The following is a 144,179-nucleotide window of genomic DNA, read 5'->3' as shown; positions in this document are numbered from 1 at the left end:
GGGGCGGAGGGGAGGGGCAGAGAGGGGGGAGGGGGCGGAGGGGAGGAGAGGAAAGGGGAGGAGAGGGGAGGAGGGGCAGGAGAGGGGAGGGGCAGAGGGGGAGGGGAGGAGAGGGGGAGGGGGCGGAGGGGAGGAGGGGGAGGAGAGGGGAGGAGGGGCAGGAGAGGGGAGGGGCGGAGAGGGAGGGGAGGAGAGGGGGGAGGGGGCGGAGGGGAGGAGGGGGAGAGGAGGGGCAGGAGAGGGGAGGGGAGGGAGGGGGGGAGGAGAGGGGAGGAGAGGGGAGGAGGGGGGGGTGGAGGTTGTGTATTTGTCGCAGCATAGCAGCACATTATATACCAGAAGACAGAGCATTTGGTCATCTGTTTGGTAGCCAGACACCTAAGTTGATCTATTATAGAGATATAGTCACCCTCAGGGTTAGGTAGTAGAGATATTATAGATATAGTCACCCTCAGAGTTAGGTAGTAGAGATATTATAGATATAGTCAGTCTCAGGGTTAGGTAGTAGAGATGTTAGAGATATAGTCAGTCTCAGGGTTAGGTAGTAGAGATATTATAGATATAGTCACCCTCAGAGTTAGGTAGTAGAGATATTAGAGATATAGTCACCCTCAGGGTTAGGTAGTAGAGATATTAGAGATATAGTCACCCTCAGAGTTAGGTAGTCTATGAGTTTTTATCTTGGTGTGTTTATTAATGTGATTCTCTCTGCAGGTGCCCCTCTGATCTTCCTGGTGCCCTGGGTGATGGTGAAATACCTGTATGAAAATGAGGAGTAAGTTCTTAATGTGCCTGCATGTGTGTGTGAGTGAGTGCCTGCATTAGTGAGTGAGTGCCTGCATGAGTGAGTGATTGCCTCCATGAGTGTGTGAGTGCCTGCATGCGTGAGAGAGTGCCTGCCCGGTGTACGAGTGCCTTCACACGTGTGTCACTCTCTCTCTCCCTCACCTATGTTTCCCTGACCCAATTTGTATGACAGGAGAAAGGAGAGAAATTGTGATACAAATAAACAAAATAACTTCTAGTTCAAACTAGTTCTGAGTAGTACTACTGGTGATATAACCACTAGTTCAAACCAGTTCTGAGTAGTACCTCTGGTGGTATAACCTCTAGTTCAAACCAGTTCTGAGTAGTACCTCTGGTGGTATAACTTCCAGTTCAAACCAGTTATGACTAGTACTACTGGTGATATAACCACTAGTTCAAACCAGTTCTGAGTAGTATTACTGGTGATATAACCTCTAGTTCAAACCAGTTCTGAGTAGTACTACTGGTTCAAACCAGTTCTGAGTAGTACTACTGGTGATATAACCACTGGTTCAAACCAGTTCTGAGTAGTACTACTGGTTCAAACCAGTTCTGTGTAGTACTACTGGTGATATAACCTCTAGTTCAAACCAGTTCTGAGTAGTACTACTGGTTCAAACCAGTTCTGAGTAGTACTACTGGTTCAAACCAGTTCTGAGTAGTACTACTGGTGATATAACCACTAGTTCAAACCAGTTTTGAGTAGTATTACTGGTGATATAACCACTGGTTCAAACCAGTTCTGAGTAGTACTACTGGTGATTTAACCACTAGTTCAAACCAGTTTTGAGTAGTACTACTGGTTCAAACCAGTTCTGAGTAGTACTACTGGTGATATAACCACTAGTTCAAACCAGTTCTGAGTAGTACTACTGGTGATATAACCACTAGTTCAAACCAGTTATGACTAGTACTACTGGTGATATAACCACTAGTTCAAACCAGTTCTGAGTAGTATTACTGGCGATGCAATGATGCATGACTGATGACACCTCCAACACTTTTAGAGACAAGGCATTGCGAGGTCAGACAGCATTGAGAGGTCAGACAGCCTGCTTTCTCACAGTGAAAATCCCTGCAGTGTTCCTTGGAGGATCTTGGTCAATTTAGCAGAAGATTATAGTCAATAGCTGTGACCTAAACCATTTAGCGGTTGACTGGAATGTCTGTTTTGAACACAGGCGGGTTGGGAAACCAGGAAACCTCCTGTGATGTGTAATGGAACGTTAAGCTCAGAGATGATTACACTCAGAGGACAGGAGAACATCCCCAAGAAGATAAACTGTCTCCTACTGTCCTGAATCTTTTATTCAGAGTCCAACCTCTCTATTCTCGACGGGACTATAGTATCCTACTGCATACTCTCTTAGTGTTACTGTACTATAGTATCCTACTGCATACTCTCTTAGTGTTACTGTACTATAGTATCCTACTGCATACTCTCTTAGTGTTACTGTACTATAGTATCCTACTGCATACTCTCTTAGTGTTACTGTACTATAGTATCCTACTGCATACTCTCTTAGTGTTACTGTACTATAGTATCCTACTATATACTCTCTTAGTGTTACTGTACTATAGTCCACTACTATATACTATCTTAGGGTTACTGTACTATAGTCCACTACTATATACTCTCTTAGTGTTACTGTACTATAGTATCCTACTATATACTCTCTTAGTGTTAATGTACTATAGTCCACTACTATATACTCTCTTAGTGTTACTGTACTATAGTATCCTACTGCATACTCTCTTAGGGTTACTGTACTATAGTATCCTACTGCATACTCTCTTAGGGTTACTGTACTATAGTATCCTACTGCATACTCTCTTAGTGTTACTGTACTATAGTATCCTACTACATACTCTCTTAGTGTTACTGTACTATAGTATCCTACTGCATACTCTCTTAGTGTTACTGTACTATAGTATCCTACTGCATACTCTCTTAGTGTTACTGTACTATAGTATCCTACTGCATACTCTCTTAGTGTTACTGTACTATAGTATCCTACTGCATACTCTCTTAGTGTTACTGTACTATAGTATCCTACTATATACTCTCTTAGTGTTACTGTACTATAGTCCACTACTATATACTCTCTTAGGGTTACTGTACTATAGTCCACTACTATATACTCTCTTAGTGTTACTGTACTATAGTATCCTACTATATACTCTCTTAGTGTTAATGTACTATAGTCCACTACTATATACTCTCTTAGTGTTACTGTACTATAGTATCCTACTGCATACTCTCTTAGGGTTACTGTACTATAGTATCCTACTGCATACTCTCTTAGGGTTACTGTACTATAGTATCCTACTGCATACTCTCTTAGGGTTACTGTACTATAGTATCCTACTATATACTCTCTTAGTGTTACTGTACTATAGTATCCTACTGCATACTCTCTTAGTGTTACTGTACTATAGTATCCTACTATATACTCTCTTAGGGTTACTGTACTATAGTCCACTACTATATACTCTCTTAGTGTTACTGTACTATAGTATCCTACTGCATACTCTCTTAGTGTTACTGTACTATAGTATCCTACTGCATACTCTCTTGGGGTTACTGTACTATAGTCCACTACTATATACTCTCTTAGTGTTACTGTACTATAGTATCCTACTGCATACTCTCTTAGTGTTACTGTACTATAGTATCCTACTGCATACTCTCTTGGGGTTACTGTACTACTAACCCTAACCCTACTACTACTACTACTATTGCTACTACTAACACCACACCTACTACTACTACTAATATTGCTACTACTAACACCACTACTACTAATACTACTACTACTAACACCACTACTACTACTACTACTACTACTACTAACACCACACCTACTACTACTGCTACGACTACTGCTAATGCTACTGCTACTACTACTACTATTGCTACTACTACTACTACTATTGCTACTACTAATGTCACTATTACTACTGCTACTGCTACTACTGCTACTGCTACTGCTACTGCTACTACTACTACTACTACTATTGCTACTACTAACACCACTACTACTACTACTACTACTACTACTACTAACACCACTACTACTACTGCTACTGCTACTACTACTACTGCTACTACTACTACTACTGCTACTACTACTACTACTACTACTATTGCTACTACTAACACCACTACTACTACTACTACTACTAACACCACTACTACTACTACTACTAACACCACTACTACTACTACTACTAACACCACTACTACTACTATTACTACTAACACCACACCTACTACTACTGCTACTACTACTGCTAATGCTACTGCTACTACTACTGCTACTACTACTACTACTACTAACGCCACTACTGCTACTGCTACTACTGCTACTGCTACTGCTACTACTACTACTACTATTACTATTGCTACTCCTAACACCACTACTACTACTACTACTACTACTACTACTACTACTACTACTACTAACACCACTACTACTACTGCTACTGCTACTACTACTACTGTTACTACTGCTACTACTACTACTACTACTACTACTACTACTACTACTACTAACACCACTACTACTACTACTACTACTACCTACCTGTCCGTGTCTCCATACCTTCCTGCCTTCCTGTCCGTGTCTCCATACCTTCCTGCCTTCCTGTCCGTGTCTCCCTGCCTTCCTGTCCGTGTCTCCATACCTTCCTGCCTTCTTGTCCGTGTCTCCATACCTTCCTGCCTTCCTGTCCGTGTCTCCATACCTTCCTGCCTCCCTGTCCGTGTCTCCCTGCCTTCCTGCCTCCCTGTCCGTGTCTCCCTGCCTTCCTGCCTCCCTGTCCGTGTCTCCCTGCCTTCCTGCCTTCCTGTCCGTGTCTCACTGCCTTCATGCCTTCCTGCCTCCCTGTCCGTGTCTCCCTGCCTTCCTGCCTTCCTGTCCGTGTCTCCCTACCTTCCTGCCTCCCTGTCCGTGTCTCCCTGCCTTCCTGCCTCCCTGTCCGTGTCTCCCTACCTTCCTGCCTCCCTGTCCGTGTCTCCCTGCCTTCCTGCCTCCTTGTCCGTGTCTCCCTGCCTTTCTGCCTTCCTGTCCGTGTCTCCCTGCCTTCCTGTCCGTGTCTCCCTGCCTTCATGCCTCCCTGCCTCCCTGTCCGTGTCTCCCTGCCTTAGCAAGACTACCGTAACACTGGCATAGAACTGTCCTTTGCTCAACTAGGAAGTGTGTGAAACTTTAGTGTAGAACAAGTGTAGAAGTAGTTTGAGCCTTGTATACAGGGCCCTGTATGTTCCCCTCTGTGTTGTGTTGAGCCTTGTATACTGGGCCCTGTATGTTCCCCTCTGTGTTGTGTTGAGCCTTGTATACAGGGCCCTGTATGTTCCCCTCTGTGTTGTGTTGAGCCTTGTATACTGGGCCCTGTATGTTCTCCTCTGTGTTGTGTTGAGCCTTGTATACTGGGCCCTGTATGTTCCCCTCTGTGTTGTGTTGAGCCTTGTATACAGGGTCCTGTATATTCCCCTCTGTGTTGTGTTGAGCCTTGTATACAGGGTCCTGTATATTCCCCTCTGTGTTGTGTTGAGCCTTGTATACTGGGCCCTGTATGTTCCCCTCTGTGCTGTGTTGAGCCTTGTATACTGGGTCCTGTATATTCCCCTCTGTGCTGTGTTGAGCCTTGTATACAGGGTCCTGTATATTTCCCTCTGTGCTGTGTTGAGCCTTGTATACAGGGCCCTGTATGTTCCCCTCTGTGTTGTGTTGAGTATACTGGGCCCTGTATGTTCCCCTCTGTGCTGTGTTGAGCCTTATATACTGGGCCCTGTATATTCCCCTCTGTGTTGAGCCTTGTATACAGGGCCCTGTATGTTCCCCTCTGTGCTGTGTTGAGCCTTGTATACAGGGCCCTGTATGTTCCCCTCTGTGTTGTGTTGAGCCTTGTATACTGGGCCCTGTATGTTCCCCTCTGTGCTGTGTTGAGCCTTATATACAGGGCCCTGTATATTCCCCTCTGTGTTGAGCCTTGTATACAGGGTCCTGTATATTCCCCTCTGTGCTGTGTTGAGCCTTGTATACAGGGCCCTGTATGTTCCCCTCTGTGCTGTGTTGAGCCTTGTATACAGGGCCCTGTATGTTCCCCTCTGTGTTGTGTTGAGCCTTGTATACTGGGCCCTGTATGTTCCCCTCTGTGCTGTGTTGAGCCTTATATACAGGGCCCTGTATATTCCCCTCTGTGTTGAGCCTTGTATACAGGGCCCTGTATGTTACCCTCAGTGTTGTGTTGAGCCTTGTATACTGGGCCCTGTATGTTCCCCTCTGTGTTGTGTTGAGCCTTGTATACAGGGTCCTGTATATTCCCCTCTGTGTTGTGTTGAGCCTTGTATACAGGGTCCTGTATGTTCCCCTCTGTGTTGTGTTGAGTATACTGGGCCCTGTATATTCCCCTCTGTGTTGAGCCTTGTATACAGGGTCCTGTATATTCCCGTCTGTGCTGTGTTGAGCCTTGTATACAGGGTCCTGTATATTCCCCTCTGTGCTGTGTTGAGCCTTGTATACAGGTCCCTGTATGTTCCCCTCTGTGCTGTGTTGAGCCTTGTATACAGGGTCCTGTATATTCCCCTCTGTGCTGTGTTGAGCCTTGTATACAGGGTCCTGTATATTCCCCTCTGTGTTGTGTTGAGCCTTGTATACTGGGCCCTGTATATTCCCCTCTGTGCTGTGTTGAGCCTTGTATACAGGGTCCTGTATATTCCCCTCTGTGTTGTGTTGAGCCTTGTATACTGGGCCCTGTATATTCCCCTCTGTGCTGTGTTGAGCCTTTTATACAGGGTCCTGTATGTTACCCTCAGTGTTGTGTTGAGCCTTGTATACAGGGCCCTGTATTTTCCCCTCAGTGTTGTGTTGAGCCTTGTATACAGGGTCCTGTATATTCCCCTCTGTGCTGTGTTGAGCCTTGTATACAGGGTCCTGTATATTCCCCTCTGTGTTGTGTTGAGCCTTGTATACAGGTCCCTGTATGTTCCCCTCTGTGCTGTGTTGAGCCTTGTATACAGGGTCCTGTATATTCCCCTCTGTGCTGTGTTGAGCCTTGTATACAGGGTCCTGTATGTTCCCCTCTGTGCTGTGTTGAGCCTTGTATACAGGGTCCTGTATATTCCCCTCTGTGCTGTGTTGAGCCTTGTATACAGGGCCCCTAGACCACAACCCTGGGGAAGAGAGGTGCTGTCTGTATGTTAGCCTCAGTGTTGTGTTCCTCTGTTTGACAGGTGCTGGGAGCAGAATATCAACATGCAGTACTGGTGGATCATACGGTCACCTATACTGCTAGCAGTTGTGGTAAGTACCCTTTTGTTTGTTCTCTTTCTAAAGACCTCCCTCCAACTTGATCTCTATATCTCTCTCTTTTTCTCTCTCTCTCTCCATCTCCCCACGCACGCACGCACGTGCGTGCGTGCGTGCGTGCGTGCGTACGTGCGCACAATTTTGTTTTCCTACTGTCTTTACGATTACGTCTCCTAACCATTTTCACCCCAGCTGTCATACACATGTATCTATAGTCCCAGTCAACAGCTTGGAAACATCTACTCATTCCAGGGCTTTCTCTTTATTTGTACTATTTTCTACATTGTAGAATAATAATGAAGACATCAAAACGATGAAATAACAATAGAAAATAGTTTAAAAAATGAAGAAAAAACCCTTGAATGATGAGGTGTTTCCAAACGACTGGTACTGTATGTGGCAGTGTCATTTCTCCTTCCATTCGTACACTATTCCATGTTGAGGTACCTGCTCTATCACACATGAACACAGTGTGAACGGGTATTGGAAGTACATGAAGTACTGTATAGGCTACCATCGCTCAGAGACTAGAGTGATGTTGGCATTCAACTTTTACTTTTAGTTTAGTTGTATTTGTTTATATAACAACACAAAGTATAAAGGTGTGCAGGTAAGGTTGGAAACCCACACGGCTTACATGAAACACACAGAAACTAGCAATATATATATATATATACACAACCGTTTGTTCATTCAGTTAAACGAAGCATACAAAACACAGTTGATTCGTATCTGTCCTCCTCCGTCTCCGTTTGGGTGTTTTCATTTGATGTCCTGCTCCACTACCACTGACCCTGATCTTAAACATGAAGACAGTGTTGAAGGGTATCTCCTACCACTGACCCAGATCTTAAACATGAAGACAGTGTTGAAGGGTATCTCCTACCACTGACCCTGATCTTAAACATGAAGACAGTGTTGAATGGTATCTCCTACCACAGACCCTGATCTTAAACATGAAGACAGTGTTGAATGGTATCTCCTACCACTGACCCAGATCTTAAACATGAAGACAGTGTTGAAGGGTATCTCCTACCACTGACCCTGATCTTAAACATGAAGACAGTGTTGAAGGGTATCTCCTACCACTGACCCTGATCTTAAACATGAAGACAGTGTTGAAGGGTTTCTCCTACCACAGACCTTAAACATGAAGACAGTGTTGAATGGTATCTCCTACCACAGATCTTAAACATGAAGACAGTGTTGAATGGTATCTCCTACCACAGACCTTAAACATGAAGACAGTGTTGAATGGTATCTCCTACCACAGACCCTGATCTTAAACATGAAGACAGTGTTGAATGGTATCTCCTACCACTGACCCAGATCTTAAACATGAAGACAGTGTTGAAGGGTATCTCCTACCACTGACCCTGATCTTAAACATGAAGACAGTGTTGAATGGTTTCTCCTACCACAGACCTTAAACATGAAGACAGTGTTGAATGGTATCTCCTACCACTGACCCAGATCTTAAACATGAAGACAGTGTTGAAGGGTATCTCCTACCACTGACCCTGACCTTAAACATGAAGACAGTGTTGAATGGTATCTCCTACCACTGACCCTGATCTTAAACATGAAGACAGTGTTGAATGGTATCTCCTACCACTGACCCTGATCTTAAACATGAGGACAGTGTTGAAGGGTATCTCCTACCACTGACCCTGATCTTAAACATGAAGACAGTGTTGAAGGGTATCTCCTACCACTGACCCTGATCTTAAACATGAAGACAGTGTTGAAGGGTATCTCCTACCACTGACCCTGATCTTAAACATGAAGACAGTGTTGAATGGTATCTCCTACCACTGACCCTGACCTTAAACATGAAGACAGTGTTGAATGGTATCTCCTACCACAGATCTTAAACATGAAGACAGTGTTGAAGGGTTTCTCCTACCACATATCTTAAACATGAAGACAGTGTTGAATGGTATCTCCTACCACAGACCTTAAACATGAAGACAGTGTTGAAGGGTTTCTCCTACCACAGATCTTAAACATGAAGACAGTGTTGAATGGTATCTCCTACCACTGACCCTGATCTTAAACATGAAGACAGTGTTGAATGGTATCTCCTACCACAGACCCTGATCTTAAACATGAAGACAGTGTTGAAGGGTATCTCCTACCACTGACACTGATCTTAAACATGAAGACAGTGTTGAAGGGTTTCTCCTACCACAGACCCTGATCTTAAACATGAAGACAGTGTTGAATGGTATCTCCTACCACAGACCCTGATCTTAAACATGAAGACAGTGTTGAAGGGTATCTCCTACCACTGACCCAGATCTTAAACATGAAGACAGTGTTGAAGGGTTTCTCCTACCACAGACCTTAAACATGAAGACAGTGTTGAATGGTATCGCCTACCACAGACCCTGATCTTAAACATGAAGACAGTGTTGAAGGGTTTCTCCTACCACAGATCTTAAACATGAAGACAGTGTTGAATGGTATCTCCTACCACAGACCTTAAACATGAAGACTGTGTTGAAGGGTTTTTGAACCCTGGAGTTATGAATAGCCTACTCCTGGAAGGGCCGGGCTGGCTTTATATAAGAGTGAGATTCGTCACGGCAGTTGTCATATCAGACAGACTCTCCAAGTCAACATACCAGCTATAGTATGTCAGAATTCAACAGTCTATCTTTCTTCCATATCCGTTTGGGTGTATTTAGTTTGATGAAGTCCTGACCCAGTTCTACCCCCTGCTGTCCCGCCGTGACCGCAGTGTTAATGAAAGGTCAGAACATGGCTTTATATAAGAGTGGGATCCCAAAGGGCACCCCATCCACTATACCAGGGGTTATTACACTGTTTCAGCCTGGGACCCACATTAGAAACTCTGTCTATTCCTGGGACCCAAACTTTGGAAACTATACATAAATATCGGTACATATACTTAAAACAAATGCAATATAGACAAAAACAAATAACAATGAAATTAAATATTCATATAAATATATATTCATGTTTATTTTCTACAAATTAAAAACACTCTTACGTATCTGTCTAGGTTGGACCTGTTGCTGCTAAATTACAATAAATCATTTTCATTCTGAACTGGAATAAACTGATCACATCACACAGATGAATAACAGAACACACACACAGGGTTTATGATAGTGCAGCCCTAAGTAACAGTACAGATGACAAATGATCAGGCCTACTGTACATCTTACTGTAGAAATGATTGTTGAAAGTTAAGAATACAAATAATTATTGTATTTTAACAGCAACAGTTTGAACCTAGACAGGTTTTCAACAATAATTTCTACAGTAAGATGTACAGTAGGCCTGGTCATTTCTACAGTAAGATGTACAGTAGGCCTGGTCATTTCTACAGTAAGATGTACAGTAGGCCTGGTCATTTCTACAGTAAGATGTACAGTAGGCCTGGTCATTTCTACAGTAAGATGTACAGTAGGCCTGGTCATTTCTACAGTAAGATGTACAGTAGGCCTGGTCATTTCTACAGTAAGATGTACAGTAGGCCTGATCATTTTTCATCTTCATCTGTACTGTTACTAGGGTTGCATCAGTAGCTAGCTTGCGTTGGCTAACGTTAGCTATTAGCTGTGTACAAGGCTAGGGGAATGTTAGCTATTAGCTGTGTACAAGGCTGGGGGAATGTTAGCTATTAGCTGTGTACAAGGCTAGGGGAATGTTAGCTATTAGCTGTGTACAAGGCTAGGGGATTGTTAGCTATTAGCTGTGTACAAGGCTAGGGGATTGTTAGCTATTAGCTGTGTACAAGGCTAGGGGAATGTTAGCTATTAGCTGTGTACAAGGCTAGGGGAATGTTAGCTATTAGCTGTGTACAAGGCTAGGGGAATGTTAGCTATTAGCTGTGTACAAGGCTAGGGGAATGTTAGCTATTAGCTGTGTACAAGGCTAGGGGAATGTTTGAAAGAGAAACTCACATCTAACTACTATGAGAGTTAGTTAGTACGCCCTTATTTCTGCTTATCATCACCGGTTATAAAATTACAACAATGCCTTGCTAGCTGACTTACTTTTCCATTGTCGAAGCACTGTTTCCTGAAGCATTCTGCCCTGTTCTGAAAGAACTTCCTGGGTTTACCATCATGCTGTGGATGTTAGGTCAGGACTTGTTGTTTTATTAATCCGTTCGTTATGAGAGACTCATTACTAACCACTTACCCGCACAAAACACATTGTGGGCGCTCGTCGTTATAAGTTTGTATGAAAGAGAGAGAAACTCATCGTTGTATGTGCGTTTCATGACAATTGAGCTCAGTCAGAACTTGTGGTTAGCATGAGTCCATTTCATGACAGCGGTAAGTGATGGCGAGTGAGAATGACAAGTCAGTGGCTGACAGCGCTGCGTCGTGTGTGTCGCGGAGTGATCTTCATGAAAACTGCAGGGGGGAAAAATCCACTAGACCGCAAAGCACACGGGCATCTCCCTCTCACACTCCCACAGCTGCCAAACTGAGCCCTGGGTCCTAATCAAAAGTAGTTCACTTTGTAGGGAACAGTGTGTTATTTGGAACATCGCCTGTGTGCGCCCCGAGTGGCGCAGCGGTCTAAGGCACTGGATCTCAGTGCTAGAGGTGTCACTACAGACACTGGTTCGATTCCAGGATGTATCACAACCGGTGGTGATTGGGAGTCGCATAGGGCGGTGCACAATTGGCCTACCGTCGTCTGGGTTTGGCCGTCATTGAAAATAAGAATTTGTTCTTAACTGACTTGCCTTGTTAAATAAAGGTTAAATAAAATACACAGTCACCCCGAGTTGAGTCGACATACTTTCCTAACATCAATCCTCTTCCTAAGTGGCTGTAGTTCCTGTACCTTACAGGAATTCCTGTGTTTGAGTTTTCACAGAGACAGAGGTGGTGAGGTCAGTTCCTGCTTTGCTGTTTCACGTAGCCCATGACAACACAGCGCCACTCCCTCTCCTCTTTATCCCGGTCTGTTTGGTTTAGGACACTCGTTTGAGTCAACGTCAGTGGACATAGTTGTATCTGTTCACGTAGCTCTCAACATGCTAGCCTGGCGGTCCTAGATCTGTTTGGACTGTCGTGCCAACTCCTATTTAAACATGCTAGCCTGACGGTCCTAGATCTGTTTGGACTGTCGTGCCAACTCCTATTTAAACATGCTAGCCTGGCGGTCCTAGATCTGTTTGGACTGTCGTGCCAACTCCTATTTAAACATGCTAGCGTGACGGTCCTAGATCTGTTTGGACTGTCGTGCCAACTCCTATTTAAACATGTTAGCCTGGCAGTCCTAGATCTGTTTGGACTGTCGTGCCAACTCCTATTTAAACATGCTAGCCTGGCGGTCCTAGATCTGTTTGGATTGTCGTGCCAACTCCTATTTAAACATGCTAGCGTGACGGTCCTAGATCTGTTTGGACTGTCGTGCCAACTCCTATTTAAACATGTTAGCCTGGCAGTCCTAGATCTGTTTGGACTGTCGTGCCAACTCCTATTTAAACATGCTAGCCTGACGGTCCTAGATCTGTTTGGACTGTCGTGCCAACTCCTATTTAAACATGCTAGCCTGGCGGTCCTAGATCTGTTTGGATTGTCGTGCCAACTCCTATTTAAACATGCTAGCGTGACGGTCCTAGATCTGTTTGGACTGTCGTGCCAACTCCTATTTAAACATGCTAGCGTGACGGTCCTAGATCTGTTTGGACTGTCGTGCCAACTCCTATTTAAACATGTTAGCGTGACGGTCCTAGATCTGTTTGGACTGTCGTGCCAACTCCTATTTAAACATGCTAGCCTGGCGGTCCTAGATCTGTTTGGACTGTCGTGCCAACTCCTATTTAAACATGTTAGCCTGGCAGTCCTAGATCTGTTTGGACTGTCGTGCCAACTCCTATTTAAACATGCTAGCCTGGCGGTCCTAGATCTGTTTGGATTGTCGTGCCAACTCCTATTTAAACATGCTAGCGTGACGGTCCTAGATCTGTTTGGACTGTCTTGCCAACTCCTATTTAAACATGCTAGCCTGGCGGTCCTAGATCTGTTTGGATTGTCGTGCCAACTCCTATTTAAACATGCTAGCGTGACGGTCCTAGATCTGTTTGGACTGTCTTGCCAACTCCTATTTAAACATGCTAGCCTGACAGTCCTAGATCTGTTTGGACTGTCGTGCCAACTCCTATTTAAACATGTTAGCCATGACAAGGAGCGTATGAGTTGACTAGACTGCAGCCCTACATGTCTGTAACCAGGCTACGGTCTGGATTCAATCCCGTTAGCGGTAAATCAGTGTTATAGTGCGTTTGACATTTAAAGTTCATTTCCTACTGAGCAGACATATGCAGCGTTTCAGTCTCCGCAATCGTGGAAGCATTGCCTTTAAAAGGTGCATAGCCTACACAGCGCAGTCAGATTGATTCCCGCCCTAAGATAGTTTGGGATTTATTTTATTTAACCTTTAATTAACAAGGCAAGTCAGTTAAGAACAAATTCTTATTTACAATGACGGCCTACCCCGGCCAAACCGTAACCCGGACGATGCTGGGCCAATGGTGTGCCGCCCTGTGATCTTACAGTATGTACACTCTCAGAAAAAAGGGTTCCATAAGGGGTTCTTCGGCTGTGCCCATAGGATAGCCCTTTTTGGTTACAGGTTGAACCCTTTTTGGTTCCAGGTAGAACCCTTTTGGGTTCCATGTACAACCCTCTGTGGAAATGGTTCTACATGGAACTCAAAGGGGTTCTACCTGGAACCAAAAATGGTTCTTCAAACGGGTTCTGCTATGGGGACGGAAGAAGAAATGTAATGAATGTAATGTAAGAATGTAATGCTACGGAGCTCTTTGCAAACCACTGTTCTGTTCTGCATGTTGATAAGTCGTCACTTGTTTCTGACTTCCTGTTCTTTACAGATTAACTTCCTGATCTTCATCCACATAATAAAGATCCTGGTGTCCAAACTGAGGGCTCACCAGATGAGATACTCCGACTACAAGTTCCGGTGAGGTCTTTCTTTCTTTCACAATGAAAACCCTTTCCTCTGTTTATAATATCATCAACCTAATCTCAGCTCTCTCTCCCTCTCTCCCCCTCTATCTTCCTCTCTCTCTCCCCATCTCCCTCTCTCCCTGCATCTCTCTAACCTCTCTCTCCCTCCTTTCCCCTTTCCAACCTCTTTCTCTCTCCCTCCCTCCCCTCTCCCCTCTCCCTCTCTCTCCCACCCTCCACCTTCTCCCTCCCCTCTCCCTCTCTCTCCCTCCCATCTCTCTGCCCCCCTCTCCCTCCCCTCTCCCTCTCTCTCCTTCCCCTCTCTCTCCCCCCTCTCCCTCCCCTCTTCCTCCCCTCTCCCTCTCTCTCCCACCCTCCACCTTCTCCCTCCCCTCTCCCTCTCTCTCCCTCCCATCTCTCTGCCCCCCTCTCCCTCCCCTCTTCCTCCCTTCTCCCCCTCTCTCTCCCTCTCTCTCCTTCCCCTCTCTCTCCCCTCTCCCTCCCCTCTTCCTCCCCTCTCCCACTCTCTCTCCCTCCCCCTCTCCCCTCTCTCTCTCTATCCCTCCCTCCCCTCTCTCCCTCCCTCTCCTCCGCTCCCCCCCTCTCCCTCCCCTCTCCCTCTCTCCCCCCCTCTCCCCTCCCTCTCTCCCTCCCCCTTTCCCTCCCTCTCTCCCTCCCCTCTCTCTCTCCATCCCCTCTTCCTCCCCTCTCCCCTCTCTCTCCCTCCCCTCTCCCTCCCCTCTCTCCCTCCCCCCTCTCCCTCCCCTCTCTTTCTCTCTCTCTCCCAGGTTGGCTAAGTCTACCCTAACCCTGATCCCTCTACTAGGGATCCACTTGGTGGTGTTTGTCTTCGTGACGGATGAGTCCACCGAGGCCACCATCACCCTGCGTCTCACCAAACTCTTCATCGACCTCTTCTTCACCTCCTTCCAGGTCAGACACACACACACACAGACGCACGCACGCACGCACACACACACACACACACACTTAAAGGGTACCTAAATATAGAGACCTCATAACACATTCATTACCCATACATACTGCATTCACAAGCAGTACGTGACCTGCTCTCATGGACGGAGTTTGATGTGTTGACCGTAAGATAAATCTAGAAACATTTGTCCAGTAACTATTCAAACTGAGTTATAAAAGAGGGCAGATCCACAAGCTGGTTCATAACCACATGGACAGAATAACTTTGACTCAAACAACAATCTAATATCAACAGCTGCTGCCTTCTGTGTGGGTGTGAATTACCCTCAGTAGCCTAAATGTCTTCTGTGTGGATGTGAATTACCCTCAGTAGCCTAAATGTCTTCTGTGTGGATGTGAATTACCCTCAGTAGCCTAAATGTCTTCTGTGTGGATGTGAATTACCCTCAGTAGCCTAAATGTCTTCTGTGTGGATGTGAATTACCCTCAGTAGCCTGAATGTCTTCTGTGTGTTTGTGAATTACCCTCAGTAGCCTGAATGCCTTCTGTGTGGATGTGAATTACCCTCAGTAGCCTGAATGTCTTCTGTGTGGATGTGAATTACCCTCAGTAGCCTGAATGTCTTCTGTGTGTTTGTGAATTACCCTCAGTAGCCTGAATGTTTTCTGTGTGGATGTGAATTACCCTCAGTAGCCTGAATGTTTTCTGTGTGGGTGTGAATTACCCTCAGTAGCCTGAATGTCTTCTGTGTGGGTGTGAATTACCCTCAGTAGCCTGAATGTCTTCTGTGTGGATGTGAATTACCCTCAGTAGCCTGAATGTCTTCTGTGTGGATGTGAATTACCCTCAGTAGCTTGAATGTGATTCAGTCTGAGTGATTCAGTCCTTCTACTCTGAGTGATTCGGTACTTCTACTCTGAGTGATTCGGTCCTTCTACCCTGAGTGATTCAGTCCTTCTACTCTGAGTGATTCGGTCCTTCTACTCTGAGTGATTCGGTCCTTCTACTCTGAGTGATTCAGTCCTTCTACCCTGCGTGATTCGGTCATTCTACCCTGAGTGATTCGGTCCTTCTACTCTGAGTGATTCGGTCCTTCTACTCTGAGTGATTCAGTCCTTCTACCCTGCGTGATTCGGTCATTCTACCCTGAGTGATTTGGTCCTTCTACTCTGAGTGATTCGGTTCTTCTACTCTGAGTGATTCGGTTCTTCTACTCTGAGTGATTCAGTCCTACTCTGAGTGATTCGGTTCTTCGACTCTGAGTGATTCGGTTCTTCTACTCTGAGTGATTCGGTTCTTCTACTCTGAGTGATTCGGTCCTTCTACTCTGAGTGATTCGGTTCTTCTACTCTGAGTGATTCGGTCCTTCTACTCTGAGTGATTCGGTTCTTCTACTCTGAGTGATTCAGTCCTACTCTGAGTGATTCGGTTCTTCTACTCTGAGTGATTCGGTTCTTCTACTCTGAGTGATTCGGTCCTTCTACTCTGAGTGATTCGGTTCTTCTACTCTGAGTGATTCAGTCCTACTCTGAGTGATTCGGTTCTTCTACTCTGAGTGATTCGGTTCTTCTACTCTGAGTGATTCGGTCCTTCTACTCTGAGTGATTCTGTCTTCTACTCTGAGTGATTCGGTCCTTCTACTCTGAGTGATTCGGTTCTTCTACTCTGAGTGATTCGGTTCTTCTACTCTGAGTGATTCAGTCCTACTCTGAGTGATTCGGTTCTTCGACTCTGAGTGATTCGGTTCTTCTACTCTGAGTGATTCGGTTCTTCTACTCTGAGTGATTCGGTCCTTCTACTCTGAGTGATTCGGTTCTTCTACTCTGAGTGATTCGGTCCTTCTACTCTGAGTGATTCGGTTCTTCTACTCTGAGTGATTCAGTCCTACTCTGAGTGATTCGGTTCTTCTACTCTGAGTGATTCGGTTCTTCTACTCTGAGTGATTCGGTCCTTCTACTCTGAGTGATTCGGTTCTTCTACTCTGAGTGATTCAGTCCTACTCTGAGTGATTCGGTTCTTCTACTCTGAGTGATTCGGTTCTTCTACTCTGAGTGATTCGGTCCTTCTACTCTGAGTGATTCTGTCTTCTACTCTGAGTGATTCGGTCCTTCTACTCTGAGTGATTCGGTCCTTCTACTCTGAGACAAGACCCCTTTACCACCCAGACAGCTCTATGCTACAGACAAGACCCCTTTACCACCCAGACAGCTCTATGCTACAGACAAGACCCAAACTGCCTTTCATCATGTACAGTCGTGGCCAAAAGTTTTGAGAATGACACAAATATTAATTTTCACAAAGTCTGCTGCCTCAGTATGTATGATGGCAATTTTTATATACTCCAGAATGTTATGAAGAGTGATCAGATGAATCAGATGATCAGATGAGCTTGATCAGATGAATCCCTCTTTGCCATGAAAATGAGCTGAATCCCCCAAAAACATTTCCACTGCATTTCAGCCCTGCCACAAAAGGACCAGCTGACATCATGTCAGTGATTCTCTCGTTAACACAGGTGTGAGTGTTGACGAGGACAAGGCTGGAGATCCCTCTGTCATGCTGATTGAGTTCGAATAACAGACCGGAAGCTTCAAAAGGAGGGTGGTGTTTGGAATCATTGTTCTTCCTCTGTCAATCATGGTTACCCGCAAGGAAACACGTGCCGTCATCATTGCTTTGCACAAAAAGGGCTTCACAGGCAAGGATATTGCTGCCAGTAAGATTGCACCTAAATCAACCATTTATCGGATCATCAAGAACTTCAAGGAGAGCGGTTCAATTGTTGTGAAGAAGGCTTCAGGGCGCCCAAGAAAGTTCAGCAAGCGCCAGGATTGTCTCCTAAAGTTGATTCAGCTGCGGGATTGGGGCACCACCAGTACAGAGCTTGCTCAGTAATGGCAGCAGGCAGGTGTGAGTGCATCTGCACGCACAGTGAGGCGAAGACTTTTGGTGTCAAGAAGGGCAGCAAAGAAGCAGTGTCACGCCCTGGCCATAGAGAGGGTTTTAGTCTCTATTTTGGTTAGGCCAGGGTGTGATTAGGGTGGGCATTCTATGTGTTATATGTCTTTGATTTTGGCCGAGTGTGGTTCCCAATCAGAGGCAACTGTCTATCGTTGTTTCTGATTGGGAATCATGCTTAGGTAGCCTCATCCCACCTGTGTTTTGTGGGTAGTTGTTTTCTGTTTAGTGTCTGCACCTTACAGAACTGTTTTGTTTCTCACTTTGTTATTTTGCTTGAGTGTTTTTGGTGAATAAATTATCATGAACACGTACCACGCTGCGCTTTGGTCCTCTTCTTCAGACGAGCGTGACAAGCAGGTTCTCTCCAGGAAAAACATCAGACTGATATTCTGCAAAAGGTACAGGGATTGGACTGCTGAGGACTGGGGTAAAGTCATTTTCTCTGATGAATCCCCTTTCCGATTGTTTGGGGTATCCGGAAAAAAGCTTGTCCGGAGAAGACAAGGTGAGCGCTACCATCAGTCCTGTGTCATGCCAGCAGTAAAGCATCCTGAGACCATTCATGTGTGGGGTTGCTTCTCAGCCAAGGGAGTGGGCTCACTCACAATTTTGCCTAAGAACACAGCCATGAATAAAGAATGGTACCAACACATCCTCCGAGAGCAACTTCTCCCAACCATCCAGGAACAGTTCGGTGACGTACAATGCCTTTTCCAACATGATGGAGCACCTTGCCATAAGGCAAAAGTGATAACTAAGTGGCTCGGGGAACAAAACATCAATATTTTGGATCCATAGCCAGGAAACTCCCCAGACCTTAATCCCATTGAGAACTTGTGGTCAATCCTCAAGAGGCGGGTGGACAAACAAAACCCCACAAATTCTGACAAACTCCAAGCATTGATTATGCAAGAATGGGCTGCCATCAGTCAGGATGTGGCCCAGAAGTTAATTGACAGCATGCCAGGGCGGATTGCAGAGGTCTTGAAAAAGAAGGTTCAACACTGCAAATATTGACTCTTTGCATCAACTTCATGTAATTGTCAATAAAAGCCTTTGACACGTATGAAATGCTTGTAATTATACTTCAGTATTCCATAGTAACATCTGACAAAAAATATCTAAAGACACTGAAGCAGCAAACTTTGTGGATATTAATATTTGTGCCATTCTCAAACCTTTTGGCCACGACTGTACAGCCCGAGACACAGAACACAGCTTTCCCTCCTCTGTTACATTGTGAAGGTAAATGTATTTGTGTAACGTGTAACGTGTACATACAGAGAGTATATCCTGTCTGAAAGTAAGAAGGATTCTGTATTCTCTGGAGCCGTACTCAAGTCTCAGTCAGAGTTCACACAGTAGTAGCCAGTCCAGTATTGAGTTGTGACAGTGACACTAACACCCCTCTACATCTGAGAGAAACAGAGAGAGAGAGAGGCTCAGTGAGAGAGACTGAGGGAGAGATAGAGAGACACACAAACATTGAGAAACACAGAGAGAAAATGAACAGTGACTCTAACAGTCCTGTACATCTGAGAAAAACACAGAGAAAGATAGAGAGAGAGAGACCGTAGGGATGGTGCCAAGTTTCCTCCAGACGTGACGCTTGGCATTCAGGCCAAAGAGTTTCATCTTGGTTTCATCAGACCAGAGAGTCTTTTAGGTGCCTTTGGGCAAACTTGAAGCGGGCTGTCATGTGCCTTTCACTGAGGAGTGACTTCAGTCTGGCCACTCTAACATAAAGGCCTGAATGGTGGTGCTGCAAAGATTGTTTTCCTTCTAGAAGGTTCTCCCATCTCCACAGAGGAACTCTGAAGCTCTGTCAAAGTGACCATCGGGTTCTTGGTCACCTCCCTGACCAAGGCCCTTCTTCCCAGATTGCTCAGTTTGGCCGGGCGGCCAGCTCTAGGAAGAGTATTGGTGGTTCCAAACTTCTTCCGTTTAAGAGTGATGGAGGCCACTGTGTTTCTGGGGACATGCAATGCTGCAGACATTTTCTTGGTACCCTTCTTTAGATCTGTGCCTCGACACAATCCTGTCTTGGAGCTCCATGGACAATTCCTTTGACCTCATGGCTTGGTTTTTGCTCTGACATGCACTGTCAACTGTGGGACCTTATATAGACAGGTGTGTGCCTTTCCAAATCATGTCCAATCAATTGAATTTACCACAGGTGGACTCCAATCAAGTTGTAGAAACGTCTCAAGGATGATCAATGGAAACAGGATGCACCTGAGCTCAATGTCTAGTCTCATAGCGAAAGAGTCTGAATACTTATGTAAATGTCATATTTCAGTTTCTTATTTTTCTTATTTGTAAACATTTCTAAAAACCTGTTTTTGCTTTGTCATTATGGGGTATTGTGTGTAGATTGATGAGGATTTTTAAAATTAATTTAATCAACTTTAGAATAAGGCTGTAACGTAACAAAATGTGGAAAAAGTCAAGGGGTCTGAATACTTTCCGAATACACTGAATGTGTCATATATGATAATGGGTGTGTGTGTTGACTCAGAACTTGGTGTTTCTACAGGGTCTGCTGGTAGCTATCTTATACTGCTTTGTCAACAAAGAGGTAAGACTTCTTCTCCTCCTATTCTTCTCTTTCTCCCTCTTTCATACTTCTTTCATGGAGGATGTATCCTCTCTGTTTCTCTTCTCTTGTCCTCGCTCTTATCCCCTAAACTTGGTCTCACATTTACCTGAACAACTCTCAATTTAACGTGAACATCACACATACAATCTCTGTCTCTCTCTCTCTGTCTCTCTCTGTCTCTCTCTGTCTCTCTCTGTCTCTCTCTCTCTCTCTCTCTCTCTCTCTCTCTCTCTCTCTCTCTCTCCTCTCTCTTCTCTCTCTTCTCTCTCTTCTCTCTCTCTCTCTCTCTCTCTCTCTCTCTCTCTCTCTTTCTCTCTCTCTCTCTCTCTCTCTCTCTCTCTCTCTCTCTCTCTCTCTCTGTCGCTCGCTCTCTCGCTCGCTCTCTCTCTCTGTGTCTCTCTGTGTCTCTCTCGCTCTCTCGCTCTCTCGCTCTCTCGCTCTCTGTGTCTCTCTCTCTCTCTCTGTATCTCTCTCTCGCCCGCTCTCTCTCTCTCCCTCTTTCCTCTCTCTCTCGCCCTCTCTCTTTCTCTCTCTCTCTCTCGCCCTCTCTCTTTCTCTCTCTCTCTCGCCCGCTCTCTCTCTCTCTCTCTCTCTCTCTCTCTCTCTCTCTTCTTCTTTATCTCTCTCTCTCTCTTTTCACCCTGTCTGTCTGTCTGTATTTCACTCTCTCTCTCCCTTCATCTCCCCCCTTTTTCTCTCTCCTTCACCCCCTCTCCCCCCCCAAGGTCCAGTCAGAGATCCTGAAGAAGTGGAAGCGTTGGAAGCTGGGTCGTAACATCGAGGAGGAGTACCGCCACACCTATAGCCAGACGCCCCACCTCAACACTAAGAGCAGCAGCCTGCTGGGTCACAACCCCTCGCACCCCTCCTCCCTGCTCCTCCACCCCCACCTCCCCGACATCACCACCTCCTCCCCAGCTCCCCTTGGCCGGGGCCCGGGCTGCTCCCCAGAGGAGAAGCACCTCCTGGTGGTGAGCTGTCAGAATGGCATGGGGCGGAGCAGGAAGAACACGGGGTCGTCCATGCAGTTCCCCTCCCTACCACGTGAGGGAACCATCAGCTGTAGTCACACACTGATAGAGGATAATATGGAGGAAATCTGCTTGACGGACAGGGTGTCAGAGTGTTACGAGGCTCCTAGAGGAAATGCAGAGAGCCAACTCTGAGACTGGAGAGGACGGGGAAGATTAATGACGTAACACCCTGGTAACTACAGCAGAGACTGGAGAGGACGGGGAAGATTAATGACGTAACACCCTGATAACTACAGCAGAGACTGGAGAGGACGGGGAAGATTAATGATGTAACACCCTGGTAACTACAGCAGAGACTGGAGAGGACGGGGAAGATTAATGACGTAACACCCTGGTAACTACAGCAGAGACTGGAGAGGACAGGGAAGATTAATGACGTAACACCCTGGTAACTACAGCAGAGACTGGAGAGGATGGGGAAGATTAATGATGTAACACCCTGGTAACTACAGCAGAGACTGGAGAGGACAGGGAAGATTAATGACGTAACACCCTGGTAACACTCTGGAGCTGGGCAGTGTGTTTCAGGAGAGGTGTGTTTCTCATTGGCCGTCACCCTGGACCAATGTTGATGAGCGAGATGGCCTTGACAGACCCAGGACCAGTGTATGTCTCAATGTTCGTATCGTCACCCTGAAACAGTGTTAGTGGGAGAGAGAGACACCTACTCGACCCTCTCCAATCCACAGCCAAATGAGAGAAACGTAGGACAAGCTAGACCTCCCATGTTGGACCCCTCTGACCCAGACCAGACCTCCCATGTTGGACCCCTCTGACCCAGACCAGACCTCCCATGTTGGACCCCTCTGACCCAGACCAGACCTCCCATGTTGGACCCCTCTGACCCAGACCAGACCTCCCATGTTGGACCCCTCTGACCCAGACCAGACCTCCCATGTTGAACCCCTCTGACCCAGACCAGACCTCCCATGTTGGAACCCTCTGACCCAGACCAGACCTCCCATGTTGGACCCCTCTGACCCAGACCAGACCTCCCATGTTGGACCCCTCTGACCCAGACCAGACCTCCCATGTTGGACCCCTCTGACGTCCTATGACAGTGGATGTCCTGCGAGCCACATGGAATGATATGTGTTTTCTCTTGAACAGACAGTCAGACAAACAGCATGGACTCACTGCTGCAGGACTCACTGCTGCTGCAGGACTCACTGCTGCTGCAGGACTCACTGCTGCTGCAGGACTCACTGCTGCAGCAGGACTCACTGCTGCAGGACTCACTGCTGCTGCAGGACTCACTGCTGCTGCAGGACTCACTGCTGCAGGACTCACTGCTGCTGCAGGACTCACTGCTGCAGGACTCACTGCTGCTGCAGGACTCACTGCTGCTGCAGGACTCACTGCTGCAGGACTCACTGCTGCTGCAGGACTCACTGCTGCTGCAGGACTCACTGCTGCTGCAGGACTCACTGCTGCTGCAGGACTCACTGCTGCAGGACTCACTGCTGCTGCAGGACTCACTGCTGCTGCAGGACTCACTGCTGCTGCAGGACTCACTGCTGCTGCAGGACTCACTGCTGCAGGACTCACTACTGCAGGACTCACTGCTGCAGGACTCACTGCTGCAGGACTCACTGCTGCAGGACTCACTGCTGCTGCAGGACTCACTGCTGCTGCAGGACTCACTGCTGCTGCAGGACTCACTGCTGCAGGACTCACTGCTGCTGCAGGACTCACTGCTGCTGCAGGACTCACTGCTGCTGCAGGACTCACTACTGCAGGACTCACTGCTGCAGGACTCACTGCTGCAGGACTCACTGCTGCAGGACTCACTACTGCAGGACTCACTGCTGCAGGACTCACTGCTGCAGGACTCACTGCTGCAGGACTCACTGCTGCAGGACTCACTGCTGCAGGACTCACTGCTGCAGGACTCACTGCTGCATGGGCACAAAGCCAAAAAGGAGAAGAATAAAAACATCTTCCAAAGCTAAATGTGTAAAATAATACCCAGAAACCTCAAGTTGCTAAATACAGGGTCTTAGCTTTAGCCTCTGGTATATATTGTTGTTATTATTGTTATTGTTGTTGTTAAATTGTGATGTGTTTTCTGGTACTGGAGACAGTACAGGAAGAATGAACTGGACATTCAAAAAAAAAACAGGCCACATATTCACACCCTTCATAGTTCTTTGTAAAGCTTTTGATGAGATACCCCCTTGACCTTGCTGTCTATTCTGGTTGGATGACGAGAGAGCGAGAGAGCGAGAGAGAGAGCGAGAGGGGGGGGAAGAGAGAGAGGGGGGTGAGAGAGAGAGAGAGAGAGAGAGGGGGGAGGGAAGAGAGAGAGGGGGGGGAAGAGAGAGAGGGGGGTGAGAGAGAGAGAGGTGAGAGAGAGAGAGAGGGGGGGGAAGAGAGAGAGGGGGGTGAGAGAGAGAGAGAGAGAGAGAGAGAGAGAGAGAGAGAGAGAGAGAGAGAGAGAGAGAGAGAGAGAGAGAGAGAGAGAGACAGAGACAGAGACAGAGAGAGAGACAGAGAGAGAGAGAGAGGGGGGGGAGAGAGAGAGGGGGGTGAGAGAGAGAGGGGGGTGAGAGAGAGAGAGAGGGGGGGGGAGAGAGAGAGGGGGGTGAGAGAGAGAGAGAGAGAGAGAGAGAGAGGTAGAGAGAGAGGTAGAGAGAGAGGTAGAGAGAGAGGTAGAGAGAGAGGTAGAGAGAGAGGTAGAGAGAGAGAGAGAGAGAGAGAGAGAGAGGTAGAGAGAGAGGTAGAGAGAGAGGTAGAGAGAGAGAGAGAGAGAGAGAGAGAGAGAGAGAGAGAGAGAGAGAGAGAGAGAGAGGGGGGTGAGAGAGAGAGAGAGAGAGAGGGGGGAAGAGAGAGAGGGGGGGGAAGAGAGAGAGGAGGGGGAAGAGAGAGAGGGGGGTGAGAGAGAGAGAGAGAGGTGAGAGAGAGAGAGAGGGGGGGAAGAGAGAGAGGGGGGTGAGAGAGAGAGAGAGAGGTGAGAGAGAGAGAGGTGAGAGAGAGAGAGAGAGAGAGGTAGAGAGAGAGGTAGAGAGAGAGAGAGAGAGAGAGAGAGAGAGAGAGAGAGGTGAGAGAGAGAGAGAGAGAGAGGTAGAGAGAGAGGTAGAGAGAGAGAGAGAGAGAGAGAGAGAGAGAGAGAGAGAGAGAGATATCGAGATATCAGTTCAACCTGAGTTTGTATAGGACCAGAGAGATAAGTAGCTTCCCCAAAGGCTCCCTATATAGTGCTATTTTGGACTCGGACAGAGGCAGCGTTCCTGTAGAGTTGACCCCAGTGTAAGGTCACCACCGCTGGGTTCTACCCCCATAGTGGCCCCCTTACCTGACCTGAGGACCAGGTAAGGACCCATGAAAACCATGTATTTAAAGTATGGCAGCCATGTTAGCGACCCAATACATTGGGGATATTCAAAACAATGCTACGTCACTGAATGTCTATAATTAGAACAATATTGAACATTGTAAAAGTTGTCCCAACTCTCTGGATGTATGGCTCTGGGACCCCTGACAACTTGGCAGCTGCTTCTTTTACCAGGAAGGTACAAGAGACTTTCTATGAATCCAGGGGCTGAGACAGATAACGGGGCTGAGACAGCTAACGGGGCTGACACAGCTAACGGGGCTGACACAGATAACGGGGCTGACACAGATAACGGGGCTGACACAGATAACGGGGCTGACACAGATCATGGGGCTGAGACAGATCACGGGGCTGACACAGATAACGAGGCTGAGACAGATAACGGATCCAGCTAGGGATAATAATGTTGATGGTGATGATGTTGATGACGGTGATGATGACAGTGATGATGAAGATAATGATGAAGATGGTGGTGATGATGGTGATGATGATGATAATGATGGTGGTGATGATCATGATGATGAAGAAGATAATGATGAAGATGGTGATGATGATGTTGATGATGGTGGTGATGATGAAGATAATGATGATGATGATGATGATGATGATGATGGTGATGATGGTGGTGATGATCATGATGATGATGAAGATAATGATGGTGATGATGATGATGGTGATGATGATGATGGTGATGATGATGATGATGATGATGATGGTGATGATGGTGGTGATGATCATGATGATGATGAAGATAATGATGGTGATGATGATGATGATGATGGTGATGATGGTGATGGCGAAGATAATGATGATGAGTATGATACTGTTGATTATCATCAAATTCTATACATTAATGTAAAGCCACCAATTTCAGAATATTCTTTTTTTTTCTTCCCAAACACAACAAAAGGTTACAACCTGTAAAATCTGACTTCATATTCGACTTGTGAGTTGTTAGTGTTGTAAAAGTGTGTTATTTTTCTGAGATGTTTTCTAGAAGATGGGATCAGGAAGTAGAAGAAAGGACAGTGGTTTTCTTCATTCAGTCTGACTACCCAAGTCTGGTAGAAATACGATATATTGTACATGTTAATAATGCTGGACTGGGACCAGGAATAGGCCTGGGTATATCTAATGTTTTCCCCCATTATTAGACACATCATTATTATTGTGTAGAAACCCCTGATTTAGACAGGCCCACTGGGCTGAAGAAGGGCCGGCCCACTGGGCTGAAGAGGGGCCGGCCCACTGGGCTGAAGAGGGGCCGGCCCACTGGGCTGAAGAGGGGTCGGCCCACTGGGCTGAAGAGGGGCCGGCCCACTGGGCTGAAGAGGGGCCGGCCCATCTGGCATTTACACGAATCCAGCCGCTCCTCTCTGTTCAACTCTTCAAGAAAATGTGTTTTTGTCGTCGTGTTTAAAATAGCCTTTTTGCCGTGCATGCAAATGAATGTTAATATAATCATCTGTAATGGGCCAATGGTAAACAGCACCGTCGAGCTTCCCAGAGCTGTATGTCACATGAGGTCACTGCATTCAGTTACAGTGTGTTTTCCCTCACCGCCTCCCCCTACTGACTGAATGACCCTACTCTATATAAGACCTATATCAAGTCCACACAGGGAGTACAGAGTAGACCTGGGTTCAAATATTATTTGATATATTTCATTTGCTTTAGGTTGTGCTTCATTGAGCTTGCCTGGCACGGTGGGACCAATGAAATGGTCTGAAAATGACAAACCCTGCCCATCTTGCACTCCAGACAGACTCAATGACGTGGTCAACGTGTTGGAAAGAAAACAAATACTATTTGAACGGTTTCAGGTCACCGTGGTATTACCTATTCAAACTACGGAGCCATTATATAATGAAGCAGTAAGGCCCGAGGAGGTGTGGTATACGACCATTATACTACGGCTAATGGGGCTGTTCTTAGTCACAACGCAACGCAGAGGCTGCTGAGGGGAGGCTCATAATAACATCTGGAACGGAGCAAATGGAATGGCTTTTAACCATGTGTTTGATGTGTTTGATACCATCCCACCTATTCCGCTCCAGCCATTACCACATGCCCATCCTCCCAAATGAAGGTGCCATCAACCTCCTGTGCTGGATACAGCCCTTAGCCGTGGTATATTGGCCATATACCACAAACCCCTGAGGTACCTTATTGCTATTATAAACTGGTTACTAAAGTAATTAGAGCAGTAAAAATAAATGTTGCGTCATACCCGTGGTATACGGTCTGATATACCACGGCTGAGAGCCAATCAGCAGTCAGGGCTCGAACCACCCAGTTTATAATATCAGTTCTAGATCCAGTAGTTCTAGTACACTTCTATTCGTGAACAAACGCTGACTGATACATAACGGAAGTAAGGTGTCCATATTAGGAACACCCCAGTCTCAAGTCCTGCTGAGGCTGTCCTAATATGGACACCATATAAAAGAACAAAATCGAGTCTCAATTTGCTGAGGTGTGACGGTATATTAACCAATCAGACAAAAACATACATCACACCATAATCAAATCCTGTGACTGTGATGACAGGAGCACAAGAGTTCCCAAGATGGTTCTCATTTTACACAGCTGTTCTGGAACAGGACGTCTTTGGATCGGATGGATTCTCTTTTTACCAAGCAATTGACAGGAATAACTCAACTCAACATGACTTCGTAAGGCTATTTGCACAAAATGTTAATTTATAATTGCTAAATATGTAAATCATTTTATGTTAATGACATTCAAATGATTTGTTTGTTTGTCTTATGTGTGTGCGTGTGATTTTTGAATGTGTGAGTGCAGTGTGCGTGTGCGTGTGCGTGTGCGTGTGTGTGTGTGTGCGTGTGTGTGTGTGTGCCTGTACTGGCAGATATGCCCCGGGTCCAGAGAGTTGGATGGAGCCCACAGAGTTACAGGAGGAGATATAGGAGGAATCATCCCCTGCTCTAGAACTTCCTCAGCTGATGTTGTGTTGCAACAGAGCAATTCCATTGGCTGTTGTGTTGCAACAGAGCAATTCCATTGGCTGTTGTGTTGCAACAGAGCAATTCCATTGGCTGTTGTGTTACAGCAGAGCAATTCCATTGGCTGTTGTGCTGCAACAGAGCAATTCCATTGGCTGTTGTGTTGCAGCAGAGCTGTCCCATTGGCTGTTGTGTTGCAACAGAACAGTTCCATTGGCTGTTGTGTTGCAGCAGAACAGTTCCATTGGCTGTTGTGTTGCAACAGAGCAATTCCATTGGTTGTTGTGTTGCAGCAGAGCAATTCCATTGGTTGTTGTGTTGCAGCAGAGCAATTCCATTGGTTGTTGTGTTGCAGCAGAGCAATTCCATTGGCTGTTGTGTTGCAGCAGAGCAATTCCATTGGCTGTTGTGTTGCAGCAGAGCTGTCCCATTGGCTGCTGTGTGTGTTGCAGCAGAGCAATTCCATTGGCCTCAGTTTTGCAGCAGAGCAGCTCTGTTGGCTGTTCTGTTGTAACAAAGTGTCCCATTGGTCGCAGTTTTGCAGCAGAGCTGTACCATCGGCTGCTGTGTGTTTGACGGAGCTGTTCCAGTGACTGCAGGAACTGTGGCTTCACGAGATACACCCCAAGTCAGAATTCTCATTGAGTTAGTCTCATTGGTTACTGTGTTTTAATAGAGCATTCCCATTGGTTGTTGTTGTTGTACATCCCATAAACCAGAGTCTTCTAGGATCCAGTAAAATTGGCTTCACAAAGTACATCGAGGTCAGCGGCTACATTACACTCAGTCTATTTCATCCCCCTTTGCATGTAGATCACATACGCAGCCAGCACACATGGTCACACATTCACCTTCTGTGCAAATTAAATGAAATAGAAAATAAATTATAAAGACAAAGAGCATGTCTTCTCTACCTCCACTGATGCTCCTGTCACGGCCGTCAAAAGGAGGAGTCCAAGGAGCAGCGCGGTGTGCATACATTCTTCTTTATTGGAAGAATAAAACTAACAAATAAAACTACACTGAACAAAACTAACAAAATAACAAAACGAACCGTGAAGCTATACAAATGAGTGCTGACAGGCAACTACACATAGACAAGAACCCACAAATACCCAAGGGAAAATGGCTACCTAAATATGGTCCCCAATCAGAGACAACGATAAACAGCTGCCTCTGATTGGGAACCATAATCAGGCCACCATAGACTTACAAATACCTTGACCTGGTAAAACCCCTTGACTTACAAAAACCCAAGATAATACAAAACTAGCATACCCACCCTAGTCACACCCTGACCTAACCAAAATAATAAAGAAAACATAGATAACTAAGGTCAGGGCGTGACAGCTACTGCATGTTACTGTAGAATCCCCTACATGATATAGAAACATCACTGTAGAATCCCCTACATGATATAGAAACATCACTGTAGAATCCCCTACATGATATAGAAACATCACTGTAGAATCCCCAACATGATATAGAAACATCACTGTAGAATCCCCAACATGATATAGAAACATCACTGTAGAATCTCCAACATGATATAGAAACATCACTGTAGAATCCCCTACATGATATAGAAACATCACTGTAGAATCGCCAACATGATATAGAAACATCACTGTAGAATCCCCTACATGATATAGGAACATCACTGTAGAATCCCCAACATGATATAGAAACATCACTGTAGAATCCCCTACATGATATAGGAACATCACTGTAGAATCCCCTACATGATATAGAAACATCACTGTAGAATCCCCAACATGATATAGAAACATCACTGTAGAATCGCCAACATGATATAGAAACATCACTGTAGAATCCCCTACATGATATAGAAACATCACTGTAGAATCCCAACATGGTATGGAAACATCACTGTAGAATCCCCTACATGATATAGAAACATCACTGTAGAATCCCCAACATGATATAGAAACATCACTGTAGAATCCCCTACATGATATAGAAACATCACTGTAGAATCCCAACATGATATAGAAACATCACTGTAGAATCCCAACATGGTATGGAAACATCACTGTAGAATCCCCTACATGATATAGAAACATCACTGTAGAATCCCCTACATGATATAGGAACATCACTGTAGAATCCCCTACATGATATAGGAACATCACTGTAGAATCCCCTACATGATATAGAAACATCACTGTAGAATCCCCAACATGATATAGAAACATCACTGTAGGATCCCCTACATGATATAGAAACATCACTGTAGAATCCCCTACATGATATAGAAACATCACTGTAGAATCCCCTACATGATATAGAAACATCACTGTAGAATCCCCAACATGATATAGAAACATCACTGTAGAATCCCCTACATGATATAGACACATCACTGTAGAATCCCCTACATGATATAGAAACATCACTGTAGAATCCCCTACATGATATAGAAACATCACTGTAGAATCCCCTACATGATATAGAAACATCACTGTAGAATCCCCAACATGATATAGAACATCACTGTAGAATCCCCTACATGATATAGAAACATCACTGTAGAATCCCTACATGATACAGAAACATCACTGTAGAATCCCCTACATGATATAGAAACATCACTGTAGAATCCCTACATGATATAGAAACATCACTGTAGAATCCCCAACATGATATAGGAACATCACTGTAGAATCCCCTACATGATATAGAAACATCACTGTAGAATCCCCAACATGATATAGAAACATCACTGTAGAATCCCCTACATGATATAGAAACATCACTGTAGAATCCCCTACATGATATAGAAACATCACTGTAGAATCCCCAACATGATATAGGAACATCACTGTAGAATCCCCAACATGATATAGAAACATCACTGTAGAATCCCTACATTATATAGAAACATCACTGTAGAATCCCCTACATGATATAGGAACATCACTGTAGAATCCCCTACATGATATAGGAACATCACTGTAGAATCCCCTACATGATATAGGAACATCACTGTAGAATCCCCTACATGATACAGAAACATCAATGTAGAATCCCCAACATGATATAGGAACATCACTGTAGAATCCCCTACATGACATAGAAACATCACTGTAGAATCCCCTACATGATATAGGAACATCACTGTAGAATCCCCTACATGACATAGAAACATCACTGTAGAATCCCCTACATGATATAGGAACATCACTGTAGAATCCCCTACATGATATAGGAACATCACTGTAGAATCCCCTACATGACATAGAAACATCACTGTAGAATCCCCTACATGATATAGGAACATCACTGTAGAATCCCCAACATGATATAGGAACATCACTGTAGAATCCCCTACATGACATAGAAACATCACTGTAGAATCCCCTACATGATATAGGAACATCACTGTAGAATCCCCTACATGACATAGAAACATCACTGTAGAATCCCCTACATGATATAGGAACATCACTGTAGAATCCCCTACATGATATAGGAACATCACTGTAGAATCCCCTACATGATATAGGAACATCACTGTAGAATCCCCTACATGATATAGGAACATCACTGTAGAATCCCCTACATGATATAGAAACATCACTGTAGAATCCCCAACATGATATAGAAACATCACTGTAGAATCCCCTACATGATATAGAAACATCACTGTAGAATCCCCAACATGATATAGAAACATCACTGTAGAATCCCCTACATGATATAGGAACATCACTGTAGAATCCCCAACATGATATAGGAACATCACTGTAGAATCCCCTACATGACATAGAAACATCACTGTAGAATCCCCTACATGACATAGGAACATCACTGTAGAATCCCCTACATGACATAGAAACATCACTGTAGAATCCCCTACATGATATAGGAACATCACTGTAGAATCCCCTACATGATATAGGAACATCACTGTAGAATCCCCTACATTATATAGAAACATCACTGTAGAATCCCCAACATGATATAGGAACATCACTGTAGAATCCCCTACATGACATAGAAACATCACTGTAGAATCCCCTACATGATATAGGAACATCACTGTAGAATCCCCTACATGATATAGGAACATCACTGTAGAATCCCCTACATGATATAGAAACATCACTGTAGAATCCCCAACATGATATAGAAACATCACTGTAGAATCCCCTACATGATATAGAAACATCACTGTAGAATCCCCTACATGATATAGGAACATCACTGTAGAATCCCCTACATGATATAGAAACATCACTGTAGAATCGCCAACATGATATAGAAACATCACTGTAGAATCCCCTACATGATATAGGAACATCACTGTAGAATCCCCAACATGATATAGAAACATCACTGTAGAATCCCCTACATGATATAGGAACATCACTGTAGAATCCCCTACATGATATAGAAACATCACTGTAGAATCCCCAACATGATATAGAAACATCACTGTAGAAACGCCAACATGATATAGAAACATCACTGTAGAATCCCCTACATGATATAGGAACATCACTGTAGAATCCCAACATGATATAGAAACATCACTGTAGAATCCCAACATGGTATGGAAACATCACTGTAGAATCCCCTACATGATATAGAAACATCACTGTAGAATCCCCAACATGATATAGAAACATCACTGTAGAATCTCCTACATGATATAGAAACATCACTGTAGAATCCCAACATGATATAGAAACATCACTGTAGAATCCCAACATGGTATGGAAACATCACTGTAGAATCCCCTACATGATATAGAAACATCACTGTAGAATCCCCTACATGATATAGGAACATCACTGTAGAATCCCCTACATGATATAGGAACATCACTGTAGAATCCCCTACATGATATAGAAACATCACTGTAGAATCCCCAACATGATATAGAAACATCACTGTAGGATCCCCTACATGATATAGAAACATCACTGTAGAATCCCCTACATGATATAGAAACATCACTGTAGAATCCCCTACATGATATAGAAACATCACTGTAGAATCCCCAACATGATATAGAAACATCACTGTAGAATCCCCTACATGATATAGACACATCACTGTAGAATCCCCTACATGATATAGAAACATCACTGTAGAATCCCCTACATGATATAGAAACATCACTGTAGAATCCCCTACATGATATAGAAACATCACTGTAGAATCCCCAACATGATATAGAAACATCACTGTAGAATCCCCTACATGATATAGAAACATCACTGTAGAATCCCTACATGATACAGAAACATCACTGTAGAATCCCCTACATGATATAGAAACATCACTGTAGAATCCCTACATGATATAGAAACATCACTGTAGAATCCCCAACATGATATAGGAACATCACTGTAGAATCCCCTACATGATATAGAAACATCACTGTAGAATCCCCAACATGATATAGAAACATCACTGTAGAATCCCCTACATGATATAGAAACATCACTGTAGAATCCCCTACATGATATAGAAACATCACTGTAGAATCCCCAACATGATATAGGAACATCACTGTAGAATCCCCAACATGATATAGAAACATCACTGTAGAATCCCTACATGATATAGAAACATCACTGTAGAATCCCCTACATGATATAGGAACATCACTGTAGAATCCCCTACATGATATAGGAACATCACTGTAGAATCCCCTACATGATATAGGAACATCACTGTAGAATCCCCTACATGATACAGAAACATCAATGTAGAATCCCCAACATGATATAGGAACATCACTGTAGAATCCCCTACATGACATAGAAACATCACTGTAGAATCCCCTACATGATATAGGAACATCACTGTAGAATCCCCTACATGACATAGAAACATCACTGTAGAATCCCCTACATGATATAGGAACATCACTGTAGAATCCCCTACATGATATAGGAACATCACTGTAGAATCCCCTACATGACATAGAAACATCACTGTAGAATCCCCTACATGATATAGGAACATCACTGTAGAATCCCCAACATGATATAGGAACATCACTGTAGAATCCCCTACATGACATAGAAACATCACTGTAGAATCCCCTACATGATATAGGAACATCACTGTAGAATCCCCTACATGACATAGAAACATCACTGTAGAATCCCCTACATGATATAGGAACATCACTGTAGAATCCCCTACATGATATAGGAACATCACTGTAGAATCCCCTACATGATATAGAAACATCACTGTAGAATCCCCAACATGATATAGGAACATCACTGTAGAATCCCCTACATGACATAGAAACATCACTGTAGAATCCCCTACATGATATAGGAACATCACTGTAGAATCCCCTACATGATATAGGAACATCACTGTAGAATCCCCTACATGATATAGAAACATCACTGTAGAATCCCCAACATGATATAGAAACATCACTGTAGAATCCCCTACATGATATAGAAACATCACTGTAGAATCCCCAACATGATATAGAAACATCACTGTAGAATCCCCTACATGATATAGGAACATCACTGTAGAATCCCCAACATGATATAGGAACATCACTGTAGAATCCCCTACATGACATAGAAACATCACTGTAGAATCCCCTACATGACATAGGAACATCACTGTAGAATCCCCTACATGACATAGAAACATCACTGTAGAATCCCCTACATGATATAGGAACATCACTGTAGAATCCCCTACATGATATAGGAACATCACTGTAGAATCCCCTACATTATATAGAAACATCACTGTAGAATCCCCAACATGATATAGGAACATCACTGTAGAATCCCCTACATGACATAGAAACATCACTGTAGAATCCCCTACATGATATAGGAACATCACTGTAGAATCCCCTACATGATATAGGAACATCACTGTAGAATCCCCTACATGATATAGAAACATCACTGTAGAATCCCCAACATGATATAGAAACATCACTGTAGAATCCCCTACATGATATAGAAACATCACTGTAGAATCCCCTACATGATATAGGAACATCACTGTAGAATCCCCTACATGATATAGAAACATCACTGTAGAATCGCCAACATGATATAGAAACATCACTGTAGAATCCCCTACATGATATAGGAACATCACTGTAGAATCCCCAACATGATATAGAAACATCACTGTAGAATCCCCTACATGATATAGGAACATCACTGTAGAATCCCCTACATGATATAGAAACATCACTGTAGAATCCCCAACATGATATAGAAACATCACTGTAGAATCGCCAACATGATATAGAAACATCACTGTAGAATCCCCTACATGATATAGGAACATCACTGTAGAATCCCAACATGATATAGAAACATCACTGTAGAATCCCAACATGGTATGGAAACATCACTGTAGAATCCCCTACATGATATAGAAACATCACTGTAGAATCCCCAACATGATATAGAAACATCACTGTAGAATCCCCTACATGATATAGAAACATCACTGTAGAATCCCAACATGATATAGAAACATCACTGTAGAATCCCAACATGGTATGGAAACATCACTGTAGAATCCCCTACATGATATAGAAACATCACTGTAGAATCCCCTACATGATATAGGAACATCACTGTAGAATCCCCTACATGATATAGGAACATCACTGTAGAATCCCCTACATGATATAGAAACATCACTGTAGAATCCCCAACATGATATAGAAACATCACTGTAGGATCCCCTACATGATATAGAAACATCACTGTAGAATCCCCTACATGATATAGAAACATCACTGTAGAATCCCCTACATGATATAGAAACATCACTGTAGAATCCCCAACATGATATAGAAACATCACTGTAGAATCCCCTACATGATATAGACACATCACTGTAGAATCCCCTACATGATATAGAAACATCACTGTAGAATCCCCTACATGATATAGAAACATCACTGTAGAATCCCCTACATGATATAGAAACATCACTGTAGAATCCCCAACATGATATAGAAACATCACTGTAGAATCCCCTACATGATATAGAAACATCACTGTAGAATCCCTACATGATACAGAAACATCACTGTAGAATCCCCTACATGATATAGAAACATCACTGTAGAATCCCTACATGATATAGAAACATCACTATAGAATCCCCAACATGATATAGGAACATCACTGTAGAATCCCCTACATGATATAGAAACATCACTGTAGAATCCCCAACATGATATAGAAACATCACTGTAGAATCCCCTACATGATATAGAAACATCACTGTAGAATCCCCTACATGATATAGAAACATCACTGTAGAATCCCCAACATGATATAGGAACATCACTGTAGAATCCCCAACATGATATAGAAACATCACTGTAGAATCCCTACATGATATAGAAACATCACTGTAGAATCCCCTACATGATATAGGAACATCACTGTAGAATCCCCTACATGATATAGGAACATCACTGTAGAATCCCCTACATGATATAGGAACATCACTGTAGAATCCCCTACATGATATAGAAACATCAATGTAGAATCCCCAACATGATATAGGAACATCACTGTAGAATCCCCTACATGACATAGAAACATCACTGTAGAATCCCCTACATGATATAGGAACATCACTGTAGAATCCCCTACATGACATAGAAACATCACTGTAGAATCCCCTACATGATATAGGAACATCACTGTAGAATCCCCTACATGATATAGGAACATCACTGTAGAATCCCCTACATGACATAGAAACATCACTGTAGAATCCCCTACATGATATAGGAACATCACTGTAGAATCCCCAACATGATATAGGAACATCACTGTAGAATCCCCTACATGACATAGAAACATCACTGTAGAATCCCCTACATGATATAGGAACATCACTGTAGAATCCCCTACATGACATAGAAACATCACTGTAGAATCCCCTACATGATATAGGAACATCACTGTAGAATCCCCTACATGATATAGGAACATCACTGTAGAATCCCCTACATGATATAGAAACATCACTGTAGAATCCCCAACATGATATAGGAACATCACTGTAGAATCCCCTACATGACATAGAAACATCACTGTAGAATCCCCTACATGATATAGGAACATCACTGTAGAATCCCCTACATGATATAGGAACATCACTGTAGAATCCCCTACATGATATAGAAACATCACTGTAGAATCCCCAACATGATATAGAAACATCACTGTAGAATCCCCTACATGATATAAAAACATCACTTTAGAATCCCCAACATGATATAGAAACATCACTGTAGAATCCCCTACATGATATAGGAACATCACTGTAGAATCCCCAACATGATATAGGAACATCACTGTAGAATCCCCTACATGACATAGAAACATCACTGTACAATCCCCTACATGATATAGGAACATCACTGTAGAATCCCCTACATGACATAGAAACATCACTGTAGAATCCCCTACATGATATAGGAACATCACTGTAGAATCCCCTACATGATATAGGAACATCACTGTAGAATCCCCTACATGATATAGAAACATCACTGTAGAATCCCCAACATGATATAGGAACATCACTGTAGAATCCCCTACATGACATAGAAACATCACTGTAGAATCCCCTACATGATATAGGAACATCACTGTAGAATCCCCTACATGATATAGGAACATCACTGTAGAATCCCCTACATGATATAGAAACATCACTGTAGAATCCCCAACATGATATAGAAACATCACTGTAGAATCCCCTACATGATATAGAAACATCACTGTAGAATCCCCAACATGATATAGAAACATCACTGTAGAATCCCCTACATGATATAGAAACATCACTGTAGAATCCCCTACATGATATAGGAACATCACTGTAGAATCCCCAACATGATATAGAAACATCACTGTAGAATCCCCAACATGATATCGAAGCTAGCTGGTCTGAAGCAGCACCAACATGATATAGAAACATCACTGTAGAATCCCCAACATGATATAGGAACATCACTGTAGAATCCCCTACATGACATAGAAACATCACTGTAGAATCCCCTACATGATATAGGAACATCACTGTAGAATCCCCTACATGATATAGGAACATCACTGTAGAATCCCCTACATGATATAGAAACATCACTGTAGAATCCCCAACATGATATAGAAACATCACTGTAGAATCCCCTACATGATATAGAAACATCACTGTAGAATCCCCAACATGATATAGAAACATCACTGTAGAATCCCCTACATGATATAGAAACATCACTGTAGAATCCCCTACATGATATAGGAACATCACTGTAGAATCCCCAACATGATATAGAAACATCACTGTAGAATCCCCAACATGATATCGAAGCTAGCTGGTCTGAAGCAGCACCAACATGATATAGAAACATCACTGTAGAATCCCCAACATGATATCGAAGCTAGCTAGTCTGAAGCAGCACCAACATGATATAGAAACATCACTGTAGAATCCCAACATGACATAGAAGCTAGCTGGACTGAAGCAGCACCAACATGATGGGATGTGTCCCAGGTGGCACCCTCTCCCCTACATAGTGCACTGCTTTTGACCAGGGACCTATAGGGAACAGGGGGCCATTTGGGATGCATTAATGTGTATTAGATAATGATGTTTGTCTGACCTGGTTGGCCTCGAAGATCACAACCCTCCCAGGTGAGGAGAGACATCACAACCCTCCCAGGTGAGGAGAGACATCACAACCCTCCCAGGTGAGGAGAGACATCACATCCCTCCCAGGTGAGGAGAGACATCACAACCCTCCCAGGTGAGGAGAGACATCACAACCCTCCCAGGTGAGACATCACAACCCTCCCAGGTGAGGAGAGACATCACAACCCTCCCAGGTGAGGAGAGATATCACATCCCTCCCAGGTGAGGAGAGACATCACAACCCTCCCAGGTGAGGAGAGACATCACAACCCTCCCAGGAGAGACATCACAACCCTCCCAGGTGAGACATCACAACCCTCCCAGGTGAGGAGAGACATCACAACCCTCCCAGGTGAGGAGAGACATCACAACCCTCCCAGGTGAGGAGAGACATCACAACCCTCCCAGGTGAGGAGAGACATCACAACCCTCCCAGGTGAGGAGAGACATCACAACCCTCCCAGGTGAGGAGAGACATCACAACCCTCCCAGGTGAGGCATCACATCCCTCCCAGGTGAGGAGAGACATCACATCCCTCCCAGGTGAGGAGAGACATCACAACCCTCCCAGGTGAGGAGAGACATCACAACCCTCCCAGGTGAGGAGAGACATCACAACCCTCCCAGGTGAGGAGAGACATCACAACCCTCCCAGGTGAGGAGAGACATCACATCCCTCCCAGGTGAGGAGAGACATCACAACCCTCCCAGGTGAGGAGAGACATCACAACCCTCCCAGGTGAGACATCACAACCCTCCCAGATGAGGAGAGACATCACAACCCTCCCAGGTGAGGAGAGACATCACATCCCTCCCAGGTGAGGAGAGACATCACAACCCTCCCAGGTGAGGAGAGACATCACAACCCTCCCAGGAGAGACATCACAACCCTCCCAGGTGAGACATCACAACCCTCCCAGGTGAGGAGAGACATCACAACCCTCCCAGGTGAGGAGAGATATCACAACCCTCCCAGGTGAGGAGAGACATCACAACCCTCCCAGGTGAGGAGAGACATCACAACCCTCCCAGGTGAGGAGAGACATCACAACCCTCCCAGGTGAGGAGAGACATCACAACCCTCCCAGGTGAGGAGAGACATCACAACCTTCCCAGGTGAGGAGAGACATCACAACCCTCCCAGGTGAGGCATCACATCCCTCCCAGGTGAGGAGAGACATCACATCCCTCCCAGGTGAGGAGAGACATCACAACCCTCCCAGGTGAGGAGAGACATCACAACCCTCCCAGGTGAGGAGAGACATCACAACCCTCCCAGGTGAGGAGAGACATCACAACCCTCCCAGGTGAGGAGAGACATCACAACCCTCCCAGGTGAGGAGAGACATCACAACCCTCCCAGGTGAGGAGAGACATCACATCCCTCCCAGGTGAGGTGAGACATCACAACCCTCCCAGGTGAGACATCACAACCCTCCCAGGTGAGGAGAGGGTCATGTTTCCAGGTGAATAGACTATGTGGCTTTCAACGCTAGTACACTGAAAAACACTTTAAATGTATCCCAAATCGTACCCTATTCCCTTTGTTGTGCACTACTTTTGACCAGGGCCCATAGGAAGTAGTGCAGTACTTTTGACCAGGGCCCATAGGAAGTAGTGGACTACTTTTGACCAGGGCCCATAGGAAGTAGTGGACTACTTTTGACCAGGGCCCATAGGAAGTAGTGCAGTACTTTTGACCAGGGCCCATAGGAAGTAGTGGACTACTTTTGACCAGGGCCCATAGGAAGCAGTGCAGTACTTTTGACCAGGGCCCATAGGAAGTAGTGGACTACTTTTGACCAGGGCCCATAGGAAGTAGTGGACTACTTTTGACCAGGGCCCATAGGAAGTAGTGCAGTACTTTTGACCAGGGCCCATATGAAGTAGTGCAGTACTTTTGACCAGGGCCCATATGAAGTAGTGGACTACTTTTGACCAGTGCCCATAGGAAGTAGTGGACTACTTTTGACCAGGGCCCATAGGAAGTAGTGGACTACTTTTGACCAGGCCCCACAGGAAGTAGTGCAGTACTTTTGACCAGGGCCCATAGGAAGTAGTGGACTACTTTTGACCAGAGCCCATAGGAAGTAGTGGACTACTTTTGACCAGAGCCCATAGGAAGTAGTGGACTACTTTTGACCAGGGCCCATATGAAGTAGTGCAGTACTTTTGACCAGGGCCCATATGAAGTAGTGGACTACTTTTGACCAGAGCCCATAGGAAGTAGTGGACTACTTTTGACCAGGGCCCATAGGAAGTAGTGGACTACTTTTGACCAGGGCCCATAGGAAGTAGTGGACTACTTTTGACCAGAGCCCATAGGAAGTAGTGGACTACTTTTGACCAGGGCCCATAGGAAGTAGTGGACTACTTTTGACCAGGGCCCATAGGAAGTAGTGGACTACTTTTGACCAGGCCCCACAGGAAGTAGTGCAGTACTTTTGACCAGGGCCCATAGGAAGTAGTGGACTACTTTTGACCAGGGCCCATAGGAAGTAGTGGACTACTTTTGACCAGAGCCCATAGGAAGTAGTGGACTACTTTGACCAGATCCCATATGAAGTAGTGCAGTACTTTTGACCAGGGCCCATATGAAGTAGCGTACTGTAAAGGGAAAATATTTCCATTTGGGATGCTCCCAGAATAGGCTACTCTCTCTCTGTAGACATGTATCCAAATGTCCTGTAGGTTTAAAAGGCCGTGTTGGTGAGGGGAACAGAGCCAGAGCCAGTCAGTATGGGAACAGTTAACACTATGTGTGGTACATAGTCTGAGTAAATCCCATTTAGATAGTTGGTGAGGAGAACAGAGCCAGAGCCAGTCAGTATGGGAACAGTTAACACTATGTGTGGTACATAGTCTGAGTAAATCCCATTTAGATAGTTGGTGAGGAGAACAGAGCCAGAGCCAGTCAGTATGGGAACAGTTAACACTATGTGTGGTACATAGTCTGAGTAAATCCCATTTAGATAGTTGGTGAGGAGAACAGAGCCAGAGACAGTCAGTATGGGAACAGTTAACACTATGTGTGGTACATAGTCTGAGTAAATCCCATTTAGATAGTTCATTATGCAGATTCTTCCATTATCTGTTGTTAGAGAATAATATAATTATTCAATCATCATTCCAGGACTTGAATATTACAGTACTAATGGATGTGTAAGAGCGTCTGCTAAATGACTTAAATGTAAATGTAAATGTAATGTGTATGTTGCTGCCATTTCTGGCCCATAATTGCAGTAGATTGTTTGGCATTAGACACAGTAACATGGTGGTTCCAGTAGTAACATGGTGGTTCCAGTAGTAACATGGTGGTTCCAGTAGTAACATGGTGGTTCCAGCAGTAACATGGTGGTTCCAGTAGTAACATGGTGGTTCCAGTAGTAACATGGTGGTTCCAGCAGTAACATGGTGGTTCCAGCAGTAACACGGTGGTTCCAGTAGTAACATGGTGGTTCCAGCAGTAACATGGTGGTTCCAGTAGTAACACGGTGGTTCCAGTAGTAACATGGTGGTTCCAGTAGTAACACGGTGGTTCCAGTAGTAACATGGTGGTTCCAGTAGTAACATGGTGGTTCCAGTAGTAACATGGTGGTTCCAGTAGTACCATGGTGGTTCCAGCAGTAACATGGTGGTTCCAGTAGTAACATGGTGGTTCCAGCAGTAACATGGTGGTTCCAGCAGTAACATGGTGGTTCCAGTAGTAACATGGTGGTTCCAGTAGTAACATGGTGGTTCCAGTAGTAACATGGTGGTTCCAGTAGTAACATGGTGGTCCAGTAGTAACATGGTGGTTCCAGTAGTAACATGGTGGTTCCAGTAGTAACATGGTGGTTCCAGTAGTAACATGGTGGTTCCAGTAGTAACATGGTGGTTCCAGCAGTAACATGGTGGTTCCAGTAGTAACATGGTGGTTCCAGTAGTAACATGGTGGTTCCAGCAGTAACATGGTGGTTCCAGTAGTAACATGGTGGTTCCAGTAGTAACATGGTGGTTCCAGTAGTAACATGGTGGTTCCAGTAGTAACATGGTGGTTCCAGTAGTAACATGGTGGTTCCAGTAGTAACATGGTGGTTCCAGTAGTAACATGGTGGTTCCAGTAGTAACATGGTGGTTCCAGTAGTAACATGGTGGTTCCAGCAGTAACATGGTGGTTCCAGTAGTAACATGGTGGTTCCAGTAGTAACATGGTGGTTCCAGCAGTAACATGGTGGTTCCAGTAGTAACATGGTGGTTCCAGTAGTAACATGGTGGTTCCAGCAGTAACATGGTGGTTCCAGTAGTAACATGGTGGTTCCAGTAGTAACATGGTGGTTCCAGCAGTAACATGGTGGTTCCAGTAGTAACATGGTGGTTCCAGTAGTAACATGGTGGTTCCAGCAGTAACATGGTGGTTCCAGTAGTAACATGGTGGTTCCAGCAGTAACATGGTGGTTCCAGTAGTAACATGGTGGTTCCAGTAGTAACATGGTGGTTCCAGCAGTAACATGGTGGTTCCAGTAGTAACATGGTGGTTCCAGCAGTAACATGGTGGTTCCAGTAGTAACATGGTGGTTCCAGTAGTAACATGGTGGTTCCAGCAGTAACATGGTGGTTCCAGTAGTAACATGGTGGTTCCAGCAGTAACATGGTGGTTCCAGTAGTAACATGGTGGTTCCAGTAGTAACATGGTGGTTCCAGCAGTAACATGGTGGTTCCAGTAGTAACATGGTGGTTCCAGTAGTAACATGGTGGTTCCAGTAGTAACATGGTGGTTCCAGCAGTAACATGGTGGTTCCAGTAGTAACATGGTGGTTCCAGTAGTAACATGGTGGTTCCAGCAGTAACATGGTGGTTCCAGTAGTAACATGGTGGTTCCAGTTGGCAGTGGAACATCTGTTTCTGGTGGTTGTTTGTTTGGGGGGGGGGGGGGGGGCTTGTACCCACCGTGTTGTCTGAAGACAGGGTTGATGGTTCCTCTGTATTCTGAAGACAGGGTTGATGGTTCCTCTGTATTCTGAAGACAGGGTTGATGGTTCCTCTGTATTCTGAAGACAGGGTTGATGGTTCCTCTGTATTCTGAAGACAGGGTTGATGGTTTATTGGACCAGCTAGTTCCTCTGTATTCTGAAGACAGGGTTGATGGTTCCTCTGTATTCTGAAGACAGGGTTGATGGTTCCTCTGTATTCTGAAGACAGGGTTGATGGTTCCTCTGTATTCTGAAGACAGGGTTGATGGTTCCTCTGTATTCTGAAGACAGGGTTGATGGTTTATTGGTCCAGCTAGTTCCTCTGTATTCTGAAGACAGGGTTGATGGTTCCTCTGTATTCTGAAGACAGGGTTGATGGTTCCTCTGTATTCTGAAGACAGGGTTGATGGTTCCTCTGTATTCTGAAGACAGGGTTGATGGTTCGGGTTACTCCCCTCTCTGGATCTGAGCAGTTCTCTCTGAATGTATTATTGGTCCACAATGAAACAAAACATCAATTTTAAGGCTTCATAAAGAGTCTATGTAGTGCTTATGAATGCTTTATGAAGCCTTTATAAGTTGTTGTCTGTTTAAAGTGGGACCGTAGTCTTTCCAACCCCTCAGTCAGCATGCTTCACAGTGTCATCTTCTTTTCATGGTGGTCATTGTATATAAGGTGTGGGTGGACAGACAGACGGACGGACAGACATACAGACAGACAGGCAGACAGACAGACAGACGGACAGACGGACAGACGGACAGCCGGACGGACGGACGGGCGGACGGACAGCCGGACGGACGGGCGGACGGACAGTGACTGACTTCCTTGATATATATTTATACATATGTTTCTCGTGTTATGTTGCAAAAAATAAATGACTGTGTGAAACATGAACTGTCTTGGTTTGTATGAAAATGTATAAGATATGGGCTTGTTTAGCTGCATGGGAAATTGAAGTATAGACTTTCGATAGGCACTGTACCTATATTCATACTGCAAATGCATCCTACATCCTACATCCTGCATCCTACATCCTGCATCCTACTTCCTGTATCCTGCATCCTACATCCTACATCCTACATAAATCTGAATGTTTTTGTAAATAAGTGTATAAATATATAACCGTCAGCAGTGTGGGGAGTAAACATTTCTCTCAGCACCTCCCGGCCCCCTCCACGTTGACAAATACATTTCAGCACTCCCACCCCTCAACATCTCCCCCGCGGCCATGACAAACACTGCATATTGCTTTCATTATATGAATCACATTATATGTCAATCTCCTTATACATGTGTGTCCCACTCAATTCCACCCCCAGAGCCCTATGGGTCATGGTCAAAAGTAGTGCTCTACATATGTAGGATCTTGATTTGAGCCGGTTTGATAGAGCAAGAAAATTATCCTGCAGCAACGGGAAACTGTGAATTATTATGTGGATTATAATAACTTGACATTTTTGTAAGGTTGATACATTTTTCTTAAGTCTGACATTTCTAAGTGGAAATGACAAACTTCAGATGCCCTTTAAACCTCAAATACACTACAAGTTTTACATTTACCCGCATTGCAGGAATGTTGTCCTGCAAATTAAGATCCTACATCTGTATATAGGGAATAGGATGTCATTCGGGACACAGCCAACACGTACACACTTCCCTGAGGGCAGAACACAAGAAAACATCAACACATTGAATAATTTCTAGAATATGTTGAGTTAAAATGAAATGGGGGTTGATGAAAAGAATATCTGATGGGTTTGAATTATAATCTTATTATTATGCTTAAAAAAGTTTGCATTTCAAATGTTTATAATGTTTGTATATTAGATATGTTTGTGTAAGATTACATTTAGAGCTCAATAGCAGGACCACTAGATGAATGCAGACATCTGATTCAATAGAAAAGACTGTTCCCAGCGGCTAAATAACGTCGTAGTGACGTCATCTCAACCATGTTTTACGCTCCTGGTTGTAGCTGTAGTGACGTCATCTCAACCATGTTTTACGCTCCTGGTTGTAGCTGTAGTGACGTCATCTCAACCATGTTTTACGCTCTTGGTTGTAGCTGTAGTGACGTCATCTCAACCATGTTTTACGCTCCTGGTTGTAGCTGTAGTGACGTCATCTCAACCATGTTTTACGCTCTTGGTTGTAGCTGTAGTGACGTCATCTCAACCATGTTTTACGCTCTTGGTTGTAGCTGTAGTGACGTCATCTCAACCATGTTTTACGCTCTTGGTTGTAGCTGTAGTGACGTCATCTCAACCATGTTTTACGCTCCTGGTTGTAGCTGTAGTGACGTCATCTCAACCATGTTTTACGCTCCTGGTTGTAGCTGTAGTGACGTCATCTCAACCATGTTTTACGCTCTTGGTTGTAGCTGTAGTGACGTCATCTCAACCATGTTTTACGCTCCTGGTTGTAGCTGTAGTGACGTCATCTCAACCATGTTTTACGCTCCTGGTTGTAGCTGTAGTGACGTCATCTCAACCATGTTTTACGCTCCTGGTTGTAGCTGTAGTGACGTCATCTCAACCATGTTTTACGCTCCTGGTTGTAGCTGTAGTGACGTCATCTCAACCATGTTTTACGCTCCTGGTTGTAGCTGTAGTGACGTCATCTCAACCATGTTTTACGCTCCTGGTTGTAGCTGTAGCGACGTCATCTCAACCATGTTTTACGCTCCTGGTTGTAGCTGTAGTGACGTCATCTCAACCATGTTTTACGCTCCTGGTTGTAGCTGTAGTGACGTCATCTCAACCATGTTTTACGCTCCTGGTTGTAGCTGTAGTGACGTCATCTCAACCATGTTTTACGCTCTTGGTTGTAGCTGTAGTGACGTCATCTCAACCATGTTTTACGCTCCTGGTTGTAGCTGTAGTGACGTCATCTCAACCATGTTTTACGCTCTTGGTTGTAGCTGTAGTGACGTCATCTCAACCATGTTTTACGCTCTTGGTTGTAGCTGTAGTGACGTTATCTCAACCATGTTTTACGCTCCTGGTTGTAGCTGTAGTGACATCATTTCAACCATGTTTTACGCTCCTGGTTGTAGCTGTATAGTTGTAGATAACAACAGATCAACTCTATATACATGATCATGTTTAATATGGAAATGAATTGCCTTTTCGCTATCTATTCCTACACTGTTTTTATATATGTGTGTGTGTGTGTGTGTGTGTGTGTGTGTGTGTGTGTGTGTGTGTGTGTGTGTGTGTGTGTGTGTGTGTGTGTGTGTGTGTGTGTGTGTGTGTGTGTGTGTGTGTGTGTGTGTGTGTGTGTGTACTTGGTTCTGAAACAGAGAGAGGGAGAGAGAGAGAGAGAGAGAGAGATAGATAGAGAGGTGAGAGATGGAGAGAGAGAGAGGTGGGAGATGGAGGGAGAGAGGGGTGGGAGATGGAGGGAGAAAATAGACAGAGAGGTGGGAGAAGGAGAGAGAGAGAGGTGAGAGATGGAGGGAGAGAGAGGTGGGAGAAGGAGAGAGAGAGAGGTGGGAGAAGGAGAGAGAGAGAGGTGAGAGATGGAGGGAGATGGGGAGAGAGAGAGGGAGAGATTGAGAGAGAGAGAGTATAACAGAGTGTAACATAAATCACTACTGTGCTACCCAACAGCGTTGCTTCCTCCTTCACACGTCCACTGGTCAGTGATCTTGGGTCCTCTGATTCAAAAATCTATAGCACTTGGTTTGAGCAGGAGGAGGCATTTCAAGCTGAGGAGTGAGGTTACCAGTTCAACTCTGTAAGCACCCGTCCTGTCTTGCTGAAGCGCGGTGGCCTACCTGATCTCCTGTCCAGGAAGACCATGTGCAATAGGATTCATAACACAGTCATGCTCTGTCTGTGTTAAGTCATTTATTTCATACACCACAGACTAGGGGTCCAGTATGAAACCCTATTCACTATACAATGCCCCATAGAGCTCTGGTCAAAAGTAGTGCACGATATAGGGAATAGGGCTCTGGTCTAAAGTAGTGCACTATATAGGGAATAGGGCTCTGATCTAAAGTAGTGCACTATATAGGGAATAGGGCTCTGGTCTAAAGTAGTGCACTATATAGGGAATAGGACTCTGGTCTAAAGTAGTGCACTATATAGGGAATAGGGCTCTGGTCTAAAGTAGTGCACTATATAGGGAATAGGGTCCCGTTTCAGACGCAGTCACGGTCATGCTCTGTGGTCAGTCATTTAATATCCCATATCAGAGACTAGTAGGGGTGTATGGCACCATACGCAGGGAACAGAGCAGGCTGGACAGACATGACTGATCCAGAGGGATTCAACTTGGTGTGATGATGATGGTCCAGCTATGCCTGAGACAGATAGGAGCTACAGGATGGGGCTTTATGGGGTACTGCAGACAGACAGGAGCTACAGGATGGGGCTTTATGGGGTACTGCAGACAGATAGGATCTACAGGGTGGGGCTTTATGAGGTACTGCAGACAGATAGGATCTACAGGATGGGGCTTTATGGGGTACTGCAGACAGATAGGACCTACAGGGTGGGGCTTTATGAGGTACTGCAGACAGATAGGAGCTACAGGATGGGGCTTTATGGGGTACTGCAGACAGATAGGATTTACAGGATGGGGCTTTATGGGATTCTGCAGACAGACAGGAGCTACAGGATGGGGCTTTATGGGGTACTGCAGACAGACAGGAGCTACAGGATGGGGCTTTATGGGGTACTGCAGACAGACAGGAGCTACAGGATGAGGCTTTATGGGGTACTGCAGACAGACATGAGCTACAGGATGGGGCTTTATGGGGTACTGCAGACAGACAGGAGCTACAGGATGGGGCTTTATGGGGTACTGCAGACAGACAGGAGCTACAGGATGGGGCTTTATGGGATTCTGCAGACAGATGATAGAGCCTTGATCTATTGGTGGGCTTTATGGGGACACATCCACACAGCCACAGAGAGAGGGCTCTGTTCTGAGGGAGGAAGCAGTGATAATGCCTGCATACCACCAGAGGAGAGGGCTCTGTTCTGAGGGAGGAAGCAGTGATAATGCCTGCATACCACCAGAGAGAGGGCTCTGTTCTGAGGGAGGAAGCAGTGATAATGCCTGCATACCACCAGAGGAGAGGGCTCTGTTCTGAGGGAGGAAGCAGTGATAATGCCTGCATTCCACCAGAGGAGAGGGCTCTGTTCTGAGGGAGGAAGCAGTGATAATGCCTGCATACCACCAGAGGAGAGGGCTCTGTTTTGAGGGAGGAAGTAGTGATAATGCCTGCATACCACCAGGGGAGAGGGCTCTGTTCTGAGGGAGGAATCAGTGATAATGCCTGCATACCACCAGAGGAGAGGGCTCTGTTCTGAGGGAGGTAGCAGTGATAATGCCTTATCTGGAACCAAAACCAGAACCCTTACCCATACAGTATCCCCAGATAAGGCTGGGGATACTGTATGGGTAAGGGTTCTGGTTCCAGATAAGGCTGGGGATACTGTATGGGTAAGGGTTCTGGTTCCAGATAAGGCTGGGGATACTGTATGGGTAAGGGTTCTGGTTCCAGATAAGGCTGGGGATACTGTATGGGTAAGGGTTCTGGTTCCAGATAAGGTTGGGGATACTGTATGGGTAAGGGTTCTGGTTCCAGATAAGGCTGGGGATACTGTATGGGTAAGGGTTCTGGTTCCAGATAAGGCTGGGGATACTGTATGGGTAAGGGTTCTGGTTCCAGATAAGGCTGGGGATACTGTATGGGTAAGGGTTCTGGTTCCAGATAAGGCTGGGGATACTGTATGGGTAAGGGTTCTGGTCAGATAAGGCTGGGGATACTGTATGGGTAAGGGTTCTGGCTCCAGATAAGGCTGGGGATACTGTATGGGTAAGGGTTCTGGTTCCAGATAAGGCTGGGGATACTGTATGGGTAAGGGTTCTGGTTCCAGATAAGGCTGGGGATACTGTATGGGTAAGGGTTTTGGTTCCAGATAAGGCTGGGGATACTGTATGGGTAAGGGTTCTGGTTCCAGATAAGGCTGGGGATACTGTATGGGTAAGGGTTCTGGTTCCAGATAAGGCTGGGGATACTGTATGGGTAAGGGTTCTGGTTCCAGATAAGGCTGAGGTTTATGGGTAAGGGTTCTGGTTCCAGATAAGGCTGGGGATACTGTATGGGTAAGGGTTCTGGTTCCAGATAAGGCTGAGGTTTATGGGTAAGGGTTCTGGTTCCAGATAAGGCTGAGGATACTGTATGGGTAAGGGTTCTGGTTCCAGATAAGGCTGAGGTTTATGGGTAAGGGTTCTGGTTCCAGATAAGGCTGGGGATACTGTATGGGTAAGGGTTCTGGTTCCAGATAAGGCTGGGGATACTGTATGGGTAAGGGTTCTGGTTCCAGATAAGGCTGGGGATACTGTATGGGTAAGGGTTCTGGTTCCAGATAAGGCTGGGGATACTGTATGGGTAAGGGTTCTGGTTCCAGATAAGGCTGGGGATACTGTATGGGTAAGGGTTCTGGTTCCAGATAAGGCTGGGCATACTGTATGGGTAAGGGTTCTGGTTCCAGATAAGGCTGGGGATACTGTATGGGTAAGGGTTCTGGTTCCAGATAAGGCTGGGGATACTGTATGGGTAAGGGTTCTGGTTCCAGATAAGGCTGGGGATACTGTATGGGTAAGGGTTCTGGTTCCAGATAAGGCTGGGGATACTGTATGGGTAAGGGTTCTGGTCAGATAAGGCTGGGGATACTGTATGGGTAAGGGTTCTGGCTCCAGATAAGGCTGGGGATACTGTATGGGTAAGGGTTCTGGTTCCAGATAAGGCTGGGGATACTGTATGGGTAAGGGTTCTGGTTCCAGATAAGGCTGGGGATACTGTATGGGTAAGGGTTTTGGTTCCAGATAAGGCTGGGGATACTGTATGGGTAAGGGTTCTGGTTCCAGATAAGGCTGGGGATACTGTATGGGTAAGGGTTCTGGTTCCAGATAAGGCTGGGGATACTGTATGGGTAAGGGTTCTGGTTCCAGATAAGGCTGAGGTTTATGGGTAAGGGTTCTGGTTCCAGATAAGGCTGGGGATACTGTATGGGTAAGGGTTCTGGTTCCAGATAAGGCTGGGGTTTATGGGTAAGGGTTCTGGTTCCAGATAAGGCTGAGGGTTATGGGTAAGTTTTCTGGTTCCAGATAAGGCTGAGGTTTATGGGTAAGGGTTCTGGTTCCAGATAAGGCTGGGGTGTATGGGTAAGGGTTCTGGTTCCAGATAAGGCTGAGGATTGTATGGGTAAGGGTTCTGGTTCCAGATAAGGCTGGGGATACTGTATGGGTAAGGGTTCTGGTTCCAGATAAGGCTGGGGATACTGTATGGGTAAGGGTTCTGGTTCCAGATAAGGCTGGGGATACTGTATGGGTAAGGGTTCTGGTTCCAGATAAGGCTGGGCATACTGTATGGGTAAGGGTTCTGGTTCCAGATAAGGCTGGGGATACTGTATGGGTAAGGGTTCTGGTTCCAGATAAGGCTGGGGATACTGTATGGGTAAGGGTTCTGGTTCCAGATAAGGCTGTGGATACTGTATGGGTAAGGGTTCTGGTTCCAGATAAGGTTGGGGATACTGTATGGGTAAGGGTTCTGGTTCCAGATAAGGCTGGGGATACTGTATGGGTAAGGGTTCTGGTTCCAGATAAGGCTGGGGTTTATGGGTAAGGGTTCTGGTTCCAGATAAGATTGGGGCTACTGTATACACTGTAATTTATTGTTTTAAATGTTATCCTTCTGAGCTAAAGTCCTAATGCACTTAACCCCTTAAAATGGCTCCTGGGGTTCTGCACGGTGGCTGACCCATTGATCCCAGCTCCTAGGGATGTCTTTGTCTCAGAGGGTTGGGTAGTGAGCATAAAGACATATTTGTGTTCCCTGCAAGTTAATGGACAATAAAGTACAGAGATAGCAGAGACGAGCTGGTTAATCCTTCCTGCTCCCACACAGATAGACTGCTAAACTTTAGAAAACTTTCCGTTCAGGCCGAAAGTAAAGAGTTTTGAAAATGGATGACTCAATATAAGCCAGGGACTACTATATATGTGTGGCTTTGAAAAGGGCTTGATTAAAGGCCCTTGAAAGTTTGTAGACTTTAACCTTTCAGAGATACTTTAGGATTTCTATCTATCTTCTTAAATAAATAAAAAATAATTGCTTGAGAAACCCATGACAGTTTTAGATTCAACTGCCCTGTATAGCTAAGACATAAGAGAAACTATTGATATTTATACGATAACATTTTGACCGTTTTCTGTACCAAAACTGCACTGCTTTAATTTATTTATTTTGGCTGCACCCTTCCCCAATTCCTTTTTTTACACGTACCTCCTCTGTGACCCTGCTGGGTAAATCTTAAATCCGGTCCAGTCTGACAGGAATGAACAAGTTGTGCTTCAGAGTTTCCAGGTGGGTTCTCTCCAGCACCGCTCGGGTCTGCATCTCCACCAGCTGTGAAAACTCTGGTGTCATCATAGTGGTTTCTGGTTGGTGGTCGTTATTTGGTGTGTCATCATAGTGGTTTCTGGTTGGTGGTCGTCATTTGGTGTGTCATCATAGTGGTTTCAGATTTGTGGTCGTCATTTGGTGTGTCATCATAGTGGTTTCAGATTTGTGGTCGTCATTTGGTGTGTCATCATAGTGGTTTCTGGTTGGTGGTTGTTATTTGGTGTGTCATCATAGTGGTTTCTGGTTGGTGGTCGTTATTTGGTGTGTCATCATAGTGGTTTCTGATTGGTGGTCGTCATTTGGTGTGTCATCATAGTGGTTTCTTATTGGTGGTCGTCATTAGGTGTGTCATCATAGTGGTTTCTTATTGGTGGTCGTTATTTGGTGTGTCATCATAGTGGTTTCTGATTGGTGGTCGTCATTTGGTGTGTCATCATAGTGGTTTCTGGTTGGTGGTCGTTATTTGGTGTGTCATCATAGTGGTTTCTGATTGGTGGTCGTTATTTGGTGTGTCATCATAGTGGTTTCTGATTGGTGGTCGTCATTTGGTGTGTCATCATAGTGGTTTCTGATTGGTGGTCAGACTGTCTCAGGTGGAACAAACTAAAACGTACGCCTTTTTTCCATGTTGAATTGAATGTCATTGAGAAAACAGAAATGTATTTTTTCACAAACATCCTGTCTAAATGTAGTAGTCATCCAATAAGTAATTATCTAGTTTTCCTGAAGTATCTGTAATACGATTAAAGAAAGAAAAGAAAAGGCACAGAGTGATTTAACACCCACCCACCCATGCAACCCAGTGTGAGAGTATCAAGGGGCCAGCTATTCTGTAGGTGCCAATCCCTACCGATATGAGCCAACCATCCTCTAGTGTCTCAGCCAATAGGATGCGGAGAGAGAGACACATCCTCTTGTGTTGGTGATAATGAGTCACTACTTCACATTTCTTCTATCAGTCTGATTTATGCATGAGGATTACTCTGGTTACCTCATCTCCTCATCGTCTCTACACCAACAGTCTGAGAGGAGCGGAGGGAAAGAGAGAGAGAGAGAGAGAGAGAGAGAGAGAGAGAGAGAGAGAGAGAGAGAGAGAGAGAGAGAGAGAGAGAGAGAGAGAGAGAGAGAGAGAGAGAGAGAGAGAGAGAGAGAGAGAGGATGAGAGATACAGAGAGAGAGAGGATGAGAGACAGATAGAGAGACAGAGAGAGAGAGAGAGAGAGAGAGAGAGAGAGAGAGAGAGAGAGAGAGAGAGAGAGAGAGAAAGAGAGCGAGAGAGAGAGAAAGAGAGCGAGAGAGAGAGAGAGAGAGAGAGAGAGAGAGAGAGAGAGAGAGAGAGAGAGAGAGAGAGAGAGAGAGAGAGAGAGAGAGAGAGAGAGAGAGAGAGAGAGAGAGAGAGAGAGAGAGAGAGAGAGAGAGAGAGAGAGAGAGAGAGAGAGAGAGAGAGAGAGAGAGAGAGAGAGAGAGAGAGAGAGAAAGAGTACACATAAACCATAATTGTCCATCTAATCCTGTCTCCATCCATGTCGCCATCCTCTAATAATCTCTGTCAGGCTGTGAAGATATCCCACTTACCACTTCAAACCAAGAACCGTGACAGCAGGTAGAACAAGACAAGCTAGCCTGTCTCAGTAGTGGTTTGACAGGAGTGCAGTAGGTTTAGAACATAATAGAATGAAGAGAAAATACAAGACAGAACAGAAAGATGGGTAGAATGGTAGTCAGACTGGTTTCTATACATCAGACAGTGATTGGCTCTAAGTGGGATTCATCTCTCTACTTCAGTGACAGTTATATTCCTCTGTCTTCATGAGTGCAAATTGCCCACATCTTATTATTCTTCCGTATGTGTTTCTAATGTCACTACATGTGATTAGCGGGCAGCTGGATTGAAGGCTTGAAATAAGACCTGCGTCCCAAATGGCACCCTATTCCCTTTATAGTGCCCTACTTCCTATTGGGCTCGTGTAAAAAAAGTAGTGCCCTACTTCCTATTGGGCTCTTGTAAAAAAGTAGTGCCCTACTTCCTATTGGGCTCTTGTAAAAAAGTAGTGCCCTACTTCCTATTGGGCTCTTGTAAAAAAGTAGTGCCCTACTTCCTATTGGGCTCTTGTAAAAAAGTAGTGCCCTACTTCCTATTGGGCTCTTGTAAAAAAGTAGTGCCCTACTTCCTATTGGGCTCTTGTAAAAAAGTAGTGCCCTACTTCCTATTGGGCTCTTGTAAAAAAGTAGTGCCCTATGTAGGGAATAGGGTGCCGCTATGGATGCTATTATTACCTGAACGTTAGTGGCATACACTTCCTGCATGATGTGTCAGAGTAGACAGGTCAAAGGACAACAGATAGGAACAGGTTTTTGGGCGTCAATGGCATGCTAATTAGCCGGCTGTACTTGCTTCATCCCAAATGGCCCCCCCTGTTCCCTACTTAGGATGGATCCTATGGGCCCTGGTCAAATGGAGTGCACACTAGAGAATAGTAGTGCACTGCACAAGGAGTGGACAAAACATTAAGAACACGTTTGCTCTTTTAATGACAGACTGACCAGGTGAATCCAGGTGAAAGCTATGATCCCTTATTGATGTCACCTGTTAAATCCACTTCAATCAGTGTAGATGAAGGGGAGGAGATGGATCATAGCTGTCACCTGGATTCATCTGGTCAGTCTGTCATTAAAATAGCAAACGTGTTCTTAATATTTAAAGAAGGATTTTTAAGCCTTGAGGCAACTGAGACATGGATTGTGTATGTGTTGCCATTCAGAGGGTGAATGGGCAAGACAAAAGATTTAAGGGCCTTTGAACGGGGTATGGTAGTAGGTAGCAGATGCACCGGTTTGTGTCAAGAACTGCAACGCTGCTGGGTTTTTCACGCTCAACAGTTTCCCGTGTGTATCAAGAATTGTCCTGCACCCAAAGGACATCCAGGCAACTTGACACAACTGTGGGAAGCATTAGAGTCAACATGGGCCAGCATCCCTGTGGAACACATTTGACACCTTGTAGAGTCCAATGCCCCGACTAATTGAGGCTGTTCTGAGGGCAAAAGGGGGGGTGCAACTCAATATTAGGAAGGTGTTCTTAATGTTTTGTACACTCAGTGTCTAGGGCCGTTTCCGACACACTGTCAATCTCAATGTAGTGTGACTGTTAATTGATTGATTAATTCGCTCCAGATGGTGAGAGATATTTTGTTTCTTTTTATAAAAGAGGATATTTGAAATGCGATGTGGCTATGAAGGATGTTAGCCGTGTAGAAAATAGATTGAATTCATTCTAAAGAACCTTCTCTTCTGTCTGAGTGGTGTGTCAGACTCCAAAGACAATGGCGTGTTTTGTAAAGCCTTCATCTCACTCTGTTCGTTCATTATACCACTCTTCCTTTAGAACATCCTCCCTCTCTCTCTCTTTTCATCCCTCCTCCCTTCTGTCTATTCATGCCTCTGCACGTAATATCACTTTAGAGGAAGCCACTGGGTCTTTATGGGGCTGATGGTTCTTGAGTACTTTCCTAGGAGACAGATAACTGCAGCCTAATAGGTAACTCTCTCACTCACAGGAAATGAGAAGAAGAACAAGAAGAGGATGAGGAGGAGGAAGAAGAAGAAGAAGAGGAAGAAGAACAAGAAGAGGAGGAGGAGGAGGAGGAGGAGGAAGAAGAAGAAGAAGAGGAGGAAGAAGAAGAGGAGGAGGAAGAAGAACAAGAAGAGGAGGAGGAGGAAGAACAAGAAGAGGAGGAAGAAGAAGAAGAAGAACAAGAAGAGGAAGAGGAGGAACAAGGAAGAGGAGGAGGAAGAAGAAGAAGAAAAGAAGAAGAGGAAGAGGAGGAGGAAGAAGAAGAGGAGGAGGAAGAAGAAGAAGAAGAAGAGGAGGAAGAAGAAGAACAAGAAGAGGAGGAAGAAGAAGAAGAAGAAGAAGAGGAGGAGGAAGAAGAAGAAGAAGAAGAGGAGGAGGAAGAAGAAGTAGAAGAGGAGGAGGAAGAAGAAGAACAAGAGGGGGGAGGAAGAAGAAGAAGAGGAGGAGGAGGAAGAAGAAGAACAAGAAGATGAGGAGGAGGAGGAGGAAGAAGATGAGGAGGAAGAAGAAGAACAAGAAGAGGAGGAGGAAGAAGAAGTAGAAAAGGAGGAGGAAGAAAAAGAGGAGGAGGAAGAGGAAGAACAAGAAGGTGAAGCGGAAGAAGAGGAAGAAGAAGAATCGGAAAAACAAGAAGATGAGGAGGAAGAAGAAGTAGAAGAGGAGGAGGAAGAAGAAGAAAAAGTAGAGGAGGAAGAAGAAGAAGAAGAAGAAGAGGAGGAAGATGAAGAAGAAGAAGAGGAGAAGGAGGAGGAGGAAGAGGAAGAAAAAGAAGAGGAGGAGGAAGAAGAAGAAGAAGAGGAGGATGAGGGGGAAGAGGATGAGGAAGAGGAAGAAGAAGAAGAGGAGGAGGAAGAAGAGGAAGAAGAAGAAGAATGTTGGTGGATCAAACAGACAGCTCTCATTAGTGTCTGTTGACATCTGAATCATTCCTTCCTCATCTAATCACTGATCGTTGGATGAGTCCCAAATGGCATCCTATTCTCTACAGTGCACTTCTTTTGACCAGAGCCCTATGAGCCCTGGTGAAAAGTAGTTCACTGAATAGTGAAAAGTGTGTCATTTTGGACACACCTTTCAGACAAATTAAAGTGGCAAAAGATTCTGTTTCATCAATGATCTACTTCTTAACCTTTAGTTTACTAGGCAAGTCAGTTAAGAGTTTATTTATTAAGTTTATTATTTACAATGACAGCCTACCCTGGCCAAACCCTAACAATGCTGGGCAAATTGTGCGCCGCCGTATGGGACTCCCAATCACGGCCGGTTATGAAACAGCCTGGAATCGAACCAGGGTCTGTAGTGAAACCTCTAGCACTGAGATGTTGTGCCTTAGACACCTGCGCCACTTGGGGGATGTCCTAATATGGATGCCGTGCACAAACACTGTTCTGATATGGATACCGTGCACTGAAACTGTCCTAATATGGATACCGTGCACTGACACTGTCCTAATATGGATGCCGTGCACGGACACTGTCCTAATATGGATACCGTGCACTTACACTTTCCTAATATGGATACCATGCACTGAGACTGTCCTAATATGGATGCCGTGCACTGACACTGTCCTAATATGGATACCGGGCACTGAGACTGTCCTAATATGGATACCATGCACTGACACTGTCCTAATATGGATGCCGTGCAAAGAAACTGTCCTAATATGGATGCCGTGCACAGACACTGTCCTAATATGGATACCGTGCAAGGACACTGTCCTAATATGGATACCGTGCACTGACACTGTCCTAATATGCATACCGTGCACTGACACTGTCCTAATATGGATACCGTGCACTAAAACGATTAATCGTTTTATCGCAAGCTCTCGTGAACACACATTAAAACAGACCTTCAGGGTGAATCCCACAGTAAAACAGACCTTTGGGGTGAATCCCACAGTAAAACAGACCTTTGTGGTGAATCCCACATTAAAACAGACCTTTGTGTTAAACAGTAAAACAGACCTTTGTGTTAAACAGTAAAACAGACCTTTGTGTTAAACAGTAACACAGACCTTTGTGTTAAACAGTAAAACAGACCTTTGTGTTAAACAGTAAAACAGACCTTTGTGTTAAACAGTAACACAGACCTTTGTGTTAAACAGTAAAACAGACCTTTGTGTTAAACAGTAACACAGACCTTTGTGTTAAACAGTAACACAGACTAATAAAACAGCAGGAGCACTCTTCAGTGTGATGTTTTCTATTCTTTATTTCAACAGTAGACTCATAAACCCCAGTGGACCAGTGAGATGGATGATTGATCGGCCAGCACTCTCTACCAAAGTGGATGAGAGCACCTTTACTAAATGAGGGTTAGGAGACATGTGCTACCAGTATGAATAAAATCCATATTCTCCTGGCAAACTAGCATTGATGGAGAGATTATGCAGAGTGGGCTTATTATGTTATTTGGAAACAAAATAGAAGGCTCTTATGGACACATCACTTGGTTTATGAATAATTGTGACGTGTGTGTGTGTGTGTGTGTGTGTGTGTGTGTGTGTGTGTGTGTGTGTGTGTGTGTGTGTGTGTGTGTGTGTGTGTGTGTGTGTGTGTGTGTGTGTGTGTGTGTGTGTGTGTGTGTGTGTGTGAGAGAGAGTTTTTATCTATATTTTTTGTAGCTGTCTTTTTACCACCACAAACCGATGCTGGCACTAAGATTGCACTCAACGAGCTGTATAGGACCAAAAGCAAACAGGAAAATGCTAACCCAGAGGTCGGCTCTCCTAGTGACTGTGACTTTACTGCAGAAAAACTGAAATCTGTTTCACCTCATTTCTACCAGCATGTCACCTGTGCAACTAGAGCCGGATTCTAGATCACCTTTATTCCACACACAGCGAAAATTCGGACCATTCTAGAACTCTATGCTCCTGATTCCTGTTTACACAAAAAAAAAAACGCTTGTCGGATGTGGCAGGGCTCGCAGAGTATCAGGGATATTTAGCTCACGACCTGTCCAGTGACGTGAGCTAAATACCTTCTATACTCACTTTGAGGTAAGCAACACTGAACCATGCATGAGAGCACCAACTGTTCCGCACGACTGTGTGATCATATAGCCGATGTGAGTAAGACCTTTAAACAGGTGAACATTGACAAGGACGCAGGGCCAGATGGATTACCAGGACTAGTACTCAGAGCATTTTCAACCTCTCCCTGACCCAGTCTGTAATACCTACATGTTTCAAGCAGACCACCATAGTCCCTGTGCCCAAGAACACCAAGGTGGTGAGGGTAGGCAACAACACATCCGCCACGCTGGCTCTCAATACGGGGGCCTCTCAGGGGTGTGTGCTTAGTCCCCTCCTGTACTCCCTGTTCACCCACGACTGCGCCTCTTCCACCTCAGGGGACTGAAAAGATTCATCATGGGCCCTCAAATCCATAAAATGTTATACAGCTCCACCATTAGAAATATCTTGACTGGCTGCATTACCGCCTGGTATGGCAACTGCTTGGCATCCGACCGCAAAGCGCTACAGAGGGTAATGCGTAGGCCCCCAGTACATCACTGGGGCCGAGCTCCCTAAAACGTCCAGGACCTCTATACCAGGCGCTGTCAGAGGAAGGCTCAGAAAACGTTCTAAGACTCCAGCCACCCAAGTCACACTGTTCTCTCTGCTACCCCCCGGCAAGTGGTATCGATGCAGCAAGTCTGGAACCAACAGACCCTGAACAACTTCTACCCCCAAGCCATAGGACTGTTAAATAGTTAATCCGGGTAGCTATATGATTAACTATTTAACTATTTGCATTGAGCCTTTTTGCACCAACTCTTTTGACTCATTACAAACGCTGCTGGTACTGTTTATTGTCTATCCTGTTGTCTAGTCACTTTATCCCTACCTATATGTACATATCTACCTCAATTATCTCGCACCCCTGCACATCGACTAGGTACTGGTACCCCGTGTATATAGCCAAGTTATCATTGACTCAGTACTGGTACCCCATGTATATAGCCAAGTTATCATTGACTCTGTATTGATACCCTGTGTATATACCCAAGTTATCATTGACTAGGTACTGTTACCCCGTGTATATAACCAAGTTATCATTTAACATTGACTTGGTACTGGTAACCCATGTATACAACCAAGTTATCATTGACTCATTGTGGATTTATTATTTTAAAATGTTTCTATTATTTAGTTATTTTCTCTCTGCATTGTTGGGAAGTATTTAACTCTTAGTCTAAACCTGTTGTGTACGAAGCATGTGACAAATACAATTTCAATTTAATTGAGTTTAATCGTGAGTAAACATTCTCTGTCGAGTGCCGTCTCCATTGGTGCCGCTCTCCTTGTCCCTTGGCATGCCCTCCTGAGTTGTTGATATGTATCAGAGGAGGCTGGTGGGAGGAGCTATAGGAGGACGGGCTCATTGTAATGGCTGGAATGGAATCAATGGAACGGAATCAAACACATTAAACATATGGAAACCACATGTTTGATTCCGTTCCATTGATTCCATTCCAGCCATTACAATGAGCCCGTCCTCCTATAGCTCATCCCACCAGCCTCCTCTGGTATGCATTGTGTCGAGAGTAAAACAGAACTTAGATGTGATACCTTGATTATTGATTACTGGTCGACGGTGACGACGGTGACGACGGTGACGACGGTGACAACCGTGACAACGGTGACGACGGTGACGACGGTGACGACGGTGACGACGGTGACAACGGTGACGACGGTGACAACGGTGACAACGGTGATGACGGTGACGACGGTGACAACGGTGACAACGGTGACAACGGTGACGACGGTGACCACGGTGACCACGGTGACGACGGTGACGACGGTGACGACGGTGACGACGGTGACGACGGTGACGACGGTGACGACGGTGACGACGACGACGACAATGGTGATATAACTCTGATTCGTTGGTCAACAGACTCTGTACAGAGTTCAAGGCACCGAAGATGATGTCACAGTCTAAGCTTTCCATTGGTCCTACAGTGAAGATGATGTCACAGTCTAAGCTTTCCATTGGTCCTACAGTGAAGATGATGTCACAGTCTAAGCTTTCCATTGGTCCTACAGTGGATAGAATCTGTTTGGTAATATACCTGTTATTCCTGCTCTGCCTCATATTTAAAGAAGCTGGTCCTACAGTGGATAGAATCTGTTTGGTAATATACCTGGTAAAGAAGCTGGTCCTACAGTGGATAGAATCTGTTTGGTAATATACCTGTTATTCATGCTCTACCTCATATTTAAAGGAGTGTTTGTAGTTTACTCCCGAGGACCTCACCTCGCGCATAATAAAGGTGGCGACTACAGGAAGAGTTATTTCATGATTAAATCCACCAGGTTACATTAATATTGCTTTCCTCATATAATTGCTAATCATTGAGTGTCACGGCCGTTGCTGGAAGAAGACCAAGGTGCAGTGTAGTGAGCGTACATATTCCTTTTTATTTGAATGTCGCCAACAAAACAAGAAACAATACAAAACGACCGTGATGCTTACAGGGCTAAGTGCCACTAACAACGATAACTTCCCACACTGAAAGGAGGGAAAGGGGCTACCTAAGTATGGTTCCCAATCAGAAACAACGATAGACAGCTGTCCCTGATTGAGAACCATACCCGGCCAAAACATAGAAATACAAAATCATAGAAAACAAAAACATAGAATGCCCACCCCAAATCACACCCTGACCAAACCAAATTGAGACATAAAAAGGCTCTCTAAGGTCAGGGAGTGACATTGAGTGGCACACTATGGCACCTTATTCCCTATGTAGTGCACTACTTTGCTCATAGAGCCCTGGTCAAAAGTAGGGCACTATGTAGGGGAGAGGGTGTCATTTAGGATGTGTAATCTCATCTGTAATAAGACAAGCAATGCAACTTCTAAAGGCTACAGAAACGTGTATATGTTCAAAGTTAGGGGATATTTCAGTTTTCCAAAATAACCTGGTCATATCTCTGTCCTACTGTAACCATAATCTCTCTGAATCTCAAAACACCAGACGGGGAAAGTCACCTTTTTTATGTCAAATTATCAACTGATTTTGTCAATTTATTTCCCACACCCCTCTAGGGTCTGACACCTCTAAGATCTAGCATGTTAAACGTCTCATCTCCTCTCCATCAGACACATTCTGACTCATCCTTCATTTTGTCCTCGCACATCCTCAGGTGCATGTTTGTGTTTGTGTTTGCGTGCATGCAGTGGTGTAAAGTACTTAAGTAAAAATACTTTAAAGTACTACTTAAGCAGTTTTTTGTACTTTACTATTTATATTTTTGGCAACTTTTACTTTTCTCCATTCCTAAAGAAAATAGCTGTGTGTGTGTGTGTGTGTGTGTGTGTGTGTGTGTGTGTGTGTGTGTGTGTGTGTGTGTGTGTGTGTGTGTGTGTGTGTGTGTGTGTGTGTGTGTGTGTGTGTGTGTGTGTGTGTGTGTGTGTGTGTGTGTGTGTGTGTGTGTGTGTGTGTGTGTGTGTGTGTGTGTGTGTGTGTGTGTGTGTGTTATGTATTGACAGAGAGAGGAATGTTATGTATTGACAGAGAGAGGAGTGTTATGTATTGACAGAGAGAGGAGTGTTATGTATTGACAGAGAGAGCAGTGTTATGTATTGTAGTGTTATGTATTGTAGTGTTATGTAGTGTTATGTATTGTAGTGTTATGTATTGTAGTGTTATGTATTGTAGTGTTATGTATTGTAGTGTTATGTATTGTAGTGTTATGTATTGTAGTGTTATGTATTGTAGTGTTATGTATTGTAGTGTTATTATTTTAGTGTTATGTATTGATTTCCAGAACAGAACACAGAGATTACAATGTAGTTTAAGTTCTTAGCTGCTGAAAACTCGTTTGAATAATACACTGTGCTTATTCGTCCTAAATGGCACCCTTTTCCCTACATAGTGCACTATTTATGACAAGAAGCCCTATGGGACTAATTTAGGCCGTAGTCACAGCCCTGTGGATGGATGAAGAGAGATCTCCACCGACACTCTGGCTCTCAGATGACATGACCTCTTGACGTTTCACCCGTTTTACCCACACACACACACACACACACACACACACACACACACACACACACACACACACACACACACACACACACACACACACACACACACACACACACACACACACAGAGACACACACACACAGGTACACACACACGCACACTGATACACACACAGACACACACACACACACACACACTCACAGAGATGCAAACACACACACACACACACTCACAGAGATACACACACACAGGTCATAGACCATAGAGGTGTTTGGACTTGGAGGAGAGGTGGTGACATTACAGTGACACATCCTGAGGGGCCACACACACACACACACACACACACACACACACACACACACACACACACACACACACACACACACACACACACACACACACACACACACACACACACACACACACACACACACACACACACACACACACACACAGAGAGAGAGAGAGATACACACACAGATACACACACACGCACACTGATACACACACACACAGACACACACACACACACACACACACACACACTCACAGAGATACAAACACACACACACACACAAACGTACAGATACACACACACACACACACACACTAGGTGCCTGGGATGTCCTGTCCATGTTAGTCCACAACAACACACACACCTTGTCCCGTACACTTAAGTCATGCAAACACAATGAACTTGTGAACCTCTGAACAGGAGGACTGTCGCTGGGGGTTAAAGGCTAGTTCGTAGCATAGGCAGAGCAGAGCGGCAGAGCACTCCTGACTGCATGGTAAACAGTTATCATACATTACTCCAAGTACTGCTACGGTATTCCCCTGAAGATAACAGTTATCATACAGTACTCCAAGTACTGATACGGTATTCCCCTGAAGATAACAGTTATTATACATTACTCCAAGTACTGCTACGGTATTCCCCTGAAGATAACAGTTATCATACAGTACTCCAAGTACTGCTACAGTATTCCCCTGAAGATAACAGTTATCATACATTACTCCAAGTACTGCTACGGTATTCCCCTGAAGATAACAGTTATCACACATTACTCCTAGTACTGCTACGGTATTCCCCTGAAGATAACAGTTATCACACATTACTCCTAGTACTGATACGGTATTCCCCTGAAGATAACAGTTATCACACATTACTCCTAGTACTGCTACGGTATTCCCCTGAAGATAACAGTTATCACACATTACTCCTAGTACTGCTACGGTATTCCCCTGAAGTTAACAGTTATCATACATTACTCCAAGTACTGATACGGTATTCTCCTGAAGATAACAGTTATCACACATTACTCCTAGTACTGCTACGGTATTCCCCTGAAGATAACAGTTATCATACATTACTCCAAGTACTGCTACGGTATTCCCCTGAAGATAACAGTTATCATACAGTACTCCTAGTACGGATACGGTATTCCCCTGAAGATAACAGTTATCATACATTACTCCAAGTACTGCTACGGTATTCCCCTGAAGATAACAGTTATCATACAGTACTCCAAGTACTGCTACGGTATTCCCCTGAAGATAACAGTTATCATACATTACTCCAAGTACTGATACGGTATTCCCCTGAAGATAACAGTTACCATACATTACTCCTAGTACTGCTACGGTATTCCCCTGAAGATAACAGTTATCATACATTACTCCAAGTACTGCTACGGTATTCCCCTGAAGATAACAGTTATCATACATTACTCCAAGTACTGATACGGTATTCCCCTGAAGATAACAGTTATCATACATTACTCCTAGTACTGCTACGGTATTCCCCTGAAGATAACAGTTATCACACATTACTCCTAGTACTGCTACGGTATTCCCCTGAAGATAACAGTTATCATACATTACTCCTAGTACTGCTACGGTATTCCCCTGAAGATAACAGTTATTATACATTACTCCAAGTACTGCTACGGTATTCCCCTGAAGATAACAGTTATCATACATTACTCCAAGTACTGCTACGGTATTCCCCTGAAGATAACAGTTATCACACATTACTCCTAGTACTGCTACGGTATTCCCCTGAAGATAACAGTTATCACACATTACTCCTAGTACTGATACGGTATTCCCCTGAAGATAACAGTTATCACACATTACTCCTAGTACTGCTACGGTATTCCCCTGAAGATAACAGTTATCACACATTACTCCTAGTACTGCTACGGTATTCCCCTGAAGTTAACAGTTATCATACATTACTCCAAGTACTGATACGGTATTCTCCTGAAGATAACAGTTATCACACATTACTCCTAGTACTGCTACGGTATTCCCCTGAAGATAACAGTTATCATACATTACTCCAAGTACTGCTACGGTATTCCCCTGAAGATAACAGTTATCATACAGTACTCCTAGTACTGCTACGGTATTCCCCTGAAGATAACAGTTATCATACATTACTCCAAGTACTGATACGGTATTCCCCTGAAGATAACAGTTATCATACATTACTCCAAGTACTGCTACGGTATTCTCCTGAAGATAAAGAATCAGATCAGAGAGACATTAAGAGAGACAGAGGGGGGATTGAACCAGAGAGACAGAGGTGTGGCTTGAACCAGAGAGAGAGGGGGGCTTGAACCAGAGAGACAGAGGGGGGCTTGAACCAGAGAGACAGAGGGGGGATTGAACAGAGAGACAGAGAGACAGAGGGGGGCTTGAACCAGAGAGACAGAGGGGGGATTGAACCAGAGAGACAGAGGGGGGATTTAACCAGAGAGACAGAGGGGGGCTTGAACCAGAGAGACAGAGGGGGGATTGAACCAGAGAGACAGAGGTGGGGATTGAACCAGAGAGACAGAGGGGGGATTGAACCAAAGAGACAGAGGGGGGCTTGAACCAGAGAGACAGAGGGGGGATTTAACCAGAGAGACAGAGGGGGGCTTGAACCAGAGAGACAGAGGGGGGGATTGAACCAGAGAGACAGAGGAGGGATTGAACCAGAGAGACAGAGGGGGGATTGTACCAGAGAGACAGAGGTGGGGTTTGAACCAGAGAGAAAAGGGGAGGGATTGAACCAGAGAGAAAAGGAGGGGATTGAACCAGAGAGACAGAGGTGGGGGTTGAACCAGAGAGACAGAGGGGGGGATTGAACCAGAGAGACAGAGGTGGGGTTTGAACCAGAGAGAAAATGGGATGGTTTTGAACCAGAGAGAAAAGGAGGGGATTGAACCAGAGAGACAGAGGGGGGGATTGAACCAGAGAGACAGAGGGGGGATTGAACCAGAGAGAGAGAGGGGGGAATGGAACCAGAGAGAAAAGGGGAGGGATTGAACCAGAGAGACAGAGGTGGGGTTTGAACCAGAGAGAAAATGGGATGGATTGAACCAGAGAGAAAAGGAGGGGATTGAACCAGAGAGACAGAGGGGGGGATTGAACCAGAGAGACAGAGGGGGGATTGAACCAGAGAGACAGAGGTGGGGATTGAACCAGAGAGACAGATGTGTGGATTGAACCAGAGAGAAAAGGGGAGGGATTGAACCAGAGAGACAGAGGTGGGGATTGAACCAGAGAGACAGAGATGGGGATTGAACCAGAGAGAAAAGGGGAGGGATTGAACCAGAGAGACAGAGGTGGGGATTGAACCAGAGAGACAGAGGGGGGATTGAACCAGAGAGACAGAGGTGGGATTGAACCAGAGAGACAGAGGGGGGATTGAACCAGAGAGACAGAGATGGGGATTGAACAAGAGAGAAAAGGGGAGGGATTGAACCAGAGAGACAGAGGGGGGGATTGAACCAGAGAGACAGAGGTGGGGATTGAACCAGAGAGAAAAGGGGAGGGATTGAACCAGAGAGACAGAGGTGGGGATTGAACCAGAGAGGCAGAGGGGGGATTGAACCAGAGAGACAGAGATGGGGATTGAACCAGAGAGAAAAGGGGAGGGATTGAACCAGAGAGACAGAGGTGGGGATTGAACAAGAGAGACAGAGGTGGGGATTGAACAAGAGAGACAGAGGGGGATTGAACCAGATAGACAGAGGTGGGGATTGAACCAGAGAGAAAAGGGGAGGGATTGAACCAGAGAGACAGAGGTGGGGATTGAACCAGAGAGAAAAGGGGAGGGATTGAACCAGAGAGACAGAGGTGGGGATTGAACCAGAGAGAAAAGGGGAGGGATTGAACCAGAGAGACAGAGGTGGGGATTGAACAAGAGAGACAGAGGTGGGGATTGAACAAGAGAGACAGAGGGGGATTGAACCAGATAGACAGAGGTGGGGATTGAACCAGAGAGAAAAGGGGAGGGATTGAACCAGAGAGACAGAGGTGGGGATTGAACAAGAGAGACAGAGGTGGGGATTGAACAAGAGAGACAGAGGGGGATTGAACCAGATAGACAGAGGTGGGGATTGAACCAGAGAGACAGAGAGAAAGGGGAGGGATTGAACCAGAGAGACAGAGGTGGGGATTGAACCAGAGAGAAAAGGGGAGGGATTGAACCAGAGAGACAGAGGTGGGGATTGAACCAGAGAGACAGAGGTGGGGATTGAACCAGAGAGAAAAGGGGAGGGATTGAACCAGAGAGACAGAGGGGGGATTGAACCAGAGAGACAGAGGTGGGATTGAACCAGAGAGACAGAGGTGGGGATTGAACCAGAGAGACAGAGGTGGGGGTTGAATATTCAGGGTGATAATGTGTTGATACCAAGCCACCACCAGAGAGACAGAGGAGGGACTGAACCAGAGAGAAAAGGGGAGGGATTGAACCAGAGAGACAGAGGGGGGACTGAATATTCAGGGTGATAATGTGTTGATACCAAGCCACCACCAGAGAGACAGAGGAGGGGACTGAACCAGAGAGAAAAGGGGAGGGATTGAACCAGAGAGACAGATGTGGGGGTTGAATATTCAGGGTGATAATGTGTTGATACCAAGCCCCCACCAGAGAGACAGAGGTGGGATTGAACCAGAGAGACAGAGGTGGGGGTTGAATATTCAGGGTGATAATGTGTTGATACCAAGCCCCCACCAGAGAGACAGAAGGAGGGGTCTGAATATTCAGGGTGATAATGTGTTGATACCAAGCCCCCACCAGAGAGACAGAAGGAGGGGACTGAATATTCAGGGTGATAATGTGTTGATACCAAGCCCCCACCAGAGAGACAGAAGGAGGGGTCTGAATATTCAGGGTGATAATGTGTTGATACCAAGCCTCCACCAGAGAGACAGAGGGGGGATTGAATAGTCAGGGTGATAATGTGTTGATACCAAGCCCCCACCAGAGAGACAGAGGGGGGCTTGAACCAGAGAGACAGAGGTGGGGGTTGAATATTCAGGGTGATAATGTGTTGATACCAAGCCCCCACCAGAGAGACAGAGGGGGGATTGAATATTCAGGGTGATAATGTGTTGATACCAAGCCCCCACCAGAGAGACAGAAGGAGAGAGAGAGATGAGCATTATGAATAGAAGAACAGAACAGAGATAATATCAATGTAGTTTCTGTGTTTAGCTGCTCCACTACTGCAAGGCAAACCTCACACATTTCAATAAACATGCACCCAATTCCCTACATAGAGCACGATGTATGTTACCACTACACCATGTAGGCACCACATTCTCATGAAGTTGACTACTCTTTATAGTCTCTTCACAATACAGACTAATGACCTTTTTCTATTCAATACTTGAGGCTTTCAACTTTCCAGCTGAAATAATATATTTTATAAAAATATTAAATACATGTCCTAAAGCAAAAATATACAGAAATAATACATTATCTGATGGACGTGTTTTTTTTTTAAAGGAGCACAAGACAGGGATCAATATGAACTAAACGTATTTACAGATGATCTGTTATACCAATATTGTCACGACTTCCGCCGAAGTCGGTCCCTCTCCTTGTTCGGCCGGTCGACGTCACCGGCCTTCTAGCCATCGCCGATCCACTTTTCATTTTCCATTTGTTTTTTCTTTGTTTTACACACCTGGTTTCAACTCCCCAATTACATGTTCATTATTTAACTCTCTGTTTTACCCATGTTTCTTTTGCGTGATTGTTTTATGTACACTGCTCAAAAAAATTAAGGGAACACTTAAACAACACAATGTAACTCCAAGTCAATCACACTTCTGTGAAATCAAACTGTCCACTTAGGAAGCAACACTGATTGACAATAAATTTCACATGCTGTTGTGCAAATGGAATAGACAAAAGGTGGAAATTATAGGCAATTAGCAAGACACCCCCAATAAAGGAGTGATTCTGCAGGTGGTGACCACAGACCACTTCTCAGTTCCTATGCTTCCTGGCTGATGTTTTGGTCACTTTTGAATGCTGGCGGTGCTTTCACTCTAGTGGTAGCATGAGACGGAGTCTACAACCCACACAAGTGGCTCAGGTAGTGCAGCTCATCCAGGATGGCACATCAATGCGAGCTGTGGCAAGAAGGTTTGCTGTGTCTGTCAGCGTAGTGTCCAGAGCATGGAGGCGCTACCAGGAGACAGGCCAGTACATCAGGAGACGTGGAGGAGGCCGTAGGAGGGCAACAACCCAGCAGCAGGACCGCTACCTCCGCCTTTGAGCAGGAGGAGCACTGCCAGAGCCCTGCAAAATGACCTCCAACAGGCCACAAATGTGCATGTGTCAGCATATGGTCTCACAAGGGCTCTGAGGATCTCATCTCGGTACCTAATGGCAGTCAAGCTACCTCTGGCGAGCACATGGAGGGCTGTGCGGCCCCACAAAGAAATGCCACCCCACACCATGACTGACCCACCGCCAAACCGGTCATGCTGGAGGATGTTGCAGGCAGCAGAACGTTCTCCACGGCTTCTCCAGACTCTGTCACGTCTGTCACATGTGCTCATGTGCTCAGTGTGAACCTGCTTTTATCTGTGAAGAGCACAGGGCGCCAGTGGCGAATTTGCCAATCTTGGTGTTCTCTGGCAAATGCCAAACGTCCTGCACGGTGTTGGGCTGTAAGCACAACCCCCACCTGTGGACGTCGGGCCCTCATACCACCCTCATGGAGTCTGTTTCTGACCGTTTGAGCAGACACATGCACATTTGTGGCCTGCTGGAGGTCATTTTGCAGGGCTCTGGCAGTGCTCCTCCTGCTCAAACTAGCAAAGTTTGGCATCTTCCTATGTCTGAGGGTGGTTTTATACCTTCCTGAGTCTGAGGGTGGTTTTATATCTTCCTGAGTCTAAGGGTGGTTTTATACCTTCCTGAGTCTGAGGGTGGTTTTATATCTTCCTGAGTCTGAGGGTGGTTTTATATCTTCCTGAGTCTGAGGGTGGTTTAATATCTTCCTGAGTCTGAGGGTGGTTTTATACCTTCCTGAGTCTGAGGGTGGTTTTATATCTTCCTGAGTCTGAGGGTGGTTTTATATCTTCCTGAGTCTGAGGGTGGTTTTATACCTTCCTGAGTCTGAGGGTGGTTTTATACCTTCCTGAGTCTGAGGGTGGTTTTATATCTTCCTGAGTCTGAGGGTGGTTTTATATCTTCCTGAGTCTGAGGGTGGTTTTATATCTTCCTGAGTCTGAGGGTGGTTTTATATCTTCCTGAGTCTGAGGGTGGTTTTATATCTTCCTGAGTCTGAGGGTCATTTTAACCTTCCTAAGTCTGAGGGTGGTTTTATATCTTCCTGAGTCTGAGGGTGGTTTTATATCTTCCTGAGTCTGAGGGTGGTTTTATATCTTCCTGAGTCTGAGGGTGGTTTTATACCTTCCTGAGTCTGAGGGTGGTTTTAACCTTCCTAAGTCTGAGGGTGGTTTTATATCTTCCTGAGTCTAAGGGTGGTTTTATATCTTCCTGAGTCTAAGGGTGGTTTTATATCTTCCTGAGTCTGAGGGTGGTTTAATATCTTCCTGAGTCTGAGGGTGGTTTTATATCTTCCTGAGTCTAAGGGTGGTTTTATACCTTCCTGAGTCTAAGGGTGGTTTTATATCTTCCTGAGTCTGAGGGTGGTTTAATATCTTCCTAAGTCTGAGGGTGGTTTAATATCTTCCTGAGTCTGAGGGTGGTTTTATATCTTCCTGAGTCTGAGGGTGGTTTTATACCTTCCTGAGTCTGAGGGTGGTTTTATACCTTCCCTGAGTCTTAAGTCTGAGGGTGGTGTTACAAGTTAAACAAGTCAAATGACGTTTCTATTAAATCCCCAGGTACTCTAAAATGTAAATCAACTATAATATTTCATACGGAAAGTAGTATGTTCAATAGGTAAGCAAAATTAGCAAGCTTGCGCCCTCTACCTCGCGCGTCGAAAGACTGATATTGTTCCGGTGCTCTCCTCACCAAAACTCCAAATTCTTGCTTGTTTTTCAAAAAACAAGCCTGAAATCTTGAATAAAGACTGTTGACATCTAGTGGAAGTCATAGGAATTGCAATCTGGCAGACGGAATTACATAGGAACAATAGCTTTCCATAATAAGAGCTCGGGACCTCAAAAAATACAATTCTGGTTGGTTTTTCTTCAGATTTTCGACCTGCCATATCAATTCTGTTATAGTCGCAGACATTATTTTAACAGTTTTAGAAACTTCATATTGATTTCTATCCAATGCGACCATTATATGTATATCCTGGCTTCCTGACCTGAGTAACAGGCAGTTTACTTTGGGCATGTCAGTCAGGCTGAAATTCAGGAACCTAGACCCTATCCCAGAGAGGTTTTAATGACAATGAATGCTTAATCCAGTATAAATTCATGAATAGGATGTATTTTACAAGAGTCAAAATTCACAAATTCTACAGCACAACGGCAGAGTCATGTCTGAAGTGTAAAACTATTAATGACTCAATAATATTCCATGCCTTCTGGGAATCATATACAGTCCAACAGTTACGGGTTGATGTTTATATGATGTTGTCGTATTGTATGTGTTTGTATGTCACATCCTCTCTTTCTTTATGGAGAACCTTGGTCCACTGCTCTTCACCACTTCATATCCCCTCTGTCTTTATGGAGAACCGTGGCCAACTGCTCTTCACCACTTCATATCCCCTCTGTCTTTATGGAGAACCTTGGTTCACTGCTCTTCACCACTTCATATCCTCTGTCTTTATGGAGAACCTTGGTTCACTGCTCTTCACCACTTCATATCCTCTCTGTCTTTATAGAGAACCTTGGTTCACTGCTCTTCACCACTTCATATCCTCTCGGTCTTTATGGAGAACCTTGGCCCACTGCTCTTCACCACTTCATATCCCCTCTGTCTTTATGGAGAACCTTGGTCCACTGCTCTTCACCACTTCATATCCTCTCTGTCTTTTGATTAAAAGATAATAATGGATTTGACAGTCTTGTCCAGTGGTTCCTCCTGTCAGGATTCAGCCCCTTATTAAAGGTGCAATCTGGGATCTAGGAAGTTGAGAGAGGTCACGTACATTTCCAGAAAACGAATACCAGACTGTGCCTTTAAAAGCTTCCTGAAGAAGCTGTTTGAATAAGAGCGGAGAGAGACGGGACACGGCCAATTACAGATCCTTTTTATAGAATAGTTTCAATTGTCTTTCTATCCACGTCATTGTATTGAAGACATGATGAAGAGCTCAATGAGAGGGGAAATTGACATTTTCACATTTCCATTTGTGTAACAGGTAGACGGTTTAAAAATCAACTTGTCAAAGGGCTTTTTTCAGGTTATGGTTAACTGGTAGATGTAGAGAAGACTTCTCAAAGCTTCCTAAATCATTTATGAAATCAACAATTACAGGCTATTAGTTTGACAGGCAGTCGTCACAGTTGATGCATTTCAATAGGAAAAGCTTTTAGGCTTATAGTTAGTGAAAAAGGGTTAAGTAATACTCCTTTCAATCCAAAGCCTTTTCCTTTAGCGTCCCTCCATCTTTTCTTTCTTCTTTATTTCACCTTTATTTAACCAGGTAGGCCAGTTGAGAAAAAGTTCTCATTTACAACTGCGACCTGGCCAAGATAAAGCAAAGCAGTGTGACACAGACAACAACAAAGAGTTACACATGGAATAACATGGAATAAACAATAAACAGGCCAATAACACAATAAACAAATAACACAATAAACAGGCCAATAACACACAGTAGACACAAGAAAAAAAAAAAGTCTATATACAGTGTGTGCAAAAGGCATGAGGAGGTAGGCAATAAATATGCCATAGTAGCGAAGAATTACAATTTAGCAGATTAACACTGGAGTGATAAATGAGCAGATGATCATGTGCAAGTAGAGATACTGGTGTACAAAAGAGCAGAAAATAAAAGAATAACAGTATGGGGATGAGGTAGGTAGATAGGTTGGTGTAATGCCCGAGGTGTAGTGGATGAAAGGAGTCAAACGCAGGAGACAGAGAGTTCAGAGTAGCGTTCCAAATTTAATTCCTCACACGGGTGCAAACACGACGCTAACCTAAAACTAATGCTTCACCACCAACAAAGTGAGAAACACGAAAATCACCAACCAACGTACACGTACCCTGACACACAAGAATGTACAGACTGTACACACAACAATCCCGCACACCCAGCAGGCCGGGCTGCTGGGTAATAAAGCCCCACAAATCACCCTAACCACAAACAGGTGTCACTACTCAACAAAAAGGGAGGGGGAGGAAAAGTCAGTAGCAGCTAGTAGGCCGGTGACGACGACCGCCGAGCGCCACCCGAACAGGAAGGGGAGCCACCTTCGGTGGGAGTCGTTACAGTTGGGCTATTTACAGATGGACTATGTACAGCTGCAGCGATCAGTTTGCTGCTCAGATAGCTGATGTTTAAAGTTGGTGAGGGAAATATAAGTTTCCAGCTTCAGCAATTTTTGCAATTCGTTCCAGTCACTGGCAGCAGAGAGCTGGAAGGAAAGGCGGCCAAATGAGGTGTTGGCTTTGGGGATGATCAGTGAGATATACCTGCTGGAGCGCGTGCTGCGGGTGGGTGTTGTTATCGTGACCAGTGAGCTGAGATAAGGCGGAGTTGTACCTAACATAGACTTATAGATGACCTGGAGCCAGTGGGTCTGGCGACGAATATGTAGCGAGGGCCAGCCAACGAGAGCATACAGGTCGCAGTGGTGGGTGGTAGAAGGTGATTTGATAACAAAACGGATGGCACTGTGATAGACTGCATCCAGTACATTTAAAAAGGTATTTAGGATATGTTAATCAAGCAAGCCAGGTAGGTGGTGTGATACCGAAAACACTGAAGTTGATCGATCTACGTCGAGGGAGGAGCTGAATTTATTTTCATTTTTTTATGACAATGAAATATTTGTATGATTACTGTAAAATGTATTGGCACCTTCAATTCTTGCACATTTTCTCAGAAAAAGTATATTTCAACACTGTCTGCTCAGGCAATCAGAACTCCTGTACGTAGCCCTCGTGGTGAAGGCAGCCAATGGCCTACTTCTATCTATGATGTAAACACATGAAATCGTGATTTGCTGTCAGCCTGTTAAAATACTGAAATTAGATAAATATCTGTTTTCGCGTGCACTTCAAATAAACAGCGATACGAACGGTCTTAATGATATGAAGAGGGACCTCTGTTGACCATTTAGCCAGTTCATTGAACGTTAGCCAATGTGACAGTTGACTAGCATAGCGGGCTACACGTCAATGTGCCTGCTCAGGAAGCTACTGTTTCATTAGCCATCTGTATGTCAGTAAATTCAACTTTATAGTCCTGTTTTGGCATGATTTTTGTCATTTCAAGTAACTAACTGCAGGCTTAAAGAAACATTCAAGACATGTAGTGAGACATGTTACCCATAATGTACGTTTCATAACGGACCATCACAAAGTGTTTCTCCAGTTATTGCGGATGGAGACAAATAGCAGAACTGTCTCAGGCAGTAATTCAAGTACCTAAATATCAGTGGAGGCTGGTGGGCGGAACTATAGGAGGACAGGCTCATTGTAATGGCTGGAATGGAATCAATGGAATGGAGTCAAACGTGTGGTTTCCATATCTTTGATTAGTTTGATAGCGTTCCTGAACGGCAGGATGTGCTGTTCCAGGTTGTCAAATGATGGTTCTTAACGCTCATGAAAATCCTGGAAAACATGGAATTTTAATATTGTGTTTTCCTTTTTAAATATATTATCAATCACTTAAAAAATCGACGTGTCAGCCATGATCAGAATTACGCCTGCCCTTCAGCCCGTCTCTCTGTGTGTGCTGTGTATCATCTGCATGTGAGCCAGTGTGAGTGGGCCGTTGCCCGAGCAGAGAGACAGAGAGACATTTTAGCAGCAGTTAGTCTATTAAATAATTATAGACCAAGTATATAGCCAATTCTAATCATAGCTTGTAGTAGGGCTAGTTATCTCGCTAATTAACTATACGCATTCATGTCGTTGACTCGTTGTTGCTTTTCCACCGGAACTGTTGAGAAATAAATCTGACACCATTATTGGAAAGCTGCGATTCCCTTCTTTTAAACAGTAGGTTATTAAACAGTAGGTTATTAAACAGTAGGTTATTAAACAGTAGGTTATTAACCAGTAGGTTATTAAACAGTAGGTTATTAAACAGTAGGTTATTAAACAGTAGGTTATTAACCAGTAGGTTATTAAACAGTATGTTATTAACCAGTAGGTTATTAAACAGTAGGTTATTAAACAGTAGGTTATTAAACAGTAGGTTATTAGACAGTAGATTATTAACCAGTAGGTTATAAAACAGTGGGTTATTAAACAGTAGGTTATTAAACAGTAGGTTATTAAACAGTAGGTTATTAAACAGTAGGTTATTAAACAGTAGATTATTAAACAGTAGGTTATTACACAGTAGGTTATTAAACAGTAGGTTATTAACCAGTAGGTTTACTAAACAGTAGGTTATTAAACAGTAGGTTATTAACCAGTGGGTTATTACACAGTAGGTTAACTAAACAGTAGGTTATTAAACAGTAGGTTATTAACCAGTAGCTTATTAACCAGTAGGTTATTAAACAGTAGGTTATTAAACAGTAGGTTATTAACCAGTAGGTTATTAAACAGTAGGTTATTAACCAGTAGGTTATTAAACAGTAGATTATTAAACAGTAGGTTATTAACCAGTAGGTTATTAAACAATAGGTTATTAAACAGTAGGTTATTAACCAGTAGGTTATTAAACAGTAGGTTATTAACCAGTAGGTTATTAACCAGTAGGTTATTAAACAGTAGGTTATTACGTGATCTTCCTGTCTGGGTTGGCGCCCCCCCTTGGTTTGTGCTGTGGTGGAGATCTTTGTGGGCTATACTCGGCCTTGTCTCAGGATTGTAAGTTGGTGGTTGAAGATATCCCTCTAGTGGTGTGGGGGCTGTGCTTTGGCAGAGTGGGTGGGGTTATATCCTTCCTGTTTGGCCCTGTCCGGGGGTATCATCGGATGGGGCCACAGTGTCTCCTGACCCCTCCTGTCTCAGCCTCCAGTATTTATGCTGCAGTAGTTTATGTGTCGGGGGGCTGGGGTCAGTTGGTTATACCTGGAGTACTTCTCCTATCTTATCCAGTGTCCTGTGTGAATTTAAGTATGCTCTCTCTAATTCTCTCGTTCTCTCTTTCTTTCTCTCTCTCGGAGAACCTGAGCCCTAGGACCATACGTCACGGCAAACCGGGCATGATGACTCCTTGCTGTCCCCAGTCCACCTGGCCTTGCTGCTGTTCCAGTTTCAACTGTTCTGCCTGCTGTTATGGAACCCCTACCTGTTCAACTCTTAATGATCGGCTATGAAAAGCCAACTGACTTTTATTCCTGATTATTATTTGACCATGCTTGTCATTTATGAACATTTTGAAAATCTTGGCTCTCTCTAATTCTCTCCTTCTCTCTTTCTTTCTCTCTCTCGGAGGACCGGAGCCCTAGGACCATACGTCAGGACTACCGGGCATGATGACTCCTTGCTGTCCCCAGTCCGCCTGGCCCTGCTGCTATTCCAGTTTCAACTGTTCTGCCTGCGGTTATGGAACCCCTACCTGTCCCAGACCTGCTGTTTTCAATTCTTAATGATCGGCTATGAAAAGCCAACTGACATTTATTCCTGATTATTATTTGACCATGCTTGTCATTTATGAACATTTTGAGAATCTTGGCTCTCTCTAATTCTCTCCTTCTCTCTCTCTTTCTCTCTCTCGGAGGACCTGAGCCCCGGGACCGTGCGTCGGGGCTGCCGGGCGTGATGGCTCCTTGCTGTCCCCAGTCCACCTGGCCTTGCTGCTATTCCAGTTTCAGCTGTTCTGCCTGCGGTTATGGTACCGCCACCTGTCCCGGACCTGCTATTTTCAACTCTTGATGATCGGCTTTGAAAAGCCAACTGAAAATTATTCATGATTATTATTTGACCATGCTTGTCACTTATGAACATCTTGGCATAGTTCTGTTATAATCTCCACCCAGCACAGCCAGAAGAGGACTGGCCACCCCTCATAGCCTGGTTCCTCTCTAGGTTTCTTCCTAGGTTTTGGCCTTTCTAGGGAGTTTTTCCTAGCCACCGTGCTTCTACACCTGCATTGCTTGCTGTTTGGGGTTTTAGGCTGGGTGTCTGTACAGCACTTCGAGATATTAGCTGATGTACGAAGGGCTATATAAAATAAACTTGATTTGATTTGATTTGATTAACCAGTATGTTATTAAACAATAGGTTATTAAACAGTAGGTTATTAAACAGTAGGTTATTAAACAGTAGGTTAACTAAACAGTGGGTTATTAAACAGTAGATTATTAAACATCAGGTTATTAACCAGTAGGTTATTAAACAGTAGGTTATTAACCAGTATGTTATTAAACAATAGGTTATTAAACAGTAGGTTATTAAACAGTAGGTTATTAACCAGTAGGTTATTAAACAGTAGGTTATTAAACAGTAGGTTATTAAACAGTAGGTTATTATTAACCAGTGGGTTATTAAACAGTAGGTTATTAAACAGTAGGTTATTAAACAGTAGGTTATTATTAAACAGTAGGTTACTAAACAGTAGGTTATTAAACAGTAGGTTATTAAACAGTAGGTTATTAAACAGTAGGTTATTAACCAGTAGGTTATTATTAAACAGTAGGTTATTAAACAGTAGGTTATTAAACAGTAGGTTATTAAACAGTAGGTTATTAAACAGTAGGTTATTAAACAGTAGATTATTAAACAGTAGGTTATTACACAGTAGGTTATTAAACAGTAGGTTATTAACCAGTAGGTTTACTAAACAGTAGGTTATTAAACAGTAGGTTATTAACCAGTGGGTTATTACACAGTAGGTTAACTAAACAGTAGGTTATTAAACAGTAGGTTATTAACCAGTAGCTTATTAACCAGTAGGTTATTAAACAGTAGGTTATTAAACAGTAGGTTATTAACCAGTAGGTTATTAAACAGTAGGTTATTAACCAGTAGGTTATTAAACAGTAGATTATTAAACAGTAGGTTATTAACCAGTAGGTTATTAAACAATAGGTTATTAAACAGTAGGTTATTAACCAGTAGGTTATTAAACAGTAGGTTATTAACCAGTAGGTTATTAAACAGTAGGTTATTACGTGATCTTCCTGTCTGGGTTGGCGCCCCCCCTTGGTTTGTGCTGTGGTGGAGATCTTTGTGGGCTATACTCGGCCTTGTCTCAGGATTGTAAGTTGGTGGTTGAAGATATCCCTCTAGTGGTGTGGGGGCTGTGCTTTGGCAGAGTGGGTGGGGTTATATCCTTCCTGTTTGGCCCTGTCCGGGGGTATCATCGGATGGGGCCACAGTGTCTCCTGACCCCTCCTGTCTCAGCCTCCAGTATTTATGCTGCAGTAGTTTATGTGTCGGGGGGCTGGGGTCAGTTGGTTATACCTGGAGTACTTCTCCTATCTTATCCAGTGTCCTGTGTGAATTTAAGTATGCTCTCTCTAATTCTCTCGTTCTCTCTTTCTTTCTCTCTCTCGGAGAACCTGAGCCCTAGGACCATACGTCACGGCAAACCGGGCATGATGACTCCTTGCTGTCCCCAGTCCACCTGGCCTTGCTGCTGTTCCAGTTTCAACTGTTCTGCCTGCTGTTATGGAACCCCTACCTGTTCAACTCTTAATGATCGGCTATGAAAAGCCAACTGACTTTTATTCCTGATTATTATTTGACCATGCTTGTCATTTATGAACATTTTGAAAATCTTGGCTCTCTCTAATTCTCTCCTTCTCTCTTTCTTTCTCTCTCTCGGAGGACCGGAGCCCTAGGACCATACGTCAGGACTACCGGGCATGATGACTCCTTGCTGTCCCCAGTCCGCCTGGCCCTGCTGCTATTCCAGTTTCAACTGTTCTGCCTGCGGTTATGGAACCCCTACCTGTCCCAGACCTGCTGTTTTCAATTCTTAATGATCGGCTATGAAAAGCCAACTGACATTTATTCCTGATTATTATTTGACCATGCTTGTCATTTATGAACATTTTGAGAATCTTGGCTCTCTCTAATTCTCTCCTTCTCTCTCTCTTTCTCTCTCTCGGAGGACCTGAGCCCCGGGACCGTGCGTCGGGGCTGCCGGGCGTGATGGCTCCTTGCTGTCCCCAGTCCACCTGGCCTTGCTGCTATTCCAGTTTCAGCTGTTCTGCCTGCGGTTATGGAACCGCCACCTGTCCCGGACCTGCTATTTTCAACTCTTGATGATCGGCTTTGAAAAGCCAACTGAAAATTATTCATGATTATTATTTGACCATGCTTGTCACTTATGAACATCTTGGCATAGTTCTGTTATAATCTCCACCCAGCACAGCCAGAAGAGGACTGGCCACCCCTCATAGCCTGGTTCCTCTCTAGGTTTCTTCCTAGGTTTTGGCCTTTCTAGGGAGTTTTTCCTAGCCACCGTGCTTCTACACCTGCATTGCTTGCTGTTTGGGGTTTTAGGCTGGGTGTCTGTACAGCACTTCGAGATATTAGCTGATGTACGAAGGGCTATATAAAATAAACTTGATTTGATTTGATTTGATTAACCAGTATGTTATTAAACAATAGGTTATTAAACAGTAGGTTATTAAACAGTAGGTTATTAAACAGTAGGTTAACTAAACAGTAGGTTATTAAACAGTAGATTATTAAACATCAGGTTATTAACCAGTAGGTTATTAAACAGTAGGTTATTAACCAGTATGTTATTAAACAATAGGTTATTAAACAGTAGGTTATTAAACAGTAGGTTATTAACCAGTAGGTTATTAAACAGTAGGTTATTAAACAGTAGGTTATTAAACAGTAGGTTATTATTAACCAGTGGGTTATTAAACAGTAGGTTATTAAACAGTAGGTTATTAAACAGTAGGTTATTATTAAACAGTAGGTTACTAAACAGTAGGTTATTAAACAGTAGGTTATTAAACAGTAGGTTATTAAACAGTAGGTTATTAACCAGTAGGTTATTATTAAACAGTAGGTTACTAAACAGTAGGTTATTAAACAGTAGGTTATTAAACAGTAGGTTATTAAACAGTAGGTTTTTAACCAGTAGGTTATTATTAAACAGTAGGTTACTAAACAGTAGGTTATTAAACAGTAGGTTATTAAACAGTAGGTTATTAAACAGTAGGTTATTAAACAGTAGGTTATTAAACAGTAGGTTATTAAACAGTAGGTTATTAAACTGTAGGTTATTAAACAGTATGTTATTATTAAACAATAGGTTATTATTAACCAGTAGGTTATTAAACAGTAGGTTATTAACAAGTAGGTTATTAAACAGTAGGTTATTAACCAGTAGGTTATTAAACAGTGGGTTATTAAACAGTAGGTTATTAAACAGTGGGTTATTAAACAGTAGGTTATTAAACAGTAGGTTATTAACCAGTGGGTTATTAAACAGTAGGTTATTAACCAGTAAGTTATTAAACAGTGGGTTATTAAACAGTAAGTTATTAAACAGTAGGTTATTAACCAGTAGGTTATTAAACAGTGGGTTATTAAACAGTAGGTTATTAAACAGTAGGTTATTAAACAATAGGTTATTAAACAGTAGGTTATTAAACAGTAGGTTGTTAAGCAGTAGATTATTAAACAGTAGGTTATTAAACAGTAGGTTATTAAACAGTAGGTTATTAACCAGTAGGTTATTAAACAGTAGGTTATTAAACTGTAGGTTATTAAACAGTATGTTATTATTAAACAATAGGTTATTATTAACCAGTAGGTTATTAAACAGTAGGTTATTAACAAGTAGGTTATTAAACAGTAGGTTATTAACCAGTAGGTTATTAAACAGTGGGTTATTAAACAGTAGGTTATTAAACAGTGGGTTATTAAACAGTAGGTTATTAAACAGTAGGTTATTAACCAGTGGGTTATTAAACAGTAGGTTATTAACCAGTAAGTTATTAAACAGTGGGTTATTAAACAGTAGGTTATTAAACAGTAGGTTATTAAACAGTAGGTTATTAACCAGTAGGTTATTAAACAGTGGGTTATTAAACAGTAGGTTATTAAACAGTAGGTTATTAAACAATAGGTTATTAAACAGTAGGTTATTAAACAGTAGGTTGTTAAGCAGTAGATTATTAAACAGTAGGTTATTAAACAGTAGGTTATTAAACAGTAGATTATTAAACAGTAGGTTATTAAACAGTAGGTTATTAAACAATAGGTTATTAAACAGTAGGTTATTAAACAGTAGGTTGTTAAGCAGTAGATTATTAAACAGTAGATTATTAAACAGTAGGTTATTAAACAGTAGATTATTAAACAGTAGGTTATTAAACAGTAGATTATTAAACATTAGGTTATTAAACAGTAGGTTATTAAACAGTAGGTTATTAACCAGTAGGTTATTAAACAGTAGATTATTAAACAGTAGGTTATTAAACAGTAGATTATTAAACAGTAGGTTATTAAACAGTAGGTTATTAAACAGTAGGTTATTAAACAGTAGGTTATTAACCAGTAGGTTATTAAACAGTAGGTTATTAAACAGTAGGTTATTAAACAGTAGGTTATTAACCAGTAGGTTATTAAACAGTAGGTTATTAAACAGTAGGTTATTAAACAGTAGGTTATTAAACAGTAGGTTATTAAACAGTAGCATAATTGACTAATAACTTCCATGCTGTGCATAGACCTCCCCTGAAACATGAATATTTTAGCCTTAAACTATTGTAGATAAACATGTCTTAGTTAGCAACCTTGCTTTGAAGCAGCCTACCTTATCCATGATCCCTGAATGATAATTGGAAAAATTCAAATTTAAAACATACAATCTACTTGCAGTGATGCCGCTCAACATCCACATCACACCCAGCCATCCAACAGACTCCCATCCAGAGACATCCACATCACACCCAGCCATCCAACAGACTCCCATCCAGAGACACCCACATCACACCCAGCCATCCAACAGACTCCCATCCAGAGACACCCACATCACACCCAGCCGTCCAACAGACTCCCACCCAGAGACACCCACATCACACCCAGCCATCCAACAGACTCCCATCCAGAGACACCCACATCACACCCAGCCATCCAACAGACTCCCATCCAGAGACACCCACATCACACCCAGCCATCCAACAGACTCCCATCCAGAGACACCCACATCACACCCAGCCATCCAACAGACTCCCATCCAGAGACACTCACATCACACCCAGCCATCCAACAGACTCCCATCCAGAGACACCCACATCACACCCAGCCATCCAACAGACTCCCATCCAGAGACACCCACATCACACCCAGTCATCCAACAGACTCCCATCCAGAGACACCCACATCACACCCAGCCATCCAACAAACTCCCATCCAGAGACACCCACATCACACCCAGCCATCCAACAGACTCCCATCCAGAGACACCCACATCACACCCAGCCATCCAACAGACTCCCATCCAGAGACACCCACATCACACCCAGCCATCCAACAGACTCCCATCCAGAGACACCCACATCACACCCAGCCATCCAACAGACTCCCATCCAGAGACACCCACATCACACCCAGCCATCCAACAGACTCCCATCCAGAGACACCCACATCACACCCAGCCATCCAACAGACTCCCATCCAGAGACATCGACATCACACCCAGCCAACCAACAGACTCCCATCCAGAGACACCCACATCACACCCAGCCATCCAACAGACTCCCATCCAGAGACACCCACATCACACCCAGCCATCCAACAGACTCCCATCCAGAGACATCCACATCACACCCAGCCATCCAACAGACTCCCATCCAGAGACACCCACATCACACCCAGCCATCCAACAGACTCCCATCCAGAGACACCCACATCACACCCAGCCATCCAACAGACTCCCATCCAGAGACACCCACATCACACCCAGCCATCCAACAGACTCCCATCCAGAGACACCCACTACACACCCAGCCATCCAACAGACTCCCATCCAGAGACACCCACATCACACCCAGCCATCCAACAGACTCCCATCCAGAGACACCCACATCACACCCAGCCATCCAACAGACTCCCATCCAGAGACACCCACATCACACCCAGCCATCCAACAGACTCCCATCCAGAGACACCCACATCACACCCAGCCATCCAACAGACTCCCATCCAGAGACACCCACATCACACCCAGCCATCCAACAGACTCCCATCCAGAGACATCCACATCACACCCAGCCATCCAACAGACTCCCATCCAGAGACACCCACATCACACCCAGCCATCCAACAGACTCCCATCCAGAGACACCCACATCACACCCAGCCATCCAACAGACTCCCATCCAGAGACACCCACATCACACCCAGCCATCCAACAGACTCCCATCCAGAGACACCCACATCACACCCAGCCATCCAACAGACTCCCATCCAGAGACACCCACATCACACCCAGCCATCCAACAGACTCCCATCCAGAGACATCCACATCACACCCAGCCATCCAACAGACTCCCATCCAGAGACATCCACATCACACCCAGCCATCCAACAGACTCCCATCCAGAGACATCCACATCACACCCAGCCATCCAACAGACTCCCATCCAGAGACATCCACATCACACCCAGCCATCCAACAGACTCCCATCCAGAGACACCCACATCACACCCAGCCATCCAACAGACTCCCATCCAGAGACACCCACATCACACCCAGCCATCCAACAGACTCCCATCCAGAGACACCCACATCACACCCAGCCATCCAACAGACTCCCATCCAGAGACATCCACATCACACCCAGCCATCCAACAGACTCCCATCCAGAGACACCCACATCACACCCAGCCGTCCAACAGACTCCCATCCAGAGACACCCACATCACACCCAGCCATCCAACAGACTCCCATCCAGAGACACCCACATCACACCCAGCCATCCAACAGACTCCCATCCAGAGACACCCACATCACACCCAGCCGTCCAACAGACTCCCATCCAGAGACACCCACATCACACCCAGCCATCCAACAGACTCCCATCCAGAGACACCCACAGAAGCAACCAGGGTCAACGCCCTGCTCGAGGGCACGTTGACAGATCTCCCACAAGGTCAAAAACAGGGACCCGAACCAGCGACCCATCAGCCACCGGCCCAAGCTCCCAACCGCCAGGCCACCATTCCTCCAAGACCACTAAGAGCTGCCCCTCAACCATACAAGACCACTAAGAGCTGCCCCTCAACCATCCAAGACCCCTAAGAGCTGCCCCTCAACCATCCAAGACCCCTAAGAGCTGCCCCTCAACCATCCAAGACCACTAAGAGCTGCCCCTCAACCATCCAAGACCCCTAAGAGCTGCCCCTTAACCATCCAAGACCCCTAAGAGCTACCCCTCAACCATCCAAGACCCCTAAGAGCTGCCCCTCAACCATCCAAGACCCCTAAGAGCTGCCCCTCAACCATCCAAGACCACTAAGAGCTGCCCCTTAACCATCCAAGACCACTAAGAGCTTCCCCTCAACCATCCAAGACCACTAAGAGCTGCCCCTCAACCATCCAAGACCCCTAAGAGCTGCCCCTCAACCATCCAAGACCACTAAGAGCTGCCCCTCAACCATCCAAGACCCCTAAGAGCTGCCCCTCAACCATCCAAGACCCCCCCATTCCTCTAGGTCAGTGTTTCCCATTCCTCTAGGTCAGTGTTTCCCATTCCTCTAGGTCAGTGTTTCCCATTCCTCTAGGTCAGTGTTTCCCATTCCTCTTGGTCAGTGTTTTCCATTCCTCTTGGTCAGTGTTTCCCATTCCTCTTGGTCAGTGTTTCCCATTCCTCTTGGTCAGTGTTTCCCATTCCTCTTGGTCAGTGTTTCCCATTCCTCTAGGTCAGTGTTTCCCATTCCTCTAGGTCAGTGTTTCCCATTCCTCTTGGTCAGTGTTTCCCATTCCTCTTGGTCAGTGTTTCCCATTCCTCTTGGTCAGTGTTTCCCATTCCTCTTGGTCAGTGTTTCCCATTCCTCTTGGTCAGTGTTTCCCATTCCTCTAGGTCAGTGTTTCCCATTCCTCTTGGTCAGTGTTTCCCATTCCTCTTGGTCAGTGTTTCCCATTCCTCTAGGTCAGTGTTTCCCATTCCTCTAGGTCAGTGTTTCCCATTCCTCTAGGTCAGTGTTTCCCATTCCTCTTGGTCAGTGTTTCCCATTCCTCTAGGTCAGTGTTTCCCATTCCTCTAGGTCAGTGTTTCCCATTCCTCTTGGTCAGTGTTTCCCATTCCTCCTGGTCAGTGTTTCCCATTCCTCTAGGTCAGTGTTTCCCATTCCTCTAGGTCAGTGTTTCCCATTCCTCTAGGTCAGTGTTTCCCATTCCTCTAGGTCAGTGTTTCCCATTCCTCTTGGTCAGTGTTTCCCATTCCTCTTGGTCAGTGTTTCCCATTCCTCTAGGTCAGTGTTTCCCATTCCTCTAGGTCAGTGTTTCCCATTCCTCTAGGTCAGTGTTTCCCATTCCTCTTGGTCAGTGTTTCCCATTCCTCTAGGTCAGTGTTTCCCATTCCTCTTGGTCAGTGTTTCCCATTCCTCTAGGTCAGTGTTTCCCATTCCTCTAGGTCAGTGTTTCCCATTCCTCTTGGTCAGTGTTTCCCATTCCTCTTGGTCAGTGTTTCCCATTCCTCTAGGTCAGTGTTTCCCATTCCTCTTGGTCAGTGTTTCCCATTCCTCTAGGTCAGTGTTTCCCATTCCTCTAGGTCAGTGTTTCCCATTCCTCTTGGTCAGTGTTTCCAATTCCTCTTGGTCAGTGTTTCCCATTCCTCTAGGTCAGTGTTTCCCATTCCTCTTGGTCAGTGTTTCCCATTCCTCTTGGTCAGTGTTTCCCATTCCTCTAGGTCAGTGTTTCCCATTCCTCTAGGTCAGTGTTTCCCATTCCTCTAGGTCAGTGTTTCCCATTCCTCTTGGTCAGTGTTTCCCATTCCTCTTGGTCAGTGTTTCCCATTCCTCTAGGTCAGTGTTTCCCATTCCTCTAGGTCAGTGTCTCCCATTCCTCTAGGTCAGTGTTTCCCATTCCTCTAGGTCAGTGTTTCCCATTCCTCTTGGTCAGTGTTTCCCATCCCTCTTGGTCAGTGTTTTCCATTCCTCTAGGTCAGTGTTTCCCATTCCTCTAGGTCAGTGTTTCCCATTCCTCTTGGTCAGTGTTTCCCATTCCTCTAGGTCAGTGTTTCCCATTCCTCTAGGTTCAGTGTTTCCCATTCCTCTTGGTCAGTGTTTCCCAACCCTCTTGGTCAGTGTTTCCCATTCCTCTAGGTCAGTGTTTCCCATTCCTCTAGGTCAGTGTTTCCCATTCCTCTAGGTCAGTGTTACCCATTCCTCTTGGTCAGTGTTTCCCATCCCTCTTGGTCAGTGTTTCCCATTCCTCTAGGTCAGTGTTTCCCATTCCTCTAGGTCAGTGTTTCCCATTCCTCTAGGTCAGTGTTTCCCACTCCTCTTGGTCAGTGTTTCCCATTCCTCTAGGTCAGTGTTTCCCATTCCTCTTGGTCAGTGTTTCCCATTCCTCTAGGTCAGTGTTTCCCATTCCTCTAGGTCAGTGTTTCCCATTCCTCTAGGTCAGTGTTTCCCATTCCTCTAGGTCAGTGTTTCCCATTCCTCTTGGTCAGTGTTTCCCATCCCTCTAGGTCAGTGTTTCCCATTCCTCTAGGTCAGTGTTTCCCATGCCTCTTGGTCAGTGTTTCCCATCCCTCTAGGTCAGTGTTTCCCACTCCTCTTGGTCAGTGTTTCCCACGCCTCTTGGTCAGTGTTTCCCATTCCTCTTGGTCAGTGTTTCCCATTCCTCTTGGTCAGTGTTTCCCATTCCTCTTGGTCAGTGTTTCCCATTCCTCTTGGTCAGTGTTTCCCATTCCTCTTGGTCAGTGTTTCCCAATCCTCTAGGTCAGTGTTTCCCATTCCTCTTGGTCAGTGTTTCCCATTCCTCTAGGTCAGTGTTTCCCATTCCTCTTGGTCAGTGTTTCCCATTCCTCTAGGTCAGTGTTTCCCATTCCTCTAGGTCAGTGTTTCCCATTCCTCTAGGTCAGTGTTTCCCATTCCTCTAGGTCAGTGTTTCCCAACCCTCTAGGTCAGTGTTTCCCACTCCTCTAGGTCAGTGTTTCCCATTCCTCTAGGTCAGTGTTTCCCATTCCTCTAGGTCAGTGTTTCCCATTCCTCTAGGTCAGTGTTTCCCATTCCTCTTGGTCAGTGTTTCCCATTCCTCTTGGTCAGTGTTTCCCAATCCTCTAGGTCAGTGTTTCCCATTCCTCTAGGTCAGTGTTTCCCACTCCTCTAGGTCAGTGTTTCCCATTCCTCTAGGTCAGTGTTTCCCATTCCTCTAGGTCAGTGTTTCCCATTCCTCCTGGTCAGTGTTTCCCATTCCTCTAGGTCAGTGTTTCCCATTCCTCTAGGTCAGTGTTTCCCATTCCTCTAGGTCAGTGTTTCCCATTCCTCTAGGTCAGTGTTTCCCAATCCTCTAGGTCAGTGTTTCCCACTCCTCTAGGTCAGTGTTTCCCATTCCTCTAGGTCAGTGTTTCCCATTCCTCTTGGTCAGTGTTTCCCATTCCTCTTGGTCAGTGTTTCCCAATCCTCTAGGTCAGTGTTTCCCATTCCTCTTGGTCAGTGTGTCCCATTCCTCTAGGTCAGTGTTTCCCATTCCTCTAGGTCAGTGTTTCCCATTCCTCTAGGTCAGTGTTTCCCATTCCTCTAGGTCAGTGTTTCCCATTCCTCTAGGTCAGTGTTTCCCATTCCTCTTGGTCAGTGTTTCCCATTCCTCTTGGTCAGTGTTTCCCAATCCTCTAGGTCAGTGTTTCCCATTCCTCTTGGTAAGTGTTTCCCATTCCTCTAGGTCAGTGTTTCCCATCCCTCTTGGTCAGTGTTTCCCATTCCTCTAGGTCAGTGTTTCCCATTCCTCTAGGTCAGTGTTTCCCATTCCTCTAGGTCAGTGTTTCCCATTCCTCTTGGTCAGTGTTTCCCATTCCTCTTGGTCAGTGTTTCCCAATCCTCTAGGTCAGTGTTTCCCATTCCTCTTGGTCAGTGTTTCCCAATCCTCTAGGTCAGTGTTTCCCATTCCTCTTGGTCAGTGTTTCCCATTCCTCTTGGTCAGTGTTTCCCATTCCTCTAGGTCAGTGTTTCCCACTCCTCTTGGTCAGTGTTTCCCAATCCTCTTGGTCATTGTTTCCCATTCCTCTTGGTCAGTGTTTCCCATTCCTCTAGGTCAGTGTTTCCCATTCCTCTTGGTCAGTGTTTCCCATTCCCCTAGGTCAGTGTTTCCCATTCCTCTTGGTCAGTGTTTCCCATTCCTCTAGGTCAGTGTTTCCCATTCCTCTAGGTCAGTGTTTCCCATTCCTCTAGGTCAGTGTTTCCCATTCCTCTAGGTCAGTGTTTCCCATTCCTCTTGGTCAGTGTTTCCCATTCCTCTTGGTCAGTGTTTCCCATTCCTCTTGGTCAGTGTTTCCCATTCCTCTTGGTCAGTTTTTCCCATTCCTCTAAGTCAGTGTTTCCCATTCCTCTAGGTCAGTGTTTCCCATTCCTCTAGGTCAGTGTTTCCCATTCCTCTAGGTCAGTGTTTCCCATTCCTCTAGGTCAGTGTTTCCCATTCCTCTTGGTCAGTGTTTCCCATTCCTCTTGGTCAGTGTTTCCCATTCCTCTAGGTCAGTGTTTCCCATTCCTCTAGGTCAGTGTTTCCCATTCCTCTAGGTCAGTGTTTCCCATTCCTCTAGGTCAGTGTTTCCCAATCCTCTAGGTCAGTGTTTCCCATTCCTCTAGGTCAGTGTTTCCCATTCCTCTAGGTCAGTGTTTCCCATTCCTCTAGGTCAGTGTTTCCCATTCCTCTAGGTCAGTGTTTCCCATTCCTCTTGGTCAGTGTTTCCCATTCCTCTAGGTCAGTGTTTCCCATTCCTCTAGGTCAGTGTTTCCCACTCCTCTTGGTCAGTGTTTCCCATTCCTCTTGGTCAGTGTTTCCCATTCCTCTAGGTCAGTGTTTCCCATTCCTCTAGGTCAGTGTTTCCCACTCCTCTTGGTCAGTGTTTCCCAATCCTCTTGGTCAGTGTTTCCCATTCCTCTTGGTCATTGTTTCCCATTCCTCTTGGTCAGTGTTTCCCATTCCTCTAGGTCAGTGTTTCCCATTCCTCTTGGTCAGTGTTTCCCATTCCCCTAGGTCAGTGTTTCCCATTCCTCTTGGTCAGTGTTTCCCATTCCTCTAGGTCAGTGTTTCCCATTCCTCTAGGTCAGTGTTTCCCATTCCTCTAGGTCAGTGTTTCCCATTCCTCTAGGTCAGTGTTTCCCATTCATCTTGGTCAGTGTTTCCCATTCCTCTTGGTCAGTGTTTCCCATTCCTCTTGGTCAGTGTTTCCCATTCCTCTTGGTCAGTTTTTCCCATTCCTCTAAGTCAGTGTTTCCCATTCCTCTAGGTCAGTGTTTCCCATTCCTCTAGGTCAGTGTTTCCCATTCCTCTAGGTCAGTGTTTCCCATTCCTCTAGGTCAGTGTTTCCCATTCCTCTTGGTCAGTGTTTCCCATTCCTCTTGGTCAGTGTTTCCCATTCCTCTAGGTCAGTGTTTCCCATTCCTCTAGGTCAGTGTTTCCCATTCCTCTAGGTCAGTGTTTCCCATTCCTCTAGGTCAGTGTTTCCCAATCCTCTAGGTCAGTGTTTCCCATTCCTCTAGGTCAGTGTTTCCCATTCCTCTAGGTCAGTGTTTCCCATTCCTCTAGGTCAGTGTTTCCCATTCCTCTAGGTCAGTGTTTCCCATTCCTCTTGGTCAGTGTTTCCCATTCCTCTAGGTCAGTGTTTCCCATTCCTCTAGGTCAGTGTTTCCCATTCCTCTTGGTCAGTGTTTCCCATTCCTCTTGGTCAGTGTTTCCCATTCCTCTAGGTCAGTGTTTCCCAATCCTCTAGGTCAGTGTTTCCCACTCCTCTAGGTCAGTGTTTCCCATTCCTCTAGGTCAGTGTTTCCCATTCCTCTTGGTCAGTGTTTCCCATTCCTCTTGGTCAGTGTTTCCCAATCCTCTAGGTCAGTGTTTCCCATTCCTCTTGGTCAGTGTGTCCCATTCCTCTAGGTCAGTGTTTCCCATTCCTCTAGGTCAGTGTTTCCCATTCCTCTAGGTCAGTGTTTCCCATTCCTCTAGGTCAGTGTTTCCCATTCCTCTAGGTCAGTGTTTCCCATTCCTCTTGGTCAGTGTTTCCCATTCCTCTTGGTCAGTGTTTCCCAATCCTCTAGGTCAGTGTTTCCCATTCCTCTTGGTCAGTGTTTCCCAATCCTCTAGGTCAGTGTTTCCCATCCCTCTTGGTCAGTGTTTCCCATTCCTCTAGGTCAGTGTTTCCCATCCCTCTTGGTCAGTGTTTCCCATTCCTCTAGGTCAGTGTTTCCCATTCCTCTAGGTCAGTGTTTCCCATTCCTCTAGGTCAGTGTTTCCCATTCCTCTTGGTCAGTGTTTCCCATTCCTCTAGGTCAGTGTTTCCCACTCCTCTTGGTCAGTGTTTCCCATTCCTCTTGGTCAGTGTTTCCCATTCCTCTTGGTCAGTGTTTCCCATTCCTCTTGGTCAGTGTTTCCCATTCCTCTAGGTCAGTGTTTCCCATTCCTCTTGGTCAGTGTTTCCCATTCCCCTAGGTCAGTGTTTCCCATTCCTCTAGGTCAGTGTTTCCCATTCCTCTAGGTCAGTGTTTCCCATTCCTCTAGGTCAGTGTTTCCCATTCCTCTTGGTCAGTGTTTCCCATTCCTCTTGGTCAGTGTTTCCCATTCCTCTTGGTCAGTGTTTCCCATTCCTCTTGGTCAGTTTTTCCCATTCCTCTAAGTCAGTGTTTCCCATTCCTCTAGGTCAGTGTTTCCCATTCCTCTAGGTCAGTGTTTCCCATTCCTCTAGGTCAGTGTTTCCCATTCCTCTAGGTCAGTGTTTCCCATTCCTCTTGGTCAGTGTTTCCCATTCCTCTTGGTCAGTGTTTCCCATTCCTCTAGGTCAGTGTTTCCCATTCCTCTAGGTCAGTGTTTCCCATTCCTCTAGGTCAGTGTTTCCCATTCCTCTAGGTCAGTGTTTCCCATTCCTCTGGGTCAGTGTTTCCCATTCCTCTAGGTCAGTGTTTCCCATTCCTCTAGGTCAGTGTTTCCCAATCCTCTTGGTCAGTGTTTCCCATTCCTCTAGGTCAGTGTTTCCCATTCCTCTTGGTCAGTGTTTCCCATTCCTCTTGGTCAGTGTTTCCCATTCCTCTTGGTCAGTGTTTCCCAATCCTCTAGGTCAGTGTTTCCCATTCCTCTTGGTCAGTGTTTCCCATTCCTCTAGGTCAGTGTTTCCCATTCCTCTTGGTCAGTGTTTCCCATTCCTCTAGGTCAGTGTTTCCCATTCCTCTAGGTCAGTGTTTCCCATTCCTCTAGGTCAGTGTTTCCCATTCCTCTAGGTCAGTGTTTCCCAACCCTCTAGGTCAGTGTTTCCCACTCCTCTAGGTCAGTGTTTCCCATTCCTCTAGGTCAGTGTTTCCCATTCCTCTAGGTCAGTGTTTCCCATTCCTCTAGGTCAGTGTTTCCCATTCCTCTTGGTCAGTGTTTCCCATTCCTCTTGGTCAGTGTTTCCCAATCCTCTAGGTCAGTGTTTCCCATTCCTCTAGGTCAGTGTTTCCCACTCCTCTAGGTCAGTGTTTCCCATTCCTCTAGGTCAGTGTTTCCCATTCCTCTAGGTCAGTGTTTCCCATTCCTCTAGGTCAGTGTTTCCCATTCCTATAGGTCAGTGTTTCCCATTCCTCTTGGTCAGTGTTTCCCAACCCTCTTGGTCAGTGTTTCCCATTCCTCTAGGTCAGTGTTTCCCATTCCTCTAGGTCAGTGTTTCCCATTCCTCTAGGTCAGTGTTACCCATTCCTCTTGGTCAGTGTTTCCCATCCCTCTTGGTCAGTGTTTCCCATTCCTCTAGGTCAGTGTTTCCCATTCCTCTAGGTCAGTGTTTCCCATTCCTCTAGGTCAGTGTTTCCCACTCCTCTTGGTCAGTGTTTCCCATTCCTCTAGGTCAGTGTTTCCCATTCCTCTTGGTCAGTGTTTCCCATTCCTCTAGGTCAGTGTTTCCCATTCCTCTAGGTCAGTGTTTCCCATTCCTCTAGGTCAGTGTTTCCCATTCCTCTAGGTCAGTGTTTCCCATTCCTCTTGGTCAGTGTTTCCCATCCCTCTAGGTCAGTGTTTCCCATTCCTCTAGGTCAGTGTTTCCCATGCCTCTTGGTCAGTGTTTCCCATCCCTCTAGGTCAGTGTTTCCCAATCCTCTAGGTCAGTGTTTCCCATTCCTCTAGGTCAGTGTTTCCCACTCCTCTTGGTCAGTGTTTCCCACGCCTCTTGGTCAGTGTTTCCCATTCCTCTTGGTCAGTGTTTCCCATTCCTCTTGGTCAGTGTTTCCCATTCCTCTTGGTCAGTGTTTCCCATTCCTCTTGGTCAGTGTTTCCCATTCCTCTTGGTCAGTGTTTCCCAATCCTCTAGGTCAGTGTTTCCCATTCCTCTTGGTCAGTGTTTCCCATTCCTCTAGGTCAGTGTTTCCCATTCCTCTTGGTCAGTGTTTCCCATTCCTCTAGGTCAGTGTTTCCCATTCCTCTAGGTCAGTGTTTCCTATTCCTCTAGGTCAGTGTTTCCCATTCCTCTAGGTCAGTGTTTCCCAACCCTCTAGGTCAGTGTTTCCCACTCCTCTAGGTCAGTGTTTCCCATTCCTCTAGGTCAGTGTTTCCCATTCCTCTAGGTCAGTGTTTCCCATTCCTCTAGGTCAGTGTTTCCCATTCCTCTTGGTCAGTGTTTCCCATTCCTCTTGGTCAGTGTTTCCCAATCCTCTAGGTCAGTGTTTCCCATTCCTCTAGGTCAGTGTTTCCCACTCCTCTAGGTCAGTGTTTCCCATTCCTCTAGGTCAGTGTTTCCCATTCCTCTAGGTCAGTGTTTCCCATTCCTCCTGGTCAGTGTTTCCCATTCCTCTAGGTCAGTGTTTCCCATTCCTCTAGGTCAGTGTTTCCCATTCCTCTAGGTCAGTGTTTCCCATTCCTCTAGGTCAGTGTTTCCCAATCCTCTAGGTCAGTGTTTCCCACTCCTCTAGGTCAGTGTTTCCCATTCCTCTAGGTCAGTGTTTCCCATTCCTCTTGGTCAGTGTTTCCCATTCCTCTTGGTCAGTGTTTCCCAATCCTCTAGGTCAGTGTTTCCCATTCCTCTTGGTCAGTGTGTCCCATTCCTCTAGGTCAGTGTTTCCCATTCCTCTAGGTCAGTGTTTCCCATTCCTCTAGGTCAGTGTTTCCCATTCCTCTAGGTCAGTGTTTCCCATTCCTCTAGGTCAGTGTTTCCCATTCCTCTTGGTCAGTGTTTCCCATTCCTCTTGGTCAGTGTTTCCCAATCCTCTAGGTCAGTGTTTCCCATTCCTCTTGGTAAGTGTTTCCCATTCCTCTAGGTCAGTGTTTCCCATCCCTCTTGGTCAGTGTTTCCCATTCCTCTAGGTCAGTGTTTCCCATTCCTCTAGGTCAGTGTTTCCCATTCCTCTAGGTCAGTGTTTCCCATTCCTCTTGGTCAGTGTTTCCCATTCCTCTTGGTCAGTGTTTCCCAATCCTCTAGGTCAGTGTTTCCCATTCCTCTTGGTCAGTGTTTCCCAATCCTCTAGGTCAGTGTTTCCCATTCCTCTTGGTCATTGTTTCCCATTCCTCTTGGTCAGTGTTTCCCATTCCTCTAGGTCAGTGTTTCCCATTCCTCTTGGTCAGTGTTTCCCATTCCCCTAGGTCAGTGTTTCCCATTCCTCTTGGTCAGTGTTTCCCATTCCTCTAGGTCAGTGTTTCCCATTCCTCTAGGTCAGTGTTTCCCATTCCTCTAGGTCAGTGTTTCCCATTCCTCTAGGTCAGTGTTTCCCATTCCTCTTGGTCAGTGTTTCCCATTCCTCTTGGTCAGTGTTTCCCATTCCTCTTGGTCAGTGTTTCCCATTCCTCTTGGTCAGTTTTTCCCATTCCTCTAAGTCAGTGTTTCCCATTCCTCTAGGTCAGTGTTTTCCATTCCTCTAGGTCAGTGTTTCCCATTCCTCTAGGTCAGTGTTTCCCATTCCTCTAGGTCAGTGTTTCCCATTCCTCTTGGTCAGTGTTTCCCATTCCTCTTGGTCAGTGTTTCCCATTCCTCTAGGTCAGTGTTTCCCATTCCTCTAGGTCAGTGTTTCCCATTCCTCTAGGTCAGTGTTTCCCATTCCTCTAGGTCAGTGTTTCCCAATCCTCTAGGTCAGTGTTTCCCATTCCTCTAGGTCAGTGTTTCCCATTCCTCTAGGTCAGTGTTTCCCATTCCTCTAGGTCAGTGTTTCCCATTCCTCTAGGTCAGTGTTTCCCATTCCTCTTGGTCAGTGTTTCCCATTCCTCTAGGTCAGTGTTTCCCATTCCTCTAGGTCAGTGTTTCCCATTCCTCTTGGTCAGTGTTTCCCATTCCTCTTGGTCAGTGTTTCCCATTCCTCTAGGTCAGTGTTTCCCAATCCTCTAGGTCAGTGTTTCCCACTCCTCTAGGTCAGTGTTTCCCATTCCTCTAGGTCAGTGTTTCCCATTCCTCTTGGTCAGTGTTTCCCATTCCTCTTGGTCAGTGTTTCCCAATCCTCTAGGTCAGTGTTTCCCATTCCTCTTGGTCAGTGTGTCCCATTCCTCTAGGTCAGTGTTTCCCATTCCTCTAGGTCAGTGTTTCCCATTCCTCTAGGTCAGTGTTTCCCATTCCTCTAGGTCAGTGTTTCCCATTCCTCTAGGTCAGTGTTTCCCATTCCTCTTGGTCAGTGTTTCCCATTCCTCTTGGTCAGTGTTTCCCAATCCTCTAGGTCAGTGTTTCCCATTCCTCTTGGTCAGTGTTTCCCAATCCTCTAGGTCAGTGTTTCCCATCCCTCTTGGTCAGTGTTTCCCATTCCTCTAGGTCAGTGTTTCCCATCCCTCTTGGTCAGTGTTTCCCATTCCTCTAGGTCAGTGTTTCCCATTCCTCTAGGTCAGTGTTTCCCATTCCTCTAGGTCAGTGTTTCCCATTCCTCTTGGTCAGTGTTTCCCATTCCTCTAGGTCAGTGTTTCCCACTCCTCTTGGTCAGTGTTTCCCATTCCTCTTGGTCAGTGTTTCCCATTCCTCTTGGTCAGTGTTTCCCATTCCTCTTGGTCAGTGTTTCCCATTCCTCTAGGTCAGTGTTTCCCATTCCTCTTGGTCAGTGTTTCCCATTCCCCTAGGTCAGTGTTTCCCATTCCTCTAGGTCAGTGTTTCCCATTCCTCTAGGTCAGTGTTTCCCATTCCTCTAGGTCAGTGTTTCCCATTCCTCTTGGTCAGTGTTTCCCATTCCTCTTGGTCAGTGTTTCCCATTCCTCTTGGTCAGTGTTTCCCATTCCTCTTGGTCAGTTTTTCCCATTCCTCTAAGTCAGTGTTTCCCATTCCTCTAGGTCAGTGTTTCCCATTCCTCTAGGTCAGTGTTTCCCATTCCTCTAGGTCAGTGTTTCCCATTCCTCTAGGTCAGTGTTTCCCATTCCTCTTGGTCAGTGTTTCCCATTCCTCTTGGTCAGTGTTTCCCATTCCTCTAGGTCAGTGTTTCCCATTCCTCTAGGTCAGTGTTTCCCATTCCTCTAGGTCAGTGTTTCCCATTCCTCTAGGTCAGTGTTTCCCATTCCTCTGGGTCAGTGTTTCCCATTCCTCTAGGTCAGTGTTTCCCATTCCTCTAGGTCAGTGTTTCCCAATCCTCTTGGTCAGTGTTTCCCATTCCTCTAGGTCAGTGTTTCCCATTCCTCTTGGTCAGTGTTTCCCATTCCTCTTGGTCAGTGTTTCCCATTCCTCTTGGTCAGTGTTTCCCAATCCTCTAGGTCAGTGTTTCCCATTCCTCTTGGTCAGTGTTTCCCATTCCTCTAGGTCAGTGTTTCCCATTCCTCTTGGTCAGTGTTTCCCATTCCTCTAGGTCAGTGTTTCCCATTCCTCTAGGTCAGTGTTTCCCATTCCTCTAGGTCAGTGTTTCCCATTCCTCTAGGTCAGTGTTTCCCAACCCTCTAGGTCAGTGTTTCCCACTCCTCTAGGTCAGTGTTTCCCATTCCTCTAGGTCAGTGTTTCCCATTCCTCTAGGTCAGTGTTTCCCATTCCTCTAGGTCAGTGTTTCCCATTCCTCTTGGTCAGTGTTTCCCATTCCTCTTGGTCAGTGTTTCCCAATCCTCTAGGTCAGTGTTTCCCATTCCTCTAGGTCAGTGTTTCCCACTCCTCTAGGTCAGTGTTTCCCATTCCTCTAGGTCAGTGTTTCCCATTCCTCTAGGTCAGTGTTTCCCATTCCTCCTGGTCAGTGTTTCCCATTCCTCTAGGTCAGTGTTTCCCATTCCTATAGGTCAGTGTTTCCCATTCCTCTAGGTCAGTGTTTCCCATTCCTCTAGGTCAGTGTTTCCCAATCCTCTAGGTCAGTGTTTACCACTCCTCTAGGTCAGTGTTTCCCATTCCTCTAGGTCAGTGTTTCCCATTCCTCTTGGTCAGTGTTTCCCATTCCTCTTGGTCAGTGTTTCCCAATCCTCTAGGTCAGTGTTTCCCATTCCTCTTGGTCAGTGTGTCCCATTCCTCTAGGTCAGTGTTTCCCATTCCTCTAGGTCAGTGTTTCCCATTCCTCTAGGTCAGTGTTTCCCATTCCTCTAGGTCAGTGTTTCCCATTCCTCTAGGTCAGTGTTTCCCATTCCTCTTGGTCAGTGTTTCCCATTCCTCTTGGTCAGTGTTTCCCAATCCTCTAGGTCAGTGTTTCCCATTCCTCTTGGTAAGTGTTTCCCATTCCTCTAGGTCAGTGTTTCCCATCCCTCTTGGTCAGTGTTTCCCATTCCTCTAGGTCAGTGTTTCCCATTCCTCTAGGTCAGTGTTTCCCATTCCTCTAGGTCAGTGTTTCCCATTCCTCTTGGTCAGTGTTTCCCATTCCTCTTGGTCAGTGTTTCCCAATCCTCTAGGTCAGTGTTTCCCATTCCTCTTGGTCAGTGTTTCCCAATCCTCTAGGTCAGTGTTTCCCACTCCTCTTGGTCAGTGTTTCCCAATCCTCTTGGTCAGTGTTTCCCATTCCTCTTGGTCATTGTTTCCCATTCCTCTTGGTCAGTGTTTCCCATTCCTCTAGGTCAGTGTTTCCCATTCCTCTTGGTCAGTGTTTCCCATTCCCCTAGGTCAGTGTTTCCCATTCCTCTTGGTCAGTGTTTCCCATTCCTCTAGGTCAGTGTTTCCCATTCCTCTAGGTCAGTGTTTCCCATTCCTCTAGGTCAGTGTTTCCCATTCCTCTAGGTCAGTGTTTCCCATTCCTCTTGGTCAGTGTTTCCCATTCCTCTTGGTCAGTGTTTCCCATTCCTCTTGGTCAGTGTTTCCCATTCCTCTTGGTCAGTTTTTCCCATTCCTCTAAGTCAGTGTTTCCCATTCCTCTAGGTCAGTGTTTCCCATTCCTCTAGGTCAGTGTTTCCCATTCCTCTAGGTCAGTGTTTCCCATTCCTCTAGGTCAGTGTTTCACATTCCTCTTGGTCAGTGTTTCCCGTTCCTCTTGGTCAGTGTTTCCCATTCCTCTAGGTCAGTGTTTCCCATTCCTCTAGGTCAGTGTTTCCCATTCCTCTAGGTCAGTGTTTCCCATTCCTCTAGGTCAGTGTTTCCCATTCCTCTAGGTCAGTGTTTCCCATTCCTCTAGGTCAGTGTTTCCCATTCCTCTAGGTCAGTGTTTCCCATTCCTCTAGGTCAGTGTTTCCCATTCCTCTAGGTCAGTGTTTCCCATTCCTCTTGGTCAGTGTTTCCCATTCCTCTAGGTCAGTGTTTCCCATTCCTCTAGGTCAGTGTTTCCCATTCCTCTTGGTCAGTGTTTCCCATTCCTCTTGGTCAGTGTTTCCCATTCCTCTAGGTCAGTGTTTCCCAATCCTCTAGGTCAGTGTTTCCCACTCCTCTAGGTCAGTGTTTCCCATTCCTCTAGGTCAGTGTTTCCCATTCCTCTTGGTCAGTGTTTCCCATTCCTCTTGGTCAGTGTTTCCCAATCCTCTAGGTCAGTGTTTCCCATTCCTCTTGGTCAGTGTGTCCCATTCCTCTAGGTCAGTGTTTCCCATTCCTCTAGGTCAGTGTTTCCCATTCCTCTAGGTCAGTGTTTCCCATTCCTCTAGGTCAGTGTTTCCCATTCCTCTAGGTCAGTGTTTCCCATTCCTCTAGGTCAGTGTTTCCCATTCCTCTAGGTCAGTGTTTCCCATTCCTCTAGGTCAGTGTTTCCCATTCCTCTAGGTCAGTGTTTCCCATTCCTCTTGGTCAGTGTTTCCCATTCCTCTTGGTCAGTGTTTCCCATTCCTCTAGGTCAGTGTTTCCCATTCCTCTAGGTCAGTGTTTCCCATTCCTCTAGGTCAGTGTTTCCCATTCCTCTAGGTCAGTGTTTCCCATTCCTCTGGGTCAGTGTTTCCCATTCCTCTAGGTCAGTGTTTCCCATTCCTCTAGGTCAGTGTTTCCCATTCCTCTAGGTCAGTGTTTCCCATTCCTCTAGGTCAGTGTTTCCCATTCCTCTAGGTCAGTGTTTCCCATTCCTCTAGGTCAGTGTTTCCCATTCCTCTTGGTCAGTGTTTCCCATTCCTCTAGGTCAGTGTTTCCCATTCCTCTAGGTCAGTGTTTCCCATTCCTCTTGGTCAGTGTTTCCCATTCCTCTTGGTCAGTGTTTCCCATTCCTCTAGGTCAGTGTATCCCATTCCTCTAGGTCAGTGTTTCCCATCCCTCTTGGTCAGTTTTTCCCATTCCTCTTGGTCAGTGTTTCCCATTCCTCTTGGTCAGTGTTTCCCATTCCTCTTGGTCAGTGTTTCCCATTCCTCTAGGTCAGTGTTTCCCATTCCTCTTGGTCAGTGTTTCCCATTCCTCTAGGTCAGTATATCCCAATCCTCTAGGTCAGTGTTTCCCATTCCTCTTGGTCAGTGTTTCCCATCCCTCTAGGTCAGTGTTTCCCATTCCTCTTGGTCAGTGTTTCCCATTCCTCTAGGTCAGTATATCCCATTCCTCTAGGTCAGTGTTTCCCATTCCTCTAGGTCAGTGTTTCCCATTCCTCTAGGTCAGTGTTTCCCATTCCTCTTGGTCAGTGTTTCCCTTTCCTCTAGGTCAGTGTTTCCCATTCCTCTAGGTCAGTGTTTCCCATTCCTCTAGGTCAGTGTTTCCCATTCCTCTTGGTCAGTGTTTCCCATTCCTCTAGGTCAGTGTTTCCCATTCCTCCTGGTCAGTGTTTCCCATTCCTCTAGGTCAGTGTTTCCCATTCCTCTAGGTCAGTGTTTCCCATTCCTCTAGGTCAGTGTTTCCCATTCCTCTAGGTCAGTGTTTCCCATTCCTCTAGGTCAGTGTTTCCCATTCCTCTTGGTCAGTGTTTCCCATTCCTCTAGGTCAGTGTTTCCCATTCCTCCTGGTCAGTGTTTCCCATTCCTCTTGGTCAGTGTTTCCCATTCCTCTAGGTCAGTGTTTCCCATTCCTCTAGGTCAGTGTTTCCCATTCCTCCTGGTCAGTGTTTCCCATTCTTCTTGGTCAGTGTTTCCCATTCCTCTAGGTCAGTGTTTCCCATTCCTCTAGGTCAGTGTTTCCTATTCCTCTTGGTCAGTGTTTCCCATTCCTCTAGGTCAGTGTTTCCCATTCCTCTTGGTCAGTGTTTCCCATTCCTCTAGGTCAGTGTTTCCCATTCCTCTTGGTCAGTGTTTCCCATTCCTCTTGGTCAGTGTTTCCCATTCCTCTAGGTCAATGTTTCCCATTCCTATTGGTCAGTGTTTCCCATTCCTCTTGGTAAGTGTTTCCCATTCCTCTTGGTCAGTGTTTCCCATTCCTCTAGGTCAGTGTTTCCCATTCCTCTAGGTCAGTGTTTCCCATTCCTCTAGGTCAGTGTTTCCCATTCCTCCTGGTCAGTGTTTCCCATTCTTCTTGGTCAGTGTTTCCCATTCCTCTAGGTCAGTGTTTCCCATTCCTCTAGGTCAGTGTTTCCTATTCCTCTTGGTCAGTGTTTCCCATTCCTCTAGGTCAGTGTTTCCCATTCCTCTTGGTCAGTGTTTCCCATTCCTCTAGGTCAGTGTTTCCCATTCCTCTTGGTCAGTGTTTCCCATTCCTCTTGGTCAGTGTTTCCCATTCCTCTAGGTCAATGTTTCCCATTCCTATTGGTCAGTGTTTCCCATTCCTCTTGGTAAGTGTTTCCCATTCCTCTTGGTCAGTGTTTCCCATTCCTCTAGGTCAGTGTTTCCCATTCCTCTAGGTCAGTGTTTCCCATTCCTCTAGGTCAGTGTTTCCCATTCCTCCTGGTCAGTGTTTCCCATTCCTCTTGGTCAGTGTTTCCCATTCCTCTAGGTCAGTGCTTCCCATTCCTCTAGGTCAGTGTTTCCCATTCCTCCTGGTCAGTGTTTCCCATTCCTCTTGGTCAGTGTTTCCCATTCCTCTTGGTCAGTGTTTCCCATTCCTCTTGGTCAGTGTTTCCCATTCCTCTTGGTCAGTGTTTCCCATTCCTCTAGGTCAGTGTTTCCCATTCCTCTTGGTCAGTGTTTCCCATTCCTCTAGGTCAGTATATCCCAATCCTCTAGGTCAGTGTTTCCCATTCCTCTTGGTCAGTGTTTCCCATCCCTCTAGGTCAGTGTTTCCCATTCCTCTTGGTCAGTGTTTCCCATTCCTCTAGGTCAGTATATCCCATTCCTCTAGGTCAGTGTTTCCCATTCCTCTAGGTCAGTGTTTCCCATTCCTCTAGGTCAGTGTTTCCCATTCCTCTTGGTCAGTGTTTCCCTTTCCTCTAGGTCAGTGTTTCCCATTCCTCTAGGTCAGTGTTTCCCATTCCTCTAGGTCAGTGTTTCCCATTCCTCTTGGTCAGTGTTTCCCATTCCTCTAGGTCAGTGTTTCCCATTCCTCCTGGTCAGTGTTTCCCATTCCTCTAGGTCAGTGTTTCCCATTCCTCTAGGTCAGTGTTTCCCATTCCTCTAGGTCAGTGTTTCCCATTCCTCTAGGTCAGTGTTTCCCATTCCTCTAGGTCAGTGTTTCCCATTCCTCTTGGTCAGTGTTTCCCATTCCTCTAGGTCAGTGTTTCCCATTCCTCCTGGTCAGTGTTTCCCATTCCTCTTGGTCAGTGTTTCCCATTCCTCTAGGTCAGTGTTTCCCATTCCTCTAGGTCAGTGTTTCCCATTCCTCCTGGTCAGTGTTTCCCATTCTTCTTGGTCAGTGTTTCCCATTCCTCTAGGTCAGTGTTTCCCATTCCTCTAGGTCAGTGTTTCCTATTCCTCTTGGTCAGTGTTTCCCATTCCTCTAGGTCAGTGTTTCCCATTCCTCTTGGTCAGTGTTTCCCATTCCTCTAGGTCAGTGTTTCCCATTCCTCTTGGTCAGTGTTTCCCATTCCTCTTGGTCAGTGTTTCCCATTCCTCTAGGTCAATGTTTCCCATTCCTATTGGTCAGTGTTTCCCATTCCTCTTGGTAAGTGTTTCCCATTCCTCTTGGTCAGTGTTTCCCATTCCTCTAGGTCAGTGTTTCCCATTCCTCTAGGTCAGTGTTTCCCATTCCTCTAGGTCAGTGTTTCCCATTCCTCCTGGTCAGTGTTTCCCATTCCTCTTGGTCAGTGTTTCCCATTCCTCTAGGTCAGTGCTTCCCATTCCTCTAGGTCAGTGTTTCCCATTCCTCCTGGTCAGTGTTTCCCATTCCTCTTGGTCAGTGTTTCCCATTCCTCTAGGTCAGTGTTTCCCATTCCTCTTGGTCAGTGTTTCCCATTCCTCTAGGTCAGTGTTTCCCATTCCTCTAGGTCAGTGTTTCCCATTCCTCTTGGTCAGTGTTTCCCATTCCTCTAGGTCAGTGTTTCCCATTCCTCTAGGTCAGTGTTTCCCATTCCTCTTGGTCAGTGTTTCCCACTCCTCTAGGTCAGTGTTTCCCATTCCTCTAGGTCAGTGTTTCCCATTCCTCTAGGTCAGTGTTTCCCATTCCTCTAGGTCAGTGTTTCCCATCCCTCTAGGTCAGTGTTTCCCATTCCTCTAGGTCAGTGTTTCCCATTCCTCTAGGTCAGTGTTTCCCATTCCTCTAGGTCAGTGTTTCCCATTCCTCTTGGTCAGTGTTTCCCATTCCTCTAGGTCAGTGTTTCCCATTCCTCTAGGTCAGTGTTTCCCATTCCTCTAGGTCAGTGTTTCCCATTCCTCTAGGTCAGTGTTTCCCATTCCTCTTGGTCAGTGTTTCCCATTCCTCTAGGTCAGTGTTTCCCATTCCTCTAGGTCAGTGTTTCCCATCCCTCTAGGTCAGTGTTTCCCAATCCTCTAGGTCAGTGTTTCCCATTCCTCTAGGTCAGTGTTTCCCACTCCTCTTGGTCAGTGTTTCCCACGCCTCTTGGTCAGTGTTTCCCATTCCTCTTGGTCAGTGTTTCCCATTCCTCTTGGTCAGTGTTTCCCATTCCTCTTGGTCAGTGTTTCCCATTCCTCTTGGTCAGTGTTTCCCATTCCTCTTGGTCAGTGTTTCCCAATCCTCTAGGTCAGTGTTTCCCATTCCTCTTGGTCAGTGTTTCCCATTCCTCTAGGTCAGTGTTTCCCATTCCTCTTGGTCAGTGTTTCCCATTCCTCTAGGTCAGTGTTTCCCATTCCTCTAGGTCAGTGTTTCCCATTCCTCTAGGTCAGTGTTTCCCATTCCTCTAGGTCAGTGTTTCCCAACCCTCTAGGTCAGTGTTTCCCACTCCTCTAGGTCAGTGTTTCCCATTCCTCTAGGTCAGTGTTTCCCATTCCTCTAGGTCAGTGTTTCCCATTCCTCTAGGTCGGTGTTTCCCATTCCTCTTGGTCAGTGTTTCCCATTCCTCTTGGTCAGTGTTTCCCAATCCTCTAGGTCAGTGTTTCCCATTCCTCTAGGTCAGTGTTTCCCACTCCTCTAGGTCAGTGTTTCCCATTCCTCTAGGTCAGTGTTTCCCATTCCTCTAGGTCAGTGTTTCCCATTCCTCCTGGTCAGTGTTTCCCATTCCTCTAGGTCAGTGTTTCCCATTCCTCTAGGTCAGTGTTTCCCATTCCTCTAGGTCAGTGTTTCCCATTCCTCTAGGTCAGTGTTTCCCAATCCTCTAGGTCAGTGTTTCCCACTCCTCTAGGTCAGTGTTTCCCATTCCTCTAGGTCAGTGTTTCCCATTCCTCTTGGTCAGTGTTTCCCATTCCTCTTGGTCAGTGTTTCCCAATCCTCTAGGTCAGTGTTTCCCATTCCTCTTGGTCAGTGTGTCCCATTCCTCTAGGTCAGTGTTTCCCATTCCTCTAGGTCAGTGTTTCCCATTCCTCTAGGTCAGTGTTTCCCATTCCTCTAGGTCAGTGTTTCCCATTCCTCTAGGTCAGTGTTTCCCATTCCTCTTGGTCAGTGTTTCCCATTCCTCTTGGTCAGTGTTTCCCAATCCTCTAGGTCAGTGTTTCCCATTCCTCTTGGTAAGTGTTTCCCATTCCTCTAGGTCAGTGTTTCCCATCCCTCTTGGTCAGTGTTTCCCATTCCTCTAGGTCAGTGTTTCCCATTCCTCTAGGTCAGTGTTTCCCATTCCTCTAGGTCAGTGTTTCCCATTCCTCTTGGTCAGTGTTTCCCATTCCTCTTGGTCAGTGTTTCCCAATCCTCTAGGTCAGTGTTTCCCATTCCTCTTGGTCAGTGTTTCCCAATCCTCTAGGTCAGTGTTTCCCATTCCTCTTGGTCAGTGTTTCCCATTCCTCTTGGTCAGTGTTTCCCATTCCTCTAGGTCAGTGTTTCCCACTCCTCTTGGTCAGTGTTTCCCATTCCTCTTGGTCAGTGTTTCCCATTCCTCTTGGTCATTGTTTCCCATTCCTCTTGGTCAGTGTTTCCCATTCCTCTAGGTCAGTGTTTCCCATTCCTCTTGGTCAGTGTTTCCCATTCCCCTAGGTCAGTGTTTCCCATTCCTCTTGGTCAGTGTTTCCCATTCCTCTAGGTCAGTGTTTCCCATTCCTCTAGGTCAGTGTTTCCCATTCCTCTAGGTCAGTGTTTCCCATTCCTCTTGGTCAGTGTTTCCCATTCCTCTTGGTCAGTGTTTCCCATTCCTCTTGGTCAGTTTTTCCCATTCCTCTAAGTCAGTGTTTCCCATTCCTCTAGGTCAGTGTTTCCCATTCCTCTAGGTCAGTGTTTCCCATTCCTCTAGGTCAGTGTTTCCCATTCCTCTAGGTCAGTGTTTCCCATTCCTCTAGGTCAGTGTTTCCCATTCCTCTAGGTCAGTGTTTCCCATTCCTCTAGGTCAGTGTTTCCCATTCCTCTAGGTCAGTGTTTCCCATTCCTCTAGGTCAGTGTTTCCCATTCCTCTAGGTCAGTGTTTCCCATTCCTCTAGGTCAGTGTTTCCCATTCCTCTTGGTCAGTGTTTCCCATTCCTCTAGGTCAGTGTTTCCCATTCCTCTAGGTCAGTGTTTCCCATTCCTCTTGGTCAGTGTTTCCCATTCCTCTTGGTCAGTGTTTCCCATTCCTCTAGGTCAGTGTTTCCCAATCCTCTAGGTCAGTGTTTCCCACTCCTCTAGGTCAGTGTTTCCCATTCCTCTAGGTCAGTGTTTCCCATTCCTCTTGGTCAGTGTTTCCCATTCCTCTTGGTCAGTGTTTCCCAATCCTCTAGGTCAGTGTTTCCCATTCCTCTTGGTCAGTGTGTCCCATTCCTCTAGGTCAGTGTTTCCCATTCCTCTAGGTCAGTGTTTCCCATTCCTCTAGGTCAGTGTTTCCCATTCCTCTAGGTCAGTGTTTCCCATTCCTCTAGGTCAGTGTTTCCCATTCCTCTTGGTCAGTGTTTCCCATTCCTCTTGGTCAGTGTTTCCCAATCCTCTAGGTCAGTGTTTCCCATTCCTCTTGGTCAGTGTTTCCCAATCCTCTAGGTCAGTGTTTCCCATCCCTCTTGGTCAGTGTTTCCCATTCCTCTAGGTCAGTGTTTCCCATCCCTCTTGGTCAGTGTTTCCCATTCCTCTAGGTCAGTGTTTCCCATTCCTCTAGGTCAGTGTTTCCCATTCCTCTAGGTCAGTGTTTCCCATTCCTCTTGGTCAGTGTTTCCCATTCCTCTAGGTCAGTGTTTCCCACTCCTCTTGGTCAGTGTTTCCCATTCCTCTTGGTCAGTGTTTCCCATTCCTCTTGGTCAGTGTTTCCCATTCCTCTTGGTCAGTGTTTCCCATTCCTCTAGGTCAGTGTTTCCCATTCCTCTTGGTCAGTGTTTCCCATTCCCCTAGGTCAGTGTTTCCCATTCCTCTAGGTCAGTGTTTCCCATTCCTCTAGGTCAGTGTTTCCCATTCCTCTAGGTCAGTGTTTCCCATTCCTCTTGGTCAGTGTTTCCCATTCCTCTTGGTCAGTGTTTCCCATTCCTCTTGGTCAGTGTTTCCCATTCCTCTTGGTCAGTTTTTCCCATTCCTCTAAGTCAGTGTTTCCCATTCCTCTAGGTCAGTGTTTCCCATTCCTCTAGGTCAGTGTTTCCCATTCCTCTAGGTCAGTGTTTCCCATTCCTCTAGGTCAGTGTTTCCCATTCCTCTAGGTCAGTGTTTCCCATTCCTCTAGGTCAGTGTTTCCCATTCCTCTAGGTCAGTGTTTCCCATTCCTCTAGGTCAGTGTTTCCCATTCCTCTAGGTCAGTGTTTCCCATTCCTCTTGGTCAGTGTTTCCCATTCCTCTAGGTCAGTGTTTCCCATTCCTCTAGGTCAGTGTTTCCCATTCCTCTTGGTCAGTGTTTCCCATTCCTCTTGGTCAGTGTTTCCCATTCCTCTAGGTCAGTGTATCCCATTCCTCTAGGTCAGTGTTTCCCATCCCTCTTGGTCAGTTTTTCCCATTCCTCTTGGTCAGTGTTTCCCATTCCTCTTGGTCAGTGTTTCCCATTCCTCTTGGTCTGTGTTTCCCATTCCTCTAGGTCAGTGTTTCCCATTCCTCTTGGTCAGTGTTTCCCATTCCTCTAGGTCAGTATATCCCATTCCTCTAGGTCAGTGTTTCCCATTCCTCTTGGTCAGTGTTTCCCATCCCTCTAGGTCAGTGTTTCCCATTCCTCTTGGTCAGTGTTTCCCATTCCTCTAGGTCAGTATATCCCATTCCTCCAGGTCAGTGTTTCCCATTCCTCTAGGTCAGTGTTTCCCATTCCTCTAGGTCAGTGTTTCCCATTCCTCTTGGTCAGTGTTTCCCTTTCCTCTAGGTCAGTGTTTCCCATTCCTCTAGGTCAGTGTTTCCCATTCCTCTAGGTCAGTGTTTCCCATTCCTCTAGGTCAGTGTTTCCCATTCCTCTAGGTCAGTGTTTCCCATTCCTCCTGGTCAGTGTTTCCCATTCCTCTAGGTCAGTGTTTCCCATTCCTCTAGGTCAGTGTTTCCCATTCCTCTAGGTCAGTGTTTCCCATTCCTCTAGGTCAGTGTTTCCCATTCCTCTAGGTCAGTGTTTCCCATTCCTCTTGGTCAGTGTTTCCCATTCCTCTAGGTCAGTGTTTCCCATTCCTCCTGGTCAGTGTTTCCCATTCCTCTTGGTCAGTGTTTCCCATTCCTCTAGGTCAGTGTTTCCCATTCCTCTAGGTCAGTGTTTCCCATTCCTCCTGGTCAGTGTTTCCCATTCTTCTTGGTCAGTGTTTCCCATTCCTCTAGGTCAGTGTTTCCCATTCCTCTAGGTCAGTGTTTCCTATTCCTCTTGGTCAGTGTTTCCCATTCCTCTAGGTCAGTGTTTCCCATTCCTCTTGGTCAGTGTTTCCCATTCCTCTAGGTCAGTGTTTCCCATTCCTCTTGGTCAGTGTTTCCCATTCCTCTTGGTCAGTGTTTCCCATTCCTCTAGGTCAATGTTTCCCATTCCTATTGGTCAGTGTTTCCCATTCCTCTTGGTCAGTGTTTCCCATTCCTCTTGGTCAGTGTTTCCCATTCCTCTAGGTCAGTGTTTCCCATTCCTCTAGGTCAGTGTTTCCCATTCCTCTAGGTCAGTGTTTCCCATTCCTCCTGGTCAGTGTTTCCCATTCCTCTTGGTCAGTGTTTCCCATTCCTCTAGGTCAGTGCTTCCCATTCCTCTAGGTCAGTGTTTCCCATTCCTCCTGGTCAGTGTTTCCCATTCCTCTTGGTCAGTGTTTCCCATTCCTCTAGGTCAGTGTTTCCCATTCCTCCTGGTCAGTGTTTCCCATTCCTCTTGGTCAGTGTTTCCCATTCCTCTAGGTCAGTGTTTCCCATTCCTCTAGGTCAGTGTTTCCCATTCCTCCTGGTCAGTGTTTCCCATTCTTCTTGGTCAGTGTTTCCCATTCCTCTAGGTCAGTGTTTCCCATTCCTCTAGGTCAGTGTTTCCTATTCCTCTTGGTCAGTGTTTCCCATTCCTCTAGGTCAGTGTTTCCCATTCCTCTTGGTCAGTGTTTCCCATTCCTCTAGGTCAGTGTTTCCCATTCCTCTTGGTCAGTGTTTCCCATTCCTCTTGGTCAGTGTTTCCCATTCCTCTAGGTCAATGTTTCCCATTCCTATTGGTCAGTGTTTCCCATTCCTCTTGGTAAGTGTTTCCCATTCCTCTTGGTCAGTGTTTCCCATTCCTCTAGGTCAGTGTTTCCCATTCCTCTAGGTCAGTGTTTCCCATTCCTCTAGGTCAGTGTTTCCCATTCCTCCTGGTCAGTGTTTCCCATTCCTCTTGGTCAGTGTTTCCCATTCCTCTAGGTCAGTGCTTCCCATTCCTCTAGGTCAGTGTTTCCCATTCCTCCTGGTCAGTGTTTCCCATTCCTCTTGGTCAGTGTTTCCCATTCCTCTAGGTCAGTGTTTCCCATTCCTCTTGGTCAGTGTTTCCCATTCCTCTAGGTCAGTGTTTCCCATTCCTCTAGGTCAGTGTTTCCCATTCCTCTTGGTCAGTGTTTCCCATTCCTCTAGGTCAGTGTTTCCCATTCCTCTAGGTCAGTGTTTCCCATTCCTCTTGGTCAGTGTTTCCCACTCCTCTAGGTCAGTGTTTCCCATTCCTCTAGGTCAGTGTTTCCCATTCCTCTAGGTCAGTGTTTCCCATTCCTCTAGGTCAGTGTTTCCCATCCCTCTAGGTCAGTGTTTCCCATTCCTCTAGGTCAGTGTTTCCCATTCCTCTAGGTCAGTGTTTCCCATTCCTCTAGGTCAGTGTTTCCCATTCCTCTTGGTCAGTGTTTCCCATTCCTCTAGGTCAGTGTTTCCCATTCCTCTAGGTCAGTGTTTCCCATTCCTCTTGGTCAGTGTTTCCCATTCCCCTAGGTCAGTGTTTCCCATTCCTCTTGGTCAGTGTTTCCCATTCCTCTAGGTCAGTGTTTCCCATTCCTCTAGGTCAGTGTTTCCCATTCCTCTAGGTCAGTGTTTCCCATTCCTCTTGGTCAGTGTTTCCCATTCCTCTTGGTCAGTGTTTCCCATTCCTCTTGGTCAGTTTTTCCCATTCCTCTAAGTCAGTGTTTCCCATTCCTCTAGGTCAGTGTTTCCCATTCCTCTAGGTCAGTGTTTCCCATTCCTCTAGGTCAGTGTTTCCCATTCCTCTAGGTCAGTGTTTCCCATTCCTCTAGGTCAGTGTTTCCCATTCCTCTAGGTCAGTGTTTCCCATTCCTCTAGGTCAGTGTTTCCCATTCCTCTAGGTCAGTGTTTCCCATTCCTCTAGGTCAGTGTTTCCCATTCCTCTAGGTCAGTGTTTCCCATTCCTCTAGGTCAGTGTTTCCCATTCCTCTAGGTCAGTGTTTCCCATTCCTCTTGGTCAGTGTTTCCCATTCCTCTAGGTCAGTGTTTCCCATTCCTCTAGGTCAGTGTTTCCCATTCCTCTTGGTCAGTGTTTCCCATTCCTCTTGGTCAGTGTTTCCCATTCCTCTAGGTCAGTGTTTCCCAATCCTCTAGGTCAGTGTTTCCCACTCCTCTAGGTCAGTGTTTCCCATTCCTCTAGGTCAGTGTTTCCCATTCCTCTTGGTCAGTTTTTCCCATTCCTCTAAGTCAGTGTTTCCCATTCCTCTAGGTCAGTGTTTCCCATTCCTCTAGGTCAGTGTTTCCCATTCCTCTAGGTCAGTGTTTCCCATTCCTCTAGGTCAGTGTTTCCCATTCCTCTAGGTCAGTGTTTCCCATTCCTCTAGGTCAGTGTTTCCCATTCCTCTAGGTCAGTGTTTCCCATTCCTCTAGGTCAGTGTTTCCCATTCCTCTAGGTCAGTGTTTCCCATTCCTCTAGGTCAGTGTTTCCCATTCCTCTAGGTCAGTGTTTCCCATTCCTCTTGGTCAGTGTTTCCCATTCCTCTAGGTCAGTGTTTCCCATTCCTCTAGGTCAGTGTTTCCCATTCCTCTTGGTCAGTGTTTCCCATTCCTCTTGGTCAGTGTTTCCCATTCCTCTAGGTCAGTGTTTCCCAATCCTCTAGGTCAGTGTTTCCCACTCCTCTAGGTCAGTGTTTCCCATTCCTCTAGGTCAGTGTTTCCCATTCCTCTTGGTCAGTGTTTCCCATTCCTCTTGGTCAGTGTTTCCCAATCCTCTAGGTCAGTGTTTCCCATTCCTCGTGGTCAGTGTGTCCCATTCCTCTAGGTCAGTGTTTCCCATTCCTCTAGGTCAGTGTTTCCCATTCCTCTAGGTCAGTGTTTCCCATTCCTCTAGGTCAGTGTTTCCCATTCCTCTAGGTCAGTGTTTCCCATTCCTCTTGGTCAGTGTTTCCCATTCCTCTTGGTCAGTGTTTCCCAATCCTCTAGGTCAGTGTTTCCCATTCCTCTTGGTCAGTGTTTCCCAATCCTCTAGGTCAGTGTTTCCCATCCCTCTTGGTCAGTGTTTCCCATTCCTCTAGGTCAGTGTTTCCCATCCCTCTTGGTCAGTGTTTCCCATTCCTCTAGGTCAGTGTTTCCCATTCCTCTAGGTCAGTGTTTCCCATTCCTCTAGGTCAGTGTTTCCCATTCCTCTTGGTCAGTGTTTCCCATTCCTCTAGGTCAGTGTTTCCCACTCCTCTTGGTCAGTGTTTCCCATTCCTCTTGGTCAGTGTTTCCCATTCCTCTTGGTCAGTGTTTCCCATTCCTCTTGGTCAGTGTTTCCCATTCCTCTAGGTCAGTGTTTCCCATTCCTCTTGGTCAGTGTTTCCCATTCCCCTAGGTCAGTGTTTCCCATTCCTCTAGGTCAGTGTTTCCCATTCCTCTAGGTCAGTGTTTCCCATTCCTCTAGGTCAGTGTTTCCCATTCCTCTTGGTCAGTGTTTCCCATTCCTCTTGGTCAGTGTTTCCCATTCCTCTTGGTCAGTGTTTCCCATTCCTCTTGGTCAGTTTTTCCCATTCCTCTAAGTCAGTGTTTCCCATTCCTCTAGGTCAGTGTTTCCCATTCCTCTAGGTCAGTGTTTCCCATTCCTCTAGGTCAGTGTTTCCCATTCCTCTAGGTCAGTGTTTCCCATTCCTCTAGGTCAGTGTTTCCCATTCCTCTAGGTCAGTGTTTCCCATTCCTCTAGGTCAGTGTTTCCCATTCCTCTAGGTCAGTGTTTCCCATTCCTCTAGGTCAGTGTTTCCCATTCCTCTTGGTCAGTGTTTCCCATTCCTCTAGGTCAGTGTTTCCCATTCCTCTAGGTCAGTGTTTCCCATTCCTCTTGGTCAGTGTTTCCCATTCCTCTTGGTCAGTGTTTCCCATTCCTCTAGGTCAGTGTATCCCATTCCTCTAGGTCAGTGTTTCCCATCCCTCTTGGTCAGTTTTTCCCATTCCTCTTGGTCAGTGTTTCCCATTCCTCTTGGTCAGTGTTTCCCATTCCTCTTGGTCTGTGTTTCCCATTCCTCTAGGTCAGTGTTTCCCATTCCTCTTGGTCAGTGTTTCCCATTCCTCTAGGTCAGTATATCCCATTCCTCTAGGTCAGTGTTTCCCATTCCTCTTGGTCAGTGTTTCCCATCCCTCTAGGTCAGTGTTTCCCATTCCTCTTGGTCAGTGTTTCCCATTCCTCTAGGTCAGTATATCCCATTCCTCCAGGTCAGTGTTTCCCATTCCTCTAGGTCAGTGTTTCCCATTCCTCTAGGTCAGTGTTTCCCATTCCTCTTGGTCAGTGTTTCCCTTTCCTCTAGGTCAGTGTTTCCCATTCCTCTAGGTCAGTGTTTCCCATTCCTCTAGGTCAGTGTTTCCCATTCCTCTAGGTCAGTGTTTCCCATTCCTCTAGGTCAGTGTTTCCCATTCCTCCTGGTCAGTGTTTCCCATTCCTCTAGGTCAGTGTTTCCCATTCCTCTAGGTCAGTGTTTCCCATTCCTCTAGGTCAGTGTTTCCCATTCCTCTAGGTCAGTGTTTCCCATTCCTCTAGGTCAGTGTTTCCCATTCCTCTTGGTCAGTGTTTCCCATTCCTCTAGGTCAGTGTTTCCCATTCCTCCTGGTCAGTGTTTCCCATTCCTCTTGGTCAGTGTTTCCCATTCCTCTAGGTCAGTGTTTCCCATTCCTCTAGGTCAGTGTTTCCCATTCCTCCTGGTCAGTGTTTCCCATTCTTCTTGGTCAGTGTTTCCCATTCCTCTAGGTCAGTGTTTCCCATTCCTCTAGGTCAGTGTTTCCTATTCCTCTTGGTCAGTGTTTCCCATTCCTCTAGGTCAGTGTTTCCCATTCCTCTTGGTCAGTGTTTCCCATTCCTCTAGGTCAGTGTTTCCCATTCCTCTTGGTCAGTGTTTCCCATTCCTCTTGGTCAGTGTTTCCCATTCCTCTAGGTCAATGTTTCCCATTCCTATTGGTCAGTGTTTCCCATTCCTCTTGGTCAGTGTTTCCCATTCCTCTTGGTCAGTGTTTCCCATTCCTCTAGGTCAGTGTTTCCCATTCCTCTAGGTCAGTGTTTCCCATTCCTCTAGGTCAGTGTTTCCCATTCCTCCTGGTCAGTGTTTCCCATTCCTCTTGGTCAGTGTTTCCCATTCCTCTAGGTCAGTGCTTCCCATTCCTCTAGGTCAGTGTTTCCCATTCCTCCTGGTCAGTGTTTCCCATTCCTCTTGGTCAGTGTTTCCCATTCCTCTAGGTCAGTGTTTCCCATTCCTCTTGGTCAGTGTTTCCCATTCCTCTAGGTCAGTGTTTCCCATTCCTCTAGGTCAGTGTTTCCCATTCCTCTTGGTCAGTGTTTCCCATTCCTCTAGGTCAGTGTTTCCCATTCCTCTAGGTCAGTGTTTCCCATTCCTCTTGGTCAGTGTTTCCCACTCCTCTAGGTCAGTGTTTCCCATTCCTCTAGGTCAGTGTTTCCCATTCCTCTAGGTCAGTGTTTCCCATTCCTCTAGGTCAGTGTTTCCCATCCCTCTAGGTCAGTGTTTCCCATTCCTCTAGGTCAGTGTTTCCCATTCCTCTAGGTCAGTGTTTCCCATTCCTCTAGGTCAGTGTTTCCCATTCCTCTTGGTCAGTGTTTCCCATTCCTCTAGGTCAGTGTTTCCCATTCCTCTAGGTCAGTGTTTCCCATTCCTCTAGGTCAGTGTTTCCCATTCCTCTAGGTCAGTGTTTCCCATTCCTCTTGGTCAGTGTTTCCCATTCCTCTAGGTCAGTGTTTCCCATTCCTCTAGGTCAGTGTTTCCCATTCCTCTTGGTCAGTGTTTCCCATTCCTCTAGGTCAGTGTTTCCCATTCCTCTAGGTCAGTGTTTCCCATTCCTCTTGGTTAGTGTTTCCCATTCCTCTAGGTCAGTGTTTCCCATCCCTCTTGGTTAGTGTTTCCCATTCCTCTAGGTCAGTGTTTCCCATTCCTCTAGGTCAGTGCTTCCCATTCCTCTAGGTCAGTGTTTCCCAGCCCTGGTCCTCCAGTAACCCCATAATTACACATTTTAGCTGTATCCCTGGACAAACACACCTTGTTCAACTCATTGAGGCTTGATGATTAATTAACACGTTGAATCAGGTGTGCATGTCCAGGGTGGAGTCTTTTAAATGCGTACACCAATATTCATATAATCACCATGGTCTGAGGTAAATGTCTGACTACCGGTACATCTGACTAGATTTAGCTTCCAAATATTGGTCCCTTTCAAATTCTGTAATGCAATCAGCGTCAAAAGGCAAGTTAAAAATCATAAACAGGTGGGATGATTTCAACTTCCATTTTTTTTGCGATTGGCCTTGAGGCGTTTGAAACAGAGACTTATTTCAAGCAGCAGGTTTCCAATAGATCTCCACTGAGATGAGCCTGTGGTGGTCTGTGTGTAACCAGGCATGGCCATAATGTCAAGCTCCTATCTCTTACCACAGTTTACCCAGTGGCGTGTGTGTGTGTGTGTGTGTGTGTGTGTGTGTGTGTGTGTGTGTGTGTGTGTGTGTGTGTGTGTGTGTGTGTGTGTGTGTGTGTGTGTGTGTGTGTGTGTGTGTGTGTGTGTGTGTGTGTGTGTGTGTGTGTGTGTGTGTGTGTGTGTGTGTGCGTGTGTGTGTGTGTGCGTGCGTGCGTGCGTGCGTGTGTGCGTGCGTGTGTGCGTGTGTGCGTGCGTGTGTGTGTGTGTGCCAACCCCGGAGGTATCTTACCATCCCTCTATTCTCTTGCTCTATTCTGGTCGGTGACGTTGGATTCGACCGGACAGGAAGCTTGTCCAATGGTCCTAATCAGATCTCCCACAGTGTTGATGTGATTATCTCTGGAGTCAGCCAACACTGAGGTGTTGACAGTCTACTGGGTTACTGTGTGGTGGGGGGAATCCCTCAAAGCACCTGTTGACCTCGACACACAAGGAGGAAGAGGACACACATAGTGTCCCTGATAGCTGGGCTCTGGGAGAACAGAGATCGCTGTTAAACACTGTCCAACGTGTTTGTGTTGGCAAGAAAGAAATATAAAAAATCACAAAAGGAAGATATTGATTGTAGTCTATGGAGAGTCTTTGTGTCTGAACTCGCAGTAACCTCTTTTTCAATGCTGCTGGATACTGTGTCTTTGTCTGCCTAGAGACGATAACACAAGGTCTGTGTCCCAAACGCACCCTATTCTCTACAATGTGCACTCCTTCCTATGGGGCCCTGGTCAGAAGTAGTGCACTGTGTAGGGAATATGGTGCCATTTGGGACGTAGAAGGGTCTGAGTCATTGCTAATGATCTGTCACATGTAAAGTAATAGAAACATTGAATTTGTGTTAAATAGCGTTTAGTGTTAGTGGTTTCAGCACAGCATTTTCTCATTATCTCAGACCACCGGTCCAGAGACGATATTATACTCCACAACATGACAACAACATGTAGAGAGAGATGGGTTTGACTCCACGTGGGTTTAGAAGGACAACATGTAGAGAGAGATGGGTTTGACTCCACGTGGGTTTAGAAGGACAACATGTAGAGAGAGATGGGTTTGACTCCATGTGGGTTTAGAAGGACAACAACATGTAGAGAGAGATGGGTTTGACTCCACGTGGGTTTAGAAGGACAACAACATGTAGAGAGAGATGGGTTTGACTCCACGTGAGTTTAGAAGGACAACATGTAGAGAGAGATGGGTTTGACTCCACGTGGGTTTAGAAGGACAACATGTAGAAAGAGATGGGTTTGACTCCACGTGGGTTTAGAAGGACAACAACATGTAGAGAGAGATGGGTTTGACTCCACGTGAGTTTAGAAGGACAACATGTAGAGAGAGATGGGTTTGACTCCACGTGGGTTTAGAAGGACAACATGTAGAGAGAGATGGGTTTGACTCCACGTGGGTTTAGAAGGACAACATGTAGAGAGAGATGGGTTTGACTCCACGTGGGTTTAGAAGGACAACAACATGTAGAGAGAGATGGGTTTGACTCCACGTGGGTTTAGAAGGACAACAACATGTAGAGAGAGATGGGTTTGACTCCACGTGGGTTTAGAAGGACAAAAACGTGTAGAGAGAGATGGGTTTGACTCCACGTGGGTTTAGAAGGACAACAACATGTAGAGAGAGATGGGTTTGACTCCACGTGGGTTTAGAAGGACAAAAACGTGTAGAGAGAGATGGGTTTGACTCCACGTGGGTTTAGAAGGACAACATGTAGAGAGAGATGGGTTTGACTCCACGTGTGTTTAGAAGGACAACAACATGTAGAGAGAGATGGGTTTGACTCCACGTGGGTTTAGAAGGACAACATGTAGAGAGAGATGGGTTTGACTCCACGTGTGTTTAGAAGGACAACAACATGTAGAGAGAGATGGGTTTGACTCCACGTGGGTTTAGAAGGACAACATGTAGAGAGAGATGGGTTTGACTCCACGTGGGTTTAGAAGGACAACATGTAGAGAGAGATGGGTTAGACTCCACGTGGGTTTAGAAGGACAACAACATGTAGAGAGAGATGGGTTTGACTCCACGTGGGTTTAGAAGGACAACAACATGTAGAGAGAGATGGGTTTGACTCCACGTGGGTTTAGAAAGACAACATGTAGAGAGAGATGGGTTTGACTCCACGTGGGTTTAGAAGGACAACAGGTAGAGAGAGATGGGTTTGACTCCACGTGGGTTTAGAAGGACAACAACATGTAGAGAGAGATGGGTTTGACTCCACGTGGGTTTAGAAGGACAACAAAATGTAGAGAGAGATGGGTTTGACTCCACGTGGGTTTAGAAGGACAACAACATGTAGAGAGAGATGGGTTTGACTCCACGTGGGTTTAGAAGGACAACATGTAGAGAGAGATGGGTTTGACTCCACCTGGGTTTAGAAGGACAACAACATGTAGAGAGAGATGGGTTTAACTCCACGTGGGTTTAGAAGGACAACATGTAGAGAGAGATGGGTTTGACTCCACGTGGGTTTAGAAGGACAACAACAGGTAGAGAGAGATGGGTTTGACTCCACGTGGGTTTAGAAGGACAACATGTAGAGAGAGATGGGTTTGACTCCACGTGGGTTTAGAAGGACAACAACATGTAGAGAGAGATGGGTTTGACTCCACGTGGGTTTAGAAGGACAACATGTAGAGAGAGATGGGTTTGACTCCACGTGGGTTTAGAAGGACAACATGTAGAGAGAGATGGGTTTGACTCCTCGTGGGTTTAGAAGGACAACATGTAGAGAGAGATGGGTTTGACTCCACGTGGGTTTAGAAGGACAACAACATGTAGAGAGAGATGGGTTTGACTCCACGTGGGTTTAGAAGGACAACAACATGTAGAGAGAGATGGGTTTGACTCCACGTGGGTTTAGAAGGACAACATGTAGAGAGAGATGGGTTTGACTCCACGTGTGTTTAGAAGGACAACATGTAGAGAGAGATGGGTTTGACTCCACGTGGGTTTAGAAGGACAACAACATGTAGAGAGAGATGGGTTTGACTCCACGTGGGTTTAGAAGGACAACATGTAGAGAGAGATGGGTTTGACTCCACGTGGGTTTAGAAGGACAACAACATGTAGAGAGAGATGGGTTTGACTCCACGTGAGTTTAGAAGGACAACATGTAGAGAGAGATGGTTTTGACTCCACGTGGGTTTAGAAGGACAACAACATGTAGAGAGAGATGGGTTTGACTCCACCTGGGTTTAGAAGGACAACATGTAGAGAGAGATGGGTTTGACTCCACGTGGGTTTAGAAGGACAACATGTAGAGAGAGATGGGTTTGACTCCACGTGGGTTTAGAAGGACAACATGTAGAGAGAGATGGGTTTGACTCCACGTGAGTTTAGAAGGACAACAACATGTAGAGAGAGTTGGGTTTGACTCCACGTGGGTTTAGAAGGACAACAACATGTTTGTACTGCTTATTTCCTTTGATTATAGTTGTCTTTTTTATGCCACTTTCTTCAATTCTACTTTCACAGCGTACCGTTGTTAGACGTGCAGAACCATGCTGCCGGTCTGGGCTGGTGACATATGTCAGTCTGTCATAGAGACAGGGAGCAATAAAATGCCCCTCTTAGAGGCACCCTATTCCCTATATAGTGCCCTACTTTAGACCAGAGCCCTATTCCCTATATAGTGCCCTACTTTAGAACAGGGCCCTATTCCCTATATAGTGCCCTACTTTAGACCAGAGCCCTATTCCCTATATAGTGCCCTACTTTAGACCAGAGCCCTATTCCCTATATAGTGCCCTACTTTAGACCAGAGCCCTATTCCCTATATAGTGCCCTACTTTAGAACAGGGCCCTATTCCCTATATAGTGCCCTACTTTAGACCAGAGCCCTATTCCCTATATAGTGCCCTACTTTAGACCAGAGCCCTATTCCCTATATAGTGCACTACTTTAGAGCAGAGCCCTATTCCCTATATAGTGCACTACTTTAGACCAGAGCCCTGTGGTCAAAAGTAGTGCATCTATAGGGTGTAGGGTGTCATCTGGGACAGAGCCTCAGAGACCAGCCATTTGGGACAGAGCCTCAGAGACCAGCCATCTGGGACAGAGCCTCAGAGACCAGCCATCTGGGACAGAGCCTCAGAGACCAGCCATCTGGGACAGAGGCTCAGAGACCAGCCATCTGGGACAGAGCCTCAGAGACAAGCCCTCTGGGACAGAGCCTCAGAGACAAACCCTCTGGGACAGAGCCTCAGAGACCAGCCATCTGGGACAGAGCCTCAGAGACCAGCCATCTGGGACAGAGCCTCAGAGACCAGCCATCTGGGACAGAGGCTCAGAGACTGATGTATGAGACCAGCCTGAACTGGCAGTGTCTAGTTTCCATTATAATGCCTCTCTCACAGAGTGATGATGTCTGTGGCTGGCACTGCCCTGTGCCCTGTGCTCAGTGCCCACTCTATCAGTGTAATGAATGGACCCTATAGCCTGGTCACACACACAGAGGTGGCACAACAAGGTCAAAAGTGGTTTGACAACATTTCTTGGGGCCTGGAGTTTTTCCTGATCTTGTGACCTGGCCGGGTAAAACTCGGAGTCCTATTTGTAGGCTATGACAAAATATTTTTATTATAGATAGTTTCCCTTTTCATCTGTTCCATGGCTATAGGGCTGGGGGTTCTCTTGTCAGGTCATGTGAATTGAAAACACTCCTGACCTAAGGTGGTTGAACCCTTTCAAACCACCACCAACCTTGATATTAGTCATTCTGAATCGGACATCAAAAGAGTCAGAGAGACAACAACTTCAACGGACAACATACTCTGTAGTTTAGTGAGCTACTATAGCAGGCCTGAGCATCATGCAAACAATGGTTACAATGTCTCTAAATATTAATGTCACTCTATACACCTTAATGTTAAGCAGTGGACTTAATTTTATGTAATAAAAACTAATATTTGTTCATGTGAATAGTGTTCTTCTGTAATTATTCCTACCTTGTGTTGTTGTCCTGGTGTCCATCTGGCCCACCAGAGGTCGGTTCCCTGGCGCTCACTGTAGGAACGGATTGCCTGTAAAACCCATATGTTCAATAATTAAATCAACTACCTTAAAATGTTTTTTTGTAAATAACATCCCCTATTCTTTAAGTCGATTTTACTGAATGTCAAACCTGCATTACCAGTTCATATCAGTAAGCGTCACAATTATCACAATTATCTGTATTGTCTACTTGTTGAATGTTTGTGAAGTCTTGATTGTGGTTGTTTGTAATGTCTTGTTAATTGGTGTTGGACCCCAGGACGATTAGCTAGCGTAATGGCTTTAGCTAATGGGGATCCTAATATAAATGACAAAATTACAAAATTACAATGCACTACCCACTGGGCACAGATGTCAATGTCTATTCCGCGTTGGTTCAACTTAACTTCATAAACAGGAAGTGGAACCAACGTTGGTTCAACCAGTGTGAGCCCAGTGGGTAACTAGCCCAGTGGGTAACTAGCCCAGTGGGTAACTAGCCCAGTGGGTAACTAGCCCAGTGGGTAACTAGTGGTAACAGACTGACAACATGATGTCTCTGTTATCTGTGAGCCCAGTGGGTAACTAGCCCAGTGGGTAACTAGCCCAGTGGGTAACTAGTGGTAACAGACTGACGCCATGATGTCTCTGTTATCTGTGAGCCCAGTGGGTAACTAGTGGTAACAGACTGACGACATGATGTCTCTGTTATCTGTGAGCCCAGTGGGTAACTAGTGGTAACAGACTGACGACATGATGTCTCTGTTATCTGTGAGCCCAGTGGGTAACTAGTGGTAACAGACTGACGCCATGATGTCTCTGTTATCTGTGAGCCCAGTGGGTAACTAGTGGTAACAGACTGACAACATGATGTCTCTGTTATCTGTGAGCTCAGTGGGTAACTAGTGGTAACAGACTGACGCCATGATGTCTCTGTTATCTGTGAGCCCAGTGGGTAACTAGTGGTAACAGACTGCCGCCATGATGTGTCTGTTATCTGTGAGCCCAGTGGGTAACTAGTGGTAACAGACTGACGCCATGATGTCTCTGTTATCTGTGAGCCCAGTGGGTAACTAGTGGTAACAGACTGACGACATGATGTCTCTGTTATCTGTGAGCCCAGTGGGTAACTAGTGGTAACAGACTGACAACATGATGTCTCTGTTATCTGTGAGCCCAGTGGGTAACTAGCCCAGTGGGTAACTAGTGGTAACAGACTGACGACATGATGTCTCTGTTATCTGTGAGCCCAGTGGGTAACTAGCCCAGTGGGTAACTAGCCCAGTGGGTAACTAGCCCAGTGGGTAACTAGCCCAGTGGGTAACTAGCCCAGTGGGTAACTAGCCCAGTGGGTAACTAGTGGTAACAGACTGACGCCATGATGTCTCTGTTATCTGTGAGCCCAGTGGGTAACTAGCCCAGTGGGTAACTAGTGGTAACAGACTGACAACATGATGTCTCTGTTATCTGTGAGCCCAGTGGGTAACTAGTGGTAACAGACTGACGCCATGATGTCTCTGTTATCTGTGAGCCCAGTGGGTAACTAGCCCAGTGGGTAACTAGTGGTAACAGACTGACGACATGATGTCTCTGTTATCTGTGAGCCCAGTGGGTAACTAGTGGTAACAGACTGACGACATGATGTCTCTGTTATCTGTGAGCCCAGTGGGTAACTAGTGGTAACAGACTGACGCCATGATGTCTCTGTTATCTGTGAGCCCAGTGGGTAACTAGTGGTAACAGACTGACGACATGATGTCTCTGTTATCTGTGAGCCCAGTGGGTAACTAGCCCAGTGGGTAACTAGTGGTAACAGACTGACAACATGATGTCTCTGTTATCTGTGAGCCCAGTGGGTAACTAGTGGTAACAGACTGACGACATGATGTCTCTGTTATCTGTGAGCCCAGTGGGTAACTAGTGGTAACAGACTGACGCCATGATGTCTCTGTTATCTGTGAGCCCAGTGGGTAACTAGTGGTAACAGACTGACGACATGATGTCTCTGTTATCTGTGAGCCCAGTGGGTAACTAGTGGTAACAGACTGACGACATGATGTCTCTGTTATCTGTGAGCCCAGTGGGTAACTAGTGGTAACAGACTGACGCCATGATGTCTCTGTTATCTGTGAGCCCAGTGGGTAACTAGTGGTAACAGACTGACAACATGATGTCTCTGTTATCTGTGAGCTCAGTGGGTAACTAGTGGTAACAGACTGACGACATGATGTCTCTGTTATCTGTGAGCCCAGTGGGTAACTAGTGGTAACAGACTGACTCCATGATGTCTCTGTTATCTGTGAGCCCAGTGGGTAACTAGTGGTAACAGACTGACAACATGATGTCTCTGTTATCTGTGAGCTCAGTGGGTAACTAGTGGTAACAGACTGACGACATGATGTCTCTGTTATCTGTGAGCTCAGTGGGTAACTAGTGGTAACAGACTGACGACATGATGTCTCTGTTATCTGTGAAAGTTACTGTGCTGCTAGAACCCACCAGCTCTCTGTCTGCATTAGCAGCCGTCTGTTATGGTTGGACCAATGGGCTCATCTTGTCTGTGTAAACTGCTCTGCGGTGGAATTTGTAGGGGTATTTTTTTACTTTTAATAGACTGAAATATGCCCCAGAAATGTTTGTGAATAATCACCAGCAGTGGAAGTAAAATAATATTCCAAATCTGTTTGACTAACCTTTTCAGGGACTTCAGTATCCCTTGGCTCGAGGAACACGTTCCGAGCCTTGTCATTGGGTAGCAGCAGCAGCAGATCATTTCATATTCTTTATCCTGTGCCAAACACTTTTATTCAGTGATTCTAAATTATTAACGTTAGCTGCTGGCTGCATGATTGCATCAACCTAGCTAGTTAAATTTACGCTTTCCCTATGCACAAGGCTATGAATTCCTTCCAGCAGTGGGCGAGCGGAGTTGGCCGTTAAAGACGTGATTTGCATCTCTGGCCGGTAGCCCCTACTCATAAGACTGCTATAAGCCCTTGGCAGGCCTGCTTTTGCATCTCTGGCGTTGTGCCTCCACTCAGAGGACAGCAATAAGCCCTAAGCAAGCCATCAACAGTAGCCATGAATTCATTTGAAAGACATACATTTTTCTGATCTCAAATTCAGCCTGCCACCTTCCAGCAAACCAGCCAGAGGCTGCAAGATGTTTCGTTGTTTCTATAAATACCTTACATTTGTTGTGGTTTTAATTTGATTACATTTATTTGCCATTTTAAGGAAACACAATACAACCACACGTGGACAAAATGCATTTAAAAAGATCCAGGATGACATGTAAAGTGATACACCTAATCATTTACAGTTTATGTAGATGCCCATAAATAGCCAACATAACTGTTCTCAACTTATATGTAAATACGTATTGGAAATATCTGCCATCTGTCACAATATATGCATATCTAAAATACAGGGGTGGGGGAGGGAAACATGGTAAGATAGTGCTTCATTTCGGATGCTACCTTGCCTTGCAGTCTGTGGCGGATGCTACCTTGCATTCTGTGGCGGATGCTACCTTGCATTCTGTGGCAGATGGTACCTTACATTCTGTGGCGGATGCCACCTTGTATTCTGTGGCGGATTCTACCTTGCATTCTCTGGTGAATGCTACCTTGCAGTCTGTGGCGGATGCTACATTGTATTCTGTGACATATGCTACCTTGTATTCTGTGGCATATGCTACCTTGTATTCTGTGACATATTCTACCTTGTATTCTGTGGCATATGCTACCTTGTATTCTGTGGCATATGCTACCTTGTATTCTGTGACATATTCTACCTTGTATTCTGTGGCATATTCTACCTTGTATTCTGTGGCAGATGCTACCTTGTAGTCTGTGGCGGATTCTACCTTGTATTCTGTGGTGGATGCTACCTTGCATTCTGTTAAACTGTCTGACATCGCTGGGTCATGGGATAAGACCTGTTTCAAGGACTTGTTTCTGAAGACTATTCTTTGACATGAAGTTTTGATATTATTGTGTTACACTGGTTTGCTCCACTTTGAAGTGAATGCTGAAACTCATGTGTAAGACCTTGTGTGATTCAACTGTCACTCGATGTTCTTTCTTTGTGTATAGAAGGCATCTGAAAGAACCCTCCAACCCGGGATGCCAACCCGAGATGCCAACCCGGGATGCCAGATTTGTGTGTATTAGGTAGTTGTTGTTGAATTGTTAGATTACTTGTTAGATATTACTGCACTGTCGGAACTAGAAGCACAAGCATTTCACTACACTCACATTAACATCTGCTAACCATGTGTATGTGACCAATAAAATGTTATTTGATTTGATGAAGGGGTCCAAATTCAGGTCACCCGTTACCTGTCCTCCGATTGAAGGCGGGAGGCGGCGGAGCACAGGGGAGAGGGAAACACAGGGGAGACGGATCCCAGGCAGTGAGTCAAGTCTCTCAGTCCCTCTGTCTCAAAGCCAGCCTCTACGCCCAAGCCACAAGACTGTTTCAACAGCTGAACCCTGGGCTGAGTACTGCACCTTACCACACACTTACCATGTATTAATACTCTGTACGCACTGAAATCACTTTAGTCTACCACACCAAGGAATAGTTATGCTACCCTACTGAACTACTAAAGTACACTGAACAAAAATATAAACCCACCATGCAACAGTTTCAAAGGTTTTACTGAGTTACAGTTCATATAAGGAAATCAGTCGATTGAAATAGTAAATTCTTGATGGATTTCACATGACTGGGAATACAGATGTGCATCTGTTGGTCACATCCAATGTATCTTAAACAATACAAATACATACACGTATAAACAATAAGTGGCGGCGGGGAGAAAGAAGCGTCTTGCTTCCGACTGGCAGCTGTTGTGTTGAAGGGCCGGTGGGTTGTGTGACGAAAACGGAACGGCTGCCTCTTGACACAGCAGCCCGTCGCGGGCGCCACGTGAATGAGGCCGATGCGCACGCCGATGCGCACGCCGATGCGCACGGCGCTCAACCGCTTCAACTCCTCCATTAAGAAAACATCTGCTTTCTTTTCCATTGCAAAATATTTTTCTATGTTGTGAACCAATGAATATGTAAACATGTTCGGTGCTGCTGATTTGAAAGCGGTTTGGCGGCGAAACACCAGATTGAAAAGTACACACACACACACACACACACACACACACACACACACACACACACAGAGACACAGACACACACACAGACACACACGCACGCACGCACGCACGCACGCACGCACGCACGCACGCACGCACGCACGCACACACACACACACACACACACACACACACACACACACACACACACACACACACACACACACACACACACACACACAGAGAGACACAGACACACACACACAGAGACACAGACACAGACACAGACACACACACACACACACACACACACACACACACACACACACACACACACACACACACACACACACACACACACACACACACACACACACACACACACACACACACACACACACACACACACACACACACACACACACACACACACACACACACAGAGACACAGACACACACAGAGACACAGACACACACGCACGCACGCACGCACGCACGCACGCACGCACGCACGCACGCACACACACACACACACACACACACACACACACACACACACACACACACACACACACACACACAGAGACACAGACACACACACACAGAGACACAGACACACACGCACGCACGCACACACACACACACACACACACACACACACACACACACACACACACACACACACACACACACACACACACACACACACACACAGCCTGGTCAGCAGGCCCAGGAGAGCAGGGGGTCTGGAAGGGTGAATGGTATTTGATGACCGTGTTCTATGTTCCACTGATCCTGACAGAGCTGTGGGCAAAACACACACGTATTCATGGACACACACACACACACACACACACACACACACACACACACACACACACACACACACACACACACACATACGTCTATCCTTGCATTCATTTCTGATCCTAGCAGACCTGAAAGTTATCATCACTGTTCTAGCAGATGATGCATCAGCATTTCTGGTTATTCACTGAATCAAACTCACTCATAGACTTCCATGTTGCAGACAATGTACTGTATTACTGTAGTTAGATATCAGAGGGGACTATGTACTGTATTACTGTAGCTAGATATCAGAGGAGACTATGTACTGTATTACTGTAGCTAGATATCAGAGGAGACTATGTACTGTATTACTGTAGTTAGATATCAGAGGAGACTATGTACTGTATTACTGTAGTTAGATATCAGAGGAGACTATGTACTGTATTACTGTAGTTAGATATCAGAGGAGACTATGTACTGTATTACTGTAGTTAGATATCAGAGGGGACTATGTACTGTATTACTGTAGCTAGATATCAGAGGAGACTATGTACTGTATTACTGTAGCTAGATATCAGAGGAGACTATGTACTGTATTACTGTAGCTAGATATCAGAGGAGACTATGTACTGTATTACTGTAGCTAGATATCAGAGGAGACTATGTACTGTATTACCGTAGTTAGATAGAGGAGACTATGTACTGTATTACTGTAGTTAGATATCAGAGGAGACTATGTACTGTATTACTGTAGTTAGATATCAGAGGAGACGATGTGCTGTATTACTGTAGTTAGATATCAGAGGAGACTATGTACTGTATTACTGTAGCTAGATATCAGAGGGGACTATGTACTGTATTACTGTAGTTAGATAGAGGAAACTATGTACTGTATTACTGTAGCTAGATATCAGAGGGGACTATGTACTGTATTACTGTAGCTAGATATCAGAGGAGACGATGTACTGTATTACTGTAGCTAGATATCAGAGGAGACTATGTACTGTATTACTGTAGCTAGATATCAGAGGAGACTATGTACTGTATTACTGTAGCTAGATATCAGAGGAGACTATGTACTGTATTACTGTAGCTAGATAGAGGAGACTATGTACTGTATTACTGTAGTTAGATATCAGAGGAGACTATGTACTGTATTACTGTAGCTAGATAGAGGAGACTATGTACTGTATTACTGTAGCTAGATATCAGAGGAGACTATGTACTGTATTACTGTAGCTAGATATCAGAGGAGACTATGTACTGTATTACTGTAGTTAGATATCAGAGGAGACTATGTACTGTATTACTGTAGCTAGATATCAGAGGAGACTATGTACTGTATTACTGTAGCTAGATATCAGAGGGGACAATGTGCTGTATTACTGTAGCTAGATATCAGAGGAGACTATGTACTGTATTACTGTAGCTAGATATCAGAGGAGACTATGTACTGTATTACTGTAGTTAGATATCAGAGGAGACTATGTACTGTATTACTGTAGCTAGATAGAGGAGACTATGTACTGTATTACTGTAGCTAGATATCAGAGGAGACTATGTACTGTATTACTGTAGCTAGATATCAGAGGAGACTATGTACTGTATTACTGTAGCTAGATATCAGAGGAGACTATGTACTGTATTACTGTAGCTAGATATCAGAGGAGACTATGTACTGTATTACTGTAGCTAGATATCAGAGGAGACTATGTACTGTATTACTGTAGCTAGATATCAGAGGGGACAATGTGCTGTATTACTGTAGCTAGATATCAGAGGAGACTATGTACTGTATTACTGTAGTTAGATATCAGAGGAGACTATGTACTGTATTACTGTAGTTAGATATCAGAGGAGACTATATACTGTATTACTGTAGTTAGAGAAGCTGTTCCCAAACTAGAGGTTGTGACCCAATGTGGGGTTGCCTGATATGAAAATGAGGTCGCAGTAGAATTTCTAACATCCTGGATTCAAAAATCTATATATAATAATATTATTTTCTTCGTCTCTCTAAATCATTGTAATGTGGTTGACCTTAAAAATCTAAATGAAAATGATTCAAATATAAAAGTCAAAATATCAACCCGAGAGAAAAAGCCCTTAGATCCTGGGGAAAAGGCTGCACTTGACAGCTGCACTTGAATCATTCCTACGGTGAATAGCTCAGCCCGCTACGCTATGAAACCACACACTATTGCAGAGACTTAGATATTACAGGATGCAGTTGATATGGTGAAAACAATGTGTGGGGAGGCAGAGGCACAGAAACTCACAGCAAAACCTTTGTCAGTTAACACTGTGAAACTAAGAGTTGCTGCTGTAGGAATTAAGAGGAAACTCTGACTGAACGAATCAAAACTCCCCAGCTGATGCTCTCCTAATGGACCTTAGCTGTGAGGCCCGAGGTGCCCATGTATTGACTTCTGTTCTCTATACATGTCGGAGGATCGTATTCACGAGGACGTAATGTTTCGGTCTTTACGATTCCCGAGCATGAAGCGGCACAGGGGATGTTCAGTGTGCTGCGTGACTATATTGACGAAAAACCTTCTCCGTGGGGATTGAATGGTGGGCTTTTTGCACAGATGGGGGCTCCATTTATCACAGGATGGTGGGCAGGCCTCTACACTCTAGTTATGAATGTGTCTCCCTCTGCCATGATGGAATAGATCCTTGTCGTGCTCTGGTCCCATATCCCCACGTAGTTTAGTGAACAGGCGTGAGCCACGTACTTTACTATCAAAGTTACCTGCTTCATATCTCAGAGTTCTGCACTCAGCTCTTTTCCGCCAGTTGCTTTCGGTGTATCCATTATAGCTCAGTGGGCGTATCATACAATGCATCCCACCCCGAGGCTTGGTGGTTATCGAGGGGGAGTCTTGGAGAAATAAATAAATAAATGAGAGAGGAATCATATTCAATAAGAGTTTCTGTACTCATTTATAGTTTACAGTACCGATCTCCACATATTAGAGATAATATTCAATAAGAGGTGCTGTACTCATTTATAGTTTACAGTACCGATCTCCACATATTAGAGATAATATTCAATAAGAGTTGCTGTACTCATTTACAGTTTACAGTTCCGATGTACAGTACCGATCTCCATATTTCAGAGATAATATTCAACAAGATGTGCCGGTACTCATTTACAGTATACAGTACCGATCTCCATATTTCAGAGATAATATTCAACAAGATGTGCCGGTACTCATTTACAGTATACAGTACCGATCTCCATATTTCAGAGATAATATTCAACAAGATGTGCCAGTACTCAAGCAGTAGAACAGTAAAACAGAAGTCCCATACCCATGAGCACTGCTCTCACAAATGTTAACCTAACGTAGGAGTAAAAGAAACAGCTGAAACTAGAGTTCAGATGGAATGGCACTTTGTTAACTTCCTTAAAGTGGAAGTCGCTGTCACAGGCTCTATTTCCATTTCCCTTGAAAACCGGAACATCCGGTTGTTGGGACTCCGCAGAGGATAACCAAATGTAAATGTTTTAGGAAAGAGTGTGATGGGAGTGGGAGTTTACTAGGCTCATAACTCTGATAATCTGTCTGTCGTTAATCTGTCTGAGACTGATAATCTGTCTGTCTTTAATCTGTTTGAGACTGATAATATGTCTGTCTTTAATCTGTTTGAGACTGATAATCTGTCTGTCCTTGATCTGTCTGAGACTGATAATCTGTCTGTCTTTAATCGGTTTGAGACTGATAATCTGTCTGTCCTTAATTTGTTTGAGACTGATAATCTGTCTGTCCTTGATCTGTCTGAGACTGATAATCTGTCTGTCTTTAATCTGTTTGAGACTGATAATATGTCTGTCTTTAATCTGTTTGAGACTGATAATCTGTCTGTCTTTAATCGGTTTGAGACTGATAATCTGTCTGTCCTTAATTTGTTTGAGACTGATAATCTGTCTGTCCTTGATCTGTCTGAGACTGATAATCTGTCTGTCTTTAATCTGTTTGAGACTGATAATCTGTCTGTCTTTAATCTGTTTGAGACTGATAATCTGTCTGTCTTTAATCTGTTTGAGACTGATAATCTGTCTGTCTTTAATCTGTTTGAGACTGATAATCTGTCTGTCCTTAATCTGTTTGAGACTGATAATCTGTCTGTCCTTGATCTGTCTGAGACTGATAATCTGTCTGTCCTTAATCTGTCTGAGACTGAGACCATCTCACTTTGGGTTTAAAGACTCATGACAAAGATCTTACCCATCTCACTTTGGGTTTAAAGACCCATGACAAAGATCTTACCCATCTCACTTTGGGTTTAAAGACCCATGACAAAGATCTTACCCATCTCACTTTGGGTTTAAAGACTGGAAAAAGATCTTACCCATCTCACTTTGGGTTTAAAGACTCATGACAAAGATCTTACCCATCTCACTTTGGGTTTAAAGACTGGAAAAAGATCTTACCCATCTCACTTTGGGTTTAAAGACTCTGGACAAAGATCTTACCCATCTCACTTTGGGTTTAAAGACCCATGACAAAGATCTTACCCATCTCACTTTGGGTTTAAAGACTGGAAAAAGATCTTACCCATCTCACTTTGGGTTTAAAGACTCTGGACAAAGATCTTACCCATCTCACTTTGGGTTTAAAGACTCTGGACAAAGATCTTACCCATCTCACTTTGGGTTGAAAGACTCTGGACAAAGATCTTACCCATCTCACTCAGGTAATGGCTAGGGATAGACGTGTAGGCTTTTATTCTCTTGTAGTGGGTGTGTTTGCGCGTGTTTGCATGTGTGTGTGCGTGTGTGCGAGCGTGTGTGTGTGTGCGCGTTTGTATGTGTATGGGGGATTGTGTGCTTGCATGTGTATGTGTGTGAATGCGTGTGTGTGTGTGTGTGTGTGTGTGTGTGTGTGAACATATTATCCACTTCACTCAGTTATAGACTGGGCTAGGTATACAGTGGGATGAGAACAGCTCAAAAAATGAAAGACCACAGGAGTAGCACTTACAGGCTTTCACTGAGTGGAGGCAACAGTACCTCGACAAGTTAACAATGCAGGGATAGTGCACATAACACAACACTTAGGAGGCATGTGGTAGTATCCGCCTCATTCAGGTAATGACTGTATGGGACTAGGTAAGGAGGTGAAAGAACGGCTCATTCGGGTAATAACTGCATTTGGAGGTAATGTCTACATGGGGCAAGGATTTAGAACACAGGGATAGGAGTTAGAACACAGGGATAGGAGTTAGAACACAGGGATAGGAGTTAAAACACAGGGATGGGAGTTAGAACACAGGGATAGGAGTTAGAACACAGGGATAGGAGTTAGAACACAGGGATGGGAGTTAGAACACAGGGATAGGAGTTAGAACACAGGGATAGGAGTTAGAACACAGGGATAGGAGATAGAACACAGGGATAGGAGATAGAACACAGAGATACCCCACACAATAACACTACTCCCCTGCATACCCCACACTATACCATTACTCCCCTGCATACCCCACACCATACCATTACTCCCCTGCATACCCCACACCATACCATTACTCCCCTGCATAACCCACACTACACCATTACTCCCCTGCATACCCCACACCATACCATTACTCCCCTGCATACCCCACACCATACCATTACTCCCCTGCATAACCCACACTATACCATTACTCCCCTGCATACCCCACACCATACCATTACTCCCCTGCATAACCCACACTATACCATTACTCCCCTGCATACCCCACACCATACCATTACTCCCCTGCATACCCCACACCATACCATTACTCCCCTGCATACCCCACACCATACTATTACTCCCCTGCATACCCCACACCATACCATTACGCCCCTGCATACCCCACACCATACTATTACTCCCCTGCATACCCCACACCATACCATTACTCCCCTGCATACCCCACACCATACCATTACTCCCCTGCATACCCCACACCATACCATTACTCCCCTGCGTACCCCACACTATACCATTACTGCCCTGCATACCCCACACCATACCATTACTCCCCTGCATACCCCACACCATACCATTACTCCCTGCATACCCCACACTATACCATTACTCCCCTGCATACTCCACACCATACCTTTACTCCCCTGCATACCCCACCCTATACCATTACTCCCCTGCATACCCCACACCATACCATTACTCCCCTGCATACCCCACACCATACCATTACTCCCCTGCATACCCCACACCATACCATTACTCCCCTGCATACCCCACACCATACCATTACTCCCCTGCATACCCCACACCATACCATTACTCCCCTGCATACCCCACACCATGCCATTACTCCCCTGCATACCCCACACCATACCATTACTCCCCTGCATACCCCACACCATACCATTTCTCCCCTGCATACCCCACACCATACCATTACTCCCCTGCATACCCCACACCATACCATTACTCCCCTGCATACCCCACACCATACCATTACTCCCCTGCATACCCCACACCATACCATTACTCCCCTGCATACCCCACACCATACCGTTACTCCCCTGCATACCCCACACCATACCGTTACTCCCCTGCATACCCCACACCATACCGTTACTCCCCTGCATACCCCACACCATACCATTGCTCCCCTGCATACCCCACACCATACCATTACTCCCCTGCATACCCCACACCATACCATTACTCCCCTGCATACCCCACACCATACCATTACTCCCCTGCATACCCCACACCATACCGTTACTCCCCTGCATACCCCACACCATACCATTACTCCCCTGCATACCCCACACCATACCATTACTCCCCTGCATACCCCACACCATACCATTGCTCCCCTGCATACCCCACACCATACCATTGCTCCCCTGCATACCCCACACCATACCATTACTCCCCTGCATACCCCACACCATACCATTACTCCCCTGTATACCCCACACCATACCATTACTCCCCTGCATACCCCACACCATACCATTACTCCCCTGCATACCCCACACCATACCATTACTCCCCTGCATACCCCACACCATACCATTACTCCCCTGCATACCCCACACCATACCATTACTCCCCTGCATACCCCACACCATACCATTACTCCCCTGCATACCCCACACCATACCATTACTCCCCTGCATACCCCACACCATACCGTTACTCCCCTGCATACCCCACACCATACCATTACTCCCCTGCATACTCCACACCATACCGTTACTCCCCTGCATACCCCACACCATACCATTACTCCCCTGCATACCCCACACCATACCATTACTCCCCTGCATACCCCACACCATACCATTACTCCCCTGCATACCCCACACCATACCATTACTCCCCTGCATACCCCACACCATACCATTACTCCCCTGCATACCCCACACCATACCATTACTCCCCTGCATACCCCACACCATACCATTACTCCCCTGCATACCCCACACTATACCATTACTCCCCTGCATACCCCACACCATACCATTACTCCCCTGCATACCCCACACCATACCATTACTCCCCTGCATACCCCACACCATACCATTACTCCCCTGCATACCCCACACCATACCATTACTCCCCTGCATACCCCACACCATACCATTACTCCCCTGCATACCCCACACCATACAATTACTCCCCTGCATACCCCACACCATACCATTACTCCCCTGCATACCCCACACCATACCATTACTCCCCTGCATACCCCACACCATACCGTTACTCCCCTGCATACCCCACACCATACCATTACTCCCCTGCATACCCCACACCATACCATTACTCCCCTGCATACCCCACACCATACCATTACTCCCCTGCATACCCCACACCATACCATTACTCCCCTGCATACCCCACACCATACCATTACTCCCCTGCATACCCCACACCATACCATTACTCCCCTGCATACCCCACACCATACCATTACTCCCCTGCATACCCCACACCATACCATTACTCCCCTGCATACCCCACACCATACCATTACTCCCCTGCATACCCCACACCATACCATTACTCCCCTGCATACCCCACACCATACCGTTACTCCCCTGCATACCCCACACCATACCATTACTCCCCTGCATACCCCACACTATACCATTACTCCCCTGCATACCCCACACCATACCATTACTCCCCTGCATACCCCACACCATACCATTACTCCCCTGCATACCCCACACCATACCATTACTCCCCTGCATACTCCACACCATACCATTACTCCCCTGCATACCCCACACCATACCATTACTCCCCTGCATACCCCACACCATACTATTACTCCCCTGCATACCCCACACCATACCATTACTCCCCTGCATACCCCACACCATACCATTACTCCCCTGCATACCCCACACCATACCATTACTCCCCTGCATACCCCACACCATACCATTACTCCCCTGCATACCCCACACTATACCATTACTCCCCTGCATACCCCACACCATACCATTACTCCCCTGCATACCCCACACCATACCGTTACTCCCCTGCATACCCCACACCATACCATTACTCCCCATGCATACCCCACACCATACCATTACTCCCCTGCATACCCCACACCATACCATTACTCCCCTGCATACCCCACACCATACCACTACTCCCCTGCATACCCCACACCATACCGTTACTCCCCTGCATACCCCACACCATACCATTACTCCCCTGCATACCCCACACCATACCATTACTCCCCTGCATACCCCACACCATAGCATTACTCCCCTGCATACCCCACACCATACCATTAGAGCCCCTCTAGATCAACAACCTTGTTCAGGGTTGGTTCAGGCCTCTTCCACAGTTAAGATCTTAGTCAGCCAGTATCAATCAACTCCACAGCCAACGTCATTATGAAAAACTGTTAACAACCAGGCAGCTTAACGATGTTGTCAAGACAATCAGAGTGCACTGTAGGCTACAGACATCACAGCTTCCTCTCACGTAGCATACGGAGTCAGGACTAGGGGCTCTATTCAATCCGTATGGCGGAAGTTCAGCTTTACATTGTGATTAAAGTCTAAAAGCAAACGACCGTGCGATGGTGCAGAGAGACTCTGCATTCACGGGAAATGACCGTTACATTTCCATTGAGCAATCTGTAAGACTTCAGCTTCAGACTGAATAGAGTCCTAGATGTTAATGAACTAGAGAGTACTGATGAGACTGTCATTTCAACATATATACACTCACGCATCCCAAATGGCACCCTATTCCATGTATAGTGCACTACTTTTAACCAGGGCCAATAGGGTAGTGGTCAAATGGAGTTCACTATACAAGGGAATAGGGGACGCAGACTAGATATTTATGATTTATGAATGAGAGAGTGTTCTCTTCTCTGACTGAGGCTGTCTCAGCATGTTAAGAGACACGGGAAAGAGGAGGCTCTCAATGCAGGCACAGAACAGCACACACACACGCACGCACACACACACACACGCACGCACGCACGCACACACACACACACACACACACACACACACACACACACACACACACACACACACACACACAGAAGAGCCACGGGGGAACAAGGGACCAGGGGACGTGTCTTAATGTAGACGCTGGTGTTGCTATCAGGTTGATGGTAACAGAACCGAACACTTGGTCTACGAAACACAGAACGAGTAGCTACTGCACGTGGAACAGCCAATGGGGAGCCTAGAAATTAAATTAAATAAACAGAGAGTATAGGACTTCATAGACGTTTAATGCTATTGGTCCGCTTTGAGGATGACTGTTTCTCTGTGGATTCATGGTGTTAACGAGGGGTTAAATGTTCCCGCTCTGTGATGATTAGAGGAGACAGATTATCCGTAAGTACACACGCTCGCAGGCACACACACACATACACACACACCGTACGTACACACACACACACACACACACACACACACACACACACACACACACACACACACACACACACACACACACACACACACACACACACACACACACACACACACACACACACACACACGCACACACGCACACACACCGTACGTACACACACACACACACCGTACGTACACGCACACACCGTACGTACACACACACACCGTACATACACACACACCGTACGTACACACACCGTACGTACACACACACACACACCGTACGTACACACACCATACGTACACACACCGTACGTACACACACACACACACCGTACGTACACACACACACCGTACGTACACACACACACCGTACATACACACACACCGTACATACACACACACGTACGTACACACACACACACCTACAGTAATAGTATAAACACCTATGTGTTTTATGTAACTTGACGCAGGTTACACAGCATACTATGTGACAATGTACAGTATGTCCTCTTTTTAGAAGTAGTCAAATGTTTTGACTTGTAAAGAACTTTAAGCCATAACAATTCCCCTACTGCTTGGTGTGAGTCATTCCCTGTCACACAGCATCTGGCAATTTGTGTCCTTCTAGAATGAACACAATATTGTGACCTGTAGTAGATTGTAGCATCATATTAAATAGGTTTCCCATTCCCCTACAGCTTGATGTAAGTCATTCCCCAGGAGCTGGAGAGGAGAGTGGAGTTATCGTAATGTCTTAATGTGGGATTAAGTGACTCCCCTCCCATCAGCTCAGCAGGCAATTTCTCCAATTCCTTTTTAATAACCACAACATTACGAAAACACATGAAATATGATGATAATGGATATAAAATCTTTACAGGAGGCCATTAATGGAGTGAGAGTGAGAGAGAGAGAAAGAGAGAGAGAGGAGAGGTGAGAGAGAGAGAGAAGAGAGAAGAGAAGAGAGGAGAGAGCGTGAGAGAGAGCGAGAGAGAGAGAGGAGAGAGAGAGAAAGGAGAGGAGAGAGAGAGAGAGAAGAGAGAGGAGAGAGAGAAAGAGAGAGAGAGAGAGAGAGAGAGAGAGAGAGAGAGAGAGAGAGAGAGAGAGAGAGAGAGAGAGAGAGAGAGAGAGAGAAAGGAGCGGAGAGAGAGAGAGAGAGAGAAAGGAGAGGAGAGAGAGAGAGAGAAGAGAGAGAGATCATCATTAGTGGTCTTATGCTCTCTCTCTCTTTTTTTCTCTCTGCTCTTGCTGCCTCTTTCGCTTAGTTAAAGTTGATGTTGCCTGTACTGTGGTACTACTTATAAAATAATATTGCATTTTCTTACCCCATAAGGAGTGTTTAAAGAGTAGGAGGTGATTTGAACTTCCTAACCCAACCTGGTCTCAGAGCATTTCGTATTATTCTGTATATATTCCAAGTTAAATAAAGGTTAAATAAAAAAATGTATAAAATGTAAATCCATTTAATATGATACGTTAAGAATTACAATTCATGTTACATGTATCTAAATAGAAAAACGTACAACATGTTACGAATTTGCAAACGTATGATAAGCAACAAGTTCTAGCAAGGTAGCTGACGTTAACTAGCTGGCTAAAGATAGCTAGGTTAGGGGTTTGGGTTAAGTTTAGGAGTTAGGTTAAAGGGTTAAGGTTAGGTTTAGGGGATAGGATATCTAACATGCTAAGTAGAGTTAGGTTAAAGGGTTAAGGTTAGGTTTAGGGGATAGGATATCTAACATGCTAAGTAGAGTTAGGTTAAAGGGTTAAGGTTAGGTTTAGGGGATAGGCTATCTAACATGCTAAGTAGCTGCAAAGTAGCTAAAAAGTAGTTTGTTGTTGAAAAGTTGCTAATTAGCTCAAGTTGTCCATGATGAGATTTGAACTAGCGACCTTTGGGTTGCTAGACATTCACGTTATACACTATGAGCCCAACCATCACGACTAACAACTCTATTTTTGTTTTTTGCCTTAAGTATCCATCTGTCTTATGTAACTATAGCAAACGTAACATATCATGCTCATTTTAGTGTCCCCGGTTTTACGTTTACTATGTTACGTCTTGTCTATGAGACCAGGCTGTCTAACCAGAATGGGAGCCTATCTCCTGTAATGTGAGGCAGCTCAGGGCTCAGGGCCGACAAAAAAATAAATTTTACAATATTATGAAGAAAGAAAAAATGGAACTCAGTCGAGGTCTGATCTTACTGTTAGAGCGCTAGTATAGTAGAACACAAGGTGCCTTTCTGTGGGAGTTCATCAGCAGTTTTTCTCTTATTAAGTCAGTCACTGACAGTCACTCAATTAGCCATGCCAGCCATTTTTAGATTGGTAAATTAGTCTAGCCAGCCATCTAAACTTAGAGTAATCATGGACAAATTAGCAACCGGTCACACAGGGCACGTGCCCAGGGGCCCTGACCTCCAAAGGGCCCTGACCTCCAAAGAGCCCTGACCTCCAGAGGGCCCTGACCTCCAGAGGGCCTGACCTCCAGAGGGCCTGACCTCCAAAGGGCCCTGACCTCCAAAGGGCCCTGACCTCCAAAGGGCCCTGACCTCCAGGGGCCCTGACCTCCAGGGGGCCCTGACCTCCAGAGGGCCCTGACCTCCAGAGGGCCCTGACCTCCAGGGGCCCTGACCTCCAGGGGCCCTGACCTTCAAAAGGCCCTGACCTCCAGGGGCCCTGACCTCCAGGGGGCCCTGACCTCCAGGGGCCCTGACCTCTAGGGGCCCTGACCTCCAGGGGCCCTGACCTCCAGGGGCCCTGACCTCCAGAGGCCCTGACCTCCAAAGGGTCCTGACCTCCAGGGGCCCTGACCTCCAAAGGGCCCTGACCTCCAGGGGCCCTGACCTCCAGAGGGCCCTGACCTCCAGAGGGCCCTGACCTCCAGAGGGTCCTGACCTCCAGGGGGTCCTGACCTCCAGGGAGCCCTGACCTCCAGGGGCCCTGACCTCCAGAGGGTCCTGACCTCCAGGGGCCCTGACCTCCAGAGGCCCTGACCTCCAGGGGCCCTGACCTCCAGGGGCCCTGACTCCAGGGGGCCCTGACCTCCAGAGGGCCTCCATTGATTTTGTTAGTCACTCTCACTCAGATATCATATTAACATGGCAGAAGTCATGGCAAAAGGTGTAGAATAGCAGGAAATTAGCTTTCAAACAGAAAAAATTTCTCTCCACCCCATTGCAAAATGTGTAAAATTGCAAGAATTTAGCTGTAAAATTGTTAATCTTGCTCTCCACCGAATGGCAAAATGAGTAGAAAAGTTAATTATAAAATTTAAAAATGTTCTCTCCGCCCCCTTGGAAAAATGTGTAGAATTGCTGAAAACTTGCTTTAAAACTGCAACATTTTCTCTTTGCCGTCAAGAGAGAGAGGGGGGGGGGGGGGGGGGGGGCAGTAAAATGTTTTGCCTGTGAGGTGGGGGCCGGCCCTGAGTACAACCCCTGGACAGGACACTAGTCTGTTGTAGGGCCTTTGATGTGAGGCAGTCAAAATCAAGACAAGCTGGAAATGTACTTGTATTTATTAAGGATCCCCATTTATCTCTGCCAAGTTAGCAGCTACTCTTCCTGGGGTTTATTATGGATCCCCATTAGTTCCTGCCAAGGCAGCAGCTACTCTCCCTGGGGTTTATTATGGATCCCCATTAGTTCCTGCCAAGGCAGCAGCTACTCTCCCTGGGGTTTATTATGGATCCCCATTAGTTCCTGCCAAGGCAGCAGCTACTCTTCCTGGAGTTTATCATGGATCCCCATTAGTTCCTGCCGAGGCAGCAGCTACTCTTCCTGGGGTTTATTATGGATCCCCATTAGTTCCTGCCAAGGCAGCAGCTACTCTTCCTGGGGTTTATTATGGATCCCCATTAGTTCCTGCTGAGGCAGCAGCTACTCTCCCTGGGGTTTATTATGGATCCCCATTAGTTCCTGCCGAGGCAGCAGCTACTCTTCCTGGGGTTTATTATGGATCCCCATTAGTTCCTGCTGAGGCAGCAGCTACTCTCCCTGGGGTTGATTATGGATCCTATTAGTTCCGGCCAAGGCAGCAGCTACTCTCCCTGGAGTTTATTATGGATCCCCATTAGTTCCTGCCGAGGCAGCAGCTACTCTTCCTGGGGTTTATTATGGATCCTATTAGTTCCGGCCGAGGCAGCAGCTACTCTCCCTGGAGTTTATTATGGATCCTATTAGTTCCTGCCGAGGCAGCAGCTACTCTTCCTGGGGTTTATTATGGATCCTATTAGTTCCTGCCGAGGCAGCAGCTACTCTTCCTGGGGTTTACCACTACAATACAACACATTATCACACCACTACTCTACCACTACATATCTACAATACAACATTTATAATACCACAACACAACAATATTACAACATTACGATGTACTTGTGTGTAGAATGCGGTTAGCGAGTGTGTGCGTATGCGTGTGTTCCCGTGTGTGTCTCTTCACAGTCCGCGATGTGTATCTGTTTTTTAAATCTGATTTTATTGCCTGTCTGAGCTACTCGATGCGGAACAGAGTTCCATGTAGTCATGACTCTATGTAGTACTGTGTGTAGTACTGTATGTAGTACTGTATGTAGTACTGTATGTAGTACTGTGTGTAGTACTGTGTGTAGTACTGTATGTAGTACTGTGTGTAGTACTGTATGTAGTACTGTATGTAGTACTGTGTGTAGTACTGTATGCAGTACTGTGTGTAGTACTGTATGTAGTACTGTGTGTAGTACTGTATGTAGTACTGTGTGTAGTACTGTGTGTAGTACTGTATGTAGTACTGTGTGTAGTACTATATGTAGTACTGTGTGTAGTACTGTATGTAGTACTGTGTGTAGTACTGTATGTAGTACTGTGTGTAGTACTGTATGTAGTACTGTGTCTAGTACTGTATGTAGTACTGTGTGTAGTACTGTATGTAGTACTGTATGTAGTACTGTGTGTAGTACTGTATGTAGTACTGTGTGTAGTACTGTGTGTAGTACTGTATGTAGTACTGTGTCTAGTACTGTATGTAGTACTGTGTGTAGTACTGTATGTAGTACTGTATGTAGTACTGTGTGTAGTACTGTATGTAGTACTGTATGTAGTACTGTGTGTAGTACTGTATGTAGTACTGTATGTAGTACTGTGTGTAGTACTGTATGTAGTACTGTGTGTAGTACTGTATGTAGTACTGTGTGTAGTACTGTATGTAGTACTGTGTGTAGTACTGTATGTAGTACTGTGTGTTTCCCATAGTCTGCTCTGGACTTGGGGACTGTGAAGAGACCTCTGGTGACATGTCTTGTGGGGTTTGAATGGGTGTCTGAGCTGTGTGCTAAAACAGACACCTCTGTGCTTCAACATGTCAACACCTCTCACAAAGACCAGTAGTGATGCAGTCACACTCTCCTCTACTTTGAGCCAGGAGAGCTTGGCGTGATGTTATTGATGTTAGCCCTCTGTGCACATTTAAGGGCCGTGCTGCTCTGTTCTGGGCCAACTGTAATTGGCCCGTGTCCCTCTTTGTGGCACTTGACTATATGACTGGGCAGTAGTCCAGGTGCTACAGAACTAGGGCCTGTAGGATTTGTTTTGTTGATAGCGATGTCAAGAAAGCAGAGCAGTGCTTTATTATGGACAGACCTCTCCCCATCTTAACTCCTGTTGTATCAATATGTTCTGACCATGACAGTTTACAATCCAGGGTTCCTCCAAGTGTCACGAACCGACTCAAAGCCCGTAACAAAAGGGAGACAACGTGGAGATAAGGAATAACAAAACATATTTATTAAATGAAGTAACTAATCATAATATACAATGGTGTGTGTAATCAGTAATCAGTAGTGTAAGTGAGTGTTTTGCATGCATGAATGTGATAATGCAGGGTGTTGAAAGAGGCTAAAACGAACAACCAAAAAACCACCAAGAAACACAACAAAATCTATCAAGGTGTCTGCATGGAGAGAGTCTCCTCCATGAATGGAAGTGGTGGAAGCGGTGTGGTGTAATGGAAGTGGTGTATTTATCCTGGGAGACACCCGGGCCCAGGTGTCTCCCATGTAGCTGACGACCCTCCCAACTCCGCCCACCGGCATCCTAATAAGGAAACAAGAACAAAGAGAGAACACGGCAGACAGAGTGGGAGGGTCGTCACACAGGCAGTTTGGTCTCTTCAACTCGCTCAATGTCCACATTATTCATGACCTTATTATTTATTTCATTGAGGTTGATGGTTTAGTGAATGATTCATCCCCAAATACAATGCTTTTAGTTTAGCTTAGTGTCTTTCCGCTTGACAGAGTTGGACTCTCTCTCTTGATTCTAACTGCCGTTTGCAAATGACTTCCTAAAGTATTTTTTTATATGAATAAGTTAAAAGCTAGCTGAGCGTTGATTCATAATTAAACACAACTAATATGATTAGAACAAAAGCTTCTAAAAGCCTTGGCCCTGTCCCAAAACGCTCCCTATCTATTCCCTACATAGAGCTCTGGTCCAAAGTAGTGCACTAGAAAGGGAATAGGGTACATGGTACAGGGTATAATGTATAGGGTACAAGGTACAAGGTATAGGGTGTAGGGTATAGGGTATAGGGTACAACGTACAAGGTATAGGGTATAGCGTTTAGGGTACAGGGTACGGTATAGGTATAGGGTATAGGGTACAAGGTATAGGGCATAGGGTACATGGTACATGGTACAAGGTATAGGGTACATGGTACAAGGTATAGGGTGTAGGGTACAGGGTACAAGGTATAGGGTGTAGGGTATAGGGTATAGGGTACATGGTACATGGTACAAGGTATAGGGTGTAGGGTACAGGGTACAAGGTATAGGGTATAGGGTATAGGGTATAGGGTACATGGTACAAGGTATAGGGTGTAGGGTACAGGGTACAAGGTATAGGGTGCAGGGTATAGGGTATAGGGTACAGGGTACAAGGTATAGGGTGTAGGGTACAGGGTACAAGGTATAGGGTGTAGGGTACAGGGCTCCATTTGGGACATAGCCCCTGTCTCCGGCAACAGATATCTGATTAATAGAGTACATTTCTGTAGTGTTTTGATGCCATTAAACATCATCCAATCATAAAGAGGCGGAATATTCGCTTAATTGACAGAGAGAGTAAATTATGGAAGGTGATTAACCAATTAAATGAGCACTCAGAGTTCATCGGATGTGAGACGTTTGTAATGAGTCGATGAAAAAGTTTTGAGATATCTGTTTCTGACTGAGTTCAGCGTTAAACATGCTTATGACAACAACCATACGTTGATATTACGTTTATTAATGTGGTATGAATGTGTTATGTATGGGTAATGAATGTGTTATGAATGTGTTATGTATGTGTTATGAATGTGTTATGTATGGGTAATGAATGTGTTATGAAGTCCTTATGTAGGTACCCTTCAAATGCTTGTCTCTGGGCCTTTTCTTCACATAGTCTCACCTACCAAGCCTTTTATTCACGGTAACTTTCTATATGTGTTTTAAAGGTTATTCAACTTTAAACATTTAGCGATTCCAGGAAGACGTCCATCTAGGGTTTTGAACGGCTGGAAAATTGAGCCTTTTGGATTCATTTACAGAAAGAAATACGAACAGAGTGTAACAGTACAACTTTAGTTCGTCCCCTCGCCCCGACCCGGGCGCGAACCAGGGACTCTCTGCACAAATCAACAACAGTCACCCACGAAGCATCATTACCCATCGCTCCACAAAGGCCACGGCCCTTGCAGAGCAAGGGGAACCACTACTTCAAGGTCTCAGAGTGAATGACGTCACCGATTGAAACGCTATTAGCGCGCACCACCGCTAACTAGCTAGCCATTTCACATCGGTTACAAGAGCAATGATGACATTACATTTCCTGACACTGATACTGATGATACCCAGATGTCATCTTCTCTCATGTTAACACACAGAGACTAGAGGGAACCATGGTTACTGAGGATACCCAGATGTCATCTTCTCTCATGTTAACACACAGAGACTAGAGGGAACCATGGTTACTGAGGATACCCAGCTGTCATCTTCTCTCATGCCAACACACAGAGACTAGAGGGAACCATGGTTACTGATCTGAGACAACTTGGTTGTTGTTGTGTTGTTGTTTTTCTCCCTTCTCTCTGTCTCCCCTGGCTGTCTCAGACACAGCTGGCTAAGGACGAGGATACTCTGTTCTGACTCGACAGTCCTCATTTTATTTAAAACCTCTGGGTGGGTGTATGTACCATGCATGGTGGGACTGTAAGAAGATACAAAACACACAGAGACAGAGAGAGAGAGACATAGAGAGGAGATATAGTGAGACAGAGAGAGAGACAGAGAGGAGAGAGAGAGAGAGAGGAGACAGAGGAGATATAGAGAGAGAGACAGAGAGATAGAGAGAGAAAGAGAAAGAGATAGAGACAGAGGAACGAGAGGAGATATAGAGAGAGAGAGACAGAGAGAGGAGAGAGAGGAGATATATATATATATATAGAGAGAGAGAGAGAGATAGTATATATATATAGAGAGAGAGACAGGAGAGAGAGTGCGAGAGAAAGAGAGAGAGAGACAGAGAAATAGAGAGAGACAGAGACAGAGAGAGAGGAGAGAGAGAGAGAGACAGAGACAGAGAGAGAGAGAGGAGATATATACACTGCTCAAAAAAATAAAGGGAACACTTAAACAACACAATGTAACTCTAAGTCAATCACACTTCTGTGAAATCAAACTGTCCACTTAGGAAGCAACACTGATTGACAATAAATTTCACATGCTGTTGTGCAAATGGAATAGACAAAAGGTGGAAATTATAGGCAATTAGCAAGACACCCCCAATAAAGGAGTGATTCTGCAGGTGGTGACCACAGACCACTTCTCAGTTCCTATGCTTCCTGGCTGATGTTTTGGTCACTTTTGAATGCTGGCGGTGCTCTCACTCTAGTGGTAGCACGAGACGGAGTCTACAACCCACACAAGTGGCTCAGGTAGTGCAGCTCATCCAGGATGGCACATCAATGCAAGCTGTGGCAAGAAGGTTTGCTGTGTCTGTCAGCGTAGTGTCCAGAGCATGGAGGCGCTACCAGGAGACAGGCCAGTACATCAGGAGACGCGGAGGAGGCCGTAGGAGGGCAACAACCCAGCAGCAGGACAGCTACCTCCGCCTTTGAGCAGGAGGAGCACTGCCAGAGCCCTGCAAAATGACCTCCAGCAGGCCACAAATGTGCATTTGTGGCTTTAGGTTGGGGAGACTCAGGGGAGAACAGAGCTGCTGTGTGAGGTCTGGCTTTAGGTTGGGGAGACTCAGGGGAGAACAGAGCTGCTGTGTGAGGTCTGGCTTTAGGTTGGGGAGACTCAGGGGAGACGAGAAGAGAGCTGACATGTGGTAGTAGTTTCTAGATGGCCAAACCCCAGTGAGATGATCTAGAACCCCAGTGAGATGATCTTGAACCACAGTGAGATGATCTAGAACCACAGTGAGATGATCTAGAACCACAGTGAGATGATCTAGAACCACAGTGAGATGATCTAGAACCACAGTGAGATGATCTAGAGCCCCAGTGAGATGAGTAGCACAGCCAGACAGACTATGAGGCTCCTCCCACTACATTTGACATTTTAGTCATTTACCAGACGCTCTTATGCAGAGAGACTTACAGGAGCAATTAGGGTTAACTGCCTTGCTCAAGGGCACATCAACAGATTTTTCCACCTAGGATTCGAACTAGTGACCTTTCGGTTACTGGCCCAACGCTCTTAACCGATAGGCTCTCAGCCACAAGAATAGGCTCAGGTTTATATGTTATTTGTGTTCCATCCATGTCCTGAGGAATTTGATAGTAGGTATATTTAGGACTCTATTCAATCTGGATGGCTGAAGCGTTACAGTCAACAAATGTGACGGTCATTTCAGATTGAGGCGATATGTGCAGCGTTTACCGTGAATTAAGTCTCCACTAACACTGCCTTTACATTTCAATCAGGCTGTAACACAGAAGTTCCGTAATACATATTGAATAAAGCTGTTACCTTAGTCATGAACGTGCCACATTGAAACATTTATGTTCTTAGGAAATATTTGAAATGAGTCAACTTTGGTATTTCAGACACAGTCATGTTAAAATGATGGATTGAGTGTCTTGGACCATGTTGTGAAGTAGGGCCAGGAGTTATTCCTGCAATGTGACCTGACCAGATGAAAAACATTCAGGAAAAACGTCAGATCCCAGCAAGAGAAGATGGACTCCAGGCCCTCATGTTGAAATCATGGGTTCTGTATCTCCAGCCACTTTCTGCATTTACAAAAAGCCAGGAGTTTGTGGTCAGGAAAAAAACTCCAGGCCATAGCAGCAATAGATGGACTCAAGTCTCTCCTCTCTCTCTCTCTCTGTGTTTCTGCTTCTGTACACACAGCTTTAATACATCGGACAGATTCTGCTCTCAGGAATCCACATCTTGATGGAGGACATGTTTGCTCAGCAGCCACTGTGGTTTCCCTGTTCCATAAAGAACCTGACGGAACACGGAACTGATGACAGAAATACTGAGTGTTCTGACACTTTAAAACACCAGAAACCTGAACTCTGCACTGATGGGAAA

At 45.5% G+C, this 144,179-nt stretch overlaps 2 protein-coding genes across 4 annotated transcripts in view; one reads left to right on the top strand and one right to left on the bottom strand.

Moving 5' to 3' along the window:
* The window catches only part of gcgra (glucagon receptor a), a 199,976-nt gene extending 178,228 nt beyond the window's left edge, over positions 1-21,748 (top strand). For all 3 annotated transcript variants that reach the window (XM_071392639.1, XM_071392656.1, XM_071392648.1), the window contains 6 exons: positions 715-775; positions 7,046-7,115; positions 14,011-14,099; positions 14,875-15,019; positions 20,520-20,561; positions 21,308-21,748. In XM_071392639.1, coding sequence (XP_071248740.1) covers positions 715-775; positions 7,046-7,115; positions 14,011-14,099; positions 14,875-15,019; positions 20,520-20,561; positions 21,308-21,748 — 848 coding nt within the window. The remainder of the gene's footprint in view (positions 1-714; positions 776-7,045; positions 7,116-14,010; positions 14,100-14,874; positions 15,020-20,519; positions 20,562-21,307) is intronic.
* A 38,415-nt stretch (positions 21,749-60,163) lies between these two features.
* On the bottom strand, positions 60,164-132,289 carry LOC139571077 (mucin-19-like). Its single transcript, XM_071394009.1, has 2 exons — positions 129,788-132,289; positions 60,164-60,460 (listed from the first exon to the last, which is right to left on the bottom strand). Exons 1-2 carry the CDS (start codon positions 132,287-132,289, stop codon positions 60,164-60,166), a joined length of 2,799 nt encoding a protein of 932 aa, XP_071250110.1.
* Between the last annotated feature and the right edge of the window lie 11,890 nt (positions 132,290-144,179).

This window comes from Salvelinus alpinus, chromosome 1 (genome assembly GCF_045679555.1).
Source record: "Salvelinus alpinus chromosome 1, SLU_Salpinus.1, whole genome shotgun sequence".
Classification (NCBI taxonomy): Eukaryota; Metazoa; Chordata; class Actinopteri; order Salmoniformes; family Salmonidae; genus Salvelinus; species Salvelinus alpinus.
This window is presented reverse-complemented; position numbering and strand designations above follow the sequence as displayed.

Bases quoted from the DNA above. Each gene is read 5' to 3' on its own strand.
- LOC139571077 (XM_071394009.1), bottom strand. From the start codon at position 132,289: ATGGGGAGTAATGGTATGGTGTGGGGTATGCAGGGGAGTAACGGTATG. The intron at 60,461-129,787 runs GTATGGTGTGGG...CCAACGAATCAG, and splicing joins GGGGTATGCAGGGAGTAATG to AGTTATATCACCATTGTCGT.